At 40.3% G+C, this 123,692-nt stretch overlaps 3 protein-coding genes and 4 pseudogenes across 3 annotated transcripts; 2 read left to right on the top strand and 5 right to left on the bottom strand.

The window, feature by feature from the left end:
* Positions 1 to 33,978: 33,978 nt before the first annotated feature.
* Positions 33,979 to 49,309, bottom strand: LOC115683541 (transcription factor GTE9-like; annotated as a pseudogene).
* Positions 49,310 to 63,657: 14,348 nt separating this feature from the next.
* Positions 63,658 to 69,253, top strand: LOC115683540 (uncharacterized). Its single transcript, XM_030608082.2, has 8 exons — positions 63,658 to 64,190; positions 65,862 to 66,331; positions 66,494 to 66,566; positions 66,739 to 66,819; positions 66,952 to 67,015; positions 68,218 to 68,305; positions 68,394 to 68,478; positions 68,944 to 69,253. The coding sequence occupies exons 1-8, from the start codon at positions 64,071 to 64,073 to the stop codon at positions 68,980 to 68,982; spliced, it is 1,020 nt and encodes a 339-aa protein (XP_030463942.1). The 5' UTR covers positions 63,658 to 64,070; the 3' UTR covers positions 68,983 to 69,253.
* A 697-nt stretch (positions 69,254 to 69,950) lies between these two features.
* On the bottom strand, positions 69,951 to 71,603 carry LOC115683529 (F-box/kelch-repeat protein At3g06240-like; annotated as a pseudogene).
* Positions 71,604 to 77,431: 5,828 nt separating this feature from the next.
* On the bottom strand, positions 77,432 to 78,115 carry LOC130140381 (F-box/kelch-repeat protein At3g23880-like; annotated as a pseudogene).
* Positions 78,116 to 85,787: 7,672 nt separating this feature from the next.
* LOC130138428 (F-box/kelch-repeat protein At3g06240-like) lies at positions 85,788 to 87,335 on the bottom strand (annotated as a pseudogene).
* Positions 87,336 to 91,959: 4,624 nt separating this feature from the next.
* Positions 91,960 to 104,453, bottom strand: LOC115683527 (pre-mRNA-processing factor 19 homolog 1-like). The gene is made up of 18 exons (XM_030608062.2): positions 104,295 to 104,453; positions 104,067 to 104,152; positions 103,172 to 103,243; positions 103,021 to 103,083; positions 102,819 to 102,905; positions 102,036 to 102,183; positions 101,830 to 101,951; positions 101,548 to 101,664; positions 99,826 to 99,921; positions 99,647 to 99,706; positions 98,375 to 98,449; positions 94,832 to 94,936; positions 94,148 to 94,264; positions 93,536 to 93,613; positions 93,361 to 93,457; positions 93,032 to 93,083; positions 92,463 to 92,533; positions 91,960 to 92,363 (listed from the first exon to the last, which is right to left on the bottom strand). The coding sequence occupies exons 1-18, from the start codon at positions 104,305 to 104,307 to the stop codon at positions 92,248 to 92,250; spliced, it is 1,575 nt and encodes a 524-aa protein (XP_030463922.1). The 5' UTR covers positions 104,308 to 104,453; the 3' UTR covers positions 91,960 to 92,247.
* Positions 104,454 to 113,540: 9,087 nt separating this feature from the next.
* LOC130134594 (uncharacterized) lies at positions 113,541 to 117,594 on the top strand. The gene is made up of 2 exons (XM_056319559.1): positions 113,541 to 114,118; positions 116,894 to 117,594. The coding sequence occupies exons 1-2, from the start codon at positions 113,541 to 113,543 to the stop codon at positions 117,057 to 117,059; spliced, it is 744 nt and encodes a 247-aa protein (XP_056175534.1). The 3' UTR covers positions 117,060 to 117,594.
* The last annotated feature ends 6,098 nt before the right edge of the window (positions 117,595 to 123,692 follow it).

Raw genomic sequence — 123,692 nt, 5'->3', positions numbered from 1 at the left:
TTTACTAAAGATTGTTCATTTCAAATTAAACTACCCCTTACATGAACTGAGGCCCAAAACTAATAATTGAATTAGAACAAGACAAAATTAAAAGTTGATTAATATCCAAAGCTAATTGGCAGCTGAATTAAGAAGAACGTAATTCCATTGCTTTTTCCTCTGTGACATGCCCTTAGCCTCTTGGAGCTCCGCCTTGGCCTGATCCACAGCCTCATAGAACCTCTTGTGGGCAAAGTAGCTTGACGCTGTTATGCGTCGAGATAATTTGGTTTTGAAGCAATTCTTGTAACTTTTGACATTTCAAATATTCTAAAGGAATGACGTGATGCGTCTCCTCTTCACCCATATATATAGCAAAGCATCCTCTGGGAGCCACCCTCGACTCTTTGTGTTTCAACCTTTTGATCATCGAGTCATTGAACTTCTTTTTTCCTCATGATCATTGTCGCCATTGAACTCCATTTTTCCTCGTGAAATCATCACGGTAGAGACTAATGGAAAGAACTTAATTAGGGTGATTTTGAGATGATAAGATTTTTAGTGTGTGAATTATATATGTAAACATTCGACAGTAATGATGTAAGTCTATGTACAAGTGGGATTAGATAGGTCTACTATTCCTAAAAGAACTAGTAAAGAAGAAGTGGTTTTTCAGTTGATAATCTTCGGGCCTAAACGAAAAGATACAGCGGCTATGTGTACTCTATTTAGAATTTGAATTAAATAACCATCCACGATATGCGTGTATGCAATCTTCCATGTATCTTCCATTAGATAATAAGAAAAAGTTATAGTTGCTTGCCAAAAAGAAATTCAGCAGGTGTGATGTTGATTCTTGATTCGATCCAACCTAGATTAGTTAGATAACTCACGAGGCACATGATGATCGTTTTCCTCTAAAGATACGTGCGGTGACCATGATGTAGTCAATAAATTATCATATCTGTTAAAGCCTCTTTATGTTTATTGTTAATGTTATTGGGCCTAATTAGTTGGGCCTAGTTTATTTATCTAGTTGTCTTAGGATTGAGGTCCATCTCTTCCCTATATATATTGTATATGTTTCTCTTTTCAAAGAAGTAGAAATTATTCTTTCTCGCAACATGGTATCAGAGCGTGAAGCCGTAACCTAGCGCCCCTTCCTTCGAAACCTGCTGCCATCTTCTTCTTCCCAGCAACCTGCTTCCCTACCTTCCTCCTCTTCGCTCTCAACCTGTAGCCTCTCCATCTCCAGCAACCTCCGGTACACATGGTCGGTCTACTCTTCTCCCCTACTTTGTTGCTTGTCGGCAACCCCTTCTTCCTCCCATTGCTGTCGGCAGCCTTCATGCATCGTGCAATGATAGCCTAGACCTCTCCATGCCCTGTCCAGTGCTTTCCGAGAGCCTCCCTGCTACCGACCAGCCTTGATATTTTCTGGATCATTCCTTATATGATCTAAATCTTGTTTTTTTTAATACAACCTATCATCCGAGACCATGTCAGAGACAGAAAAAGCTTCGAACTCTCTAGGAGAAATGAGCCGTAGTGCTCCTGGTATTTATCCCTCTTTTCCGACAAATCCCATCAAGTTAGATGGCTCCAACTATCTGATTTGGTCTCGCTCTTGCTACCTTACCATTGTTTCACGTGGTCTTACCGGCTACCTTACCGGAGAGAGCGTGCAACCTACTACCGGAGATGATGCTATCCACAAGTGGATTTTCGAGAATGCCTTGGTTATGGCTTACCTTGTCAATTCAATGACTGACTCTATCGCCCGTGGCTACTTATTTTTTGACACAGCAGCCAAGATTTGGGAGGCTGCTAAGGACACTTACTCTCAAGTGGGCAATGATGCCCAAATCTATGAACTCCAGCAAAAAATTCATGAAACCAAGCAAAGGGAGCTGTCCTTATCTCAATATTATTCTGAGTTACGTAGTCTATGGCATGAACTGGATTTTTATGATGATTTTCATCCTACCAACCCTCTTGATGCTGCTGCCTTTCGGAAAAGGGTGGACAAATTTCGTGTTTTTGAGTTCCTAGCAGGTCTTAATATGGAGTTCGATCAGATTAGAGCCCAGATCTTGTGTCGCGTGCCTTTCCCGACCTTGGAACAATCCTATGCCGTGATCCATCTAGAGAAGCGTCGGAGCGCGATGCATCAACCCGTTGTCCCAGAGTGCTCTGCCCTTTATACTATTGCTGGAAGCGAATCTCGCAGTCGTTCTGGCAATGACAAACAGATTGTGAAGTGTGATTATTGTGGAAAAGAACGTCACACCCGTGAAACTTGTTACAAACTTCATGGACGCCCTTCCAATGTTGGCCGTGGCCGCGGACGGGGTCGTACCGGGCCTCAAGTGCACTTAAGTGAGGCCCCAGGTCAGCAACCAGCTGTTCCATCAGACTCTTTATCTGTTGCTGAGTTGACTAGTTTGCGCCTCCTCTTAGCACGCAACGTAGACAACCCTGGCACCTCCACATCATCAGCCTCAGGCACTTTGACCTCTAATTTCGCACAATCAGGTAGTTTTTTCGGTGGTTTATGTAAATCTTCTCGACTGTGGATCCTTGATTCGGGTGCCACGCATCATATGACCGGAGATATTACATTTTTTGCGGATTATTCTCGTCCTCCTAAACCTGATTGTGTTACTGTTGCTGATGGTTCTTTAGCCCCTATCGCCGGCCAAGGCTCGGTGTTTATTACCCGTGATATTACTCTATCATTTGTTTTACATGTTCCTACGGTTTACACTAATCTCCTATCAATTGGTTCCCTGACTCGTGATCTGAAGTGCAAAGTGGTTTTTTTCCCATCTTATCGTATTGTTCAGGACTTGGCAACGGGTCGAGAGATTGGTCGTGGTAGAGTAGAGGGGGGCTTATATGTGTTTGATTCACCACCATCAGCTCATCTTGTCACTCCAACTTCCTCGGCTACCCTATCTGAGCTCCATGTTTGGCATCGCCGTTTGGGACATCCACCGCTTGGAACTTTAATAAAGATTTTTCCAGATTTAGTTGACAAATGCAGTAGTCAAAATTTCTTTTGTGATTCTTGTGTTCTAGCAAAACAAACTCGTGTCACTTATTCTTCTATTAATAATAAAAGTGATGCACCTTTTGCTCTTGTGCATTCGGATGTTTGGGGCCCTGCCCGTGTTTCCTCCATTTCAGGTCACCGTTGGTTTGTGACATTTATTGATTGTTGTACCCGCACTACTTGGGTTTATTTACTGCAACAGAAGAGTGATGTTTTCCAATGCTTTCAACAGTTTTTGGCAATGATTCAGACACAATTTGATGGCAAGCTTCGTATTCTTCGAAGTGACAATGGGACGGAGTACACCAGATCAGCTTTTCAGGCTTTTTTACATGACCATGGTATTCTCCATCAGACGAGCTGTGTTAATACTCCTGTGCAGAATGGTGTGGCGGAACGCAAGAATCGCCACCTCTTGGAGGTGGCTTGTTCCCTCATGTTTGCCATGAATGTTCCAGCTCAATATTGGAGTGATGCTATTTTGAGTGCAGCTTATTTGATCAATCGCCTCCCATCACGCATTCTCCAATATTGCTCTCCCATTGAGGCTCTTACCGGTTCCCATAAGTTTTTGGTCCCTCCGAAGGTGTTTGGGTGTGAATGTTTTGCTCGTATTGCTCACCCGGCCAGTAAGCTTGCCCCTCGCAGTATCAGGTGTATTTTTTTTGGGCTATTCTCCCACGCAGAAAGGCTACAAGTGCTATTGCCCTTCCACTCGGCGCTATTTTTATTTCCATGGATGTTATCTTTCATGAGTCTCAGTCGTTTTACTCGCGGACACCTCTTCAGGGGGAGTCTACTCATGGTGAAGATGTGTCTTCCAGTTTGGATGTGATACCCTTGCAAGGGGAGTTAATTTCTGACATTTCTGGTAAAAAATCAGATGCTACAGCTACTGCCAATAGAGAAAACACAGCCCCACCAGCAGCTCCAGTAGACTCAGCTAGTGCTAAAAATCCTGATTCTGTCAATGCAGAAAATTTAGCAGAAGCCCCTCTGATTCAGGAACAGTTTCAGTACCCGATTGTGTTCCACCAACAGAATTTTCGTGAAGCCCCCTCTATCACTACTCTACTCTTCGACCAATCTCCTCCTGCTAGTCCTATAACCGCAGTTCCGGGTAATGGCACCTCCTCTCAGATTATTGATAATGATGATACAACTAATGACTTACCAATTGCACTTAGGAAAGGCAAAGGTTCATGTACGCAGCATCCCATATCCAATGTTGTGTCATATGATAGATTGTCTTCATCCTACCGTGCCTTTTCTTTATCTCTGTTGTCCACAGCTGTCCCCAGAACATGGCAAGAGGCCCTAGATAACGAAAAGTGGAAGGAGGCTATGTTAGAAGAGTTGAGAGCTCTTAAGAAAAATGGTACTTGGGAGTTAGTTCATCTTCCCCGAGAAAAAAGTACTGTTGGATGCAAGTGGGTATTTGTTGTCAAACAAAAGGCCGATGGAACCATTGACCACTACAAAGCTCGTTTGGTAGCCAAAGGGTACACCCAAACCTATGGCCTTGATTATATTGAGACATTCGCACCGGTTGCCAAGATGAACACTATTAGAGTTCTTATCTCATGTGCTGTCAATCTTGGATGGGACTTACAGCAGCTGGATGTGAAGAATGCATTCCTTCACGGGGAACTTGAAGAAGAGGTGTATATGGACATTCCCCCAGGTTATTCTGGCCCGGAGACAGAAGGTCGAGTGTGCAAACTCAAGAAGGCATTATATGGCTTAAAACAGTCCCCTAGAGCCTGGTTTGGGCGATTTCAAAGGGCTATGATTGTTTTTGGTTATACTCAGAGTAATGTTGATCATACCTTATTCATCAAACGATCAAGTACTCAGGTTGTTGTTCTCATTGTATACGTCGATGACATTGTAGTGACAGGGAATGATGCAGTCGAAATTTTTCGTCTTAAATAATATCTAGGGAGAGAATTCGAAATTAAAGACCTAGGAGCTCTTCGGTGTTTTCTAGGTATCGAAGTCGCTCGATCTGAAAAAGGAGTATTTCTCTCCCAATTGAAGTATATTCTGGATCTTTTGGCTGAGGTTGGGATGCTTGGATACAAGCCGGCTGAAACCCCTATTGAGGCCAATGGTCACTTGTAGTCTAAAGAGGGAAAGCCCGTTGATAAAGGAAGTTACCAACGATTGGTAGGTCGCCTAATTTATCTCTCCCATACTCGACCTGATATAGCATATGCAGTGAGCTTGGTGAGTCAATACATGCACGATCCATACTCCTCGCACCTTGAGGCGGTTCATAGGATTCTTCGTTATTTGAAATCTGCTCTAGGGAAAGGGATTTTATTTGCACCCCATGGTCATCTTTCTGTGGAGTCTTATACGGATGCTGATTGGGCTGGATCTTTGGATGATAGATGATCTACTTCCGGTTACTGTAATCTTGTTGGAGGTAACCTAGTCACCTGGCGCAGTAAAAAGCAAGCTATGGTTTCCCGCTCAAGTGCCGAGGCAGAATTTCGTGCTATGGCTCAAGGAGTTTGTGAACTACTTTGGCTTAAGACCCTTCTCGCTGATCTTGGAGTTGCTGTTCCACAGCCAATGCGACTTTATTGTGATAGCAAGTATGCTATAAGCATTGCTCATAATCCGGTACAACATGATCACACCAAGCACGTGGAGATTGATCATCATTTTATAAAGGAAAAATTGGACAACAACCTCATCAACTTGTCCTTCGTTGTCTCTAAGGATCAGCTTGCTGACATCTTCACCAAAGGCTTGAACAGGCGCACCTTTCATACCATTCTCTGCAAGATGGGCATGTCCAATATCTATGCTCCAACTTGAGGGGGAGTGTTAAAGCCTCTTTATGTTTATTGTTAATGTTATTGGGCCTAATTAGTTGGGCCTAGTTTATTTATCTAGTTGTCTTAGGGTTGAGGTCCATCTCGTCCCTATATATATTGTATCTCTTTCTCTTTTCAAAGAAGTAGAAATTATTCTTTCTCTCAACAATATCAATGCAAAAATTTCTCAAAAATGTAATATTTATAGGGCTAATACTACGAAAACCCCGAACTAGTACATTTGTGATAAATTTACCATAAAATAATTTTTTGACCAACAAAAATCCGAAACTGGTACACTTGTGACAAATTTACCCTCCATTAGTTTCCATTAAATTTTACTGTCAAATTTCTGAGTTGGATAACACGTGGCAGTTAACAGGCGTATCGGTTTAGGGTTTTACCCCTTCGTTTGTCACAGGTTTACAAATTTGTGATTTTTCGTGGTATTAATTCAATTTAACAAAGGGTAAATTTGTTATAAATGTACAAGTTTGGGGTTTTTTATGGTCAAAAAATTAGTTTTTGGTAAATTTATCACAGTTGTACCAGTTTGAGATTTTTCGTGGTCAAAAAATTAGTTTGGGGTAAATTTATCACAAATGTACAAGTTTGGAGTTTTTCATGGTATTAACCTATATTTATATCATATGAAATGCTGACGTGGTGTTCTGCACATCAATAAATATTAATGTAATTAAGAATCCGTAGGTATTACAAAAATTAAAGTTGTCAATGAATAAATGAGTTTAGTAATTTTTTGGGTTTAGTATATTTTCAGAGTAATAGCACAAGTTTTTTTGTCGAATAAAAAGCACATAGTTTATGATCTTTGACTTTTTTTTCTTTTAAAATCGGAAGTCTCTCCAAATATCACTAGTCAAATCATAAAAAAGGTCAAATCCCTAAAAAACCACAATATTTTACACTTGAAATAATTTTAACACAATTTTCCCAACGTCTCAAATAAAAGCATGACCATTTAAACCCAAGATTTGGGACTCGAATAAAAATTGATGCTTTTTAATGAGACAAAAAAAATTTTGGACAAAAATTATCGCTCAAGATAAAATTGATATTTTTTTTTAAATTAGTCCGAAGAAATTGTGGGCTGCGGCCGCGTGGGATTTTTCTTTATTTTGGAGGCGTGGCTCTATGGATATTCCCTCCCAGGGTTACAGATCCTAGGGGTTTTTTTTTTGAAAAATATAAAATAAAAATAAATATTATATGGACTCAATAAAAAAGGACTAACCAAACAAAATGGACACTTATTAAGCACCGATAGAGAACGTTGTACGACCTGATCCAATGAACCAAGCAAGTCATGCACTACATAACGTTGTTGACGACGAAAAGCATTTGTCGGTTTATTCTTTTTCTAAATATATTTCATAGGATAATTATCTTTTTTATCGAAAAATGAGTCGAGAGACCTATCACAATTTTTTTTTAAGTAAGAACAACTTGCTAAAATAGAACTAAATTAACTAGCAAGATTGTTCCATCTCTCCACCCATTTTCTCTATCCTGCTTCGAATTCGTGGAATGCATCTTCAACCCCCAAATGCGTGTGCAGAATGCCACAGATGCCATTATTAAGATTATATGTAAAAGGCAATGCATGCAATGAGTAATGCGTTAGAAGAATTGACTTTAATATCTCCGAACTCAATTTTATGCACAAATGCTCGGTAACTCTAAACACTACCTAAATATGAAATGCAAGATTGCAATGCCCAAAAATGAAATATAATTTTAGGGAACTCTTTTGAAAGGAAAATCTATCAAAAAGGTTTGAAGCCTATTACATTGGTATTACTTCGTCCTAAACCTTTCAATTTGATTAATTTAGTCATGAACATTTTCACATTAGTACCAATTTAGTCAATCCGGTCAATTTAGATCAGAAATCGCTACCGGGCAATACTTGGGCGAGGGCGAGTGCCAACGAGGCTCCCCTCGCCAAATCTAGCAAGGCCAACCCTTGCCTAGGCGAGGGCGAGGCTCGGCAACCCCCGCCTGGGCAAGGGTCAGGGTCACCGGGCCTTGCCCTCGCCCAGGCTAGGTCCAGCCAGGTGCAGCGAGGGGGGCCTCATCGGCGCTCGTCGTGCCCAAGTGCGGCCGCGCAAGGGCAACCCTCATTGGCCATCGGTTAAAGAAAAGGGAAAGCAAAAAAGGAAGGAAAAAATGGAAAAAAAATTCAAAAAATTTATTAAAAAATTACAAAAATGTTCACGTAAGCGATGGCTGTGTCATGTAGGACGGTCGGCGTCCACGTAGCAATTTCCAGTCTAAATTCAACGGATGGACCGAATTGGTACCAATATGAAAATGTTTGGACTAAATTAATCAAATTGAAAGGTTTATGACTGAATTTGTACAAATGTAACAAGTTTAGCACTTTTTTGGTATTTTTCCCATTTTGAAAATATACAAGAAGGACCTTTGGAAAAAAAATTAGGTGTCAAATTAGGCAGGTCATTCACACTATAAATAAAGGGATTCACAGGAAATTGCTTTCTCGTAATCTGACCCCGATGAATTGCGCCAAAGTGAACTTAAGACCTCGCGGTTCTTATGATGCGCAATATTCCAAATCCATTTACCTTCAGTTAGGTCAGTGCTCGTTTTAATTTCTTGCCGAAAAGAAATTGTCAACATGTGGGAAGATTTTGAAGTCGATCTGATCCATATGCTTCATTAGATGGACATGATTTGATTTTTTTTTTGGGCTACAATTTTAATCGTGTGAATCTTCTTCTTGTAAAGTTTTCTCTTGGTTATATGATGCCATCTGAACACTTGTATTTTTGGCCGTCTAATTAAAAATTCACTTCACATAATGCAAATGAATTTAATATGACCCGAGCTATTGCGGTTTGAATTTTCTTTTCCATATTTTACCTCGCATAGTTGCTAGTGCCTCTTCAATTATCGTGTTCATCGACTTAATATATGACAAAACTGTTGGATTATGTGAGATTACTCGGTTAGGGTTTAACTTAATATGTGTAGGGTTTAAATTGGTAATTTTCATCTAAACAATTGTCATTGCTCAAATATGCTTGAACCTTGACGATAGCTTGATGTCGCTGCAAACATCCCGAAACCAGACAAACTTAAGATTGTTTCTTTCAATCAAACTATTTTGCTATTAGACCGGACTGGATAAGGAATCGATCACCCTTCACAAAAATTATTTGATTTTAGGTGGGCGGATAAAAGGAAGAGAAAAATTTATTTGGACAAAATATAGCTACAAAACCTTCATGAGAAATACTAAATATATTTTCTATCTACTAAACTACTCCTTACATATCCATAAATCTCCACATTTATAGAATAACTTAAACAAAAAGAAAAGAATGAAAAAGAAATATATTAGTAATTATATTCAGATTCTACATCTACAAAAAAATAAATTCATCGAAAATTCTAGCATGGTCCTGAAACCTTTCTTGAGTGACATGCGCTTAGCCTCTTTACGTTCCGCCTCGGCCAGATCGATCACTCTCTCGAACAACCATTGCGAGCACGGTAGCTTGATGCGCCTATCCTCCGATTGGATCCGATCTTCAAAATTATTAAGCAAAGCTCCAAAGATCTTGCAATCTAAATACGCCAAAGGGACCGATAACGTTTCTCCTCTTTATCCACGTATACTTGAAAGTATCCCTTTCGAGCCATTGGTAACCACTCAACTAATCTCAAACTTTTCAGCATTTTTTTTTCCTATTTGAATGCTGAGAAATTTCAGTAAGCTCACTAGGCTAGAGAGATTGATTGCGGAAAACTAGAAAAAAGGCGAATTGCAATTCATCTAGTGTAAGTATATATAGATTGCTGACAATGTAATAAGTAGGGTTTGCAGTAGAATTAGGATTTGGTTTCCTATAATAACTAGTAAGTATATGCATCTTGGGATAGGTAGCTTTTAAAGGTTTGAAAGATGAGGTCATAATCTACTCTTACTAGGAATTTGAAACCGCGTCAGTGTTTGTGATATGCTTAAGCTCTTTCGTTGACTAATAATCATTAATTTAAGAGATAAGTGCATTAGAAGTTTTAAAACTTGTCACAAAAGTGCAATTGAGTCCTAAAACTTTGAAAAAGTGGAATCAAGACATAAAACTTGTTACAAAAGTGCAATCGATCCTAAAATTTTCAAAAAGTGCAATCAACCAAAAGACTTGATTGGACCAATTTGACGTTGATTGCACTTTTTGAAAATTTTAGGATTCAATTGCACTTTCGTGACAAGTTTTAGGACTTCATTGCACTTTTTGAAAGTTTTACGAATTGATTGTACTTTTTGAAAGTTTTAGGATTCAATTGCAATTTCATAACAACTTTTAAGACTTCCAATGCGTTGATCCCATAATTTAAAGAAAAATTAATAGAAAATTTGACGAATTCTTCCTTGGGTGCAATCCTTATGCAGCGCAAGATATAACATTACAACAAGAGCACAAAATAGTCACCACATATATAGTTTTTCATTTTTTAGTAATGACAATTTCATTCACTATATTAGTATATAGAAATTGTAAGATTGCTTATTTCCATCATCTTACTATTGTGTAACGCAAAGAGGATCTCAAACTTTTAAGGGATCACAATATTTTTTTTCTTTCCCAAAATATCCTCAATTAGTTATTTTATGAATATTCTATCGACGGACAAGAGTAAATTAACATTTTTTTTTGTTTTATCTCTAATGTACTCCAGTTTTAAAATTTGAATATTTTTTATCTAATATAAAAGTTTAAAGAAAAAATTTTCCAATCTTCATATATTTTTCTCTTTTCACATCCATGTGTCAATAATTACTTTATACTATTTAGTAATTGAAAAATTTCATAATAAAGCGCAATATCTTTTACATGTTAAATTTGCATATACGCAACATATGCACTTTTGCTCGTATATATAGAAAACTCAAAGCTTCCTTGTCAAACTCAAACTTTTTTGTTTAAGATACCATGCTTCCTTTAAAATTAATCACAATAGCCAATCGCCAATTCTTTAGAAATTATTTGGTGAACATAATTTACACACTAAACTAAATTTGAATCTTTCATTTGATTGATCCCACAAACATCCCAACGGATTTTACTGTTCTGCACCGATGAGTTACCGTACTAGATGTTCCTGAGTGGCAAAGAAAAGACTTTTACAGTTATACTTTTTAACCCTTTTTAGCCTTGAGATTACTCTCGTGGCAAACTCTACTATATCTTAGGCCAATTTGCAGCAAACTTGGGTGGCGCAGCTTTTTTCCCTTTCTTTTGAAATAGCGATCAAACAATATCTCGAATTAGTTTTCATGCATTAGACTAAGTCTACCTCTCCAATCTGGTAAAAAAAATACAGGCCATCCGCGACGAGACTAGAGGATTCATAAGAAATTACTTTCTTATAACCTGACTCCATGTGAGTGCACCGAGCAAGAAACGAACTTGAGACTGCACATTTAAGATTCAAGATGACTATCTCCGTGGGTTAGCATGTGGTTTAATTTCATGCAAAAAGAGGTTGTTAACATGCGGGAAGATTTTGACGTCTATCCGATAGAAATGCTTGGTACTTTTATAATTTTTGTTTGATTATTCTTCATTTTTTTTCCTTGTCTGGGTCATTTATGAGGCCAATTAATCATTAATTCCCATCACACAAATAAATTCACCATAAGCCGAGCAACTAGGGTTTCAAGTTTTGTTTTCTATTTCTTTTCTAATAAATTGAACTCCATGCCTCCACCTTATTCAAGGCGCCCTTGCAAGTGATTTTTTTTTCAAAAAATGCATTATCGGGTTTTTCAAATAACCGATAATTGAGTAGCTAATAATCACGCGTATCGAATACTTAGATTAAACCTCATGAATAAATGTAGGTTTATGTGAGAATACTTATTGGAGATTAATAAACGCATCTCATTGTTCAAAAGATACAAATTGCATATCATCATTGTGACATTCCGAATTTCGGCCCATTTTTGGGATTTATAAAACGTGTAATTTGTCAGTGTGCTTATAGTAAAATCTCGCCCGACAACTGATCACTCTCGGTTATTATTTTTAAATTAGAGATTTCGCTAGAATCGCACTCGATCGAATTTGACCGTTATTTAGACCCCGAACTTGGCAGTCGATTTTCGGAAGTTTCGGGAAGAAATAAATTGGACGGTGTCGATATTGTTGTGGTCAGCATTGAGATTGTCAGGAATGATGGAAAAAGGGGAGTTTTTGACCACGTGCGAATTTGGACTAGTAGACCTCCCTCGTTATGATTTGGTCTAATTAATTTGGCCTTTGTCCCTTTTTATGTGCGAGGCTTATTTTGGACCGGTAGACCACTTTCGGTTTTTAATTTGGGCCATCGGATTGCAAATAATATTTAAATGTTCAAATATTTTCTTTTATTTCCTCTCTCTCTCTCTCTCTCTCTCCTCCCTCTGCCGTGTCTGCGCACGTCTGCCCATGCCTCAGACACCCCCTCCCCTACTTTTCGCTCACGTTTCCTTCTCTCTCTCTCTTCCTTTCTTTTCTTTTCTTCCTCTTCCCTTTCTTTTCTTCTTCGTCTCTTCGCCCCGACTCTTGCTTCGCTTCTGCTTCTTCCTCCGCCTGGCCGCACCAAGCCGACCGCCTCGCGCCGCCGTCGCTCCTACCGAGTTGCGCCGCCGCTCGCCCAGCCGCCGGCCGCGCCGTCGCCGCCGCGACCCCCCTCTCTTTTTTCTTCCCCTGTTTTCTTCGCCCGACTCCTCCCCTGTTCTGGCCGAGTCTCCGCCGCCCCAGCTCGTCGGCTGCGCGCTCGCCCAGCTCGCCGCCGTCGGTGCCACCGCCCCACGCCTCACCACCATCACCATTCCGTCTCTCTCCCTCTCCCTCTCGCCGTGTCTCTCCCCCGCCGTGTCTCTCCCCCACCTGCTCTCTCTCTCTTTCTCGGCCGCTCTAGGGCTTCACCAGAGCCGCCGCTCGCCATCACTGTTCCGGCGCGGATCCACTGCTGCCCAGCCACCCTTGCTGCTTATTTAGCCTTGATTAAAGCTTAGGATTTCATGTGAGTACAACCCTAAACCCTAATTAGAGTAATGTGTGTTTCTAGATGGGTTTTAGGGGTTAATTAGGTTAATTTAGGGGTTAAATGGTGGAGGCTGTTAAGGGCTGTTATCGTGGCTGTTTTGGTGGTTAATCGTGATGATTTAATTGAGATTTAGAGTCCCTTATTGTGCTGTGAGTCGGCTGAGCTTGGGCGCTTCGATTCGGATAGAAATTGTGGACTTGGCGGGAGAAACTTGGGATCCAAACGGTGGCTGTAGGGGCTGATTTTGTGGCGCATTTAGTGACCTTGACTGAGGTTTGGCGGTCCATAACGTGCTGCGTGGTGGCTGATCACGAGAGTTGTGATTTGGACAAAAATTGTGGTTTTGGCGAGTGAAATTTGCGAGCTAAATGGTGGCTGTTTTCGTACTGATCTTGTGGCCATTTTACGGGCTTAGTGTGATGATTTAGTTGAGGTTTAATGACCCGTATAGTGCTGTGAAGTGGCTGTGCATAGGTGCCTCAAATTGGGCGAAATTGTGAATTTGGCGGGTGTAAATTGAAGACCGAATAGCGGCTGTTTTCATGGCGGTTTTGGTGGTCTAACGGGATCATTTTAATGAGGTGTAATGACTTGGAATGTGCTGCATGAAGGCTGAAAGTATTGGAATGATTCGGCCCGAGTTTGGGGTTAATTTCGGGTTCAAATGTGGATTATAGTGCGCGCCTCATTTGGTCCTCATGGTGGCTGATTTGGGTGATATTTTGGGGAGTCAAATGGAGTGTTTTGAGAACATTTGTTGGCCTAGGACGATTTGTTTGGTGGCTGTCCATACCGGGTTTGAATTGGTCTATGAGCGATCAATTTGGAGGTTAATTGTGTGATTATCGGGAATGTTTAGGTTGGCGGGCTAAGTGGCTGATTTGTACTGGGTTGTGATCAATTTTGTGGTGCCGTGTCACGTGCCTAGTGTGACTAAGAATGGAGTCTCTTGCCGGGTCTCGAGTGCGTGAATTGATGTTGACTCAATTGTGTGATTTGTATGCGTAAATTATGTGCCAAGTTTGTGCCATGGCTAGAATGGATGATTGATTACTTGGGCTTGTGATTTATTGAATTGAGCATATTATGTGGTGAATTGAATAAGCGGCGTTGTGCAATTGAATGCTCATTGTGAAAATCGTGAATGCCCGAGTGTGAAGTTTATGGCCATGAGTTTGCATCACGAGCATTGGCACGGCATGTGCATTTACAAGTGTGCTCGAGTGACATGTGCATTGTGATCACCTAAAATGCCTTGATGCGTTTAACGCGGGGTTCAGATGAAAATTGGTGCTTGTGAATGTGTGATCACAATAAACCCTGATGCGTTTTACGCGGGGTAGTGAACCCATCCTGAGGCGTGTTACGCGGGACGATGCCCGGTCTACCGGAAGATGGCCAAACCTGATGCGTTTTACGCGGGTGTTGTGCCATGAGCCTGATGCGTTTTACGCGGGCTAGAGATCGATCTCGAAGTGATGGACCTGATGCGTTTTACGCGGGTCGGACCTGATGCGTTTTACGCGGGTCGGAGGAGAAATTGATAAATGGCAAGTGTGCTTAGTGCAAGCGTGCGAAAATGAATTGATGAGGCGTGAGCACGCGTATGAGCACGAGCATAAGCATGACATGCGTTGTGACCAAGTAATGTGCGCATGTGTTGCGTTTGGGTCCTATGTTTTATTCTTGAATTGTAAGTGCCTAACTTGCAGGGCAAGGTGAGTATTGGATTTGGGCCCAAGGGCCTAAGTCAATTATGGCTTGATTGGTGTGTTGTTTAGTGCTCGTCAGGAGGTGCATGTTAGCCTAGCTTAGGTTTAGGGAACCTACTCGCTGAGATTCATTCTCACTGTTGTTGAAAATCAATTTGTCAGACCCCCGGCCTTGAAGATGACAGGCGTACCGATACATTTTGGGAGGAGCCCCGGTTAGATATAATGCTTGACCGCCGAGCCTCGTACCCCCCTTTTTTATGTTGGTGGCTGTTGACCCGCTTTTGATTTTTGAGCGTGGGCTGTAAATGGATGTTGTATATGGTTCCCAGTATCAATGCAAGTGTATATTTGTTCTTGTTGGTTGTTGTGCGGCTATCCTTGGTTAGGTGGTTTTAAATTGTTCGGGTGTTGTAATGCTTCCGCATGTGCCTTGTACTCTGTTTGAGCGTCGGGTCGGCGACGCGTCCTGGGACGTCGCACTTAAATCGACCTTTGCGAGGGATGTGGCGCACCGTGGGGTTCGAGGCGTGACATCCCCGTTTGATTTGGTATCAGAGCAAGGTTAGCTCGATCCATTTCGGTCGAAGCCTGGAGTGATAAGGGGCGATGACCTTGGGTAGCCAGTAGGGAGACCTTGCATGCTACGTGTACCTCCTGACTGTTTGTGTAGTGATTGACTGGTTGTAGAACTGACTATAAAGTGCAGGTGCGGCAGGACCCGAGGTAAGTACGCGAATCTCCTTGGTTGAGATGTTGTGTTGTTTGTGTAAGACCGCATGCTGGTTGCTTGATTGCTGCTGTATATACCTGCCAAGACCTTAGACCGGTTTAGCTTGGTTTAGGTCTCTAATTCCTGAATGGAATTATAGCAGGAAGGTGAGCGTGCGAGTTGGAAAGATGAGTAGCCAAGGAAGAGGCCGTGGTAGAGGCAGAGGCCGAGGTCGTGAACAGCACCTGTAGAACCGCAAGTAAGGGCTGCCGAGGATCCGAGGGTAGATGGAATTTTAAGAGCTCTCGAGGAAGCTGTATATGGTTCCCAGTATCAATGCAAGTGTATATTTGTTCTTGTTGGTTGTTGTGCGGCTATCCTTGGTTAGGTGGTTTTAAATTGTTCGGGTGTTGTAATGCTTCCGCATGTGCCTTGTACTCTGTTTGAGCGTCGGGTCGGCGACGCATCCTGGGACGTCGCACTTGAATCGACCTTTGCGAGGGATGTGGCGCACCGTGGGGTTCAAGGCGTGACATCCCCGTTTGATTTGGTATCAGAGCAAGGTTAGCTCGATCCATTTCGGTCGAAGCCTGGAGTGATAAGGGGGCCAATGGGAATGATGGAAATAATGGGAATCAGGGGAATCAGGAGGATCCAATTCCAGCGCCAGTGAATGTGGGCAGGCCGATGTCCAAGTTAGTAGAGCAGTTCCTGAAATTAAAGCCGCCGAAGTTCAATGGGAAAGGTGACCCTGAGGCCGCACCCCGTTGGGTTGAGGGGTTGGAGAAGGCTTTCGAAGTGCTAGGGTGTACCGAGGCCGAAAAGGTGACATTGGCGGTATATCAACTGCAGGACAACGCCGATGATTGGTGGAAGGCCACCAAAGGAAGGGTATTTCCCGAAGGGACCGCCCCGACTTGGACCGTATTTTCTGAGACTTTCCTGGGAAAATTCTTTTTTGAGAGCGCCAGGGAAAGGAAATTGGCAGAATTCATGAGGCTCCGCCAGGGATTGTTGACCGTGGATCAATACGAGGTGGAATTTGCGAGACTGTCGAGGTTCGCGCCAAGGATGGTGGAACACCCTGAGGATAAGGCGCGAAGGTTTCGGGATGGACTGAAGGCCGACATTCGCGGCCAGCTGATACCTGTGAACTTAAAGACCTATGAGGAATTATATGAGAGAGCTCAGGCTATTGAGCGAGAGCAAGTAGATAGGGCAGCCGCCTCTGGAACGCGGTTCGCCCCGGCTAGGGACAACCGCCGTCTTGGGAAGAAACCGATGGCGGGAAACAGACGATTTGTCCCACCGATCAGAAAGAATATCGGGAAATCGAGCCACCAGCAAAACAAATTTGGGGCATGTTTCAAATGTGGGAGTTTGGACCATCAAATCAGGAATTGCCCCCAGCAGCGCCCCACGGGACCCCCGATGCAACAACAACCTCGAATTGGGAATCAGCCTGGGAATTCCCTGCCGGCTATTATGAACAGGCCGCCGGCACAAGGGCGGGTGTACGCCATGGCGCGAAGGGAGATTGAGAATGCGCCAGGCGTGGTCACAGGTACGGTTTCTCTGTGCGGTCATGTCGCGTATGCATTATTTGATCCGGGAGCATCGCATTCGTTTATATCTGCTCAGTTTATTGAATTGGCTGGATTAAACCCTGTTTTGTTAGAAGTGCAGTTGTGTATGACTACGCCGTTAATGGATAAGATATGCATATCGTTAGGATGTCCGGATTGTGAGATAGCGATTGGTGGCGTAGAAAGCAGGATAGACCTAGCGGTTTTGCCAATGTATGATTTTGATTTAATTGTGGGCATGGACTGGTTAGTTAAGCAGAATGCCGTAATGGACTGCAGTAGTAAGGTGATTCAGTTTAGCCCGGCTGGACACCCTAGATTCGTGTTCGTAGGGAGTCGAGGAGGAACCTCGATCCCTTGGGTTTCTTCGGTTGAGGCAACTAAATTGTTGGATGAGGGCTGCCAAGGTTATTTAGCAAGTGTAGTTGATTCGACGGCAGGAGAAGTGCGGCTAGAGGATATAGCAGTGGTGTGCAACTTTCCCGATGTCTTTCCTCAGGAATTGCCGGGATTGCCACGAGAAAGAGAAGTGGAATTCGTTATCGAGTTGGCATCCGGGACTGAGCCAATCTCGAAGCCGCCGTATAGGATGTCGTTGTCGGAATTGAAAGAACTTAAGGTTCAGATGCAAGAATTGCTAGACAAAGGTTTTATCCGACCAAGTGCGTCTCCATGGGGAGCGCCAGTCCTATTCGTCAGGAAGAAGGATGGGTCGTTGAGGCTATGTATCGACTACCGTCAGCTGAATCAAGTGACGATTAAGAATAAGTATCCCCTCCCAAGGATAGACGACCTGTTCGACCAGTTGTAGGGAGCCTCGGTATTTTCTAAGATCGACCTAAGGACAGGGTATCATCAGTTAAGGATCCAAAAGGAGGATATCCCAAAGACGGCATTCAGGACGAGGTACGAACACTATGAATTCACGGTGATGCCGTTTGGACTGACGAATGCCCCTGCTGCTTTCATGGACTTAATGAACCGGGTATTCAAAGAGTTCTTGGACCAGTTCGTCATTGTCTTCATCGATGATATTCTAGTGTATTCAAAGAGCTCCGAGGAACATGAGGTACATCTGAAAAGAGTTTTACGGACGCTAAGAGAGCACGCATTGTATGCTAAGTTTAGCAAGTGCGAATTTTGGTTGAATCGAGTTGCATTTCTTGGGCATATAATTTCCGGAGAAGGAATCTCCGTGGATCCGCAAAGATTGAAGCAATAATGGATTGGCCGAGACCGACGACGATTCGAGGTTCGGAGTTTCTTAGGGTGCGGGATATTATCGGCGATTTGTGGAAGGATTCTCAGCGATAGCCACTCCGCTGACGAAGCTGCTTAAGAAGGAAACGAGGTTTGAATGGACGGAAAAGTGCGAAGAGAGTTTTCAGGAACTGAAGCAGAGATTGACGACGGCGCCAGTGTTGACGATTCCTTCAGGATCGGGCGGGTATGAGATCTATAGCGATGCTTCGCTCAAAGGATTGGGATGTGTGCTAATGCAAAATGGAAGGGTGGTTGCTTATGCATCGAGACAGTTAAGGCCTCATGAGATGAACTACCCGACCCACGACTTGGAACTGGCAGCAATTATTTTCGCACTCAAGATCTGGAGGCACTACTTATGTGGAGAAAGGTTTCAGATCTACACGGACCATCAGAGCCTCAAGTATTTGTTTTCGCAGAAAGAATTGAACATGAGACAGAGACGTTGGATGGAATTATTGAAGGACTATGACTGTGACATATTGTATCATCCCGGGAAGGCCAACCGGGTAGCGGATGCCTTGAGCAGGAAATCGAGCATCGCGCATTTGCTGGTCAAAGAGTGGATTTTATTGGAAGGAGCGCGGGACTCAGAATTTAAATTCGAGGTAGGACACCTCTACAGTCTGATGGCGACGTTACGGATTGAACCAGAAGTGCAAGCCAAGATTAAGGCGTTGCAGTCTACGGACCCTGAGATTCAGAAGATCCTAGAGATGGATGGCACTAAGAGGAAACCGGACTTCCAAGTGTCCGAGGACGGAATTCTTAAGTTTCGAGGACGGTTATGCGTGCCCGATGATTTGGGACTTAAGGAAGAGATTCTATCGGAAGCTCATAGGAGCAGTTATAGTATTCACCCGGGCAGCACAAAAATGTACCAGAATCTCCGACAACACTATTGGTGGAACGGAATGAAAGCGGATGTGGCCAGGCATGTGGCTAAGTGCTTGACGTGCCAACAAGTGAAGGCACAGCATTGTAAGCCTGGTGGGATGTTGCAGCCGTTGGAAATCCCAGAATGGAAATGGGAGCACATTACAATGGATTTTGTAACGGGACTGCCAAGAAGCCAGAGGGGACACAACTCTATTTGGGTGATAGTGGACAGGTTGACCAAGTCAGCGCATTTCCTGGCGGTGCGAAAAGACTTCGAGCTAGAAAGGTTGGCAGAATTATATGTGCGTCAGATAGTTCGCCTTCATGGAGTACCGGTATCAATCACATCGGACCGTGATCCCCGGTTTACTGCGAATTTTTGGAAAATTCTGCAAGTGGCCATGGGGACTAAGTTGCAATTCAGTACGGCCTATCATCCTCAGACGGACGGCCAGTCTGAAAGGACGATTCAGACATTGGAAGACATGCTGCGAGCATGTGTTTTGGATTTTAAGGGCGGTTGGGAGGAACAGCTGCATTTGGTCGAATTCGCCTACAACAATAGCTACCAGCAGAGTATCAGAATGGCACCATTCGAAGCACTATATGGCAGGGCTTGCAGAACACCGTTGTGTTGGGATGAGGTAGGAGAAAGAAGTATAACGGGTCCAGAGTTGGTTCAGCAGTCAGTGGAAACAGTAAAGACTATCCGGGAAAGGTTGAGAACAGCTCAGAGCCGTCAAAAAAAGTTACGCGGATCGAAGGCGTAGACCGTTGGAGTTTCAAGTTGGCGACCATGTATTTCTTAAGGTCTCGCCGATGAGAGGACTATCTAGGTTTGGCAAGAAAGGGAAACTAAGTCCAAGGTATATAGGCCCGTTCGAGATTTTGAAAAGGATTGGGACGTTGGCCTATCGTCTCGCCTTGCCGCCGAATTATTCGCAGGTTCATAACGTCTTCCACGTGTCGATGTTGAGGAAATACGAACCGGACCCGACCCACGTGCTAAATCATGAGGTGGTAGACGTGGACGACAGGGTGTCGTACGTGGAAAAGCCAGTGCGAATCGAGGACAGAAAGGAGCAAGTTTTGAGAAACAAGACGATCCCGTTAGTCAAAGTTGTCTGGGAACATCACGGGACGGAAGGCGCCACATGGGAAAGCGAGGAAGTGATGCGACACCAATACCCCCATTTGTTCGAGTAGTCGGGTTTGGATTGTAAATTTCGAGGACGAAATTTTTATAAGGGGGGAAGAGTTGTGACATTCCGAATTTCGGCCCATTTTTGGGATTTATAAAACGTGTAATTTGTCAGTGTGCTTATAGTAAAATCTCGCCCGAGAACTGATCACTCTCGGTTATTATTTTTAAATTAGAGATTTCGCTAGAATCGCACTCGATCGAATTTGACCGTTATTTAGACCCCGAACTTGGCAGTCGATTTTCGGAAGTTTCGGGAAGAAATAAATTGGACGGTGTCGATATTGTTGTGGCCAGCGTTGAGATTGTCAGGAATGATGGAAAAAGGGGAGTTTTTGACCACGTGCGAATTTGGACTAGTAGACCTCCCTCGTTATGATTTGGTCTAATTAATTTGGCCTTTGTCCCTTTTTATGTGCGAGGCTTATTTTGGACCGGTAGACCACTTTCGGTTTTTAATTTGGGCCATCGGATTGCAAATAATATTTGAATGTTCAAATATTTTCTTTTATTTCCTCTCTCTCTCTCTCTCTCTCCTCCCTCTGCCGTGTCTGCGCACGTCTGCCCATGCCTCAGACACCCCCTCCCCTACTTTTCGCTCACGTTTCCTTCTCTCTCTCTCTTCCTTTCTTTTCTTTTCTTCCTCTTCCCTTTCTTTTCTTCTTCGTCTCTTCGCCCCGACTCTTGCTTCGCTTCTGCTTCTTCCTCCGCCTGGCCGCACCAAGCCGACCGCCTCGCGCCGCCGTCGCTCCTACCGAGTTGCGCCGCCGCTCGCCCAGCCGCCGGCGACCCCCCCTCTCTTTTCCCTTCCCCTGTTTTCTTCGCCCGACTCCTCCCCGTTCGGCCGAGTCTCCGCCGCCCGGCTCGTCGGCTGCGCGCTCGCCCGGCTCGCCGCCGTCGGTGCCACCGCCCCACGCCTCACCACCATCACCATTCCGTCTCTCTCCCTCTCCCTCTCGCCGTGTCTCTCCCCCACCTGCTCTCTCTCTCTTTCTCGGCCGCTCTAGGGCTTCACCAGAGCCGCCGCTCGCCATCACTGTTCCGGCGCGGATCCACTGCTGCCCAGCCACCCTTGCTGCTTATTTAGCCTTGATTAAAGCTTAGGATTTCATGTGAGTACAACCCTAAACCCTAATTAGAGTAATGTGTGTTTCTAGATGGGTTTTAGGGGTTAATTAGGTTAATTTAGGGGTTAAATGGTGGAGGCTGTTAAGGGCTGTTATCGTGGCTGTTTTGGTGGTTAATCGTGATGATTTAATTGAGATTTAGAGTCCCGTATTGTGTTGTGAGTCGGCTGAGCTTGGGCGCTTCGATTCGGATAGAAATTGTGGACTTGGCGGGAGAAACTTGGGATCCAAACGGTGGCTGTAGGGGCTGATTTTGTGGCGCATTTAGTGACCTTGACTGAGGTTTGGCGGTCCATAACGTGCTGCGTGGTGGCTGATCACGAGAGTTGTGATTTGGACAAAAATTGTGGTTTTGGCGAGTGAAATTTGCGAGCTAAATGGTGGCTGTTTTCGTACTGATCTTGTGGCCATTTTACGAGCTTAGTGTGATGATTTAGTTGAGGTTTAATGACCCGTATAGTGCTGTGAAGTGGCTGTGCATAGGTGCCTCAAATTGGGCGAAATTGTGAATTTGGCGGGTGTAAATTGAAGACTGAATAGCGGCTGTTTTCATGGCGGTTTTGGTGGTCTAACGGGATCATTTTAATGAGGTGTAATGACTTGGAATGTGCTGCATGAAGGCTGAAAGTATTGGAATGATTCGGCCCGAGTTTGGGGTTAATTTCGGGTTCAAATGTGGATTATAGTGCGCGCCTCATTTGGTCCTCATGGTGGCTGATTTGGGTGATATTTTGGGGAGTCAAATGGAGTGTTTTGAGAACATTTGTTGGCCTAGGACGATTTGTTTGGTGGCTGTCCATACCGGGTTTGAATTGGTCTATGAGCGATCAATTTGGAGGTTAATTGTGTGATTATCGGGAATGTTTAGGTTGGCGGGCTAAGTGGCTGATTTGTACTGGGTTGTGATCAATTTTGTGGTGCCGTGTCACGTGCCTAGTGTGACTAAGAATGGAGTCTCTTGCCGGGTCTCGAGTGCGTGAATTGATGTTGACTCAATTGTGTGATTTGTATGCGTAAATTATGTGCCAAGTTTGTGCCATGGCTAGAATGGATGATTGATTACTTGGGCTTGTGATTTATTGAATTGAGCATATTATGTGGTGAATTGAATAAGCGGCGTTGTGCAATTGAATGCTCATTGTGAAAATCGTGAATGCCCGAGTGTGAAGTTTATGGCCATGAGTTTGCATCACGAGCATTGGCACGGCATGTGCATTTACAAGTGTGCTCGAGTGACATGTGCATTGTGATCACCTAAAATGCCTTGATGCGTTTAACGCGGGGTTCAGATGAAAATTGGTGCTTGTGAATGTGTGATCACAATAAACCCTGATGCGTTTTACGCGGGGTAGTGAACCCATCCTGAGGCGTGTTACGCGGGACGATGCCCGGTCTACCGGAAGATGGCCAAACCTGATGCGTTTTACGCGGGTGTTGTGCCATGAGCCTGATGCGTTTTACGCGGGCTAGAGATCGATCTCGAAGTGATGGACCTGATGCGTTTTACGCGGGTCGGACCTGATGCGTTTTACGCGGGTCGGACCTGATGCGTTTAACGCGGGTCGGAGGAGAAATTGATAAATGGCAAGTGTGCTGAGTGCAAGCGTGCGAAAATGAATTGATGAGGCGTGAGCACGCGTATGAGCACGAGCATAAGCATGACATGCGTTGTGACCAAGTAATGTGCGCATGTGTTGCGTTTGGGTCCTATGTTTTATTCTTGAATTGTAAGTGCCTAACTTGCAGGGCAAGGTGAGTATTGGATTTGGGCCCGAGGGCCTAAGTCAATTATGGCTTGATTGGTGTGTTGTTTAGTGCTCGTCAGGAGGTGCATGTTAGCCTAGCTTAGGTTTAGGGAACCTACTCGCTGAGATTCATTCTCACTGTTGTTGAAAATCAATTTTTCAGACCCCCGGCCTTGAAGATGACAGGCGTACCGATACATTTTGGGAGGAGCCCCGGTTAGATATAATGCTTGACCGCCGAGCCTCGTACCCCTTTTTGATGTTGGTGGTTGTTGACCCGCTTTTGATTTTTGAGCGTGGGCTGTAAATGGATGTTGTATATGGTTCCCAATATCAATGCAAGTGTATATTTGTTCTGGTTGGTTGTTGTGCGGCTATCCTTGGTTAGGTGGTTTTAAATTGTTCGGGTGTTGTAATGCTTCCGCATGTGCCTTGTACTCTGTTTGAGCGTCGGGTCGGCGACGCGTCCTGGGACGTCGCACTTGAATCGACCTTTGCGAGCGATGTGGCGCACCGTGGGGTTCGGGGCGTGACATCATTGTCAAACGTTCAAATTACCTTATCATCGTTGCAAAAATCTTTAGACAAAATATATACTAAAGATTATTTTTTTCATGGTTTAAGTTAGAGATTATCATCTAAACAATTGTATGCCGTCGAACCTTGAAACTAGCGTGACATCGCCTCAAAAATTGTTGAAACAAAACAGATCAAAATTGTTAATTTCAATTATACTACTCTACTATTCTATCAAACAGATTAATATAGGTACTTAGGAACTAACATCACATAAAAAAATAAATAATTTACATGGACCGAAGCTATTCGGCTTGTTCATATGCTCTTAGACAATTCATTTAATTAAGAAGAACATAATCCCATTGCCTTTTCCTTCGCGACATACGCTTGGCCTCTTCATGCTCTGCCTTCGCCTGATGGAGAACCTCAGCGAAATCCTCTTGCAAGCAAAGTAGCTTGACATGATCACCCTCCGAAAACCATCTCATCTCGAAGCAAATCTTGGAAACTTTGGCATTCCAAGAATTCCAAAGGAACCTCGTAACGTACCTCCTCTTTGCCCACATATATGGCAAAGCATCCTCCTGGAGCCAATCTTGGCGATTTGTGCTTCAACCTTTCGATGATCAAGTGGAGCTTTCTTGTAACCCTCGCCATTGAACACTTCTTTTTATTTTTCTTTTCTTCTTTGGAATTGCTTGGAACTTTAGTGCGATCACAATGCAAGAGATCTATATATATATATATATTAAAGTGTACTGGGGTTGGGTTACTATTCCTAGTAGAAGTAGTAAGGAGTAATCTATCGCCTTATCGACTGAAAGGCTTAAAAAGATATGGTTGATATATTCTATCTAGAATTTGAAATAAATAATGGTTCAAGATATGGATATACGTTCTTTCATCTCTCATTTTGATGACAACAAAAGAAGAATAATGCTTGCAAAAAAAAAAAAAAAAACAATGTGTAACGCGAACTTCTTGATTTGATCCAACCCAAGTAGCTAAGTTAGTTTACTCATGGAGCATTTGATGATATTTATTTTAAAGATAAGTATATGATGATCATGATGTGGAAACCATTGTAAAGAGTTTTCTCAAACAAATGTTGATTTAGGTTAAACACGTGATCTCTTATTTTGGAGAAATTCTATTATTCTTATACGCATCACTTACATTAATTTATTGGGAAAATACTACCGAAAACTCTAAACTATGATCACTGTGATATCAATACCCAAAACTTTTTTTTGTCTCTAAAACCTCCAAACTTGTACCAGTGTAATAAAAATACCCTCTGTCTACCATAAAAGATCATAAGCTTTGCCAACTGTTATACTAATACCGACAATTTTTTTTGCATGTCACCAGAAGCCCAAACTTGTACTAGTATGTTGCCTCCTCTCTTCGCGTGCTTAATAGTTTCATAGTTGAGCGCACTCCTTGTTCACAGTTCACAATTCGCTCCAATTACAAAAATGGTCCTTGTACTCATTATGAAAAAGACTATGGCGATAGAGCAAATTCGTCACTAAAACTCAGTATTAAGTTGCAGACACTTTGACGACACTTCCCGCTAATTCCTAAGATTTAGATTTTCTATTGACCTGGAAAAGGTAGATTGACGATATTTAGAAAATGAATGTTAATTAGAATATCATAATCTATAATAAAAAATACCAGAAATTCAAGGTGATAGATAAATTAGTGTATCGACTGTAGATGTTACACGTATAAGAGGTGAGCATCTGTTGGATGTGATCCAAATAATGAAAAAACACAAATCAAAATTGGAAATTTTCAAAGAGCTATGCTAGCAGAACGGTGGCCGACATCCATCCAAGAGAAAAATTACCTAATTAGTCATAAACCTATCGTATGAATGCCAATTCAACGCAAAAGTTTAGGATTAAATTATCAAAATTAAAAAGTTTAGGACTGAATTGGCAACCGTATAATATATTTAGAACTTATTAGATGATTTTTCCTCAATCCATGATTACAAGTAACGGTGTTATTTCAATCACTAAATCCATTTAAGAGGAAACATCACTAATAAGGAAATAATGGATAGGAAAGTTGCAGGAAATAATGAGGAAATAAGTCTATTATTGGGGGTCCACTCATAATGTATCTTTCTTAAAATTGGCGCCAATCCAATGGTCTTCTGGTCAATAATCATACTAATCTTTGACGAGATCTTTCATTTTGTTAATTATTAAGTATTTTTATTTAACACTGATTTAACCAGAAAATAAATTTAAGAGTAGCTAGATGAGGCCTTTTTCTATTTATAATCTAAGGACACGATCCTAACTATCCGGAAGCCACGAAAGACCTTACTAGTTCCATTAACCTGACAAGATGAGATTTTTGGCTTTCGTAGGTGGCTCCGATCCAGAACAGTTTCATGAGCAGTCAATGGAATTTGAACGGGTGATCTCTAATTTTCGAGTCGGAAATCCCTGGTGCTCCAACTTACTACATGAGCATGAAGTTGAAGGCATCCGACATAAACTATGCAATCCTTCTATTAGCAAATATGTGGTTGAAAGCGAATAGCAATACTGTTATATAAGCATTATACTTGATGAATCCGAAATGGAAAACGACACAAACTGTACCTGAACTTTGACCAAATGTGTAATGTGATCCATGACTTTTAATTTGTTCAATGTAGTCCCTGAATTTTTTGTACATGTTCAATTTAATTCCTCAACTATATGAAAATATTCAATGTAATCATTTTATTAATTCAAGTTCGAGAACTATATTGAATATTTCATATAGTTCAAGAACTACATTGAATATATACCAAAAATTTATGAATCATACTAAATAAATTAAAAGTTCAACAATTACGTTGAGTATCAAGTTAAAGTTCAGGAAAAGTTCATATACTGTTTATATCATTTTCTCAATTCAAAATTAACGAAATGCACACCGAACAAAAGATGTACGCTGTGATCCGTGCATCGAGCACTTTCCACCTTTTGCCCCGCACGCCTCCTCTCCCTCTCCCCCCTCTCTCTCTCTCTCTCTTTCTCTCTCTCTCGTCCAAAAAGTGTGTCCGGACGCTGAAAGTTGTCGTCCACCTAACCTTCAAACTCTCCGTGGATCGCTCCACCCTTCGGAAACGGTCGTGGGGTCATCGCCGCCGACAGACCCTTTTTGCTTCCCCTGTTTCTCTTCTTCCCTCGCTCCCCCTCCATTCTTAATATTCACGAATTCGACGAGGAACGCAGCCCAAAACAAACAAACACACGCCCCCACGCACTTCTTTAAATATATAAATTGAACCCAGAGAAAGAAAAGAAAAACGAAAGAAATCAGGTCGTTTCAAGAATTCGCAGGAGGAAGGAAATCCATCACCTGATTTCTTTTCCAAGAAGACCCGCATCACATAACGCCTTGTAGAAGCAAGAAAGCATCGTGAATAGAGAGAAGAGAGAAATAATGAATGCGTTGAAGGAGAGGGTCTCGGAGAAGCTCTCGCGTCTCTTTGTTGATTCCCCAGATTCTTCTTCTTCTCCCTCTCCGTCTTTGAAATTTAGCGACCATTCGAACCTACCCCAGGTAACTTTTCTTTGTTTTTGCCTTTTCATATGGGCATCTGCGTTTTGTGTCCGTGCACTTGTTGGCATCATTAGTTTGATGGGTTTTGCTTGATTTTTATTGGGATTGGTGGTTGATCGCGTTCCTGGGATCTTTATGTCTGCGGGGTGTAGAAAATGTGTGGGTGTGAAAGTAGGGTCTTGATTGTCGTATAGACAGTTTGGGATGCTATCAATGGGTCAGAAGTTCTTGTGAGATTAAGAATTGGTGTTTTTGGAAGGTGAGTGAGATCGTGTGGACCGGGTGGAGGGGGATTCAATGGAATAAAATGGGGCTTGATCTGCGTGTTGTGGATGTTAGGGCATCGGCGGTTAAGTCCCGGATCAGACGGTTGATGCTTAAGTCGAGTAGGAAAGGGTGTATGATAGTGAATATAAGGGCATGATAAGTGTTTGGCTTAGTGAACTTAACTGGGCCGAGGTTGCTAACCAATGCTTATGGTGAGCCAAGGAGCCGCTGTTGAGCAGTGGCATTGGACTGTGAATGTGGTCTGTGGATTCTGAGCTGACAGGTGTGGCTGTTGTCACTTGGTGGATAAGGAATCAATCCAGGATTCATAACTTGCCTGACCTGGCACCGAAGTTCCAGGTCTGTCAAGGGCCCTCTCCCAGTTTAGGCTGGTATCGGGTTGAGTGCTCGCTTTTTTCTCATTTGATCTGAATTGTGCTTCGTCCTCAGCCTATCTGGAGTGGACACCCTGAGCAACAATTGGTATGGAGAAATGGATTGAGGTCCGAAAAGAGGAAAATATAGGATGGACAAAGGAGCGTAAATTGGATATTTCAGTTTTCATAGCTGGTTATGATATTGGAGTGACATGAGAATTCATGAGTCAACTTGAGAACGCGTTTCCCATTCAATGTGCATTCCTATTTAAATGTTATGACGACATGTAGGAATGGTTTGTAGCTGTATAGACTGATTGTGCCCGTTGATCTTAGCTGAAATTGGGCTAAATCACCAGTAATGTTGATTCCACTCTAGCCCTCTTCCTTTCTCGAAATGTTCACGCTTCCCTTCATTCTAATGGACTGGTCAAACGTCAGAGACAACGACTTGGAGTAAAGGCACCACTGTCACTCTCAAAGAGATGGGCCTGCTATCATTTGTCAAAAATCATGGATCTTTTGAAATTTAGTGGCTGTGCCAGTTGATCTTTAGCTCAAATTGGCCTAACTACTTCAATCAATCTTTCTATTTTGTGTTAAAATCGAGAACTACTTTCTTTGTACTTCTTAGCTGGCTTACATTCCTTTTCTGTGCAATGACATTCTTCTTGAGGAGTGCACCCTGCTATACTGTGCCAATGATTTACTTATTTATAGATGCTCTGTGTCAGCATTGCCTGTCATTCTTGTCCTCGTGCTCCAATTAATATTATTATTGAAAAGGCATAGGCCTTAAGTAACTGGGCTCTCTATTATAGTGATGATAATAGGCTTCTAGTTTAGCTTAGTCATTAAGAAAAAACATTCATGAGGCGTCACAAAGGTCACGCATATTCGTCCTCCTCTTTACTTTTTCTCATCTTTTTTCTGACCAGGGGGATGCATGATCTGTTACTTGTTGTATATTCTAATTTCTGACTATTGACTCAAGGTTTGTATACTCAATTTACTTGTTGTGTAGGCCAGGCTGAGTTCTAAAGAAGGAAAGTCTCCTTCTGCAACCTGGATTTGTATTTTTCACGTTAAACAAACGGATTTCTATTCCCAAACTGATTCTGGGAACAAAAGAACAGAATCAAACACTATTTGGCAAGTTGCCATGCGCAGCCTTGGCCTCTTCGCGCTTCACCTTCGCCTGATGGAGAACCTCGTCAAAATCCTCTTGTGGGCAAAGTAGCTTGACACGATCACACTCTGAAATGATTTCGTCTCGAGGCAAATCTTGGAAACTTTGGCATTCCCAGAACTCCAAAGGAACCTCGTGATGTACCTCCACTTCGCCCGCATATATGCCATGGCAAAGCATCCTCTTGGAGCCAATCTTGGTGATCTGTGCTTCTTCCTTTCGATGATCAAGTGAAGCTTTCTTGCAATTCTTGCCATTGAACACTTCTTTTTACTTTCTTTTCTTCTCAGGAATTGCTGGGAATTTTAATGTGATCACAATGCAAGGAACTATTATTGGATTAAAACGTACATATATAAAGAGTAAAATTATAAGAGTACAACTATGGTACATATATAAACCCATGTAGTCTTTCGCGGTATAAAAAACCATTGTAAAGAGTTTCCTCAAATAAATATTGATTCAATTAAATTATATATTCTAATATCCAACACTTAAATTAATTTATATGGTATATGACAAAGTGTTATCCCCAAGACAAATGCTAACATAACTTAGGCCCGTTTGTTTGAAAGAAAACTGTTTTCGGGAAATTGTTTTCCGACTTTTCCGGTGTTTGGACCACGGAAAATGTTTTCATGGGAAAACTTCTCCCGCAGGATTTTTTTTTTTTTTTATAATCGAGATGTCCGCGCGGCCGGCGAGCTAGGGCTCAAACCAGCGGTGATGCCCGACCAGTCCTCGAGGGGGGCTAGCGCAACATCCCACCGCCTTGACCCCCCACTTAAATCACCGATGGGCGAGTTTTGAACCCATGACCTCTCGTGAAAGGAACTGAGCGCAAACCAACGCGCTCACCGATGGGTGGGTCTCCCGCAGGATTTTTTATTTAGTTAAAAAGTAATAAAACTGAACAAAGTAATTTCATCTGGTAATTAAATCCTAAACGAAAATCAGGGTCAATAATTGATGCCTATGTATCAAATTCGAGTTATTCGGGCTAATGCGTCATTGCACAAAATTTTAATGTGTTCTCCATATATGTCAATTCCTGTCATCTTTTAGGTTTTCATCAATTGGACTTCGTGCAGGCGGATAGTGTGTTGATCTTTGTACATAAATTGCCAATGCATAATTCTGTATAAAAAAAAATATAATATTTTTGAAAGAAAAAGAATAATTTACACCCACCGAGAGAGTTCCGGCCGGTTCTCAGCTACAAATTAAGTGCTTTTTTATACTAATAAAATATATATTATCTAATTCCATCTAAAATCATGTCGAGCATTAATTATTTTGTTGCCACCAAAATTAAGGGAGGCTGAAGTTTCTTGTTCCCACGGAGCTTACTCGTATTTGAATTTCTAAACCAATAAAAAGATGTTCTACCGTTGTGTATTAACTGTTTACAACATACGGAATTTGATACCCTCATTTCTTGAAAAATTAAATATTGTGATTATTTTGTTTTGCCGAAATATCAACCATATATAAGTGGCAGTTCAATTACTTATGACTTTTATTGCTTAAATATTGCAATTTGAATATGATGTCTTTTATATTAACCCAAAGGATCTCATTCCATGGCATGCGGTTGCCCATCTCTTACTAATTCGAATACGCGGCCACGATAGCCCCATCAAAACTTGATCTCTGGCAAAAAGCTTTACTCCATCTTAGGCTCGTTAGAGTGAACTCAGCGCGTGTACCTTTTATTTTTGTGGGATAATACCACGAAAAACCCCAAACTGGTACATCTGTGACAATTTTACCACAAACTTATTTTTTGACCATCAAAAATCCCAAACTGGTAGACCTCTGATAAATTTATCCCAAACTAATTTTTTGACCACTAAAAATCCTAAACTGGTAATTTGTGACAAATTTACCCTCCATTAGTTTCCGTTAAATTCGATTAATACCACAAAAAATCATAAACCGATACACATGTGACAAATGGGGGGTAAAACAAAAAACTGGTACATAAGTCAACTGCCGCGTGCCATTTAACAAAGCAATTTGACAGTAAAAATTAACGGAAATAAACTGAAGGTAAACTTGTCACAAGTGTACCGGTTTGGGGATTTTGGTGGTCAAAAAATTAGTTTGGAATAAATTTGTCACAGGTGTACCAGTTTGGGATTTTTCGTGGTATAAGCCAATTTTTTGTCCTTTCTTTTTTGAAATAGCGATTAGGTGATATCACAAATTAGTTTTCAAAAGTCGAATTGAGTCCACCTCTCCAATCTAATTAAAGACAAGCTATTCATGACGAAACTAGAGGATTCGTCGGAAATTACTTTGTTATGACCAATCCCAAGTAAGTGCAGCGAGTAAGAAACCAATTAGAGATTAATCTATGCATCTCCTAGTTAAATTTAGTGATTTTCTGCTGCTATATCTATATTTACTTAACGACACAAATTGCATATGAAGTTTTATCATAATCTTCTTCCGTCGGACGTTGACGAACCTCAAAATTTACCTTATCGTCAATGCAAAAATCTTTAGGACGAAATATATACCGAGGATTGTTTCTTTCAATCAAACTACTCCTCACATAGAAAAGCCAGATTTCAAAGATATGCATTAATTGAGGCTCCAAAACAACAGTTGAGTATGGACAACGCAAAACAAAGATTGATTAACATCCAAAGCTATTCATCCGCCAATTCAGAAACACGTAGCCACATTACTTTTTCCTCCGTGATATGCGCTTCACCTCGGCCTAATCCATAGCCTCGCTGAAATCCTCTCGCAGGCAGAGTAGCTTGACGCAGTTTTGGTCGGTGACACTGTGGTCTTGAAGTGATTCTTGTGACTTATGGCATTTCAAATATTCCAAACGAACGAAGTAACGCGTCTCCTCTTAGCCCACATATTTGGCAAATCATCCTCTTGGAGCCAACTTCGAATCGGATGATCAAGTGAAGCTTTCTTGCAATCATTGTCGCCATTGAACTTCTTTCCTCCCTCGTAAAATCACCACGACAGAGAATAATCAAAATAACTTAATTAGGATGACTGTGAGATGATAATACTTATAGAGAGCGTTAATTACACATTTAAACATAGAGAGTAACCAAGTAAGTCTATGTACTGTTATGCCTCGGACGATGCTGCTCAGTTAAACTCTTCTTCGAGCCAGTTCTAGTTCCAGTCATGTAGTGGCAAGCAGCAAATTAGCGTGCGAATCGCTTCGCCCGCCACTCGGACATTACTCGCGTTAGCCTGGCCTTCTGCAGATGAGCATTTGGAAGCAGGGGAAGGAGTTCCTAGGCTACAGCAAGAAAAGCGGGGTTCGTATTTCACGTGAGTTTCGACGACAATGGGAGCAACTTGTGTCGCTTTTTAAATTTTAGGTGTTTCCTTTTCCAGTCATATCATGATATATGCCCGACTGAATATCTTGGATACTATTGCAGGAGGATGCCAAGAAGTTCGACAAAGCTGCCAGGAATCGCTACACAGTATGAACGGGAAAATTATCCAAAAAGTCCTAAGTCTATTACAATTTTGCCAATACAGTCATAAACCTTTTCACTTCTTGTCAATTCAGTCCATCTAGCCAATTTTGGTCGGTCAGTGCCGACGTGGCCGCAGGCCGCACCGGCCGCCCGGCCAACACTAACGTTGCAATTTTTTAATATTGTTTTCTTTTTTATATCTTTTCTCTCTTTTCTTTTCTTTTTTTTCCCTTCTTCCCTCTAGTCGGTCACGGGGTGGCGAGGTCGACTTTGCCGGCCTCTAGCGAAACTCGCCCCTGTTGGCCTCTGGCAAAGCTCGCCCCCGCCGGCCACTGGCAAGGGTGAGCCTCGCCCGCCGCTGCTTGGGCAAGATCGAGGCTGACCTGCAACGGCGCTGGGCGGCCTAACCTTGGCTGGGCAAGGCCGGCCCACCGTCGCTAGGCGAGGTGAAACCCAACAATGGCGAGGTCGGCCTTGGTCTCACCCAAGTAGCGGCAGGCGAGGCTCACCCTCGCCAGTGGCCGTTGGGGGCAAGCTTTGCCAGAGGCCGACGAGGTCAACCTCGCCGGCCTGCGCCTCTGGCCGGTCGCCGGACCGGCTAGAGGGAAGAAGGGTAGAAAAAAAAAAAGAAAGAAAAGAAAAAAAGAAAAGAAAATATTTAAAAATTATCACGTCAGTGTTGGTCGGACGACCGGCGGCCATGTCAGCGCAGGCTGGCTAAAATTGACCGGATTGATTGAATTGACAAAAAGTAAAAATGTTTATGACTAAATCGGCAAAATTAAAAGGTTTATGACTAAATTGGCAAAAATACAATAAGTTTAAGACTTTTTGGACAATTTTCCCCGGTATGAATAGGATACCATCACGTCATCATGTGTTGCGCAAAATGTCTATTTTGGATGCAGCTTCAGGATGTAATTCCTTCGCTCGCTCCTCTCCTCGCCTTACCAATCATTTGCGCAGTTAAGGATTCTGTTCCGTCGAGATCAAACAGCATATACCCCCCCCCCGGCTTTCTCTTTCTCCATACTGATCAAAACGTCCATTAAGATTCAACATGAATTACTGAGTGATATCGTTGAGGTTGTTCCCAAGTTTGTGACAATTCCAGGGTGACTAACAAGTACATCACGTGATGGGACAACTCTGTTAATAACATATCAGGGCATTATTGTCAAATTGCCAAACACTTCTCAAATTGAACACAGAGCAGAAGGAAACGATGACTCAAAATCCATCTTATTTACATTTCAGCTCGTTCCACATTCTTATCAGACTGCCTTTCTAGCCTTCTAGGGGGCCAAATCTTCTTTTGCTTGGTCATAGTTCTAGGACTGATTCACCAGCAGCCACCACATGCTCTGCAAGTAGTTTACTACCTCTTTTCTATGGTTGCGCAAATAAAAATAGAGTACAGTCAGATGCTGATACTTATGAATGAAAATTCTGAGTCACTTCAACGAAGGGCCAATAAATCATTCGCATTACCGTACGCCAAAGTCTCCACTTTTACACCGCACGACACGCTTTACTAAAATCAGCCACGACACAAGACATCCAACAAACAAGCTCCCTCACACGTAGCATTTAATCACCAAATCACTACCTCTGTATTTCCACCAGAAAAGGGATTGATTTACAGCAACATTTAGCTCTATCGTAGCTCAAAAGAGCTCATAACAATTGAGAAAAAACACTGAGATCAACTGCAACCCCATTGGAACTACGAATTTCAACTACGAAAGAATCTCACCCTCCTCCCCAATCAAAATTTTCTCATCATCGTCGTCTCCCAAAAGCTCGTCCTTCATAAACAATCCTAAGCGCTCCAGCGGATTCTTATAGTGAGCCCCATCAAACAGTCCTGATTTCAGATCCATCATCAACGTCAGCAAGACGAGGTGATGAACCGGAACACCCACTCAACATCTCAAGTTCCTTCAAAATCTCGAGATTTTCCTCTAAGTCGACAGTCTTTTCCATCTGAACGCAGAATTAAACAATTTCACACCCATCAGTGTTGAATACAAATACTTTTTTCAGTTTGACCACCCATGAAGAAACAAGTCGAAGAGTAAAACCTTTTGAAGTGCAATTCGAGCAGCTTCCCTCTCTCTCCCTTTGCTTTCTGCCTTCAGCCTCTGCTCTCATTTGCGCAGCAGCTTCTGCTGCTCTGATCTGATCTTCAATCCTTGCTTTTACTGCATTGTAAGAAGACAAAATTGTTAATCACCACAATACGAGTTGTTGGAACAGCAATGAAATTCCAATAACTGTTCTAATTCCAATATCCGTAATGAACGGAAACTACGACATTACGTGCCAAAACCAAAAGCAACATATTTGGGGATTACATTCAGACAATCAGATCTGAAGTATATGGAAAATGGACTGACAAAGGTTCGCATATTCTCTCTACCAAAATAGAGTTCAGACCTATCGTGGCAGCAGAATAGTCTCTTGTGGAAAGAATGTCTGTCAAGGAAAGAAGAGCTTTGACAAGACCAGCGAAATCTTGGGAAATTCAGTTGTCCAGCTACCCACTGAGTTAGCTTTAATCAATAAGAGGTCTCATATCATAATTTGACAGCCAAACTTGTTTGGAATGGATTACTCATTTGATCATTTGATGGATCAGGATTTCGGATCAGTATTATTACGCCAACAAATTACTTGGTTAACAAAAATTACCTATCATTGTATAAGAATGAAGTGATTAATGGAAGTGCCTAATGCTGCACTCACGAAGGGTAAGTGGTTCCAGCAAAAGTTCTCATCCTTCCACCTTCATAAACTTCCCATTGTTAGTAATTGTTTTACTTTCGTTTACACACATGCTGTGTGCCAATGCTATATCCTTTTTAACATCTTTTCATCTACTGACTGGCACATTAATCATAACAAATTGTTGGTAATGATGAACTAAATTAGCACAGTATTATTGCTATGAAAGCATTCCCATATGAAACACGTCACTAAATTTGTGTTAACTTAACATTACATTTCACCATTTATGACCACCGGAAAAACTAAGGCAAAATGCATTGCCTCAGGCCAATCAATGGCAACAGAACATTATTTTTCTTTTTTTGCCCCAAGCGGCACCACAGTCATTGGGAAACAAATCTACAAGAGCCTTATCATGGTTCTCCGACGAAACTTGTTCGCACTGCCAGAGGATCGGCATCCACAGATCGCAGCAAGAACTAGCTTACATACATGCAAGTGAGTTAGAAGAGTCCTATGATTCTCTAAACCTCCCTGCAGGATGGTGATACGGAGGAGAGAGAAGACAAACTTTATTGGATACTAGGTGAAAAGGAATAATTTGCTAAAATCTTGCTTGTCTTTCTGGTTAACAGGGTCGATTTGTAGTAGTAATGGTACATAGCACATTAACAATCGAAATAAGGTCAGAGGAAACAAAATCTAACCAGAACAGGGATATGTGGACATTAAACATTAAAGAGAACCGTTTGATTGACCTCATTCCTACAAAACTAAGCTCCTTGCTTTAAAAGGCTCCAACAACAGTGTTCACCGATGAGGTGACTTTTCATGGAAACAGGAAAGACCTCAGCAAACGATGTGATCTACCACAACAGAAGATTATGAGGAAATCAGCTCATCGTTTGCACTTCACTATTGGCTTCTTGACCAAGAGACTGTCTATGAAGAGTACTTCCTTTGGTAAAGTGGGTTTGCAGAGGAACCTAAAACTTGGGATAATTGCAGCAAGCCAGCAGAAACCTAAAAAACTTCAACTTTTCATTTCGAAGCTAGATAGATATAAAAGAGCTTAGAGCTTGAAATTTCTTTTGAAGGAGAGATGGTTTCAAACTTTGAACTCTGCGTCTTCATTTGTAAACTACTTTTGTTTTCCTAGAACAATTATTTCGCCCGCGATTAACCACATATTCATTATTTCCCCGCAAATAAGATTCTTTACCTCTTAAAGAAAGATTTGTACGATCATTAAGCTGCAACTATCCTCCAGCTAGTGAAAGAAAAGCACAGTAAAAAGAATTCATCCATTTGACCTAGGCAAAGAAAAATCCATGATATCTAATATGACTAATGGAAAGCACCCCGTAAAGTAGCTCCCTCTCATTGGATAACTCTACCAACGCTCATAGAACCCACAATGACAGTAGCCATAAAGACTAATCTCAATTCAAGTGCATTAAAAGGTCTTTGAAGCCTTCAGGGTGCAAACCAGCGCAATAGTAGACGGAGATATTGCAGTGATTTAACCAAAAGTTAAAAGTGGATAAATCATATTGACTAGAAAAATCTCTTCTTGAAGGAATTTCAGCATCGGACCAGACCTCCCTAGCTCAGTCACCAACTGCCAGACCCCACGCAGATTACCGATATCACTCAATATCTAGCCAGCATTAATTCATCAATCCCATCATAATCAAAGAAGCAAGGCCAGAGATGCAATTACAAATTTAATACAGTATGCAGTCAGCTCCCTTAGGTCAAAACTTAAGGTCAATACAAGGCTCCTACAATGCTTGCCAAATTGACTTCCATGGCAATGGCCACAAAGACAGACTTAACTGAATCCTTTTAAGGAATAAAACACTGGTGCACTTTAGGAACTACGAAGGACCATAGTAAGAAAATATACAAAGCTGGGCTCGTATCATATATCCAGTTTTGAGTGTGGGTTATCACACTCAATCTGAAAAAGGGTAACATCGACCCAACTTCTATAAGCTCTTCAGATGAAATTACTAAACCAACAACCACAGACAAGAACGATGCAAACAATAACCCAAACTCTCCTGCTCACTAGAGAAAGTGTTCGCAAAACACAGTAAACAAACACGATGCTGCTCAAGAACACAAAATGAACTAGCCAATTGCTTTTCTACTTTGTGACCTTACCATATATATCAAAATTAACTTGCTTGAACACAATTGAAATCATAAGAGAGGAATTCAGAGCAAATAGAGAGAAAAGTTTAAAGAGTAAATCTCGTTCCTTGCTCATGTGAGAGTATTTGCAAAAGATTTGCACATGTCTTAGGGAAAAAATATAACAATAGGTTTAACTTTTTTATCACCTTCGCACTGCCTTCTCCTGCTGCATCTCCACAGTATCAGCCTTATCGCACTGTAATTACAAAAGGCATCTATAAAACAATCGTTATGATACACTTCATAGCATCATCTACTGCCAACAAAACGCATACATGATCTAGTAGTGTCTTCTATCGCACCTTTAAGATGGTGTCAGCAAAGTGACTCTTTAACGTAGCAGCACGCAGGGCCTTTTTAGGGACAGGAGCACTCCACGCTGATAGAATATCATTATGGATCATTCTCCTGCTTTCTTGAATGGCCAAAATATATCTCAACCGACAATTCATGGCATACTAACCTTCTCCACATGTGGCATCCGTAGATGGAGTTGCAAGGTGGGAACTAGGACAGACATTTCCATAATCCACAGAACTTACAGCCCCTTTTGAGTATTTCCAGAACCAAATTGAATGATCATTGTAACATTGAACAACTTCAAAGATCACAAATCCGAAAGATGCACTTACCATCAGAATCTGGATCGATTCTTTACTGGTCTGCACTATAGATGAGCTACTAGCCTAACAAAGTGCAAAACAAAAATAGACGATGAATAAATATTATACCTGAAATGGAGCTTTGGTAAATGGATCAAGATCATCTTCTACAATACCTATGGCCACATATTGCTGTATCAATGTATTTTCAGTTAAAGTTTTGTCTAAATTGCACATCATCCATAACAAGCTATTATAATAAACTGAACATCCAGATTAGTTCCATAAAGAGGATATGGTCATATGAACTCTAACTCATCATAAGCAACATTTGATATATCGGATAGATATACAATGGCATTACTAATCAGATCATAGACCCTTTGATGCTGAAAAGTCAATATGGCCTTTTGGAATAAGTATTCATAAGTTGGAGGAACTTCAATATTGAAATTTTTCAAGAGCTCAATCACCTGTATTAAATGAATGCTGGAGTTACGAAGAAAGAGACAGAAAAATTTATCTAATGATTGAAAGCCTATTCAAGGGTATATAACCAACTGTATAATCACTTTATCATAAATTTTTCAATGTTTTGAAGAGTGCATGCATTGTTTGCATATTAATGTTAGGGAGTGATTGCAAATAGTCACAAACGCACAATATGCACATCTCAAAAACCATATGCTTAGTAAATCCAGCAAAACTGAGGTCATTGCTCTGTTGTAGCTTAGAGTACTTGAACTCAACTCCATACCCAAATATGTCCATTTTGAATATTATCTGAAAAATTAAACATATACAACATAAAACACTCAATAAAATGGGTCAAAAAAGCTATAGTTTGCTTAGTGGTTGCATGTTGTAATGGATAAGATATAGCAAGATGCAGCTACTGGATAACTCACTCTGGGACAGCCGAATGGTATAAGATCCGAGTCCTTTGTGATTACAACCCAAAACTGTTTACTGACTGCCAAGAAAGTCATTTGAGCATCCGCATCATAAGGAACAACAAAATAAGAAATTCTCCTGCTTTGGAACCTTCCACATGCAACCAATCCAATGAAGATGCGATAAATTAATCAGTAATGACAATTTAACTTACTTTAACCACACATTACATGACCGGGAGTATTTTTCATATCTGGATTAGCTCATGTGCCATGGTGTGATGTCTACTGCTTTTTTATAGCACTGATAAGCAGCAGCACCATTTCCATTTTGACTCATGCTCAATAGCACGAGCAAGTTTTTTCTTCCTTGACCTACGTAAGCAAGGTTGTCATAGACCTTCAGTGATGCTAAACATGATTGTAAAACTTGGAAACATTTACCCTAAATATCCAAACTGGATGGGCTCAGTCGATTCTACGAGACCTTCCATGGCACATGAGCTAATCAAGGTATGAAAAATACTCCTGGTCATGCAATGTGTGGTTAAAATAAGTTAAAGTATCATTCATGATGAATTTATCGCATCTGGATTGGTATGGTTGCATGTGGAAGGCCTTGAAGCAGGAGAACATTTCTTATATTGTTGCCCCTTTATGAGGATGCTCAAATCACTCTCTTGGCAATCAATGAACGGGTTGATGCTGTAATCACAGAGGACACGAATCTTATATACCAGAGTGAGTAATCTAGTAGCTGCTTCTTGCTAAATCTTATTCATTACAACACGCAACCCCTACGCAAACTATAACCTTTTCGACCCACTTTATTGAGTGTTTTCTGTGGTTGTATATGTTTAATTTTTCAGATAATCTTCACAAGTTTGGGCATGAAGTTGATTTCAAGTACTCCAATCTATTACAAAACAGCAACGATTTTGATGGATTTACTAAGCAAATGGTTCTTAAGATGTGGATATTGAGCGGTCATGACTATTTGCAATCACTCCCTAACATTAATCTACAATCAGCGCATGATTTCATCAAAACATTCAAAACTTATGTTAAAGTGAGCATACATTTGGTTATGTACCCTTAATGAACAAGCTTTCAATCATCAGATAAATATTTTGTCTCTTTTTTTGTAACTCCAGAATTCATTAGATACAACTGATTGAGTACTTGAAAGATTCCAACATTAAAGTTCCTCCAACTTATGAAGACTTATTCCGAAAGACCATGTTGACTTTTCAACATCAAAGGGTCTATGATCCGATTAGCAAAGTCATTGTACATCTATCCGATATATCAAATGTTGCTAATAATGAGTTGGAGTTCCTAGTACCATATCATTTTTATGGAACTAATATAGATGTTCAATTTATTATAATAGCTTTTTATAGATGATGTGAAATTTAGACAAAACCTTAACTCGAAATACATTGATACAGCAACATGTGGTCATAAGTATTGCAGAAGGTGATCTGATCCACTTATTCCATTTCAAGTATAAAATTTATTCATCGTCTATTTTCGTTTTGCACCTCTTTTCTCCTCCACTTAAGATTTCTTCTGAAGTGCCTCAAACTACTAATATTCCCGTGTATTTAAGGAGTATAATGCCATAAATACCATCTCCCAAGGTGCAGAATGCCAGCTGATTGAGGAAATATTTCAATTTAGAAAGAAGTTCCCTGAGCAGATACAGCATTTAAATTGATCTTTCGAAAGCTAACAAAGGTTGAAGCTTGAACGGGAGATATTTGATAAGTTAGATAATTCAAGGCGGACATCTTCCTAATGAAACGTAGAACAATAGGGAGATTTACATAAAGATTTTCTGAACATCTTCTCAGCATTCCTCACTTGAAAGCACTCCTTTTTTATCATTTACTTCACATTCTTTTTTTCTTTTCTTGAATGATTAAGGCTGTGTAACTAAAAACATCGACACTACAAACTTTTGTTTTACTAAGGTAAAAGACCTTTTCTTGACACTATTTACCATGATCTTTTTGGCTGCAAGACTGTTATTAGAAAGACACAAGAATCACAGCTGAAGTTCTTAGGAATTGAAAGGTTCTCATGTAATGTGAATAATTCAATGCAGGAAGTTTCATTAACATAAAGGATAGTGACGATGAGGACCTTTGCTTCTAAAACAATTCCACAGTGAAAATTTGAAAGAATGGTTTCCTAACACAAGATAGTAAGGTTTGGTAGTCCTTTGCAATAACATGCACTGTCTTAATTCCATACACAAGTATAAAGTTGACTATGGTGAAATACGAAAAGCATATGTTAAAGAAATTACGTGGGGAAACTTATTATTACTATGTTTTCAATAACATTTGGAGTGGCTGGTAGAATTATCTCATACCTGGATCAAGATAACCATGTAGAATAGTTGATGGACATCCCCCTGCATATTTCAATGCGTTGACTAATACATTTAAGCATGGTTTTGATTGTTGATACCATAAGTGAGAGGTCAATGGTGCGTACTCGATAATGCTCAAATGACTTCACATATTTCCCATTTTGACAGGGCAGGCATGGCGAAGTCGAAGAGCCACACCGCTCACAACCAGTCCTACAAGGCCCAAGAGAACGCCATCAGCAAACGATGTGATCTACTTGTAAGCTACTTTTGTTTTCCCCCACAAATAAGATTCTTTACCCCTTAAGCACAGTAACAAGAATTCGTCCATTTGACCTAGGCAAAGAAAAATCCATGATATCTAGTAGGACTAATGGAAAGCACCCCAGTAAAGTAGCTCCCTCTCATTGGATAACTCTACCAACGCTCATAGAACCCACAATGACGGTAGCCATAAAATTAATCTCAATTCAAGTGCATTATAAGGTCTTGGACGCCTTCAGGGTGCAAACCAGAGCAGTAGTACACATAGATATTGTCGATGATTTAGCCAAAAGTTAAGAGTGGATAAATGATATTGATTTAAAAAATCTCTTGTTGAAGAAATTTCAGCATCGGACCGGACCTCCCTGGCTCAGTCACCAACTGCCAGACCCCACACAGATTACTGATATCACTCAAGATCTAGCCAGCATTAATTCATCAATCCCATCATAATTTAAGGAGCAAGGCCAGAGATGCAATTACAAATTTAATACAGTATGCAGCCAGCTCCCTTAGGTCAAAACTGAAGGTCAATACAAGGCTCCTACAATGCTTGCCAAGTTGACTTCCATGGCAATGGCCACAAAGACAGACTTAACTGAATCCTTTTAAGGAATACAACACTGGTGGACTTTAGTACCTACAAAGGACCATTGTAAGAAAATATACAAGGCTTGTATCCATTCACATATCCAGTTTTGAGTGTGGGTTATCACACTCAATCTGAAAAGGGTAACATCGACCCAACTTCTATAAGCTCTTCAGATGAAATTACTAAACCAACAACCACAGACAAGAATGATGCAAACAATAACCCAAACTCTGCTGCTCGGTAGAGAAAGTGTTCGCAAAACACAATAAAAAAACACGATGCTGCTCAAGAACTCAAAATGAACTAGCAAATTGCTTTTCTACTTTGTGAACTTACCATATATATCAAAATTAACTTGCTTGAACACAATTGAAATCATAAGAGGGGAATTCAGAGAAAATAGAGAGAAAATTTTAAAGAGTAAATCTAGTTCCCTGCTCATGTGAGAGCATTTGCAAAAGATTGGCACATGTCTTAAGCGAACAAATATAACAATAGGTTAACTTTTTTATCACCTTCACGCTGCCTTCTCTCTAATCTTTCCTTCTCCTGTTGCATCTTCACAGGATCAGCCTTATCGCACTGTAATTACAAAAGGCATGTATGAAACAACTGTTATGATACACTTCATAGCATCATCTACTACCAACGAAATGCATGCATGATCAAGTAGTGTCTTCTGTTGCGCCTTTAAGATGGTGTCAGCAAAGCGACTCTTTAACATTGCAGCACGCAGGGCCTTTTTAGGTGACAGCTTTATGTCAAGGAGAGAAGCACTCCACCCTCATACAGTATCATTATGGCTCATTCTCCTGCTTTCTTGAATGGCCAAAATATATCTCAACCTACGATTCACGGCATACTAACCTTCCCCACATGTGGCATCCGTAGGTGGAGTTGCAAGGTGGGAACTAATACAGACATTTCCATCGTCCACAGCACTCACAGCCCCATTGAGTATTTCCAAAACCAAATTGAATGATCGTTGTAACATTGAACTTCAAACATCACAAATCGGAATCTGGATCAGATTTACTGGTCTGCAGTCTGCACTATAGAAGAGTTTCTGGCCTAAAATTGCAAGTTCAGGTAGCAATTTTCAGCACCAAATCAAATGGCATACGAACAGAACTGTTCAACTTATCAAAAAGAAATACTTTAAAATCTAGATATACCAGTCTTGGAGCATCAATAGTACATTCATGATCTTGGCCCTTCTCTGAAGGTAAATCCAAAAAGCCAACAAACATATAATCAGTGCTCCATAGATACCAAAATAACAGCTCCTTAAATAGAGACAGAAAAGGAAGATTATTTACCCATTGAAGATGCACAAGGCGGTCCAACAACGCTGCATCAGCATGTTGTATTGCCACATGCATTACACTTGGAGCGGCAAGTATGTCCACCAACACCATCAGTGCCTATAAGACACAGTGGCAATTAGATCTAGAAGAGAGCTACTAGAGCAGAAATTATACTCTGCCACTTCATTACCTTTGTCGTTATTTCCTAATGACTTGGTTGTGCAACTCTGTACAACTTTAGAAACCTTGACCTGCTCAGGAACCAGTTAACCACAAATTAATATATTTCTGATACAATAGATGCAAACCTCAGTCGACAAAATCTAAACAACAAATACAATCTGCTGGTAAGAATATTGGCTAATGTTTTCCCAGTTGAATTAAATTTAGGAAAATAATAACATCCCGAACATCTATTCCTGCAGTGAACAATGCTCACCTTTAACAAAATAGCATCGCAGTTTTTCTATACCATCTCTCCAGTTTGCATCCTGTTTTGAGGCAAACTGGTGCACTGAGGAGCTGTCTTGGGACACGGCACTGCTTTCTCTACTTTGTCTACTCAATACGGACCCCTTCACTATTCTAGTGTCTCCATTGCTCCACTTTGCCTCAAGAACTTTCCATCCCGTCTCAAAGATCTTATTCAACTTATCTGCCATTATATGTACTTTATTGCTGGGTGGATTGTAGCACATGGCATTAGAAAAGGTCAACCTGATATCAGCAGCAAATTCTTCTGTTCCATGATACATATTTTTCTCGAGCTTAGATTTTATTGTCCCTAAATCCATTGGCTCTGATATGATTGAGAAGTAATCTGGTATGTTTAGCTTTACCAGAGCGACTGGTTGGTTGAAAGGCCAACCACATGGATGGTGCATTAGTCTCTTTAAAATGGCAGAACATTGTTGCGTAACAGCTCGATCCATCCTTCCTCTTCTTTGCAACTTCAAGCTCTACTTGAGGTCCACGATTATTAGCACCAGAGACGGAACTTCCAAACTTCGTACAATCACCAGTATCAGCCTTGATTTTAGATGGCAAATTGCCATTCTTCTCCTTTCCATTCACAGCGCCAGAAGTCCAATCATCAATAAGCAGCTTCTGCTGCCCATATCCACATAATCCGGATTGGTGTTCTGCTTCGATTCTTCTTCCAGAAAACTTTATCTTCACCTTCTTAACAACTGCACTTTCCATCGCTATCATCATGACGCAATAGAAAACCAACAAGTGCTGCTCAGAATGATTGGCTCTTCAGGGCTATGACAATCAGCCTTCTCAACAAGAAATAATGTTGTTGGACATACCTACAACTGCTGAGAATTGACATGGAGGAAAGCCAAACAAGGGAAAGAGGAATGAAAAAAAATTAGTACAACTGAAGCATAAAAACCATGAGACTGGAAAACAATTTCAAAACCGTAACCCATGCACAACAAAAATTGCAATCACTGAAGGCAGAGTCAAAACACACTAAACTAAAGAATAAGAGCATAAGCTTGAAGCCAAAAACTGATGATTCCGAAAAAATCGGCGACACCCAAGAGTTCAACCACCCAAAAGAAGAACCCAAACCCACAAATAATAGCATCGGAGTCGAGTTCACTTGCATCCACCACAAGAACTTCTCCCTAATTCCTCTTTCTTAATTTATTACAAGCACTCTAAAACAAAAATTTTATGCGCAATCCTATTTGGATAAAGAAGGTATGTTAAATTTTCAAGAGAATAAAAATAACGATATCTTCTCCCCCAAAAGAGCTTCTTTTCCTATTCTTTAAACAGCCTAGCAATACCATTCTAATTCCAAAACCAAGAATAGGACACTTGCTATGAAAAACAGTCTACATACCACAAAGTGAGGTACTATTAAAATATATGCCTAACGAGAAGAACAACAACCAACTCTTTTCCCACTATATTGTTGCTCTTACACGATGGACCTCTATTTAGTATCAAATCTTCCTTCGATATACACTGAAGAAAGAGAAAATGTAGTGAAGTCCTTAGTGACTAGCAAAACCTAGGCCATCACAGAGAAGAAATACAACACTCAACCAATAACGAACTATTAGCTTGGGAAATAACCTTCCATCATGACCCTACATCACTGGACAAAGCATTTGACTGGAAACCATAAAATGCTCTACGCTATTATTCATAAAGAACATAAAATCAGAGAATCAGAGAGAATCTAAAGGCATTGTATCACCTACATCACTCCAATACACAAGAATTGAAGTCTACTCTCAAAACAAAGAAACATCCTCTTCAATGGAGATCCATGCATGCCCACGTCCATGCACAGAAGAATGAGAAGACAATATAATTGGAACCACCTGCACCAAAATTAAGAAATTCAACCACGCACCAGCACCATAATAAAAAGGGACAGAACCACAAAAGTGATGACCATGGAGTGCTCCTAACTCGATTCTATCTAACTCAGACCTAACTCTTCTACTTGTGATGCTCATCAAGAAAAAATGCAATCAGCATGGTTTAGAATCTTTAGATGCATAGGGCAAACCTAAGCTCAAAGTACCTCACATATGTAATTCAGCATATAATAGCACTATCAAGAAAAAGCTAGCACCAGACCCATACAAATCGAGACCGATAAATTATATTTGTTTGACAAGAATGTATCTTACATAGCAAGCAACAAAAATTGAATGAGATTACAAATCCAAATAATTTCTTCCACATGCAGAACGTTGCCCGAAAGAAATTTACACCAATTAAGATGCCCTGGCTTATAAATACGATTTGATTGAGCAAAAAATTTGAAATCTCTAACACCAATGCAGGCACAAAGCAGACCAGAAAAATGCTCAAGAGACAATGATTTACATGCTTAGACAACCCACGCAGGAATGAACATGTGCATGAATTTTTGGCACTTTCAGTCCAAAAAACCAATGACACCAACCTAAAACCATGTATTGTGATTGTGGCCCAGAGAAAGGCTGGAAGGGTAACACAGTGAACACACGGTCATGGAAATTTAGTAAGTAGTCCGTCCACAACATTTCAAATAAGCAGCTGGACAAAAGGAAGAAACTCACCATGCAATGAAAAAGATCTTGCTCTTTTGACATTTTGCAGAAGTTACAAAGTCGAAGTCATAGCCAGCATATCAACAGTCATTCTCTGGCAAAGAGGAGGTGCAATCTTCATATCTTTCAGCTGGACCTCCAGTCTTCTCAACCACAACCTCTTTTTTCTTCTCATCGATCTTAAAAATCACATAGCGGTAAACCTTCTTCTCTGCAGTCCAGATAAGTGGTTTTGCTGTGTTCCTCAATTGGTTCAGGTCAAATTCTGAAAAGAAGTTCATGATTAGGGGAAAAAAAATAGAGGCACATGAAAATTAAAACTATATCCCAACCAGCTTAATCCCCATGGTTAGTGCAAATTGCTCTGTGATTAGGGTCACATGCTTAGATCAAAGGCCAGAAACTAATCGGTTAATGGTGTTTGCAGAGTATTTCATGAGCATCCGAGTAACCGGATCCTTACACTTGTGCTCTTAGATTATTAAAAAGAAATGGAGTCTAATTTGGGATGATTAGGAATACAGATAGAGATGAAAAGTAAAGTCCAAGGTTTGTGTGAGTGCATAAGATGCACAATTTGCCTCTTTATCTTAAAACAATGTTAAAGGGTGAAATCTCTATCTACCAACATAATTTCTTTATGAAACTTCTCAAGTTTAAGAATACTTACATTATGAAAATTAGATGTTTTTCGCTATATGACCGTGATGAAATCTTGTAGATCAATGATTAATTAATATTCAATGGATCATACATTCGTTACTATAGCTTATTTTACACACCGTTTTAACATTGGTATCAATTATAAGTTGTTCCGTATCCTTTTTGTTCTTATTACTGCTAAATTTTTGTTTCATGAAAATCGCATTATTGAGCATGTATTTGGGTGGAATTCGGTATCCTACACATGAAAACGGATTTTATGTAATAGGAACACGACTGATGTGACGCAATCACAATTGCTAAAAGTATTTGGAGGGACTTTTCACAAGAGAGTTCCCTAAAAAAAAGATTTCACAACCTTCTAAAGTTGTTTCATTGAATCTAATCGAAATATGTAAGTTTATGTTGAGTAATGTTCGCAAAAGACATTTGTTGAGTTCTAAGTTAACTTGAAAAGGAAGAACAGATTACTTTTTAAAAAATGATAGAGTTCTGATTACGTGGATATGATAGATGTTGCTTCGCATTTTCAATTTGTGTAGAAAAATGAAACTTTTCCAATAAAGAAAGAAAAAATGTGATCTAAGTTAGAGTAGGAAATTATATTAAATTGCTAGAAGAATGTATGGACTTTTCAGAAATCAACTAGGAGTGAAAAGGCTTGGCCAACGTGATTTTGTTGGCCCATCATTTTAAGATTCTAAAAGTGGAACTCAAATTACATTATTCTTTTTTCTCGTTTTTGGTATAGTTTTGAGTTTATACATGATATTTTTTCTTTGATTTGCAAGCAAAATGTCACCTATATTGAATTTACAATCAAAACCCACCGGACCCTGTTCTCAGAAAAAACTGAGAAGGATACACTTGAATGCTACAAATAAATTCAAACTGGGCAATGAAAGGCTATTAAGCTGCGAATGCTACAAAAAAATTTTCCAACTCATGGTATTCCCCATATTCAGCATATATGACAGAAATGATATGCTAAGAAAAAACTGAGAAGGATACACTTGAATGGCCATTTCTTAGTGTTTTGTAAAGACATTGTTGACGAATATCAATAATCTGATGCACCAAAAAAACAGGAATAAGCTAAAAAGCAGGAAATGTAGCATGACAACAGCAACATCAAGAATTTACTGCATTCTTTAGAGATGTAGGCTCTTATCAACCACAGTCATATGTACAATATGCATTAAATGCGAAATGACAGATGCCATATATTATGTATCAAGAGAACTTCATGCAAAAATTCTCATCAACCATAATGGACACTGTCTTATCAGCATTTGTACCTTTATCTCGCCACCATCATCTGCTGCAGCAAGGAATGACTTCGAGATGCAGACAATCTGCACAAGGCAACACACACCTGTGTTATTTTAAAGGTTTAGCACAAAATACCCATTTAAGAGGAGTAAACAACATGCTATAAGAATCAGAGATGCTTATTATGAAGAGTCAAAGATCAAACTTCAGCCATCTCAAGCAAATTTGCAAGTAAAGTCTCATAAGTTAACGACAACAGTCAAAAACAATAGATTTCCTTCTTTCAATTAATTGGATTCTCTTCATAAATGTTGGGCGTACGATCATATCTTTAATTCTCAAACGGAAAAATTGAACCGTATTGATTTGTAAAGAAGCACTGAAGTATTTTGATGGCCCCAAAGCATGAGAAACATAATGAAATGCATTTAGAAAGATCACTATAACTAAATAATGCCCATTATATACCGACATAAGGTCAGTTAAGATCAAGAGAAACTGCAACTATCTACCTGGTTTATTTCTTCTTTGTTGTAATCATAACAATCCAATGGCGTCCATGAGGTACCCTTCAGCGTAAATGAAGGAGCCGATTGTTAACAACATTGATGCAGTAACAGGGGTTCAAGATAGGGCAAAGGTGAATATGATACAGGGAAAATAACGAGATGTAAATTGCAAGACCGACATTACCAGACGAACATCGAAGCACTTGACTTCCTTTCCGGACGAAACATATATAACATCTTCATTACCTATCAAAGCCCAAAATTTTTAAATCACAATGAGTTCAGCTAACACTGGAAATTGCTAGTTTCAACATAACTGCATGTACAATCGTGGGCACCATATTAACTTCAAACGACCCTTTTGTTCGGAAATTAAAGGGAGAGACAATTTCCAAACAGAAGACTACCAAGCAGCAAAAACAAAACACAGAGAGAGGCCAGGCTTAAAACACAGGGACGAAACATATATTACTTCGCCGGAAGTGGCGACGAGGCCAGGGCGGTCGCGGGAGGCGATGCAGCACGGGGCCGTCGCTCTGTGGCCCCTCAGCCGTCGTGGCTCCATCGCGGAGCTCATATCTTCTTCTTCTTCTTCACACTTTTCTCGTTCTCTGCTGCCAAAGGGGTAGCGGGGGGTTTCTCCCTGGTTCAGACAAACTGGAAAACAGAGTGGGCTGGGCTGGGCTGGCATGGGATTCTAATTCTAATTATTTATTTTAAAAGTGAAGTTAAGTCTAAATTGATTTTGCTGATTCTAATTCTAATTATTTATTTTAAAAGTGAAGCTAAGTCTAAATTGATTTTGCTAATTAGAGCCTAAGTTTGCTAATTGACTAGCTAAAAATCTTAACTAAAGTTTGTTACAAAAAGATTAAGACCGGCGTGGATATCGGTCGACCACCGCCAGAGAGAAACTGTAGAGAGAAAACTATAGATTTCTATTGCTCTTGTGAGAATGAGATGTATAAATGAGGAAGAGGAGACCCCTTATATATAAGTACATCTTTAATCATATCCGTAGATCTCTCCTCGATTTAACGGTGGAAATCGCACATTCCCAACTACCATCTACATCCATTTATCACAGGAGGGTACAATTACAATATTGTCCTCTCCCAAGAGTATTCTAGAGCGTACAAGAAAACTCTAGAATTTGAAATCCTTAAGGTCTGCCCACTCGTTCATGGATCAATCATGATCCTTCGTGCAGAAACCCTCGAGAGTGATCCAATTCTCTGAGCCGTGACATTCTTAGACAACGGCGGTGATCAACCGATGTCCATGCCGTTTTAATTTAGATTTCTTAGCTAGTCAATTAGCAAACTTAAGCTCTAATTAGCTTATGCTATGGTTGATAAAATCAATTTAGATTTAGCTTCACTTTTAAAAAAAAATTATTAGGGCATCTTAATATAGTCCCACTCTTAATGAAAATGATTAGAATTAGAATCACCTTTGACATGGCCATGTTTACATTTTTACCCAACGGAGAGAGCAGACAAATCGAGCCCTCTCAAGGGTTTTGCCTTTTTTTAGGTTTCTTGTCGCGCTCTTTTTCTACACAGTGACGATATTTTTGCTAATTGGGATAACTTTAATATTTGAATTTCTTTTTTTAATGTTGTATTTCGTCTTTTTTCACTCTTTTTTTAATTTGTTTCCCGATTTATCATTGGAAGCTCCACGGACAACGTGAAGTTACGCAGATACCCTGCCGTCCGTGCCATTTTGCCAAGGGTAGATGTGTAAATTTGGTGAGCGCAAGTGATCCGTATGGGGCTTGGTTGGCAGTGCGGAGTTCGCTTAAGAGAATTTGTTTATATACATAAAATTTAGTAAAATATATTTAAAACTTTCAAAATATTGATTATACAAGAGATTTCGATGAATGGACAACCATAAAACTTTCCCTAGTGTTTATTTGCTCTAAAAGGAAATGCATTTAAGTTATAAGAATAAGTTTGTACAACTATAATGTAACAAGATAAACAAGTTTCTCATGGCACAAATGATAACCATTTTGTTCCTAGGAACAATTTATTCCTTAGATAAGTTTCTAAGCAGAGAAACACATTTGATGACGACACAAAATTTATGTTCCCTTAATAAAATTCGTTTGATAACAGCACAAAAATTCTATTTCCAAAATTTTGTTTCCACATTATGTTCTCCTTATGTCGCAAAAACAGGGTAGACAAGCGGATTTTTCCTTTAATGCCGCAAATGATGATATTTTAAAACTGATAGGAAATCCTCAAATACAAATAATGGAAATCCTCATTTGCAACGTCGCAACGACCCAATTGCAAGAGCGGAGCTCTACCAACTGAGCTATATCCCCCCGAGCCAAGTGGAGCATCACATTACAAGAGCCAAGATAGGAAATCCTCAAATATAAATGATGGAAATACATTACAAAAGTCGAAAAATACAATTTCATGGAATCTCCGGCATATTATGATCACTTGCTATTTTATTGGCAATATTGTCCCAAGCATGTTTGTCTCAGTTCCCTCATCGGTCGATGAATCGTCTATAACTTGATCTTGTGTAGGTCAAAGCGGGTACTCCGGATCTCCATAAAGAAAAAATTTCTTATCCCTCTTATCTTGATCACGGATGTAATTATGAATAACACAACATGCAATTACAATATGTACTTGCTTTCAAATTGTAGATGAAAGCATGTGTCTCAAAATGAAGAAGCGATTCTTTAATGCCGCAAATTATCTCTAAATGACATTCCTTAGTGAAGAATGCCTATAGTTGAATAATTTTCTTGCTCTTCTTGGCCATCTCGCTCTACCCCTATAATGGCACTGAACATCTAGAGATGGTGTATCAATTCAAGCGCAGGAGCTTTGATATTAAGATCGCATCAATGTAATGTTCTTTGACTGTTAATAAAAGAAAATAAGTGAAGAAAATTGAAAGAGAACATACAAGCTGCTAAAAACACCAATTGGCAGCAAAAATCTCAAAAAGAGGAATATCAATGCCGCTAGAGTTAATCACTGTGGAACTTGAAAAAGAGGAAGAATGCTCAAACTGTCATACAATCCAAGATTGCAAACGATATATTAGGCTGGGGGAAGTTGCATAAACTCAATGATCGAGGAAAAAATGTAAACCATCACTAAAAACAAAAGCTGGGAGGAGGATAATTGGATCATTTTCATTGAGAATAGCAGCCATATGATCATGTGAAGTTGCAGTAAATCGGAACGTAATTTTTCTGACCACGAAAAATCCCAAACTGATATATCTGTGATAAGTTTACTCCAAACTAATTTTTTGATTACCAAAAACCCTAAACTGGTAAATCTGTGATAAATTTAGCCCAAACGAATTTTTTTACCACAAAAAACCTCAAACTAGTACATTCGTGACAAATTTACTCTCCGTTAATTTTTGTTAAATTGGATATATACCAGGAAAAATCACAAACCGGTACATCAGTGACAATCAAAAAGTAAGACCTCAAACTGATACACCCATCAACTGCCACGTGCCATCCAACTCAGCAATTTTACCAGTTTGGGATTTTTGGTGGTCAAAAAATTAATTTGAGATAAATTTGTCATAGGTTTACTGGTTTTGAATTTTTTTTTTGGTATTAACCCTTTTTTAAATGCAAACCAACCATCTCCTTGGATTAGCATGTGGTTTAATTTCATGCATAAAGGTGTTGTTAAAATGTGGGAAGAATTTGAAGTCTTGCATATGGTTGTGGACTTTTATAACTTCGGCTGATTATTCTTCATATTTTTTTCTTGTCTTGGACATATATGAAGCCAATTAATCATTAATTCGCATCACACAACTAAATTTCCCACAAACCAAGATACTAGGGTTTGAGTTTTGTTTTCTATTTCTTTTCTAATCGATTGAACACCACGCCTTCACCTTATTTAAGGCGCCCTTGCAAGTGACTAGTTGTGTTATTAGATAAATGGGTAGTCGGTTTCTTCGAGCTAGTACCCGATAATTTTAAGTGAGTAGTTAATGATCGTCAACATTGAATACTTAGATTAAACCTCTGAAATAACTATAGGATTATGCGCGAATACTCAGTTGGAGATTAACGTATGCATCTCATGATTTGAATTAGTGATTTCCGCGGCTGTATCTATATCTATATCCAAAAAAAAAAGATACAAATTGCATATCAGAGTGTCATGATTTTCTTATTTCGTCAACGTTGTCGAACCTTGAAATGACCTTATCATCATCACATAAATCTCGAGAACAAAATATTTACTAAAGATTGTTCATTTCAAATTAAACTACCCCTTACATGAACTGAGGCCCAAAACTAATAGTTGAATTAGAACAAAACAAAATTAAAAGTTGATTAATATCCAAAGCTAATTGGCAGCTGAATTAAGAAGAACGTAATTTCATTGCTTTTTCCTCTGTGACATGTGCTTAGCCTCTTCGAGCTCCGCCTTGGCCTGATCCACAGCCTCATAGAACCTCTTGCGGGCAAAGTAGCTTGATGCGGTTATGCGTCGAGATAATTTGGTTTTGAAGCAATTCTTGTAACTTTTGGCATTTCAAATATTCCAAAGGAACGACGTAATGCGTCTCCTCTTCGCCCATATATATAGCAAAGCATCCTCTGGGAGCCACCCTCGACTCTTTGTGTTTCAACCTTTTGATCATCGAGTCATTGAACTTCTTTTTTCCTCGCGATCATTGTCGCCATTGAACTTCTTTTTTCCTCGTGAAATCATCACGGTAGAGACTAATGGAAAGAACTTAATGAGGGTGATTTTGAGATGATAAGATTTTTAGTGTGTGAATTATATATGTAAACATTCGAGAGTAATGATGTAAGTCTATGTACTAGTGGGATTAGATAGGTCTACTATTCCTAAAAGAACTAGTAAAGAAGAAGTGGTTTTTCAGTTGATAATCTTCGGGCCTAAACGAAAAGATACAGCGGCTATGTGTGCTCTATTTAGAATTTGAATGAAATAACCATCCACGATATGCATGTATGCAATCTTCCATGTATCTTCCATTAGATAATAAGAAAACAGATATAGTTGCTTGCCAAATAAAGAAGATCAGCAGGTGTGATGTTGATTCTTGATTCGATCCAACCTAGATTTGTTAGATAACTCACGAGGGACATGATGATCGTTTTCCTTTAAAGATACGTGCGATGACCATGATGTAGTCAATAAATTATCATATCAATACAAAATTTTCTAAAAAATGTAATATTTATAGGGCTAATACCACGAAAAACCTCAAACTGGTACACCTGTGATAAATTTACCATAAACTAATTTTTTGACCAACAAAAATCCGAAAGTGGTACACTTGTGATAAATTTACCCTCCATTAGTTTTCGTTAAATTTTACTATCAAATTGCTGAGTTGGATGACACGTGACAGTTGACAGGTGTACCGGTTTAGGGTTTTACCCATCCATTTGTCACAGGTTTACAAATTTGTGATTTTTTGTGGCATTAATTCAATTTAACGGAGAGTAAATTTGTCACAAATGTACCAGTTTGGGGTTTTTGATGGTAAAAAAATTAGTTTTGGATAAATTTGTCATAGGTATACTAGTTTGAGATTTTTCGTGGTCAAAAAATGAGTTTGAGATAAATTTGTCACAAATGTACAAGTTTGGGATTTTTCGTAGTATTAACCTATATTTATATCATGCGATATGCCGACGTGGTGTTGTGCATATCAATAAATATTAATGTAATTAAGAATCCGTAGGTACTACAAAAATTAAAGTTGTCAATGAATAAATGAGTTTAGTAATTTTTTGGGTTTAGTATATTTTCAGAGTAATATAGCATAAGTTTTGTTCTCGAATAAAAAGCCCATAGTTTATAATCTTTGACTTTTTTTTCTTTTAGGCTGTGTTCGTTTGCAGAAAAGTATTTTTCCGGAAAATATTTTTCGCGTTTTCCGGTGTTCGGGGGCGGAAAATGTTCCGTGGGAAAACATTTTCCTTCCCCACCCCCAAATCCTTCATTGTTTTGAGGAAAATGATTTCCTCTTTTCACAAAGAGGAAATCATTTTCCCCCAAATTGAAGGCAAAATTGCCCATGGGAGGGAAAATATTTTCCGTGGGAGAGGAAGTTGATCGCCGGTCACCACCGTTGGCGGCCGGCCGCCCGCCGCCGCCGGCCGCCGCCGCCGCCGGTCGCCGCAGCCCCGCCCGCCGCCCGATCGCCGGCCGCCCGGCCGCCACCGTCGCCGGGTCGGGCGGCCGCCACCGCCGCCGCCCGACCGCCGGCCGCCGCCGGTCGCGCGCGGCCGCCGCCGCCGCCCGATTGCCGCCGCCGCCGACCACCGGCCGTCGCCGATTGCCGCCGCCGCCGGTCGCCGGCCGTCGCCGATTGCCGCCGGTCGCCGGTGAAAAATATTTTCCGAAACTTTTTCATATTGGTTACCAAACACCGGAAAATTATGTTCCGGGAAAACATTTTTCAGGAAAATGACTTCCGGGAAAATATTTTCCAAAAAAAAAATATTTTCCGCCAAACGAACGGAGCCTTAAAATCGGAAGTCTCTCCAAATATCACTAGTCAAATCATAAAAAAGGTCAAATCCCTAAAAAACCACAATATTTTACACTTGAAACAATTTAGCACGATTTTCCAAACGTCTCAAATAAAAGCATGACATTTAAACTCAAGACTTGAAATTCGAGTAAAAGTTGATACTTTTTATTGAGACAAAAAAAAAGTTCGGATCAGAATTATCGCTCAAGGTAAAATTGGTATTTTTTCTAAATTCGATCGAAGAAATTGTGGGATGCAGCCACGTGGGATTTTTCTTTATTTTGGAGGCGTGGCTCTATGGATATTCTAACCCAGGGTTATAGATCCTAGGGTTTTTTTAAAAATATATATAATAAAAATAAATATTATATGGACCCTATAAAAAGGGACTAACCAAACAAAATGGGCACTTATTAAGCACCGATAGAGAACATTGTACGACCTGATCCAATGAACCAAGCAAGTCATGCACTACATGAACGTTGTCAAGGACGAAAAGTATTTGTCAGTTTGTTCTTTTTCTAAATATATTTCGTAGGATAATTATCTTTTTTATCGAAAAATGAGTCGAGAGACCTATCACAATTTTTTTTAAAGTAAGAACAACTTGCTAAAATAGAACTAAATTAACTAGCAAGATTGTTCCATCTCTCCACCCATTTTCGCTATCCTGCTTCGAATTCGTGGAATGCATCTTCAACCCCCAAATGCGTGTGCAGAATGACACAGATGCCATTATTAAGATTATATGTAAAAGGCAATGCATGCAATGAGTAATGCGTTAGAAGAATTGACTTTAATATCTCCGAACTCAATTTTATGCACAAATGCTCGGTAACTCTAAACACTACCTAAATATGAATTGCAAGATTGCAATGACCAAAAATGAAATATAATTTTAGGGAACTCTTTGGAAACGAAAATCTATCAAAAAGGTCTGAAGCCTATTACGTTGGTATTACTTCGTCCTAAACCTTTCAATTTGATTAATTTAGTCATGAACATTTTCACATTAGTACCAATTTAGTTCATCCGGCCAATTTAGATCAGAAATCGCTATCGAGCAATACTTGGGCGAGGGCGAGTGCCGACGAGGCTCCCCTCGCCAAATCTGGCGAGGCCAACCCTTGCCTAGGCGAGGGCAAGGATCAGGGTCACCGGGCCTTGCCCTCGCCCAGGCTAGGCCTAGCTAGGTGCGGCGAGGGGGCCCTCGTTGGCGCTCGCCTTGCCCAAGTGCGGCCGCGCAAGGGCAACCCTCACTGGCCATCGGTTAAAGAAAAGGGAAAGCAGAAAAGGAAAGGAAAAAATGGAAAAAAAATTCAAAAAATTTATTAACAAATTACAAAAATGTTCACGTAAGCGATGGATGTGTCATGTAGGACGGTCGGCGTCCACGTAGCAATTTCCAGTCTAAATTCAACGGATGGACCGAATTGGTACCAATATGAAAATGTTTGGACTAAATTAATCCAATTGAAAGGTTTAAGACTGAATTGGTACAAATGTAATAAGTTTAGCACTTTTTTGGTATTTTTCCCATTTTGAAAATATACAAGAAGGACCTTCGGAAAAAAAAATTAGGTGTCAAATTAGGCAGGTTATTCATACTATAGATAGATAAAGGGATTCACAGGAAATTGCTTTCTCGTAATCTGACCCCGATGAATTGCGCCAAAGTGAACTTAAGACCTCACGGTTCTTATGATGCGCAATATTCCAAATCCATTTACCGTCAGTTAGGTCAGTGCTCGTTTTAATTTCTTGCCGAAAAGAAATTGTCAACATGTGGGAAGATTTTGAAGTCGATCTGATCCATATGCTTAATTAGATGGACATGATTTGAATTTTTTTTTTGGGCTACAATTTTAATCGTGTGAATCCTTCTTGTAAAGTTTTCCCTTGGTTATATGATGCCATCTGAACACTTGTATTTTTGGCCGTCTAATTAAAAATTTACTTCGCATAATGCAAATGAATTTAATATGACCCGAGCTATTGCGGTTTGAATTTTCTTTTCCATATTTTACCTCGCATAGTTGCAAGTGCCTCTTCAATTATCGTGTTCATCGACTTAATATATGACAAAACTGTTGGATTATGTGAGATTACTCGGTTAGGGTTTAAGTTAATACGTGTAGGGTTTAAATTGGTAAATTTCATCTAAACAATTGTCATTGCTCAAATATGCTTGAACCTTGACGATAGCTTGATGTCGCTGCAAACATCCCGAAACCAGACAAACTTAAGATTGTTTCTTTCAATCAAATTATTTTGCTATTAGACCGGACTGAATAAGGAATCGATCACCCTTCACAAAAATTATTTGATTTTAGGTGGGCAAATAAAAGGAAGAGAAAATTTTATTTGGACAAAATATAGCTACAAAACCTTCATGAGAAATACTAAATATATTTTCTATCTACTAAATTACTCCTTACATATCCATAAATCTCCACATATATAGAATAACTTAAACAAAAAGAAAAGAATGAAAAAGAAATATATTAGTAATTATATTTAGATTCTACATCTACAAAAAAATAAATTCATCGAAAATTCTAGCATGGTCCTAAAACCTTTCTTGTGTGACATGCGCTTAGCCTCTTTACGTTCCGCCTCGGCCAGATCGATCACTCTCTCGAACAACCATTGCGAGCACGGTAGCTTGATGCGCCTATCCTCCGATTGGATCCGATCTTCAAAATTATTAAGCAAAGCTCCAAAGATCTTGCAATCTAAATACGCCAAAGGGACCGAATAACGTTTCTCCTCTTCATCCACGTATACTTGAAAGTATCCCTTTCGAGCCATTGTTAACCACTCAACTAATCTCAAACTTTTCAGCATTTTTTTTTCCTATTTGAATGCTGAGAAATTTCAGTAAGCTCACTAGGCTAGAGAGATTGATTGCGGAAAACTAGAAAAAAAGGCGAATTGCAATTCATCTAGTGTAAGTATATATAGATTGCTGACAATGTGAGTAGGGTTTGCAGTAGAATTAGGATTTGGTTTCCTATAATAACTAGTAAGTATATGCATCTTGGGATAGGTAGCTTTTAAAGGTTTGAAAGATGAGGTCATAATCTACTCTTACTAGGAATTTGAAACCGTGTCAGTGTCTGTGATATGCTTAAGCTCTTTCGTTGACTAATAATCATTAATTTAAGCGATAAGTGCATTAGAAGTTCTAAAACTTGTCACAAAAGTGCAATTGAGTCCTAAAACTTTGAAAAAGTGGAATCAAGACATAAAACTTGTTACAAAAGTGCAATCGAGTCTTAAAATTTTCAAAAAAGTGTAATCAACCAAAAGACTTGATTGGACTAATTTGATGTTGATTGCACTTTTTGAAAATTTTAGGATTTGATTGCACTTTCGTGACAAGTTTTAGGACTTCATTGCACTTTTTGAAAGTTTTACGAATTGATTGCACTTTTTGAAAGTTTTAGGATTCAATTGCAATTTTATAACAAGTTTTAAGACTTCCAATGCGTTAATCCCATAATTTAAAGAAAAATTAATAGAAAATTTGACATATTCTTCCTTGGGTGCAATCCTTATGCAGCGCAAGATATTACATTACAACAAGAGCACAAAATAGTCACCACATATATAGTTTTTCATTTTTTAGTAATGACAATTTCATTCACTATATTAGTATATAGAATTTGTAAGATTGCTTATTTCCATCATCTTACTATTGTGTAACGCAAAGAGGATCTCAAACTTTTAAGGGATCACAATATTTTTTTTCTTTCCCAAAATATCCTCAATTAGTTATTTTATGAATATTCTATCGACGGACAAGAGTAACTTAACATTTTTTTTTTGTTTTATCTCTAATGTACTCCAGTTTTAAAATTTGAATATTTTTTATCTAATAGAAAAGTTTAAAGAAAAAATTTTCCAATCTTGAAATATTTTCTCTTTTCACATACATGTGTCAATAATTACTTTATACTATTTAGTAATTCAAAAATCTCATAATAAAGCGCAATATCTTTTACATGTTAAATTTGCATAGTCGCAACATATGCACTTTTGCTCGTATATATAGAAAACTCAAAGCTTCCTTGTCAAACTCAAACTTTTTTTGTTTAAGATACCATGCTTCCTTTAAAATTAATCACAATAGCCAATCGCCAATTCATTAGAAATTATTTGGTGAACATAATTTACACACTAAACTAAATTTGAATCTTTCATTTGATTGATCCCACAAACATCCCAACGGATTTTACTGTTCTGCACCGATGAGTTACCTCACTAGATGTTCCTGAGTGGCAAAGAAAAGACTTTTACAGTTATACTTTTTAACCCTTTTTAGCCTTGAGATTACTCTCGTGGCAAACTCTACTATATCTTAGGCCAATTTGCAGCAAACTTGGGTGGCGCAGCTTTTTTCCCCTTTTTTTGAAATAGCGATCAAACAATATCTCGAATTAGTTTTCATGCATTAGACTAAGTCTACCTCTCCAATCTGGTAAAAAAAAAAACAGGCCATCCACGACGAGACTAGAGGATTCATAAGAAATTACTTTCTTATAACCTGACTCCATGTGAGTGCACCGAGCAAGAAACGAACTTGAGACTCCACATTTGAGATTCAAGATGACTATCTCCGTGGGTTAGCATGTGGTTTAATTTCATGCAAAAAGAGGTTGTTAACATGCGGGAAGATTTTGACATCTATCCGATAGAAATGCTTGGTACTTTTATAATTTTTGGTTCATTATTCTTCATTTTTTTTCTTGTCTTGGTCATTTATGAGGCCAATTAATCATTAATTCCCATCACACAAATAAATTCACCATAAGCCGAGCCACTAGGGTTTCGAGTTTTGTTTTCTATTTCTTTTCTAATAAATTGAACTCCATGCCTTCACCTTATTCAAGGCGCCCTTGCAAGTGATTTTTTTTTCAAAAAATGCGTTATCGGGTTTTTCAAATAATTGATAATTGAGTAGCTAATAATCGCACGTATCGAATACTTAGATTAAACCTCATGAATAAATGTAGGATTATGTGAGAATACTTATTGGAGATTAATAAAGGCATCTCATTGTTCAAAAGATACAAATTGCATATCATCATTGTCAACGTTAAAATTACCTTATCATCGTTGCAAAAATCTTTAGACAAAATATATACTAAAGATTATTTTCTTCATGATTTAAGTTAGAGATTATCATCTAAACAATTGTATGCCGTCGAACCTTGAAACTAGCGTGACATCGCCCCAAAAATTGTTGAAACAAAACAGATTAAAATTGTTACTTTCAATTATACTACTCTACTATTCTATCAAACAGATTAATATAGGTACTTAGGAACTAACATCACATAAATTACATGGATGGAAGCTATTCGGCTTGTTCATATGCTCTAAGACAATTCGTTTAATTAAGAAGAACGTAATCCCATTGCCTTTTCCTTCGCGACATACGCTTGGCCTCTTCATGCTCTGCCTTCGCCTGATGGAGAACCTCAGCGAAATCCTCTTGCAAACAAAGTAGCTTGACATGATCACCCTCCGAAACCATCTCATCTCGAAGCAAATCTTGGAAACTTTGGCATTCCAAGAATTCCAGAGGAACCTCGTAACGTACCTCCTCTTCGCCCACATATATGGCAAAACATCGTCTTGGAGCCAATCTTGGCGATTTGTGCTTCAACCTTTCGATGATCAAGTGGAGCTTTCTTGTAACCCTCGCCATTGAACACTTCTTTTTATTTTTCTTTTCTTCTTTGGAATTGCTTGGAACTTTAGTGCGATCACAATGCAAGAGATCTATATATATATTAAAGTGTACTGGTGGGTTACTATTCCTAGTAGAAGTAGTAAGGAGTAATCTATCGCCTTATCGACTGAAAGGCTTAAAAAGATATGGTTGATATATTCTATCTAGAATTTGAAATAAATAATGGTTCATGATATGGATATACGTTCATTCATCTCTCATTTTGATGACAACAAAAGAAGAATAATGCTTGCAAAAAAAAAAAAAAAAAAAATGTGTAACGCCAAATTCTTGATTTGATCCAACCCAAGTAGCTAAGTTAGTTTACTCATGGAGCATTTGATGATATTTATTTTAAAGATAAGTATATGATGATCATGATGTGGTCTTTCATGGTATCCGAAACCATTGTAAAGAGTTTTCTCAAACAAATGTTGATTTAGGTTAAACACGTGATCTCTTATTTTGGAGAAATTCTATTATTCTTATACGCAACACTTACATTAATTTATTGGGAAAATACTACCGAAAACTCTAAACTATGATCACTGTGATATCAATACCCAAAACTTTTTTTTGACTCTAAAACCTCCAAACTTGTACCAGTGTACTAAAAATACCCTCTGTCTACCATAAAAGATCATAAGCTTTGCCAACTGTTATACTAATACCGACATTTTTTTTTGCGTGTCACCAGAAGCCCAAACTTGTACTAGTATGATGCCTCCTCTCTTCGCCTGCTTAATAGTTTCATCGCTCGAGCGCGCTCCTTGTTCACAGTTCACAATTCTCTCCAATTACAAAAATGGTCCCTATACTCATTATGAAAAAGACTATGGCGATAGAGCAAATTCGTCACTTAAACTCGGTATTAAGTTGCAGAGACTTTGACGACACTTCCCGCTAATTCCTAAGATTTAGATTTTCTATCGACCTGGAAAAGGTAGATGACGATACTTAGAAAATGAATGTTAATTAGAATATTATAATCTATAATAGAAAATACCAGGAATTCAAGGTGATAGATAAATTAGTGTATCGACTGTAGATGTTACACGTATAAGAGGTGAGCATCCGTTGGACGTGATCCAAAATAATGATAACAAACCAATCAAAATTGGTAAATTTCAAAGAGCTATACGAGCAGAACGGTGGCCGACATCCATCCAAGAGAAAAATTACCTAATATTCATAAACATGTCGTATGAATGCCAATTCAACGTAAAAGTTTAGGATTAAATTATCAAAATTAAAAGTTTAGGATTGGATTGGCAACCGTGTAATATATTTAGAACTTATTAGATAATTTTTCCTCAATCCATGATTACAAGTAACGGTGTTATTTCAATCACTAAATCCATTTAAGAGGAAACAACACTAATAAGGAAATAATGGATAGGAAAGTTGCAGGAAATAATGGGTAAATAAGTCTATTATTGGAGGTCCACTCATAATGTATCTTTCTTAAAATTGGCGCCAATCCAATGGTCTTCTGGTCAATAATCATACTAATCTTTTACGAGATCTTTCATTTTGTTGATTATTAAGTATTTTTATTTAACACTGATTTAACCAGAAAATAAATTTAAGAGTAGCTAGATGAGGCCTTTTCTATTTATAATCTAAGGGCACGATCCTAACTATCCGGAAGACACGAAATACCTTACTAGTTCCATTAACCTGTCTAGATGAGATTTTTGGCTTTTATAGGTGGCTCCGACCTAGAACAGTTTCGCGAGCAGTTAGTGAAAGTTGAACGGTCGATCTCCAATTTTCGAGTCGAAAATCCCTGACGCTCCAACCGACTGCATGAGCATGAAGCTGAAGGCATCCGACATAAACTATGCACCACTTCTATTAGCAAATCTGTGGTTGAAAGCGAATAACAATACTGTCACATAAGCATTATACTTGTATGAATCCGAAATGAAAAATGACACAAACTGTTCTTGAACTTTGATCTAATGTGTAATATGATCCATAAATTAGTCCCTGAACTTTTGGTAGATATTTAATTTAATCTCTCAACTATATGAAAATATTCAACGTAATCCTTCTATCAATTCAAGTTCAGAGACTAGATTGAATATTTCATATAGTTCATGAGTTATATTGAATATGTATCAAAAGTTCATTGACCATGCTAAATAAATTAAAAATTTAGCGAGATTGAGTATTAAATTAAAGTTAATGAAAGATTCATAGACTATTTATATCATTTTGCCAATTCAAAATTAACGAAATGTACACCGAACAAGAGATGTCCGCTGTGATCCGTGCATCGAGCACTTTCCACCTTTTGCCCCGCACGCCTCCTCTCCCTCTCCTCTCTCTCTCTCTCTCTCGTCCAAAAAGTGTGTCCGGACGCTGAAAGTTGTCGTCCACCTAACCTTCAAACTCTCCGTGGATCGCTCCACCCTTCGGAAACGGTCGTGGGGTCATCGCCGCCGACAGACCCTTTTTGCTTCCCCTGTTTCTCTTCTTCCCTCGCTCCCCCTCCATTCTTAATATTCACGAATTCGACGAGGAACGCAGCCCAAAACAAACAAACACACGCCCCCACGCACTTCTTTAAATATATAAATTGAACCCACAGAAAGAAAAGAAAAACGAAAGAAATCAGGTCGTTTCAAGAATTCGCAGGAGGAAGGAAATCCATCACCTGATTTCGTTTCCAAGAAGACGCGCATCACATAACGCCTTGTAGAAGCAAGAAAGCATCGTGAATAGAGAGAAGAGAGAAATAATGAATGCGTTGAAGGAGAGGGTCTCGGAGAAGCTCTCGCGTCTCTTTGTTGATTCCCCAGATTCTTCTTCTTCTCCCTCTCCGTCTTTGAAATTTAGCGACCATTCGAACCTATCCCAGGTAACTTTTCTTTGTTTTTGCCTTTTCATATGGGCATCTGCGTTTTGTGTCCGTGCACTTGTTGGCATCATTAGTTTGATGGGTTTTGCTTGATTTTTTATTGGGATTGGTGGTTGATCGCGTTCCTGGGATCTTTATGTCTGCGGGGTGTAGAAAATGTGTGGGTGTGAAAGTAGGGTCTTGATTGTCGTATAGACAGTTTGGGATGCTATCAATGGGTCAGAAGTTCTTGTGAGATTAAGAATTGGTGTTTTTGGAAGGTGAGTGAGATCGTGTGAACCGGGTGGAGGGGGATTCAATGGAATAAAATGGGGCTTGATCTGCGTGTTGTGGATGTTAGGGCATCGGCGGTTAAGTCCCGGATCAGACAGTTGATGCTTAAGTCGAATAGGAAAGGGTGTATGATAGTGAATATAAGGGCGTGATAAGTGTTTGGCTTAGTGAACTTAACTGGGCCGAGGTTGCTAACCAATACTTATGATGAACCAAGGAGCCGCTGTTGAGCAGTGGCATTGGACTGTGAATGTGGTCTGTGGATTCTGAGCTGACAGGTGTGGCTGTTGTCACTTGGTGGATAATGAATCAATCCAGGATTCATAACTTGCTTGACCTGGCACCGAAGTTCTGACCTGGACAATCCAGGTCTGTCAAGGGCCCTATCCCAGTTTAGGCTGGTATCGGGTTGAGTGCTCGCTTTTTTCTCATTTGATCTGAATTGTGCTTCGTCCTCAGCCTATCTGGAGTAGACACCCTGAGCAACAATTGGTATGGAGAAATGGATTGAGGTCCGAAAAGAGGAAAATATAGGATGGACAAAGGAGCGTAAATTGGATATTTCAGTTTTCATAGCTGGTTATGATATTGGAGTGACATGAGAATTCATGAGTCAACTTGAGAACGCGTTTCCCATTCAATGTGCATTCCTATTTAAATGTTATGACGACATGTAGGAATGGTTTGTCGCTGTATAGTTGGATTGTGCCTGTTGATCTTAGCTGAAATTGGGCTAAATCACCAGTAATGTTGATTCCACTCTAGCCCTCTTCCTTTCTAGAAATGTTCACGCTTCCCTTCATTCTAATGGACTGGTCAAACATCAGAGACAACGACTTGGAGTAAAGGCACCACTGTCACCCTCAAAGTGATGGGCCTGTCAAAAATCATGGATCTTTTGAAATTTAGTGGCTGTGCCAGTTGATCTTTAGCTCAAATTGGCCTAACTACTTCATTCAATCTTTCTATTTTGTGTTAAAATCAAGAACTACTTTCTTTGTACTTCTTAGCTGGCTTACATTCCTTTTCTGTGCAATGACATTCTTCTTAAGGAGTGCACCCTGCTATACTGTGCCAATGATTTACCTATTTATAGATGCTCTGTGTCGCATTGCCTGTCATTCTTGTCCTCGTGCTCCAATTAATATTATTATTGAAAAGGCATAGGCCTTAAGTAACTTGGCTCTCTATTATAGTGATGATAATAGGCTTCTAGTTTAGCTTAGTCATTAAGAAAAACATTCATGAGGCGTCACAAAGGCCACGCATATTCGTCCTCCTCTTTACTTTTTCTCATCTTTTTTCTGACCAGGGGGATGCATGATCTGTTACTTGTCGTATATTCTAATTTCTGACTATTGACTCAAGGTTTGTACACTCAATTTACTTCTTGTGTAGGCCAGGCTGAGTTCTAAAGAAGGAAAGTCTTTCTCTTCGTATTTTTCTTATCTCGTTCCAACGAGCAGATTTGATGGACTCAGATCAAAAAAGTGTGAGCAGGACGTTGAACTATATCAATCGCTTCCTGCTGAGTGCAATGAGGAAAAACCTGAATGGCAAGATGTATCTTCAGAAGGTTTCGTAGAATTTACTCTAGACAAAAGCAAAGCAACAGCTGATAGCCGTGAAAATTCAAAAAAATGTGCTTCAGTCTGTGGGAACGGGAAATCGCTAAGTACAAAGGAAGAAGATGAAGGAAGTACCAGTGGTTCTGACTTGTTTGAAGAGGCAACTGACAAGCATAACTCAGACAAGCCTCTTCAAAATCTCATGGACAATTCCGTTTTTATCTCCCCTGATCTATATGAATTTTTGCACTCATCCCTTCCAAATCTTGTGAAACATCGCCAATGGGTCTTGCTATACAGGTCAGTCTCTTTGTTATCTTGCTGTAGAGAACCCTGACACATTGTGCGTAGTGGTTCTTCCATATCGCTTTACCAAGCTAAATGTCTCATATAAACTTTTGACACAAATGTCCATGTTTTGAAAATTTTAATTTGATAGTTATCGTTTTAAATGAAGGGCAGTACGCTGAGACATGGTATCTCACTGCGTACACTTATCCGCAAGAGTGCTGACCTTTCTGGCCCCTGTTTACTGGTACGTCACTTTCAATGTTCAACCGTACTTTCCCTAGGGAAATCTCTTCTGTTGATGTTTAGGTAGAGATGTTTAAGAGGTTTCAATATGAGAGGCGCCGCACAAACCTTTTGTTTTGCTCCATCTTCTATCGAGTAATGCAAGTGATGTTGCTGGTGTCTTATGCCCCTAGATTGTTGCCGACATGCAAGGAGCAGTGTTTGGTGGCATACTGGAATGCCCCTTAAAACCTACAGCGAAAAGGAAATATCAGGTGATCCATAGCATTCTTGATTCTGTTGTCTTTGTATTTGCAATCATATTCTTTTCGGTCTTGATTGAGATATTTTAGTCTTCTTTCTTGATTTGAAGCTCTTTTTTGTAATGGGTCCTTGTTTACTTGCAGGGGACAAACCAAACATTTGTATTCACAACCTTATATGGGCAACCAAGATTGTTTCGACCAACTGGTAAATTATGCAACTTGAATTTTACGTTTGCAGAGGTTGTTGGATAAGGATGTATTCACGGAAGAAATATCGTACTTTCTTATTGCCTTGAATAGTGGTCCTGTCTATGGTATAATTGATCATACTGATCTAAGTAAAAAGGACTTTAAAAGAACAAAATTATATTTGATATGCATTGAGTGGTTGACTCTTTAGCATCCTAGTTTCCTCAGGAGCTGAAGTTCTGAATTCAGCATTATCAAGATTTTAAAATTCTCTAGCTGAATAAGCTCTTGGAAACCTATTGATATGATTCAGTGTAGCTGCTTAAGAAAACCAGGGGGAGGGCTTCCAAGTCAATAGGCTGTTCTAATTTGCTTCAGTAGTGGCATCCACAATTCTTCTATGAGGGTTTGTTGCCTGACGCATGGAATCAAGGCAACGGATCTCTTATTCATACACTGAAAAGTACATTTATTGTGTCTCTGAGCATCAGTACACCCCTACCCCCCTTTGCCTTGAAGAAGCTACACCTTGTCCCCCCCTCATTGATCCACTATCACAGCTACAACGACAAGGACTAAATGTAGCGTCCAGTTCAGCGCTGAATCTTTATAAATCAAGTGAGTTTGAAGTTACTCAGTCAAACCTTGTCACATCATGGAGTGTCATTGGCTCAAGAAGTCGCAAAGTATTGGTTATATGAAGACAAGAGTGAACATGATCTACCCATATACAGTCTGTGGGGGGGGGGGGGGGGGGGGGTAATTTTTCTTGCTTAAGATTACCAAAGCAAGCAGATAGTTAAATTATGCATGGAAAAAAAAAGTTCTCTTAGCAATTTATGATCCTAAGGCATGTGGGAGTGGGGTAGCTAATAAGGTACTCACATTCAGGAGTACTACATCATATTGTGATCTCAGGACAAATTCCAACCCTATAAGGATAATAACTTCACGGGCTAAACTATCTTTCCTTCAACTGAAATTATCTGAATGTTTGGGATTCATGATGTTGAGTGTCATGACTCGATGGCATGACCTTGGTATTAAGAGATGGAAAAGTATATTAACGATAACTTCACGTGAAGATTTCCATGGTCCCCACTTAGACAGGATCCTTCTCTGAAACTGCATTGGCTAAATTTTTACACAGGATACACTGTCTCAGAAACTTCACTTTGTGATATGAAGTAAGATAATTGACCTGGTTTTCTTGATTAGGTGCCAATAGGTACTACTACATATGCATGAATGACTCACTTGCACTTGGCGGTGGAGGCAACTTTGCCTTGTCCTTAGATGGAGATCTGTAAGTTGTCATGTTTACAAATTTCCATTTTTCCAATATCGGAGTCAGGTCCATTTTAATCATCTTTTTTGTATCCTACTATGAAAAGGTTAAGTGGAACAAGTGGACCCTGTGAAACATTCGGGAACTCGTGTTTGGCTCACAACCCAGAGTTTGAGTTGAAGAATGTTGAGGTAACAAGCTAAAATCTCCATGCCTTCAATGACAATCACTTGATGTTGTCAGAGAGACTCCCTCAGATGAAGCATTTGATTTGATGCACGACCTGCAATTTGCGAAGGCTTTGAATTCATCTTTCAAATTGCGCTTTTCTGATAAGTTAGTTTTGTCTTAGGAGGTTGATGACCTTGGTGTATAAAGGTGCATGAATAATCTGTTGAACTCAGTGTGTGGAAAAATTAAAATTGAATTCATATTGATAAGACATCATGTTGATCCCGCTAATTAGATTGGCTATCTGCATGGAGTGGAATGCGCTATGAACCTTGTCTTGCTTTAGGTTTGACATTTTATGCGGGTCATGCCACCTTAAAGAACAAAGCTTTAACTAAATTGCAGGTTTCACATGTCATCTCTATTAGTGAAGATTAGCCTCTACCTTTCATATTATCAATCACATTGTCTCGTTTGTGGTGCAGTTATGGGGCTTCACTCACTCATCACGCTATACTACATGACTGGAAGTTGCAACCAGGCATGCTCGTGTCGTTCTCGACAAAGTTCATTCTTTTTTGTTTCATTTTTACCTTAATACATCCACATCTATCCTCAGAATTATCTGTAGCCATACTACCGATATTACGCCAGATAGGTCTATTTATTTTAGTTGGAGGCACCCTTCTAGATATGCGATGGGGCCAAACGGCTGATTGTGCCGGTCACTTAAGATTTATTCATGTTTAAACTCATTTCAACTCCAATTGAAGTTTGGTTGCAATTCTTGTAAAACTTCTGATTCGACCTCAACTTACATAAGCGTAAGGAATTTTTGCGGGTTCGCATGGTTGTTTCTGTTGTCTGTTTCCTTCATTGTGTGGATTAATATAGAGAAGAAAAGATGCGTTCCATGGTTTGATCATAGCGCAGAGTAATATGCCTTAGTGATTCTCGTATTGGCCAGAGGGAATTCCACTTGGAATCAGCAATTTGATGATAAACCATAGAACAAGAGACCCATAATTACAGCAAGGGTACTTTGAGGAGCATCTAACTCCAGGAACAGAACAGACGTTCAAGGTAAAACCAATGAGGTCGAAAGCTATCACAATGAATGCAAACTGTTGTATGGACATGAAGGTAAAATGGTGTCATTCAGGCTAATCCTTTCTTGCATTTACACGAACAACAAACTAACAAAAACACAAAAAGAGAAATTATGCACGTCTGGTAGATTCTGATTTACATCATGCGCGATGTAGCTATCACCAACTCTTTCGACAGATAATGTGCAGTGCACGGAATAGCAACATCACCAGCCTCTTTAATTGGAGACTACACCGCACTTTGATGCCAATAGTATGCTGATCAAGCTGTGCAAGTGCAGCCCAACTAGAGGATAGATCATTCCCGAAATCTTGTACAGCAATAAGTGTTCAAGAAAGCAAAATTCGAAAAGAGAAGGAAGACAAAAGGAGTGATAATCATGTTAGACATGAAGAGCCACTGATGTTAACTCCAGTTGTACAAGATGGTTCATCATCACATTCAGTTGGCACAAAAGCTTAAGTGCGCGAGTATCCACATTCTGATCAAGCCCAATGTAACTCAAACTCTGCTTGCACCGGAACCGCCAAGATAGGGAGAGACAAGAGTTTCTAAATAGATAGCATAATCAAAGTTACCGTCCCTCGCTATGGGATAATCCTTGTAAGTATTATCCTCCGGATTGAACAGAATCATCCGGTGGATATCCATCCCAAAGACTTATCTTTCCGCTCCTTGTGTACGCGAGGGGGCTCTTCGAAATGGGTCTATAAATGGGCTTATTCCAATTCATGAAGGCAGGGATGCAATCGACAGTGAACAATTTTGTCCACAATCCTCCTCCTCTCCCGTGCTCGACTGTTATCCATGCCTCGATGCGGGGACCAACATCGTAGCTGTATATGAAGAGACTGGTCCCATGAATCCCGAGTCCCTCGAGAACTATGTCCTCATCGACTTCAGGGACCGGAGTCTGCCGGTGGAATCTCTCTTCCGACAGATCAAACGACATAATCACACTCCCCGGTTTTAGGCTCTTGTCTTGGACGCACCAGTGCAAGGCCTTGTTCCAATAAACTCCCTGGTGGGAAACCAGGAGATGGCTTTCTGTCTCGAACTCAACTAGTATCCTTCTCCAAGAACCCAACTTGAGCAAAAATATCGCCACATCCCATTTTCCAAAGACGAGGCCCTCTACTACTTTGTAGTCATCAGATCGAGAGTCATATCCGAATCCATAGAATACCTCGTATTCTCCATCAGAACTGAAAATGGGCAACTCCCTATACTCCCTGGTGGTCGGGTTATATATCAGAAAAATCCCGCGGACGAGCAAAAATAGCAAAAGCCGTCGCAGGAGCCCATGACGCAGGGCTTCCAGGAAGGTTTGATCACATGAGGTACCACCACGCGGCGACCCTCGCCATCGCTGCCGTCGAGCGCCTCGTAGTCTACGGTCTCGAGGGGGCCGCAGCCTTCGCCGTCGGGCGCCTCGTCGTCTACGAGCTCGAAGGGGCTGAAGTGGCCGCCGATGATGATTCTCTGGCTAGGGATCAAATCCCCTGCCTTCAGCCCCTGCACGTGCGACTTGACGAAGCCCGGGTCGGAGATTAGGGACCGCCACCGTTTGCAGACGCACTTGAACTGCACCAGCGACTTGGCCGGCAGGCGCAAGAGTATGTCGATGATGATATCCTCGGTGAAACTTTCGGCCATTGTTTCGGCAAAAAAAAACCTGTTCATTGGCAGGTTTTGAGCGAAGGATCTCTGTTTCTAGGCTCGTGATGAACAAGTGTTCGGCAAAAGTCACGCAGCAGCAATTCTAAGGCGGAGAAGCTTACTCAGGGGATCTCGGAAGATGCCGATCGGGTCGGCAATGGCCGTCGGTTGGGTCTCTTCGAGTGGTCCAATGCCGTCGCCGGAGCAGGGCGGAGGGGGGTCTCGCCGGTGTGGGCGGCGGTCGTCGCGCGGCGGAGCCCGGCGGCTGGGCGGGCGGAGGGAGGAGGGAGCGGGCGGTGGTGCGATGTTATCAAATTCGAATGGGGCGTATTCACACTTTCCTGAATTCTGTGAAACCCAAGAAATTGGTACCATTGAACTTCTCAATGATTTACCTATTTATAGACGCTCTGTGAGTCTGTGTCAGCATTGCCCGTCATTCTTGTCCTCGTGCTCAAATTAATATTAATACTGAAAAGGCCTATGATTTAAGGATATATTTGATAATCATTATGTTTTTGAAAATAATTTTTATTTATAAATAAATTTTTTTATTCTATTCTCAAAAATAATTTCTAAGCATTTAAAAGCGTTTGGTAACGGTCTAAAATTTCCATTCCTACAATAAAAAAAAGAACAGAAATGCGTTTGGTAACTATACAAAATTTCTTTTTATTAATAATATTTTTAAATATTTCTTTATTTTTTTTCTTTTCTCTTTTTCTTCTTCTCCTTCTTGGCCATGGCCGGGACCGGCCACAGGCTAGGGCCAGCGAGGGCGACGCGGTCCTCATCGGCCACAGGCGAGGGCTGGACCCTCGCGACCTAGGTGAGGGCGGCCCTTGCTGGCCTTTTCCAGACCTCCCTCGAGCCGACGAGGGCCGCCCTCGCCTAGGCCACGAGCCTCGGGGGTGGCCCTCATCGGCTCGAGTGAGGGCTGGAAAAGTTTGGCGAGGGTCGCTCTCGTCCTCGCCGGTGAGGGGGACCCTTGTCTGTGGCCGGCGAGGGCCACGATGCCCTTGCCGGCCCTGGCTTGTGGCCGGTCGCCGACCACCGACCAAGAAAGAAAAAGAACAAAAAATCTCTTTTATTTCTGATTCTCGTTCCCATAATTAAGAATCAACCTTTTTTTACTATTGATTCTAAGAATAAATTTGTGCCCGAGAACAAAAAATTTACCAAACGAATTTTTATTCTTTTTTTGTTTCCGACAACAAAAGAATAGAATCAGTCATTATTTGGCAAGTTACCAAATATACCCTAAGCACTTGGTTTAGCTTAGTCATTAAGAAAAAACATTCATCAGGCATCACAAAGGTCGCGCACACACTTCCTCCTCTATTACTTTTTCTCATCTCTTTGTGAGCAGGGTGATGCATGATCTGTTACTTTGTTGTACATTCTAATTTCTGACTATTGACTGACTCAAGGTTTGTATACTCGATTTACTTGTTGTGTAGGCCAGGCCGAGTTCTATGGAACGACAGTCTCTCTCTTCGTACATTTCTAATGTCATTCCAATTGGCAGATTTGATGGACTCTCAGATCGAAGAAGTGCGAGCAGGATGTTGAATTATATCAATCACTTCCTGCCGAGTGCAATGATGAAAAGCCTGAATGGCAAGATGTATCTTTAGAAGTTTTTGTAAAATTTACTCTAGACAAAAAGCAAAGCAACAGCTGATAGCCATGAAAATTCAAAAAAAAAAAATGTGCTTCAGTCTGTGAGCACGGGAAATCGCTTAGTACGAATGAAGAAGATAAAGGAAGTACCAGTGGTTCTGACTTGTTTGAAAAGGCAACTGACAAGCATAGCCCAGACAAGCCTCTTCAAAATCTCCTGGACGATTCGTTTTATCTCTCCTGATCTATATGAATTTTTGCACTCAACCCTTCCAAATCTTGTGTAAGGTTGCCTCTGGGTCTTGCTATACAGGTCAGTCTCTTTGTCATCTTGCTGTAGATAGCCCTGACACGTTGTGCCGAGTGGTTCTCCCATATCTCTTTACCAAGCTAAAAGGTCTCGTATAAACTTTTGACACAAATGTCCATGTTTTGATAATTTTAATTTTTATAGTTATCGTTTTAAATGAAGGAGACATGGCATCTCACTGCGTACACTTATCCGCAAGAGTGCTGACCTTATTGGTCCCTGTTTTGCTGGTATGTCACTTCCGGATGTTCAGCCGTACTTGCCCTAGCGAAATCTCTTCGGTTGATGTTTAGGAAGAGAAGTTTAAGAGATTTTAATAAGAGAGGCGCCGCACAAACCTTTTGCTTTACTCCATCTTCTAGCAAGTAATGGCAAGTGATGACGCTGAATTCAGCATTAGTAAGATCTCAAAATCCTCCAGGTCAATAGACTATCCTATTCTAATTTGCTGCTATAGTGGCATCCAGAGTCGATGATGGTTTGTTTCCAGACACGCGGAATCAAGGCCAACAGAATTCATATTCATATGCCAAATTTACTCGTCTTTAAGCATTAGCTACAACAACAAAGACTAATCGTAGCATCCAGTTCAGTGGCTGAATCTTTATAAATTGTGAGCTCGAAAGTTAGTCAAACCTAGTCGCATCATGGAGTATCATTCTCAGAAGAGAGATCATCACTGGGAGACGTAACGCTGCATCTGGAGAGGGGCTTACTGCCATGATAGGGAGAAACGAGTTTCCAAATAGATAGCAGCAGATTCGATGTAGTCAGGTTGGACGGGATACTTCTTGCAAGTATTATCTTCCGGATTGAACAGAACCATCTCGTACAGACCATTCTGAAAGACGATTTTTCCGCTCCTCGTATAAGCGATAAGGAACTTCCTGTCAACGATCTGGTTTATGGGGGCCAAGATACTGAACAATTTTGTCCATGATCCTCATCCTTGTTGACACCTAATTTTTAACTCATTTTTTTCATATTTTCAAAAATCTCAAAATTAGGACTAGGAATCTTGGCCAAGCCTAAAAACCTACTTCTAAACCAAAAATAATCTTTTTATCATTTTCCTGCATTTTTCCTTAATTTCTTTTAGTCAAAATAAGTGAGAAAATCAAGAAAAATAGCAAATGGAATCAGAAAATTCCATAAAAATAGTCATTAGTATTATTTTAAATCCAATTTCATTAATACATCATCAATTTGAAAAATTTCAATCGGGTAGGTGTTTTTCCCAAAATTGGGCAAAATCAAACCCGAATTAAACCAAAAATGCAATTAAATCTTTTCTAGTCATTTTTAAGTCATAGTGTCTTCACAAAAAATGATTCTGGGACCCTGAATTACATAATGGTCGATCCAATTGCTCAATTTGTCAAAGAAATCAGAAAACCCCAAAATTCATTTAAAAATTAGAAATTTTGAGTCCAAATTGGGAATCGTGCCCAATATGGAATTGTCGAACCATGAGACCACCATTTCTAGGGTTAATCATATGTGGGTAATTCAATTTTGGTACTAATTTTGCCTAATTAGGTCATTAAGACATCGAATTAAACAAAACCCTAATAACCCGAATACAAAAGTTTGAAAATCTTGGACATGATTATGACAAAAATTGGGGAAAATCATATATTTGGGTTCAAAATATGATGAGGAATTCAATTTTGGGTTTAAATCTGAAAAATTGGGTTAAAATAGTGTTGAATTTGTGAATTTAGACCAACCCGGGTCTGTCGGGTCGGTCACCTTCTTCACCTGGTTTACCCAGAATGCCCATTAAACCCAGAAAAATATCTTTAGCCCCGCGACTTTGCCGATCTTCTCCGATCAAATTAGCACGTTTTAATCGAGTTGGCCAGCTGGAGATTCTCCAGCTGGCGTCGGAGATCGGTTACAATTGATTGGAAGGCGGTGGCAACTAATTTTAGGCGGGAATTTTGATAAAAAAAAAGCGGAAAAAACTGAATGAGGGAGGAGAACGTGTTCGGTGAAATGCCACAAAGAGAGAGAGGAGAGAGAAACAACGCGAAAACAAAGAAAATCTAGAGAGAGAATAGGGAGTTGAGGTCTCCTGATCGAGTGTCCGGCGCCAGTGAACGGAACAGCGCCGGCGAATCAATCGTTCAAGGAGGACCGCCTCCTTTGTTGATCAGTGAAGAACTGATCGTGAGACCCTGGAAATCCTGCTCCATCGGTGAATCCAAAGCTCTTCCGATGAATCCAAGACCACCAGATTGAAGTTCAAGTGTCAAGGAATAACTCTATAGGCGCGGATCAGTTCGGCGATTTCTTCTGATCATCAAGCGAAGAAGGTAAATATCGTTCATAATCACAGTTTTTTCCAGAATTCCAGAAAATACGATTTGATTCAACCTTGTCATTCATATCATTATGATCGTGATTTTGTATTTTAGGATGTTCAAAACTTGTTTCTAATCATTTTTGGTGTTGTTTGATTGCATTTCGGGCATTAAAAACGCATAAACTGAGTCGGCCACCCCCATGAACCATCTTGCCGGAGCTTGGATAACATTGCTGGAGCATCATTGTGGCCATAGGCCAGTCAAGTTAGTGTTCCTTTTTCTTTTGTGATGATTTGATACCTGTTTTGAGCGATTTAGATGGCTAGGGCGAGCAAGATAGTCATTTAGGTTCTGAAAAATGCAAGTTTTAGCTAGTGAAGGTTAATGTTTTTTGAGATTAGATTTCGCCGGCCAGCGGAGGTTCGACGACACTTCGGTTAGGCTAGATTGGTAGTAGGTAATATTGACTTTATCGTGGATCAATCGGAATGGCAAAAAGTTCATCGGAAGGTCGTCGGATTTCGATCCAAAGTTACGGCCTCGAAAACACTAAACTAAAGTTCATGCCCATTAGGTGTTCGACCAAATGCCTTAATGGAAAAAGGCATTAAACGGCGCCGTTTTTGGGTGTGGTGTTCGCTGGGGAAGACAACCAGCGCCGGCGCCGGCGATGGTGATGCCCGGTTCGGCCAAGCCGAACCAGGTTGAACCGGGCCGGTCCAGTTCATTTTCCCGAAGGGAAATTTTTAAAAAAATAAAAAATAAATAAATCTAAAAAAAATAAAAATTGAAAAAATCACTAAAAAAATTTCAAAAAAAATTCAAAACAAATAAAAATTCAGAAAAATTTTAGAAATTCGGAAATTTCAGAAAAATAGGAAATTCACAGAAAAATAAAAATTTTCAGAAAATTAAAAAAAATTTCAGAAAATTCATAAAAAATTCTGAAAATTCAGAAAATGCAAATGAAAATTTCAGAAAATGTAAAAAAAATTCATAAAAAATCTAAATTTTTTTTGGAAAAGTCGAAAATTTATAAGAATTTTCAGAAAATCATAAAAATCAATTCTCGGTTAATGAAATTCTCAGAAATTCAATTTTCGAAAAAAATCAAAAATTTCAAAAATTCACAGAATGGTTCAAAAATACTATAGCCAACCTTATAAAGTGAAATTTGAATTTTTTGAAGTGCCCAAGTGGCATTTTTAGAAAATCTCAAATTCAAGGGTTCTAACCCCTAAAAAACCCTAAAACCCTAAAAAATGCAAATCTTGAAATGAATAAGCTTCTAGGGCTTCATTAGGGTTTGAATGTTTTGATTGATTTTCATTTTTAAAGACCATTTAGGATTGATTGATTTGATTGCCATTGATTGCATATTTAATTCTTGATTGATTTTCCCACGATTAGAATGGATAGAATTAGTGGGTAAGCCTCGGAAACTTGCTTGACACGTTGGACATCGTATTATTCTTAGGTACCGAAAGGGCGTTAGGGATCTCGATTTGGGATCATTAGCGTAACCAAGTCCCCGTACTCAGAATCTCTGGTTCGTAGAATCGTGGTATTTCTCCCATACCCCGATTAGGTTTCGAGTCTACCTACCAATAACGACTAGTGGCGACTCCAAAATAAAAAACTTAGATCAAATAGGAAATGACCATCCGCTGTCACGTGAAGTATGGTCTGAGAGAGATCCTTACACGGAAATACCTTCTTAGCGCGCGAACCCCGAAAACCCAAAAAAAAAAAAAGCGCGGCACGACACTCCTCTCCCGCCGCACTCATTCATTATCCACGCCTCGAAGCAGTGATTAAAGGCGCCCTTGTAGATGAATAGGCCGGTCCCGTGAATCCCGAGTCCCGTAACAGCCCCCTCGCCCGCGAAAGCCATGTTCCCTGCCTCCCGGGGGACCGGAAGCATCCGGCGGAATTTCTCTTCCGACAAATCGAACGACATGATCAGAGTCTCCCCATCCCTATTGTTTCCGCTCCAGTCGATGACGCACCAGTGTAAGGCCCCGCCCCTATAAACTCCTCGGCGGTTGTTGGCGGGGTGGCTTTCTGGTTGGGCTCAGATGCTTCTCCAACAACCGGACTTGAGCGAAAATATCGCCACCTGCCATTCATCAGCAGAAAGGCTAGAAAGGCCGACCTGCACTATTTTGTAGTCATCAGATCGGGGGTCATATCCAAATCCACTGTATAGGTTAGCTTGAACATAATAATCGGGCAATTCCCTTGACTCCTTGGTGGTGGGTTTATACACGAGAGATCTGCGGGAGCCGTCAATTATATCTTCGTAGCTTAAACGCACCAAGCCATCGCAAGTCCCCACAATGTAGGAGTGCGTCCGGAATTAAGTTCATTCATTGCTCATGAGATTCTGCTACCCACGATCATCGCCGCCGCCGCCGTTGAGCGCTTCGTGGTCTACGGTCTCCAAGGGGCAGTTCTTGATGATCCTCTGGCTAGGAATCATGTCCCCTGCCTCTAGCCTTTGCAGATGCATCCTGGCAAAGCTCGGGTTGCTGATCAACGACCGCCAGCCTCTGCGGATGCATTTGAATTGCAACAAGGACTTGACCGGTAGCCTCAAGAGTATCTCGAAGAAGATATCATCGGTGAAACTCTCTGCCATCACGGAGGTCGAGTGATGGCAGCTGGGCGGCGGAGAGGGAAGAGAGAGCGAGGGTGAGGTCATCAAATGGGCATATATTCCCACGTATTTAATAGGGAAAATGATACAAACAATCTCTGTACTTTAGCCTAATGTACAATTTGGTCCATGAACATTTAATTTGTTCAATGTAATCCATGAATTTTAGCCAAATGTGCAATATGGTCCCTAAATTTTTAATTTGTTCAATGTGGTCCCTGACTTCTGGTACATGTTCGATTTAATCCCTGAACTACATGGAAAATGTTCAATGTAGTCCCTAAACTTGAATTGATGTAATAACTACATTGAACATTTTCCATATAGTTCAAGGACTAAATTGAACATGTACCAAAAATCAAGGATCACATCGAATAAATTAAAAATTCAGGGACCACATTGAACATTGGCTAAAGTTCAGGGACTACATTAAACAAATTAAAAGTTCAGAGACCAAATTGTAAATTTGGTTAAAATTCAAGAACTGTTTGTGTCATTATCCCTATATAATATGCTGTCTCACTTTGCGCCTTTCCCATAATATCCTTCGCCGAACGAAGTGTCGCACCTTGGCATAGAAGGGCGATAACATACATTCACACCTTAGCCCCTCCTCTCTCGAGGCATGTTGTGCGCGATTGCAAACGTCATTTACATTCACATCTCCGGATAGCGCTCGATGAGTAAATCAGCAAAGGTTGTGAAGGGACCTTCACGGCAAGAAAATTGAAGGTGTTTAGGTTATGAATAATCGTCGCCAGCCATGTAAAGATACTGCGAATATCAAGATAAAAAAGTCGATAAATTTGAACAACTTGTTTTCTTTGATTAAATAACGGTAGTACAAATTACAATTCGAATATTGATATGTATAATCTTCGACGGTTAACAAACGGATACTAAGAAATGATACTAGTTCTGCGTGCTTCATCCAATTCAACAATCCTTATTCACATGTCTGGGATGGTCGACTCCACCAACTAAGAGTTATGCTCCTTCCACTGACGATCACCTCCTTTGACGTTACACCTAAGCCCGTCGTTTTCATTACTTGATGATTACTTCTCTGATAGTTGCATCCGAGTCAATTGTTTTCAGTACCGGATATTTATCTCTCTGACAGTAGCATTCATATCAATTTCCATGGGTTATCATCCGATTTTATCGGCTCCATTACTTGGCGGTAATTCCATCTCCACTTTCGTCGATGGCAACAATGTGGCTTTTTATCAGTTAACTCAATCTTCATTTGTCGACATTTCACTCCAAGACTTGGTTATTTTCGCCTATATTCCCTGTTGGCTCAAACTAGTTTTCTTGTCGGCTAAATTGAGTTTGCCGACTGAAGGCTTTCGACACTTGCCAAATCCTACCTCTGTCGCTTCTCACTCAGTCTCCATCGACTGACATTTTTTGGCGTCATCGCATGCCCCTTTTTAAAAGAATCGAATAGTTTTTGGTTCTTTTAAATATCCGTGCGCAATCATAATCTGCAAATTGAAGGGACGCGCATTTCCCTTGAATTCATGGACAGGGCCGAAGATGATACTGACCAAATCATTCTCAGACCTTACTTTAAATTACTTCCTATTCCGCCGATCCTTGATGGATGTTTTCCTCGCCATCACGAAGAGATCCTTCCTATCTCTATCTCTAAACGAGTTTGCTCGAAAATAAATTATCGATTCATGGCTTTTCCAGTTATCGATGAACGATTTCTTCAGTGGTTCTCAAGGTTGAAGCCTCACATTCTGCCCATCTAGAAACAGGCTAGACTTGATTTGGTTTTGGAAATCGGTTGCCTTGAACTGGATTTAGAATGTAGTTTGATCGGTTCCTTCTGCTCTTTCCAGTCTGCCTCTGCGAATTGCTTCTTCCTTCCTTTGGGACCGTTGTGTTTGACTCAGCAGGACGTTTTCGCCATCGTCGGACTTCCCCCTTGTGGTACTGGCTCCTGATTTTTCTTATGAGTCTTTTATCGACGTTTTTCTGTGCAGGTCGACAGGTGCAAGGACCAGCCGACACCTCTTCGAAAAAATGCGAACTCGGGAAAATACACTAGGAATTAGCACGATAGCTACACACCGTTGGAAAATAGGCTCGAAGAATCTCATGATGCCTAGCTTGCAATTTTTGAGTTCGATTAGGCCATGAACCAAGCAGGAGAGACCAAGCCAAAAATCACCGAGAGCGTGGATGAGTCCGAGTGTGGGTTTGATTGGTCCGTAAGCTCTAGGCCCTTCGCTAATCGAAATTCTTGCTGCTGAGTCCTAGATTCAAATAGTACGATGTCCCTAGTTGTTAAGAGCAAAAGAAATTTAAACCGAAATAAAAAATGGATGTAGGATGACATTTTCGATTACAGGTCGAATCGTGTCGTCCCAATCTTCGTGGAATGCGCAGATAGCCTATACGAAGTGAAAGCTTAGGTATTACCGAACTATCATGCCTCTAGTTTATATATGAAGAAGTGCAGTTTGAAAATGGATGTAAGATCATGTAAAATTACTGTTTTTGATTACGGGGCAAATTCGATTCCTAAAATTTCTGATTGTGCAAAATGCATGACCAATTCATTGGCAAAATATATAGGTGTCAACGGGGTTAAGATTCCGTTTGTTGTGTGGAAAGTCAACGGATTGAAAAAGATTTTCTCAATTTGGTTGTTTATATCGCTTAAGACAAGATTTATTCATGTTTAAACTCATTCCGACTGCAAATGAAACTCGTTTGCAATTCTTGTAAAACTTCTAATTTGAGCTCAATTTACATAAAGCGCATGGTAAATTCTTTCATCTGTTTTCTTCATTGTGCAGATTGACAGAGAAGACACGATACGTTCCGTAGTTTGATGACATCACAGAGTAATATGCCTGAGTGGTCCTCGTATTGCCCAGATGGAATTCCACTTGGAATCAGTACTTTGATCATAAAGTCAAATCATAGAGGAGCAAGAGACCCGTAATTACAACATGGTACTTCAAGGTGTATCTAACTCCAGGAACAGAGCAGACGTTCGAGGTAAAACCAATGGGGTGAAAAGCTATTACAATGAATGTAAACTGTTTTATAGACATTGTACTATAACGGTGTCATGCATGCCAAACCTTTCGCACTGATTCACATCTTGCGGGATTTCGCCATCACCAACCCTTTCGATAGATAATGTGCGTCTTCGTTTGTGGACTTCGATAATTTATCCGATAATCAATTAGGAAATGGCAATGCCACCGGTTTCTTTAATTGGAGACTGCACAGTGCTTTGATACCAGTAGCATGTTTCTCCAGCTGCGCGAGTGCGGCCTGAATTGAGGATGGGTCATTCACGAAATCTTGTACAACAATAGTATACAGAGTGTTCAAGAAGGCAAAATTCAAAAAGAGGAGAAAAAAACATCCATGGTGATCATGTAGGACATAAAGAGCCACTGATGTTAATTACAGTAGTACACGATGGTTCATCCTCGGATTCAGCTGGCACAAAGCTTAAGTGCGCGAGTATCCACATTCCGGTCAAGCACATTGGAAATCAAACTCTGCCTGCTGTCTCTTTCACAAAAGCTTGATTCCACCAGCTTGATGCGATCCCAACACTTAATGATTCCATGGCACAGGCAAGCCAAAGATTCGCAAATTGTGAATTGTGATCCATCAATCCAACGGCAATGTACTTTGATGCCGGACCAAACTTAACTCGTGTCACTTTACTTGCAATCGAAACAAGAATATCAATGGGGGGCCGGGGGCCACGTTTAGAGACATGCAAGATCTCAAAGAAGAAAAAAGGAGGATGAGGAGGAGTAGGATAGATGACCTGTCCTAGATAGATCAGGCTAGGGACAATTCCACTCTTATTTTACACTGGCAACTTGATATACTCTGGCAAAGCACAAAATTAAGGTTATTTCCCAAAATAGCTGGCACAACTTAATCAAAAGAGGAGGAAAGTCAGAATTCTACAACAGGTCCTGATTCTAGTCATGCTTTTCCGTTGGACAGATGGATAGAAGAGAAGTTTAAGAGCTTTCTATATGAGAGTCGCCACACAAACCCTTTGTTTTACTCATCTTCTGACGAGTTATGGAAAGTGATGATGCCGGTGTCATGCGCCTACGTTGGCGACATGCAAGGAGCATTGTTTGGTGGCATGGTAGAATGCCCCTTAAAACCTACAGCGAAAAGGAAATATCAGATGATCCATAACATTCTTGATTTTATTGTCATTGTATTTGCAATCATATTCTGATCTGTCTTGATTGAGATATATTTGGTCTTCTTTCTTGATTCAAAGGCTCCTTTTTGTAATGGATCCTTGTTTACTCGGAGGGAGCAAACCAAACATTTGTATTCACAACCTTATATGGGCAACCAAGATTGTTTCAACCAACTGGTAAAATCATGCAACTTGAATTTTACCTTTGCGGAGATTGTTAAGGATATCTTCAGGGAAAAAATATCCTACTTTCTTTTTTCCTTGAATAGTGGTCCCGTTTATGATATAATTGATCATACAGATCCAAGTAAAAAGGAGGACAAAAGAACAGAATTATGTTTGCTATGCATTGACTGCTTGGCTCTTTAGCATCCTAGTTTCCTCAGGATCTGAAGGTCTGAATTCAGCATTGTCAAGATATTAAAATCTTCTAGTTGAATAAGCTCTTGGAATCCTTGATAGACTGTTCTAATTTGCTGCTGTAGTGGCATCCACTGTTCTTCTATGAGGATTTGTTGCCAGACACAGGGAACAAAGGTAACGGATCACTTATATTATACTAAATTTACTCATCTTAAGTACATCTAATGTGTCTCTGAGCATCGGTACACTCCTCCCCACCTTGCCTTCAAGAAGCAACACCTTGTCCCCTTCCTTGATTGACTATTGCAGCTATGACAATGACTAATAGTAGCATCAAGTTCACTGCTGAATCTTTATAAATTGAGAATGAGCTTAAAGTTACGAAGTCAAACCTAGTCACATCATGAAGTATCATTGGCTCAAGAAGTGGCAAAGCATAAGTTCTATGAACGCAGGAGCGAACATGGTCTCCCAATATACAGTTTGGGGGTACTTTTCCCTGCTTAAGACTGCCAAAGCAAGCAGATAAATTATGCATGGACCAAAATACGGCTCTTAGGAATTTATGGGCCTAAAACATTTGAAGGAAAAGCTTAATAATGAAATAGAAATAGAGAGGATAACCAACTCCACTGCATGTGGGAGTGAGATAGATAACAAGTTACTCACGCTCTGACATACCACATTATATTGTGATCTCAGGACAATTTACAACTGTATAAGCATGATAACTTTACGGGTTAAATTATCTTTCCTTTAACTGAAAAAATGTGAATGTTTGGGATTCGTCAGGTTGAGTGTCATGACTCGAGGCCATGACCTTGGTCTTCTGAAATTGAAAATTATGTCAACAAGAACTTCACGTGAAAACTTCCACCCAGGATCTATCTTAAGTTGCATCGGCTGAATTTCACAAAGGACACACATGTACCCAGAATTCATGATATCTTCTTCACTTTATGATTTCAGTGAGATAATTGACCTGGTTTTCTTCATTAGGTGGAGGCTACTTCGCCGTGTCCTTAGATGGAGATCTGTAACTTGGCACATGTACCAATTTCCATCTTTGCAATGCCTCGCAGGAGGAGGTCCGTTTTAATCATCTTTTGTATCTTCTGTTGAAAAGGTTAGGTGGAGCAAGTGAACCTTGTGAAACATTCGGGAACTTGTGTTTGGCTCACAACCCAGAGTTCGAGTTGAAGAATGTTGAGGTAACTATAGCTAAAATCTCCATGCCTGCCTTCAATTGCATATCACTTGATGTTGTCAAGAGTGACTCCCTCAGAAGCAGCACTCGATTTTATGCTTGAACTGCAATTTGCATAGGCTTCGAATTCATCTTTCGACTACCAGTGGCGGTTTTCTAACAAGTTAGTTTTAACCGTAGCGGGGCACCCTTTCACTTATGTGATGGGACCAAATGTTGATTGTAACCGAAAGTTATTTTTGTTATCTATAAATATGATGAGACATATATTGTTATTAACCGTTAAAAAAAACATTTTTTATTAACTCATTCTTTTGAGCGATGATAAGGATCCAAATTTGGAAAATACTTTTTGAATTAGTGATTTTTTGCAAATTAACCGATTTTTCGCAAATCAAACGGAGGCCCTAAAAGATATTATATTTTTAGTTACACCCATGACTAGATTATAGTGATGCTTATAAAATTCATTTTTGACCAATTGAACAAAATAAATAAACTGCAAATTGGATTTCTGTCATGTCCATGAACAATAATGTCAGGGAAGTATGCACAAACTCCATATAGAAATGTCTGCTCAAGTGCACATCTATGATTCGCCAAACTACTTCTCAACAGATGGATGCAGAAGAATTCGACGTCCCACCGGAAGATCATCTGCTCCTTCGACCCTCCGATATCAGTCGACTTAGAGAAAGTCATTCGCGGCATGGAGGACACTACAATCACTGTGCTTCATCGTCCACTCGAACTTTTGAGGTTCGAGTTCTGAATTTATGTCGCTTGGACCCTGCATCATTAGTGTTGTGGAATCCTACTGCCAGAGAGTCCATCAAAAACCCAAACCCAAATGCTAATTGTATAATAGGGTGGAAATTTTCTGGACTCAGCAACGATCACTCATCGATTATATATTCCTGAGAGGACGTTGCAGTAACAATTAGAAGCAATTTCAACGGATAGATAGTTTACGTTTTAGTTCGGAAAGCCGATTCCTGGAAGGGGGTAACATGGAGGTAATGGCAATTTCGAACAACCAAGACCGGAGGGATATATTGGAAAGGGTTCTTGCATTGGTTATTGGAAAGAAATTCGAAGGAGAGGACTGTTTCTTTTGATGTGGCCAAGAGAGATTGGTTGAGGCGATTCCGCTGCCAGAGATCGACCTCGCAATGCTGTCACAAGGCTCGAACTCGTCGGAGATTGGTTACTTCTGTCTACTGACCCTCACAATGCACGCACGATTCCTATTCAACCAGCGTTTTTTTCACAAGCAGAGAGGACGATTGCATCCACTTTGTTAATTACCGTGTCTCACTCGCCATCGAAGCTCACGTTTGTTTAACCGGAGTGTTCAACTTTCAAGGGGAAGCGGAAAGTATAATAAATTCTCCAACATAGATTGAATTGATTCTGCATTATTCCACAGTCAGTAAGCAGATTTAGCTGTGTCCTCTACTGGGCGCTGAACTTGAACCTCCTGCTTTCTGTCGACTTATGGTTAAAGTTTTGTGGAAAGCTACTTTTACAGTTCTTTTGTTAGAAACTGTCTCTCTCGTTCCACTGCAATCGAATCACTAGATAAGATTACCGCGTGCTTGCCTTAACATACACATGATTATAGACGAAAGTTCACTACACAACGAGACCCAGTAAATTGTTGGTGAAATTACACGAAACCAGACCGGGCGCTGAACTTGAACCTCCTGCTTTCTGTTGACTTATGGTTAAAGCTTTGTGGAAAGCTACTTTTACAGTTCTTTTGTTAGAAACTGTGTCTCTCTCGTTCCACTGCAATCGAATCACTAGATAAGATTACCGCGTGCTTGCCTTAACATACACATGATTATAGACGAAAGTTCACTACACAACGAGACCCAGTAAATTGTTGGTGAAATTACACGAAACCGGACCGGACAACAGTAGCAAAACAAAGATGATTGAACGGCCATTCATCGGGCAGAGATCTAACCCTAAATCTGGAGAGGACAGAGTACTGAAAGCACAATGAAGTTACTAAAGAATGACCATATCTTATAATAGACTTTCAACACTCTTTGTTTCTTCTTCAAAATCCACAAGATCATTCAACAGATCAAGATGGCCAGATCTCCCCAATAAACTAAACTCTAAAAGAAAACGGTAAATCGAAATGCTCCAGAACAACTCCTAAAGGCTCTAGATTCTTGATAGCTCACTGCGAAGATAAGGAGAAATAAGAGTTTCCAAATAGATAGCATAATTGATGATGCCGTACTGCCCTATGGGATAATCTTTGTAAGTATTATTCTCCGGATTGAACAGAATCACCCGCTTATTATCCTTCTGAAAAAGGATTTTTCCGCTCCTTGTGTACGCAAGGGGAATATTCCGAGAGGCAGGTATGCAATCAACGCTGAACCATTTTGTCCATGATCCTCCTCTCCCGTACTCATCCGTTATCCATGCGTCGATGCGGGTATCAGGGCCGCTGCTGAATATGAACAGACTGGCCCCGTGAATCCCGAGTCCCCCGAAAACTCTGTCCCCATCGACTTCGGGGACTGAAAGCTTCCGGTGGAATTTCTCTTCCGACAAATCAAATGACATAATCGCATCCCTCGGTTGTGTCGGGCTCATCCAGCGACGGACGTACCAGTGTAAGGCCCCGTACCAATAAACCCCTCGTTTGCCAGAAACGACTAGATGGCTTTCTTCCGACAAATCAAATGACATAATCGCATCCCTCGGTTGTGTCGGGCTGATCCAGCGACGGACGTACCAGTGTAAGGCCCCGTACCAATAAACCCCTCGTTCGCCAGAAACCACTAGATGGCTTTCTTCCTCGAAGTTGAGGAGTTTACTTGTCCAAGAACCGGACTTAAGCGAGAATATTTCCACCTCCCAATCATCATCATAATCATCGACCATGCCCTCTACTATTTTGTAGTCATCAGATTGAGGGTCATATCCGAATCCATGGAATAACTCATGCTGACCACCAAGCCGCGATTCTTTCAGCAAGATCGGAACGGGGGAACTCACTATACTCCCTGGTCGTCGGGTTATATATGAGAAAAATGTCGTAGCCAAGAAAACATACCAAGCCATCGGAGGACCCCACGATTTGGGGCCGCAATAAAGGTTTGATCGCATGAGGTAGGACAGCGCGACCGTCACTGGCGGCGTCGAGGGCTTCGCAGTCTATGGTCGCAAGGGGGCAGTAGGTGCTGTCATAGAGGCAGCTAAGGAAGCTGCCAATGATAATTCTCTGGCTAGGAATTAAATCCCCAGCCTTCAGCCTCTGCAGATGCGACTTGACGAAGCCCGGGTCGGAGGTTAGAGACCGCCACCGTTTGCAGACGCACTTGAATCGCATCAACGACTTGGCCGGTAGCATCAAGAGTATGTCGTCGATGCTATCCTCGGGGAAACTTTCCGCCATTGAGCAAGTTTTTTGAGTTAAAAGATCTCTCTGTTTATAATAAGCTTCTCAATCTTATGCTGATTGAGCAAGGCCCATATGAACAAGTGCTCAGCAAAAGTCACGCAACGATAAATTCAAACTCAAAGAAGCTTTTACTCAGAGGGGATCATGGATGAGGTTGATCGGGTCGGCAATGGCCGTCGGTTGGCTCTCTCGAGAGGTCCGAGGCCGTCGCCCGGCCGGGCGGAGGTGGGGTCTCGCCGGCGTGGGCGGCGGTCGCGCGTGGAGTCCAGCAGCTGGGCGGGGCGGAGAAGTATTTTGTTCACACAAGGGGGGCATGCTAAATATCAAAAGGAGAGGCAACCCTGATTTACACCATTCGCATCACCCTAAGCTAAGATAAACTATAAAACTGTGGATCGGTGAGTAAATCGGTGGTTCGTAGAGTATTTTAAAATTCGAAATTAAAATTTGCTAAAATGAAAATACGCAATTTTTTTTTTGTATTTTCTTCGGATAAGGCATGCAATAAAAAATAAGCAGAATATCATCCACCAAAGATAACAACAATTCAAAATTGGAAACATTATCTTAACTTAATATTTCTATTTCCTAATCTTAAGGCTTAAAGATCAAGATAAATTTTATAACCGCTAAAGGCTTATAGACAGAATCAAAATACCGTAATTCGATGCGGATTAGGATATAAATTCCAATTGATATTGTCTCTATCGCTCAAATATGCAATGTTAAGTAACGATAAGCACAAAATAAGCAATAAAATATCCAAATTGATTCGGATAAGATTTTTACCTAAACGCGCAAATAACTTTCCAAATTTGGACTTCAACAGCATAGGCTCGGGCTACGGTGACCGCGGTGGTGGCTCGATTGGAGTCGCGGCTGGATGGTTCACGAACTCCCCGGAAAATCGATTGTTTAACATTTTTTTTATCTTACTTATGAGATAGAAGAAGCAGAAAATTCTAACCTTTCTATTTTATTCGGAAAAAAAAAACTAGAAATTGTAACCATATACATATAAAATGACAGCAATGGAATGCCAATCCTTAGGCTTCTATTTCTTTGACGAGAAATTCAAAACGAAAAAACAAAAGAAGAAAAATGAGGGAAATCCAATCCCTGTTGGGAATGAAATTCGACTATTTTATTTGTTTCTCTTTTCACGTTCAGATGGAGAGATGAAGTAATATATTTTTTTGTTGGATTTGATTCCGTCAGAGCTAACGGCGCCCTGTTGGGAATGAAATTCGACTATTTAATTTGTATCTCTTTCCACATCCAAATGGAGAGATCAATTAATGTATTTTTTGTTGGATTTGATTATTGGGAAAAAATCAACATACTTTTAATGTCGAATCAGGATCAACTAGGACATATACGGTGACGTTCTCACGATCAGGACCAGGAAAGTAACTCCTCGTCGCTGGGCGGAGCAGCTCGTCGGTGTGGGACGGGGGAACCACGGCAGCTGGACTCGAGGGAAAACAGAGCAAAGTGCTCTGTTTCGGGAGAGAGCAGGAACAACACCAGTCAATCTCGGCTGGTTCGTCGTCAGAGCAGCAAGGACCAGACGTCGTCGTCGGCCGGCCACGGTGGCGCAGAGGCACCGTCGGACTGGATCAGCAACAGCGACACAACAAGGAAGGCAGCTCGTGATGGAACGAAGCAGCAAGCAGCGTTGCCTGTGCAGATCGCAATAGCACTATCTGGTCGTGGAATTGGGAGGAAGAAGAGGACGACTCTCTTTCACCCTTTTGGCGGTGTCTTCTATGGTGATCGAAACCCCCCTCCGCACAGCGCCAACTCAGCCAAATATTTTCTTTTTCTTCTTTGCATTATTCACCCACTTGTGCCCTTAAATCAAAAATACGTTTGAAGATGACAAGCTTCCTGCATGCTATTCCTTCCTTTCTTTAGAGAGAATACAGTCAGATGCAACTGATTTCCTTCCCTCTTAATCTTCTATTTGGCCGAAAATGTGACATTTCCTTGTTGCCTCTGATTTCAGCAAAGTTGCTCGATAACACGTGAACTTCAGGCCATCGTGATTTAAGGAGAAAACTATAGAAAAGCTTAGCCCAAATTCCATGCTCTGTCCACTCTTTCACGTGTATTTCTCTAAGGAAGTTGGACTTTCAGGAAGATATTTCGATATACAATGCCCTTTTCCACGTGAATATTGTTATCTCGTGCCCAAATGCTTCCTTCTTCATTTATCTGATCATGACGTGGAGAAGAATTCTCCAAGTCCACCAAACTTTCGGCCATAGCATGGGCTTTTGGCCAATTTTGTTTTAGCTCATGCGGGCTTAGTTCAATTAACTTGATTAAGCACGGAACTATTCATTCAAGTCCATCCACCATAGGCCTAGTCCAATGTACTGTGCAATAAATGCTCCTACAAACTATATGCCATGTAGTTTAATTATAATTATTTTTATTTATGGGCTAAAATTTAGTCCCTGATTTTCCATACAATTATTCCCAAATGGTACACCAAATTTTAGGTGTCAACGGGCTCTTTTGTTGAGTCTTGGATAGGAAATATAAACGACGAGAAAATTAAAGGTCTTTTGAGGCTGGGAATAATCATTGGCAGACATGTAAAGATACCGGGAATATCAAGATAAACAGGTTGATAAATTTGAAAAACTGATGTTCTTTGATTGATTGGCAGTTGTACAAACTATAATTCACGTATTTATATACTTAATTTACCCATACCAAATTGTTACTAAGACATTAAACTAATTCTATGTGCTTCATGCAATTTAGCAATCATTCATGTGTCTGGGATCGTCGATTCCACCACCTAACGGTTACGCTCCTTCCGTCGACGGTTACTTCCTTTGACGTTACACCTAAGTCCGTCGGTTTCAGTACTTGATGATTACTTCTCTGACGATTGCATCCGAACCAATTGTTTCCACTGTCTGATTAATATGTCTCTAACAGTTGCATCCATAACATTTTCCATAGGTTATATCCGACTTTATCGGTTCCATTACTTGGCGGTAATTCCATCTCCAGTTCGTCGACCGTTACAACGTGGCCCTTTATCAGTTAATTCAATCTTGCTTTGTCAACATTTCGCTCCAAGATTTGGTTATTTCGCCTATATTTCTTGTCAGCTAAAACTAGTTTTCTCGATGGCTAACTGAGTTTGCCAACTAAAAGCTTTCAACACTTGCCAAATCTTACCTCCGTCACTTCTCACTCGGTCTTTGCCAACCGAGATATCAATCAAGGATATGGATATTTTTTCCATGTCGACGTATGCCCTTTTTTAAAAGAATCAAATAATTTTTGGTTCTTTCAAATATCCGTATTCATGACCTACAAATTGAAGGGACGTGCATTCAATCATCGTCCTTTTCATATTAAATCTTTTCACTGGCACAATCTGCACGCGCCCTATCAGATGACATGTATTGAATTAAAGGTTGCGACTTTACATATGCTTCTTTACAATCTGAATCATCTTCAACCTTTCACTCTCAAGCTTTTCCATGGCAGCCACTACTCAAGCTTCAGCATTCTCTCGCGGGCACCCTGAAATGGATGCCCCTTGGTTTACTAGTCTCCAAAAGTTTAGGCGAAAAGGTAAGCTTTCACTTGAATTCGTGGACAGGGCCGACCGACCAAATCATTCTCGGTCCTTATTTCATATAACCTCCTGTCTGCCGATCTTTGATCGATGTTTTCCTCGCCATCACGAGGAGATCCTCCCTATCCATCGGGATTTCATCTATAAACTGAGTGTGGTCGAAAATAAATTATCGACTCATGGATTTTCCAGCATCCAATGAATGATTTCTTCAGTGGTTCTCGAGGCTGAAGCCTCACATGCTGCCCATCAGGGTACAGGCAAGACTGTATTTGACTTTGGAAATCTGTTGCCTTTAACCTCGATTTGGAATATAGTTTGATAGGTTCCCTCTGCTCTTTCTAGTCTCCTTCTGCAAATTGCTTTTCTGTGCAGGCCGGCAATTGCAGGAGCAGCCGACACTTCATCGAAAAAATGTGAACTCGGAAAGCTACAATTGGAATAGGCGACGCGAGCTATACATTATTGGAAAATAGGCTCGAAGGCTCGTGATGCGTAGCTTGCAATTTTTTGAGTTCTATTTTGCGGTTCTTGTGAAACTTCTACTTGGAGCTCAATTCTATATAAAGCGCATGGCAAATTCTGTCATCCGTTTTCTTCGCCGCGTGGTTTAATAGAGAGGACACGAGACGTTCGGTAGTTTAACGACATAGCGGAGTAATTCCATTTGGAATTAACAATTTAATCATAAAAATCAAATCATAGCAAAACAAGAGATCCATAAATACAGCAAGGAATTTTAAGGAAGTATCTGAGGCACAGAACCAAGGTAAAACTAATGAGGTAAAAAACGATCACAATGAAAGTAAACTGTTCTATGGACATGGTTGTAAAAAGAGGTCATCCAGCTGAAACCTTTCGCATCACGTGCAATGTAGCGCAACATCGTATGTGGACTTCAATTAAGTAATTCGACTATCGATTAGGAAACAGCAATATCACCAGTGTCCTTAATCGGAGAGACTACACTACGCTTTGATGCCAATGGTACGTTTCTCATGCCGTGCGAGAGCAGCCCGAACAGAGGATGGGTCATTCACGAAATCTTGTACAGCAATAGTATACACGACTTAGTGTTCAGGAAGGGCAAAATTCGAAAAGAAAAAACAAAGAATTGTAATCACATTAGACAAAGGGCCGCTGAATGTTCACTGCAGCAGTACAAGATGGTTCAGACTCTGATTCAGCTAGCACAAAGCTAATTGCGCGAGTTTTCCGGTAAAGCATAATGAAACTCAAACTCTACTTTGCTGTCTCTCACAAAAGCTGATACTACCCGCTCGATGCGATCCCAACACTTCATGATTCCATAGCACTGTCCTCCGAAGGCAAGCCAAAGATTCGCAAATTGTGATCCATCGATCCGACGGCAATGTATTTTGAATCCGGACCAAACTTAACGGAGGTCACTTTACCTGCAACCACGACCAGAATATCAGTGGGGGCCATATTTAGACACATACATGCAAGACTTCAAAGAATAAAAAGAGGAGGGGAGGAGGGGGAGAGACGACCTGTCCCAGATAGATCAGGGAAAGTCTTGATACAATTCCACTCTGATTTTACACTGGCAACTTGATATACTCTGGCAAAGCACAAAATTGAAGTTATTTCCCAAAATAGCTGGCGCTAGTAAACGAAAGAGGGAAGTCAGAATAACAATAGCTCCTGATTCCAGACATGCATTTCCATTGGACAGAAAAATAGAAGAACACGAAGTCACTCGATCTCAAATACTTAAAGAGGTAAAATAATCCTCCTATCGGTGCATAGAGTTATGGTCCTCGTGGAGAAACCATCGAAAATTCATGAAAGTAGAGAAGTTTCAAGAAAAATTCACATTTTTTAATTTCCCACTTTTCTGAGCACACGTTTGGTGTGATTCTTTTATAAGCAAATTATCGAAAACACATTGCTTTCCAATTTGTCAAAAAGTAGTTTTCAGCTATCAGAAAAATTGAAAGCAAGTGAGGCTACCAAATACAATGAAAATAAACAGGTAAATATTCTGTAAACAAGCACAATCCTATATTACCTTATTATTTCACAAGTTGAGTACAAAATCTACCATATAGAAACTCACCTTATATCTGAGCCGGAAAGTCCAAGATAGCATCCACTATGATCAAATTCAACTGCAAAATAGGAGAGAAACTCGGTCATAGTTACTCTTTGCACTGATAATTCACACACACTGACCCAACCCTTCTCCCCACCCCCCTCCCCTCTCTCTCTTTTCTTTTGTTCCCCCTTTAAAAAAGAAGAGAACATAGAACCAATCTTCTTTGAGGGAGTTCGACAGAAAAAGTTCGGTCTTCAGAACAAATCCAAGCAAAAAGGAAGGCATCTAAAGCTCACCGCCATCCCAGATCTACTTTCACTACAACAAGCAGGCCTAAGAGGATGTCATACCAGAATTTGTCCCCGTGTCTTTGTCATATGCTGAAAATGTGCGAAAGTTCTTCAACTTCCGCAGATCCCACAGCTTAACCCCATCCTGAGCTGCAGTCTATGAAATAAATATCTAAGTCAGATGGCATGTCTAAATCTCTGTTGATAATAGAAGAAAGATCAGAGCAACAAGTACCGCAAGGAAGTATCCATTCTCAGAGAAAGATATAGCAGTAATTGCCCCGGTATGCCCAGAAAATGTCGTTACATTTGCCTGTTTCAAAATGAGAAACAGTTGCAAAAGCATGTCACCAACCTAAAACGGACAGGAAGAGTAACAACAAATGCGCAAGAATGAAAACATGAGCAGCAGGCAGAATCGTGGAGGCAATTGACTTATCTCAAAATGATTGAGCATGATTGTTGAGCTATACCATGAAAAAAAAAATTTACTGGAACATTCCGGTGAATAAAAAAATGAGGATGCCAGTTAAATCATAGCATATGGAGTTCTGCCACTTAAAACTTCCCTCCTTTTTCTAACTGCATGCCAAATTGGCATATAGTGACTAAACTAACCAGGAGGACCAAAAGTTGAATAGACCATGGAAAACCGCACATCCAAATCGTCAGGGTGGGATGCAAGATTGGCATATCATATTCCATACTACATGGAAGTATGAAGACTAATAAAACAAATGTGGTGAAAATGCCCATTCAACTCAAACTGTAGACTGGGAAACAATTGTGGACCCAGCCAAAGTAATAACATTCCCTTTCCATCTCAGACTGATTGTGAACATAGTACCTGTGTTTTTACATCCCATATTTTAACGTCGGCATTTGAGGTGCCAGTACCAAGGATAAGACCATCGGGATGAAAAGCTGCAGATGTATAACCCTCAGATCCTGAAGCGCCTTCAACCTGCAGAATGATGGAGAATAAACAAGCAAGGACGATCTTAACATATCATGTGACAAATGAGAGCAGAAAACCTAAACCATTCATAATCAAAAGCACTTCAGTATCATGACCTAAAAATATTGTAGCGACACTGAAACTATCTTAATGCCTCAGACAATGTTCTCAGAATATCATATTTACTCAGGTAATGGATTTCAAAAGTTAAGGAAAGTTGTTCTTAGACTATTAAACAAGGAACATTCTTTTAAAGTAAATTATACCGTAAACTGATGTAAAAATATGTCATCAGCTTTTTTTGAACTATAATAGCTGTATTAATATGTATATATGAGTTGCAAAAGCACTGTAAGTGCAAAGCAAATGCAGTTTTTGTAGGAGTCTGACTTTTTCTGCTCAATCATTATATGTAATTGTTTTTTTGCCTGAACATCCATTACACATAATACAACTGATACAAGTTTTGTGTTGATGTACGTGTAAAATTGTGCGCGCACCCTCACACACACACACACACACCTAGAGAGAGAGAGAGAGAGAGAGAGAGAGAGAGAGAGAGAGTTTTGAAACCTGAGTAAGACATAAACCAGTTGAAAACTCATAAAAGCACCATGTATTATCGAGAGATGCTGTTGCGAAGTAGTTATTTGTGGCATGAACTGTGATTGCTTGCACCTGGAAAGATGAATAATTACATCACACATTAATCACAAATAGGGGTTAAGCAAAATAATCTGCCCAACAATGGATTTTTCAAGCAAAACTTTTTGAGGACATAGTTGCGCAATCTAGGGTAAATTCCAGACTTCTTTTGATACTTGCTAATGATATCTCAAGCATTTTCTCGGTAATAATGACTATCATCAGACACCAAATTGACATCCCACCAGCATCCACGGTCAAAACTTGCGATTGCTTGAAATTGATCACTATTAACTACATGATGCCAGCAACATAATTAGATAGTTCCATCCCAGATGATATCAGAAAAATTGTCAGGAGAATAAGAAAGCCGCTTCTACAATCAAGAATTAGTTCTTTAACATTAGCTCAAATGAAGCAACATTGAGATAAGCAAAATTTAAAAAGCCAACCAACAGTACAGTAAATCAACAATCATGCAACACAGCAACAGACCAACAACCATTCTTATGCTGATAGACGCTTTTCACCACCAGAATAAGGAGTTTGAAGAAAGAGGATGTTGGAAAAGGGCAGGAAAAAAGATCACACGTATCATTGCAAAAAAGAGTAAAACATAGTTTGCAGTTCAACTCATTTTTAAATTAATAAAAGACATGCATATAACAAAGTTGCTCAAAATGCATCATCACTTGATTTAGTAATTACAGTCTTCACAAGAATTATTATCCAGAAAAGACAGATGACGTTGACAGGAACAAGGAGATTCATTAGTGTACAGATTTTGCAGTCCAATCGTGAGTCCTATAAACAAAGCTCTAATTCAGAAGGCATGGCAAATTTTTGCTCAGTCTCAAAAATTCAAGAAAGTGCAAATTTCGAGAAGTTAGCACAATTCATTCCAAGCTAAGAAGATATTGTCCGGACTCAAAGAAGTATCAATCCTATTGAAAGGATAATGGGAAGTAGATTATCTGATGAGTGGTGTTTTGTTTTCATATGTAGGATGTGAGCATTCTCAAATACTTTTGAAGGCTTCTCATTAGCAGCCAATGAGGTGCTTGGTATCACATTGCAAGAGGGCCGATCAGTAATAATATCTCCTTTTGGGTTTGGTCTATTGGTTTAAGGAAGAAAGGTTCAGTTATTGGTATTGCAATGCTTCGTGAAGAAACCAACCTGGACTTATCTCATCGAAACTCACAGTTTCGAGCAAAATAAAATTAAGAACTTGACTTGAACCACTGAAAATCTTTGGTTCAGAATAGGTTTTCATATTTTATAATATCTCTTGAGTTTAAACAATCAGGCAAAACACTTCTAAGAAATATGAACACGACATATGGACAGAAGCATCATATCCAATCGCATCATAAAGAACTAATAAAGGAATAATTCCGTCTATTCATTTCTTCTTTTACCCCTTTCCATTAACCTAGCATGAAGATCGAAGATCCATCACTAACCCAAACCAATACCTAATGTTAGCTATAGAACAGGCACGCAAGTGTGAGTCTCCCCTGTCCTTCAGTTGTTAGAGTAAGCGAGAACAGGTGTTGGTTAAACTAGATCATAGTAGTAGCCAAAAAGACCAGAAATTTTTCTTTTCTAAGCCCTACAAAGGCCCTTCAAGAGTCTTCCACCAGGCATAACGTCGGGGAAAGCTCCGAGGACATACCTATTGCCAAATGTACGATACAGTTATTTTTTATAGGCAAATTGTGTGAGCAGGAGATACGCAATTCAGGAGATGAGGCATGCACAAGCCTCCACAGAATCCCTACATATTACATTTTGAGAAACCCCAAGTCACTCGAGCATTGTAGTACTTGGCAGTAGTGTCTGCCAATGACCTCATTATGGCAGAAATTAAATATATTCAGTTGATCAATTAGACCTAATACGTTTCACTTGGCAGGTGAGAAAGGCACTTCTGTGCAGTACATTGTCAATCCACTTCAATGAATTAAGCTTATGTTCTTATTATTTGGATTTCTTTCTTAAACCCCTTCCCTCTAAACTTCCAAACTACTGAACTGTCGAACTCTTTTCGAGGAAACTCCATCATATATATCTATACTAATGGTAACATTATTTATCAGATGGATGTATTCTACTGAAAATCAATACCAAACTTACAAATGGACAGAAGACAGCTTCATCATGCCCCAAAAATTGTGGCAAGAAAACCATTCAAAGAGTCTCAAATCCTCTAATAATTATGCCATGCCTTTTCTCAAGACTTTTTATTCAAGTGCACAACTGCCTCAGGAATAAAATCATTCTACCACTTGAAAATAACAGTCTTAATTAGGATTAAAACAATTCTGAATAAAATTTCCCTCCAGAACTCCAGAGTTCACAGCACGTCCACAAGTACTAAAATTTACTTCCAAGATCAACAAATCCATAGTCTGCACCTTATTTAATGATCTATTTCTGGAAAAGAATGACGAAACCCGTCCAAGAAACACATTTAGAAAGTAAGATGTGTCAGTGGCATCGTCACCAAAAATGGTACATGAATAAGATTGCCCCCAGTCCCATAAAGCCATCACCCTAAATTAAGTTCTACCAGATACCTCCATCTCTATAGCACTATAATGTAAAACACAAAAGTGAAACCATCTTAGGTCATCCTTCATTATCTGCTAAGTTTACTATAGCATTAAAACACCACTTAATGAAAATATACCCAACTAAAAAACCTAAATTCTCACTGGAAATGGACAAACCTTAGACAACACAGTTTAAAATCAAATCTACTGGGTCTAACAAACTATTCAGTTCAACCGCTAATCCTCGCATGACTGCAGCAAAGAATCTAAGCCAAGGCTACACTACAGTATAACAATGTTCACACCATCATCTAACTATTCGAGGCAGAAACATGTCGAGGCACAAACAGTTAATATTGCAGGTATTCTTGATCAACCTGCCAAATATTCCCAAAAGATATCCACTTACATCAAAACACTAAATCAGACAATGCACAAGATAAATTACCATGTTCGTAAGCAAGCTGGCAGACAATAAGCTGCACAGTTCAACTGCATGTGAATGATGAAGAAATTACCATCACTGCGCATCAAAATCATGTCTTTGGTTCCCAATGAAAGACTAGATTCTGGTACTTCTCTAGACTGCCTGTGTTTTAAAGCCTCATCACTGTATCTAAAGCTATTTTGACTCAGTACATGACTGAACAATACTACTAGGAGAAGGACATCCATGCTTCAGATAACAGGAAAAATCAACGAGATAGTTGAATAAACCAATTGAAGCAAGAAAACAGGCAAAAGGATTTCATACAAGCAAGAGACATAAAGTTTACACCAACGAAACATTTTTCAGCTACAAATAGGCATGTTTATGACTACGACCAAGACAGATGTGACACGGAATGTGTTTTTCCTTATCATAGTTGAAAGCAAGGTATTTGATTAAGAAAAGCAAGGCCACCAACAGTACCTCAGCAGTATGATCTTTCAATACATGCCGACAGTTATAGCTCCCATCTTCAGAACCTTGCCACACCCGCACAGTCTGCAGATCAAACAGATAATCATCTAGAGAAAGTACAACAAAATTACAGTAGTTACTACTTAAACAAAATATTGCAATCATTACGGTTAGAATGAAGAGCACAACGTATGTGGAGCCGACCACATGCAAAATGGAAGATATTCACCACAATTATTTATTTTCTCCTCTTTTCCCCTTCCTTTTCATAAGGGGGACTAGAGTAAAGAAATGCGGAGTTCTATATGAAGAAGATTCACATGTTCAGCAGGTTAGTACATCAGATGAATAGTACACGCCACTAGAAGTCCACGTTGTGCTAGGGACAGAAGAAAAAGATTCTTCAAGAAAAGAGTTCCAAAAAATCCAGAGCTGCCAGACATTTTTAACATCTCATGACACCCTTCATGAAGGGGAAAACATACATTCTGGCCTGTAGGTCGATAAATCCGATAGCAGGATGCATAATGCCCAATCAATTCAAATCATCCAGAAAACAAGGAAGAATCATTTCTATCAAGCATAAGCAAAGAATCGGCCAAGAGAATCTTTCATGGGCATATAATAAGTGTTATCTATACCAGGCTCCTAATTATAGTATTGTACAGTTGATCAAAACATTCACAATAACCACAGAATTTTAGGGAAGAAAATTGTCAAGTCATTCATTTTAAAGATTCACCCAGATCCAAACAAAAAAACTTTTGCACCTTTTCTTTGCTCTGTATTTTCAACCCTCCTATTACCAAAAAAGGCCACTGGTCAATGCACATGTCTCCAACCAAAAAACAAAATGCATGTGTCCTCCACAAGCAAGATACAGCAGTATTTTGATGAGACAATTAAATAAAAGAGTAAATAAAAAGGTATTGGCTTTTTAAAGCATCGATATAATATAATATCTCTGAATCTCCAACCAAAGACAGCTTTGAATCACCATCCATTTTCTCCTCTAGCACACTTGGCATTGATAGCGCCATATCCCTACCTGTATTATTGCTGACCAAACAGCAATGTCACAATTACTGTAGCATTTCTCCAACTTAATGCCCAAGTCCAAGCCCTAAAACTCAAGCATGTCTTCGTTTATTTCATCTCCTTCCTCATCCTCCATTATTAACCATATACTTGCTCTTTATTTTAGCACATAACCCTAGCTTTGTGAATATTATATGCATGAAGGATGGAAAATCTGAAGAGATAGTTCTGAAAGCAGCTTACCTTATCTGCAGAACCAGTTAAAACCAAATCACCTTGGACATCAAATTTTACACTATTAACCTAGAATAAGATGCACAAACAAGGTAAAAGTCATTTCACGAAAAGAAAAAGAAGACATTCGCCCTCCCAAATCAAACACCCACCCCCAGCCCCGAAAAAAAAAATTGTAAAAGGAAAACCTTCTTTGAGTGCCCTGATAGTGTAGACATGATCTGTCCAGATGATCGATCAAAAAGTACAGCAGATGTGTCGATCCCACCAGTTGCAATGATATCCTGTTCATAGGAAGAAATGCTTAATTAAAGGAAAGCAAATAACTTCGTGGAAGAACATCATTAGCAAGATGATATGTATATTAATTAAATTGCTGAAGTATCATGAGAGGAGGAATCAGCATTGCCAACATAAGAGACGTTTCGAGTGGTCCTTAATAACATACTACATATGGTCGGAAACATTTTCAGGTTGCACAATTGCCAAATCACACCCGATTTTCCAATTGTAACTAGAAGTTCGGCTAAGCAATATATATCAAATTGGATTTCAACAACTTCACCATAAACTCTTCATCATCCAGAAAAGACTTGAATTCATTATGGAGAACTATTAATAATACAAGACCAATAATGCATCTCAAAGAAACAAGAAAAGAACAGATTCAGCCCTCAAAATTTTCAGTTAACAGTCGAAGTATAGAAAACACAGACCAAACTAAATCAACAAATTTCTGTTTTTTTTGTGTCCTGTTTGGTTATCAAAACCAAATAGTTTAAAATTTTCGGATTCAGTTCACAGGTCAAGACTTCAAAAGCCTGTTACAACCAAAAGAATTATTGTTGCAGCAAACAATAACATGACTTCTTTTATTTTCCATTGACAGCTTAGGCTTTAGTATAAGCCGCCCTAATGGTCTGTGGTTTCTCATCTTTCAAAGCAAAGGTCAATTTTCTGACCAAGTAGTATTTCTTACACTGCATCTCTCTTTCTGTCTCTCACACCCTCATCGAAGCTGCATTCATACCATAGCTTCAGCTTTACTCTGTGCCCTCTCAGCAGATTGATCAGATTAAACAACAATAAAAACTAGAGAGAAGGGATCTGCCAGCGAGTTGAAGCCCTAAACTACTATGAAATCTTATTATGTACATTGATCCCATGTTGGGGCTATTCTTGTAACAAATTCGATGACTCCAGGAAGAAATTTTCCAAGAAGAGAGATAAAGCAGAATCACCAAAACTAAGTGTAAGGTCTCTATCCGTTGATCTACAGATGAACAAAATCTGAAATGATCTGAAGATACAAATTGCTTGAAACAAAAGTTTTTCGTATATGTTTTATCTTTGGTTCTACATTATTGGCTGCTGCATTCATCTATTTTGTTGTTCATTTTCCTCATTCATCTGTCAAACCAGAAAACAAGATGTCATATTCATTCTTCCCAGCCAAAAGGTTGAAATCAAAAGCCATACAGGACAGAATCATGGTTCTAGTTCAATTTGACTTTGATTCTTCATCTATTTGGTTTGCTTTTAATTTGTAAAATCAATACCCAATGGATCAGCTTGTTATAAAGTCAAACTGAAACCTGATTTGAACCGTTTCAACCTGTATACCCCTATCTATAAGTAATCAAGCATTTTTTTATAAGCTTTGAGTTGCACTGAACAACGAAAGCAACTAAGGTGTTGATAAAGCTTTACAAGCAACTCTGAGTTTCTGAAGTACCTTTGCTACTAAATCTACAAGAAGACAGATGAAAGGTCAAAATCCTAATATATGTTTGACAACCATGCGTTACATTATCAGCACACGAAGCATACAAACAATTGAAGCATTTTCAGCAATAAAGTCAGCCACATTTAACAAATTCTGGATGAAAAAGGAATATTTAGAATCACACCTTGGAATGACAAATATCAAGAGATGTAATGCCTGGTTTGCCAGTTTTGTGCAGCGGATAACTAGACAGTTGAGTGTACCTCTCCACATCCTCGACAGGAGCCAGTGTAGAGGGAATCTGACAACATTTAAGGTCAGTTATAGATTCAGAACATATGTAGTAACCATGAACCAGAAGAGAAAATGAAAATAAAAAGCAGCAACCAAAAGGAAAAAAAAAATGGCAAAATTATGGTGTAAAAAGTAAAACCAGAAGGACAAAAAACTGATCGTAATAATGTACCTGTCGCTTTTTCCGCTGTTGAGAAAGTGCTAAGTTACAATCCGTTATCTCAGCAATGATGCTTGCAGAAATACCGGGTCGCATTTTCATCCCAGCATAGCCTGGCTCTTCATCTAGAGAAGCTATGACATACAAAGAAAACTAAAGTAACTATTTGATCACTGATCAAATGTCAAAAAGCTATGCAAGACATCAAAAGGAAGAACCTTTTCTCCCATTGCTCAAGGCAGGAGCATTCACTGCAATATCAGAAGATGCTGCCATGGGTATCTGTCTTTCAGCCTGTGCAAGTAATGATCGGGCTTCATCCCTTTCCTTTTTAAGTCTTGCGATAACACGGCAAGCAGCATCATGCTGCAAAAAGTGACAAAGCAGGGACAATTCCATGAAATTAGTTCCATATGAGTTTTAACCTATATAAAGTTTAAAGTAGAGAGAAGGGGTCAAAATTAGAATCTACACAAGAGAACATACATGACCCTGAAACAAGAAGAAACTTTGATGATTGGAAACTGTAATTGAATGAGTATATTGTCATTTAATCTCTCAACTGTAAATCAGGCTTAGTGAGTGTCCTCTGCTGAACAAATGCATTTTTTAAAGCACAACATTCATGAAGAAGCCACAACTTTTCTCAGGTGAAAGCATCAAAAGAGACACAATAGTCAATTGTGGTAACGCACTCACTGTCTTTCGGATACTTCTATAATTTCTATCATGATAACAACATCGATGAAAACTAGTAAAGTTTGACGAACCAGCACATCCAAGAATCTACTTATTATACGTATGGTGGATAAAAGAACATTGATACTCTCAAAATAATGCATGATTGGCGCTATAAGTCAAATATCTGGTTTCCACATGATAGATGCTTGTATGACAGAGACCAAATAATATGGCAACGCTGACTTCAGACCAGATACCAGTTAACTTGACATCTGATCCTAAATAAGGTGTAAAGAGTATGATACTGCATCGTCCAATACCTGGTACAATGCATGACTTAGCTCTTGCCTAGCTGTGTGCAGTTGTTGTTCCAGTGCAAAGTTGGAAAGCATCAAGCTGTCCCATTCCTATCAGATAGATATAAAATGACTGTTAAATGCACAAGCATTAGACAAAAGAAGTTTAAGTATTCACTGCATGCCAAACAAAGGAGTTGGATATAGCAAAATAACAGTACGCTACATTTTGGAAAATGCTGAGCAACCCAGGTATGCTGGCAGCCTGCAAGGGTCTGGGCTTGACGATCTGCATTAAAAGCAACGGGAATCAGGAAGAACTTCCATGAAAGTAGCAGAGCATTATAAAGGATTCAAACTCATAATGCTAAGAATACCTTTCCCATTTTCACAGGAAGGATATCATCCATGGTAAGTTGTTCCCCGGTGACTGGGCACTTTCCAAAATCCTACCCAAATGATCAAGAAAAATTCATTATTCTCACATGAAGACATCCGTGTAAGAATTTTATGCATGAAGACCATATACATCATATAGAACAAAGGAAAAATCCCTAAACTTTACCATTCACACATGTTAAATAGCCAAAAGATGCTTGACCCCTTATCATTTTCATGAAAGATAGTATCGCGATGATTCCACCAAACAAAAAGAAACGATCCTTTCCTTTTTATATCAATAGAAGAATGCAGAGTCCATGCATCTTGTATTCTATAAATCCAACTAGCTATTCAGAAAAACAAAATAACTTCTTTTGATTGTAACTACTACCATAACTTACTCTTAAAAGCTTAACCTGTGCACTGTTCCCCATGGCACATGCAAAGGAACTAGACAACCATCAGAGAAACTACATCTACAGTTCCACTAGCTCAATTCAGCCGACATCCGTTTTTCTTTTCAATTCAAGAGAAAGCGCAGACGAAAAAGAACAAAGGGATAAAATTTTTTACAGAACCCAAAATTTATTATTTCCTTCTCTCCACTGCGCTCTCACCAATTAAGACGTGCAAAGAAGCACGACCAATTTATTCAGAAACCCCCATATCACCAAGAACTTATTTAGCAACTGAATAAACGCAAGCTACCGATTGCTAGGTCGTAGGCTAATGTCACTGTCACCGCTACCCAAATTCTCATCTCTCTCACTCTCTCTCACTCTCTCTCCCTTCACATCCGTGTGTCTTCTCCGCAGCAAGAAAAAAGAGAGTGGGGGAACAAACGAAACGGAACGAAGGAACATAAAACCCTAGAGAGCGGGGACACCAGACCAAGACGTATTGCTCGATGAGGCGCTTCTCGAAGACGTGGCCGGACTTCGTCGAGACGACCGGCTCCTCCGGCACCTCGCCGGATACTGCAGCCAACAGAAGGAGCAAAAACACCCATCAAGAGCCCAGATCAAACACCTCGGGGGCATGCACCAAAACCCCCCCCCAACCGAAGCAAGTACAGACGCTTCGACACACGCAGAGAGAGAGAGAGAGAGAGAGACGTACTTGAGCAGTTCATTTCGCTAGACAGAGAGAGAGCTAGGGCTTCGGTTCCGCCACACGCGGCTTCAGGGAGTGGGAGAGTCTGCTGCACAAGCGAAGCGAACGCCGCCGCCGCTTCTGCTGCTGCTGCTGCTGCGGAGGAGGAGAAGATTTGGTGGAAAGATTTTCGAGAGCAGCGGCAAGAGAGGAGAGAGAGAGGGAAAAGAGAAAATGAGGGAGAAGCTGGAGGAAGAGCCGCCTCAAAAGGGCCCGTGACGTACGGGCCCAAGTGACGCGGGCCCAAAAGCTAAGCCCGGCCCATTTGAGCCCCTGGATCTTTGGCTAAAGCTGGAGCGTCTCTCTGTCTCTCTCTGTCGATGCGCCTTCTCAGCTCCTATTCTTTTTTGCAAATCGCCTGTTTAAGAAAGAATGGGGGTGAGTAGATTTTGAGTGTTTGTGGGGTGGGCATGGCTGTGTATTTCGACCTTGCCGCGGGCTGCCGCTTGTAGGCGCGCCGAGCGCGATGACCCAAGGGGGGTCGTTGAGCATGCCGGGGGAGTTTCGAGGTCTTTGAGGTTGCTGTGGGCGGTGGAGGAGTTAACTTAGACGGTGATGGTTAGTTCTTCGAATGTGGCGGTTGCGATGAGAATGGGCCCTCTGGGGCTTTAAACCTTGCCCTAGGCGCATGGGCCATCCCGGTTCGATTTTATGATGGGCCCTTTCTCGCGCTATCAACTATATCCATACAAGGATCTATAAGAACTAGCAAATTATGTTCTTTTAAGCCTACATCCTACTAAGAGGTAGGGGTGTTAACAGTTCGTTTTAATTCGGATTTCTTGAAAATCCTAACCGAACCGAACTGTTGGGGTGTACACTTGAACAGAACAAAATTTCAAGCCAAATCGAATATGAACCCAACCGAAAACCCTGATTCGGCTCGGTTCAATTCTGTTTGGATTGGTTAGGATGAAAAAACCGGCTTTTAAGGTTTCTCGTGGTGATTTTGAGAGGGGTGAGGAAGAGTATTTGGTTTTTGTTCAGAATTTTTGTTCGGTTACTGAACCGAAATAATCCGAATTGGAAAAAAAGAACGGTTATTGTTCTTATTATCCAAATTGAAAATGCACAAATTCGATTTTCGATCTGATTTTTGATTGACAGACACTGGGTGTCAAAATATTTAATGTGGATGTTGACTCATATTGAGGATGCGTAGCTAATTATGTGTTGAGATATCAAGTTTTTTGTTTTCATGTTGAATATTTTTGGGATGGATTGAGATCCTTTGAAATTAGATTTTAGATTTACATTTCAAAGTAAATGCTCGACGTTGACTGTCTAGACAAGATGAGAAGCTAGTCGTTGTTCGGGAAATTGTCTAGTCAACCAAAATACCCTCATATTTCGTGTAGAATTACACAAAATCAAAACAGCACATCTAATCTCTCTCTTTCTTCCCTCTTCTCTCGGGCTCTATCGCCTTCAACCATCTTTGCACGTTGCCCCCTCAGCCGCACCTTGCCCCTTGTCGTCAGTCGTTGCTCTTCGCCGCTGCTGCCTGTTTCTGGCCTCCGCGTGCCGCGGCTTGACTTGAGCTTGCGCTGCTATTGCATCTTCTAAACCAATGAAATCCGACAAAATGGAGGTCCTCGACCTCGGATTCACGGCCGTGGACCTACACTCTCACCGGCCCGACCCCCCGAGATGGATCCAGAGAGACATGGAGACGAACCGGTGAGCAGCAAGGCGATGGCAAAGGTGGCGGAGGGTCCGTGACCTCGAGTTCACGTAGGCGACAGCACTATAAGGGTCGTGAAGGCGCGATGGAGATGGAGGTGACACAACATAGCGGGAGGCTAGCTGCAAAGGGCTATGGCCCCGTTTGGTTTAGCTTTCCCAATAGGCTTTCGACCTCGAAAGGGAAAAATACGAGGTGTTTGGCAAGTCATTTTGGGACTCTATTGGCTAAATGCTAACATTTGGCAAATGCTAAAGCCAACTTTTTTCTCCCCAAACTACCCTAACTTATTCTGGCTTATTTCTCTTTTACCCCTCTTATTACTGTTCATCTTCTTGGTGAGGGCGGCCGGCGAGGGCGGCCGACAACACTGGATTTGGACGACGAAAGGCCGATGAGAGGCCAGCAAGGTCACCCGACCTAAGCGACGGCCGCCTAGGGTCGCGCAACCAGCTGATGACGTCGCTTAGGGTCGAGCGACCACCCAGGCGCCGTCGGCCTGAGTCGCGCGACCCTAGGTAGCCATCGCCTGGGTCGCGCGACCTCAGGCCTCGTCGCCTGAGGTCGGGCGACCCCTGGCGAGAGCCACGCGACTCAAGCGTGACCCTCGCCGAGGGTCGCCCAACCTCGGGCAACGGCCGCCGGCGCCAGATCTGGCTCGCCGGCGGCCGTAGCCCTTCGTCGGCTCCGGCGAATGGTACTTTTTTTAAATAAAAAAAGGGTCCCAAAGCCCTTTACAAAAAAAAAATAACCAAACACTACTTGGCCCAAAGTAGATTCACAAAGAATTTTTTACCAAACGTCATGTGTATTTCCCTAATGGGCTTTAATCTAAAGGTATTTGCATTGCCCCAAGGCTCATTTGCAAAATTGAACCAAACGGACCCTATGTGTGCTACCAATGGTTGGATCACAGTAGAACGAGAAGAAAGCAAAGGGAAATTAGGGAAAAAGAAATGGAAAAGAAATAAAAGGAATAAGAATGAAAAATTGAAAGTAGGTAAAACACATATTGGCCGTTCACTTTAAAATTGACTAATGTGCCAATCATTTAGGTTCCATTCGTTTCATAGGAAACGTTTTCCTGGAAAACATTTTTCATAATTTCCGATGTTCAGGGGTGAAAAATAAGCGGTTAAAGAAAATATTTTCCATTCAATGAAGAATTTCTTTCTAAAACTGGGGAAAATGATTTCAATTCTTGAAAGGAAGGAAAACATTTTCCAATCTCCCCTTTTCTCACGAGTCCTCTCCTCCTTTCTCCAGAGTTACTCCTTTTCCCCATCGTTCTCACGCAACCGGGTTTTCATCTCCAGAGTCGCTCCTCCTCTGCGGCTGCCTCGCGCTTCATTTGCTCCTCCTCCGATGCTGCCTTGCGCATCCTCTCGTCCTTCGTCTCGTCCCACGGAGAAGTAATTCCCCAAATTTGGCAAGCTCGTAAGTCGACGGTGAGTGAGGTCGCCTTGCTCACCCAAGGCCGGCGAGCTCAAGCGAGGCCGAGCCTAGCCACGCCTCGCCTGATGCTGGTTGCTGATCACGATGAGCCTCTCTAGCCTTAGGCAAGCGGGCCGAGCCTCACCTGTGGTCGGTCGCCGTGGCCGGCGACCGACAGAGGAAGAAAGAAAGAGAAAAAAAGAAAAGAAAAGAAATCTTAAAATTTTCAAAAATAAGAATAATTAAAAATTCGATTTTTTTAAAGTAGTGTATGAAGGAAAATATTTTCAGTACCGAACAACGGAAAATACTATTATTTTTCTAGAAAATGACTTCCTAAAAATATTTTTCAAAAACGTCATATTTTCTGTGAAACAAACGGAACTTTAAAGTGGTAAATTTAACATTTCCGTAACTTTAGATGATCCCGGTCATTTTGGAATAGCAGCCAAAATTTTGATGGAGCTAAAAGCCTCCACCACCCTTATAAACTCCTACTCATTTCCTTTGATTTAGTAATTTGCTTTAAGGTAATTATGAGTAAAATCATTGTTTCATACGCTGCCTAAGAAAACTTCGATTTCTACGACCCAACAGGACTACGTTCCTTATTTTAGCGTGCTGGTGTCCGCATGTCCGGCCCTCATAATTGGAGAGAGTTTTTTCTTCCCTCTCTTCTGGGAATACCTCCGAATTTTAACGTTTTAGAGTTCAGACGAAGCAATTTTAGGACATACTCAGGTCCAAAAGTCATCGTTCATACTTTGCCTAAAAAAACTTTGATTTCTACTACCTGATATGATAAGTTTTTTTTTTTTTGAAGACTTCTCTTTTCTGGATTTAGATTAACCCTTTTAAATTCAAGAACATCTGGACTTATTGAGGAGGCATCAGAGTGACATGAGCAAGAGATGTCTTCAGTGTATAATAAAATTCTGAACAAACAAAGCCACACCCCGATTGGTTTGAAAAGGGCAGCGTTGGCGCATCTTCTGTCGACGGTGAAACTTTTGAGTCGCTTTGACTTCTTATATGTGGACTAGCCCTATGAATTACTTGTATATGTTGTCACCGACCCTTGGTGTAAATGAGAAATGAGAATTATATCATCAAGCTCGTATGGTTAATTCTCATATGATTCCAAAAATGTGACTGTCAAAATAATGAGAGTTGTCAACGAATTTGGCATCTCCGATAAAATCTTCCGCATCTCCGACAATGTCTGCAGCATCACACTATATAATGCTAGCGTGAACACCTCCCTTATCAAGAGGCTGGTCTAATAGTTAAATCCTGTTTGCAATGGTATTTTCTTTAGAATGGTCTCCAATAGTTTTATAATGTTGCGGCCAACATAAGTGTGGGCTCAATACATTAGAACCCCCACTACAAAAAAACAAGGATTTAGGCACGGAAATTAGCGACGAATAATTTTTCGTTGCTAATTTGCGACGAATTTTTTTTTCGTCGGAAATTAGCGACGAATAAGCGACGAATTTTTTTTTCGTCGCAAATTAGCGACGAATAATTTTTCGTCGCTAATTTCCGACGAAAAAAAAATTCGTCGCAAATTTGCGACGGACAAAAATCCATGGCTAATTTGCGACGGAATTTGCCACGAAAAAAACTTCGTGGCTAATTTGCGACAGAATTAGCGACGAATTTTTTTTCCGTTGCTAATTTGCAACAAAAAAAAATGTCGTCACTAATTTGCGACGGAATTTGCCACGAAAAAAAATTCGTCGCTAAAATTTTTTTTCCGTTGCTAATTTGCGACGGAAAAAAATGTCGTCGCCAATTTGCGACGGAATTTGCCACGAAAAAAAATTCGTTGCTAAATTGCGACGGAATTTGCCACGAAAAAAATCCGTCGCTAATTTGCAACGGAATTTGCGACGAAAAAGTATTTGTTGCTAATTTGCGACGGAGTTAGCGACTTATTTTTTTTCGTCGCTAATTTTGCGACGTAATTTGCAACGAAAAATAAATTCGTCGCTAATATATGTATTGCGTGTCAAATATTTACTAATATATAAATGTAAATTGTTAATAGGATTTTTCAAACTTCAATGTATGGACTACCGCCAAATGAGTTTGACCGTTTGTGATATGAACAATTTGCAGCATGGTTCAAAACATATGTAAGTTACCTATGAATCAAAACCAAGTTATTAATATTTTATACATCATTTAAATATATATTATTGACTTTGCGTGTGTGACCTTAGGTTCACAGTAATCATGATCAAGTTGAAGAGCAATGATTGCTATATTATCTGTCATGGGGTCCAAAGTCAAGAGTATGAACTTGGCCAGCATATTTCATAAACGGGTATAATTTTCACACTCAAGAATATGGAATGGGAAAAGCCACAATGAATAGTGGTGTGTGTGTTCGGTCATCCAATGGTGGCAGTTCAAAAGATGATTTTTATGGCTTGTTGGATGAAATCATGGAGATAGAGTACCCCGGACCATTAATGCGGGTTGTGTTATTTAAGTACATGTGATTCGACCCCGTCAAAGGAATGCAGGTGCATACGAAATTTAATTTGGTTGAAATAAATCACAAGAAAAGGTATATGAAATATGAATCATTTGTGTTGGCACAACAAGCAATTCAAGTATATTATACATCATATCCTAGTTTGAAACGTGACAAAGATGATTGATTGGCTGTATGTAAAACCAAAGCACGAAGAAAAATCGAGGAACATCGGAAGGATACAGCATATCAACAAGAGAAAGTTTGTAACACGGTTCAAACTGAGGAATATAACATTCCAACTCTACGAGATCCATGTGGAGCAATGATAGATGTAGATCTAACTGAAATTCGCGAATCAAATTTAGAAGGTGTTGCAGAATCTGATTTTGAGACATAGGATGATGAGGATGATGATGATGATGATGATGACAACGATGATGCTCAAGAAGAAGATCAAGATCAAGATGAGGACGAAGGTGAAGATGAAGATTTAGATTTTTGAGACTTTTTACTAATTATGTCGTAATTATTATTATTATTATTATGACAAGAGTTTATTGTTGTTGTCATATTTATTATTATTGTTGTTGTCGTAATTATTAGTATTGTTATTGTTGTTGTTGTTATTATTAGGGTTAATACCACGAAAAACCCTAAACTGGTACACTAGTGACAATTTTATCCCAAACTATTTTTTTGACAATAAAAAATCCCAAACTGGTACACTTGTGACAAATCTACCCTGAACTATTTTTTTGACCACAAAAAACCCCAAACTGGTATACATGTGACAATTTTACCCCGAACTAATTTTTTAATAATATTTTTTATTTTTCGAATTTTTTTTATTAATTTTTTATTTTTTCTTTACTTTTTTTTTTTCCTTTCTCTTCAACCTCTGGCCGGTCGCCGGTCCGGCAACCGGCCAGAGTCGACCTCGCCGGCGTTGGGCGAGGTTGGCCTCGCCTTGCAACGGCGAGGTCGAGCCTCGCCAGATCTGGTGGGGGCCCGACCCCGCCGGCCTCTGGCGAGGCACGACCTCGCCGGCGTTGGGCGAGGTCAGCCTTGCCAGCATTGGGTGAGGTCGGCCCCGCCGTTGCAGGGCGAGGCCGACCTCGCCCAACGCCGACGAGGCCGACCTCGCCCAACGCCGACGAGGCCGAGCCTCGGCAGCTGCCGGCGGGGCCGACCTCGCCGGCTTCCGCCTCTGGCCGGTCGCCTGACCGGATCGGCCAGAGGTTGAAGAGAAAGGAAAAAAAAAAGTAAAGAAAAAATAAAAAAATTCGAAAAATAAAAATAATATTAAAAAATTAGTTCGGGGTAAAATTGTCCTATGTATATCAGTTTAGAGTTTTTGGTGGTCAAAAAAATAGTTCGGGGTAGATTTGTCACAAGTGTACCAGTTTTGGGTTTTTTATAGTCATAAAAATAGTTTTGGGTAAAATTGTCACAAATGTACAGGTTTAGGGTTTTTCGTGGTATTAACCATTATTATTATTATTATTATTATTATTGTTGTTGTTGTTGTTGTTATTGTTGTTGTTGATTATTATTATTGCTATTATTGTTACTGAAACGTTATTGTCGGGAAAAAAAATGAATTAGGCGTGTGTGGGCTAGTAGAAATGAAATTCGTGGCTATATCCGTGGCAAATTTGCCACGAATTTAGCCACGAATTTCATTATAGGCTGGTGGAGAAATTCGTGGCAAAATCCGTGGCAAATTTGCCACAGATTTAGCCACGAATTTGAAAAAAATACCCACACATGCCTAATTCATTTTTTTTAAATTCGTGGCTAAATCCGTGGCAAATTTGTCACGGATTTTACCACGAATTTAAAAAAAATGCCCATACATGCCTAAGTCATTTTTTTTTAAAATTCGTGGCTAAATTCGTGGCAAATTTGCCACGGATTTAGCCACGAATTTTACAAAAATGCCCACACACACCTAATTCATTTTTTTTAAATTCGTGGCTAAATCCGTGGTATTACCACGGATTTAGCCACGAATTTCATAAATAGGCTAGTAGAAATCAAATTCGTGGCTAAATCCGTGGCAAATTTGCCACGGATTTAGCCACGAATTTGAAAAAAAATGCCCACACACGCCTAATTCATTTTTTTTCAAATTCGTGGCTAAATCCGTGGCAAATTTGCCACGGATTTAGCCACGAATTTCAAAAAAATGCCCACACACACCTAATTCATTTTTTTGAAATTCGTGGCTAAATCCGTAGCAAATTTGCCACGGATTTAGCCACAAATTTCATAAATAGGCTAGTAGAAATTAAATTCGTGGCTAAATCCGTGGCAAATTTGCCATGGATTTAGTCACGGATTTCATAAAAATGCTCACACACGCCATTCCTCAATTTTTTTTAAAATTCGTGATTAAATTCGTGGTAAATTAAATTCGTGACTAAATTCGTAATAAATTTGTCATGAATTTAACCACGAATTTAATTTCCTCCCCGCCCTCTCTCAAATTTGCCCGCCCTCACCCCAATTTCTCTCTCTCTCTCTCTCTTATTCCTCAGATCCCCCCTTCCGCCAAACACCTCTGTCGCTCCCTCCTCCCCTCCACCAGCCATGATGGCCACTAGGGGTGTCAATGGGTCGGGTCGGGCTTTCCTGATACCCGACCCGACCCGAAACGTAGAGGGTCGCGCTTGACCCGCCCCGCCCCTACCCAAGACCCTATTTAGCATTTAGCTTAGGAGATGGGTCGGGTAGGGTCGGGTCAGTGCTGGTGCCACAACGCCAAAACATCCTCCCGCTCAGTCTTTGTCCGGCGCCGACATCCCTTTCTCTCGCTTGAAGGGTCTATGGACGGGGCGGCTCCTCCGCCTCGCGTCGCCGTTTCCAGCAGCTCCCAACTTCCGGGAGGGCATGAAATGGACGGTGGTCAGCTGAGTCCCCGTCGCCGGCTCCCCCTCCTTCAACCCCCGGCGCTACAGCGGTGATTGGACCAAGATCTACCTCGTCATGGAGCTCGCTAGCCGCGGCGAGCTCTTCTCCACCGCGACATCAAGCCATAGAACCTACTTCCAGATGCTGCAGGCGCGCTCAAGGTCTCTGACTTCGGCCTCTCGGCACTTCTTGAGCAGCTCCGTGACGGGCTCCTCCACACGGCCTGCGGGACCCCAGCCGACACCGCCCTGGAGGTGGTTTGCCGCCGCGGCCACAATGACTCCAAGGCCGACGCCTGGTCCTGCGGCGCCATCCTCTTCGTCCTCCTCGCCGGTTTCATGCCGTTTGACATATCACAACCTCGTCTAGATCTAGGGTTAGAGAGGGAGAAGGAGAGAGAGAGGGAGTGGGGTTTGGTGGTTCTGCAACTTCTGTCTAGATCTAGGGTTTGTACGTAGAGAGAGAGAGAGGAGAGAGAAAAGGGAGAGAAAGGGATTTTTACGTGGAGAGAGAGAGGAGAGAGAAAAAGGAGAAAACGGGGTTCTGAAGGGTCAATGGGTCGGGCTTGATCCTACCCTAATTTTAATAATACCCGTATCTAAAAGCCCTACCCTATAAAAGCTGAGGCCCAACCCCAAAATACCCCAAATTTTAGGGTCGAGCCGGGCCGGCTCGGGTCTTTTTGACACTCCTAATGGCCACCCTCACCGCCACCGCCGCCGTCGCCTCCTCCTCCGTCGCCATCCGCCCGTTCCGCTCCCACAAGCCCTCCCGCGCGCCCGCCGGGGTCCGGTGCTCCGTCGCCGAGGGCCCCGCGATCTCCCAGCCGAGGGCCGCCGGCGGGGGACTGGTTGATTGCGTGGTGGTCGGGGGCGGGATCAGCGGGCTCTGCATCGCCCAGGCGCTCGCCACGAAGCACCGCGACAGGGCCCCCGACGTGGTCGTCACCGAGGCCACGGACCGCGTCGGCGGCAACATCACCACCGTCGAGAGGGACGGCTACCTGTGGGAGGAGGGCCTCAATAGTTTCCAGCCATTCCGAGGTTTGTACGTTCCCATTCCGAGGTTTTTCACTTGGGAATGTTGTTTGAAGAATTTGAAGCGATATTTGGGGAGCCCAAGGTGGAATGGTCGAGCGGAGGAGGTCATCCGCTGCGGCGGTTGTTGTATTATGTCCACGCTCCGGACCCTTCTCACCTCAGGATCCACGTCACGGATTTCCACTCCAACACTTGGGAGGCCATTCGCTCTGTTCATCAGCTCGAGGACATGGTCTGTCTTCTTGCCTTTTGATTCCCCTTTTTGTTTCATTTTATTTGGTTCTGTTCCTATTGGTACAGATTTCATTTTAAGGACTTTAGCTGTGGTGGGTGTTTTGTGAACGGGAAGGAGGGAAAGAGTCGATTTCGAAATTTTCTCGTTTGTTGGGTTGTGCTTAGTTTGATTGATCAATGAATGTAGTATGCTTTTATTATAAAATTAGTGAGACCAACATATAAATCTATGGGGGCACAAATCTTCTTCCTTTTTTGTATAAACCCTCTTTGGGAATCAAATAGTTATTTTGAGTGAGTAAATTGTTGGGAATGCATTCGTCTTATGGCTGGTTCCAATCTCCAGATCTCTGAGTTAAGTGGGGATGTAAAAGAAGCAAAAAAAAAAAAAAACAAGCAGAGATGAATAAAGGAGAAAATAAAATACAACTAGATCTAGTATGAGGTCGGCAATTAGAGCAAAAGAGATAGGATTTGTAGTTGGGTCTTTGAAAAGATAAGCAACTTTTACTTGGCCTTTATCCTTTATGTCAGGTTCACTAGAATATATATTAGCTTGGAACTTCCGGTTATCTCAGTATGAATTAGACATCTTTAGCTCCGTGTCAACAATTCCTGTTTTTCTCCACAAGGGATTGTGAGTACGTGATGTCCTTCAATGGTATCGCAGGTCTCTTTACTAGTTTGTATTTGTGGTGCACAATTTTGTGGAATGTAGGTAGTGGCTATGATTGATTTGATAGAAAAGAAGGTATAGTATGTGTTCTTGCTGGAAATTTCCTGGAAAAAATGGTTGCATTCTCCCTATGATTTCCTTTCTCTTGTCCTGGCATTGGATGTAAAATTCTTAGGTCCTTAAATCTCCTTGTTTGAAGATTTAATAGCTGGATCCACAGTCATTTCTAATTTGTTTAGGGTTCTTTCTTGTCCCTGAGCCTGATGTTTCTCAACTAGTCATTGGTGGATATATTGAGGTCACAATAACAACTTGAGCTGATGAAAAATGTCAATATCTACTAACATTCAGAGCCTAACTAGTGATAATTGTTTTTTACAAAACCGAACTAGCTGGCCCACTTACTCCGGGAACAGTGGTGTTACTGTTTGATCAAGGTCATTGTCAGTGTCATTCTCATCAAAAGTCTCTATGAGCTCTACGAAGAGAAAAATGAGTATATTGTTGTATTTTGAGACAACTGGTGAGAAACTATTTAGAACCTTAATGATTCTCATAACTACTATTCGACAGTTCGATTAGTTAAATACTTCCATCTTTCATATAGCTGTGAGGTAGTCATACTATACCTTTTGAAATGCAAGTGCAGAGGGACAACATTGGGATTGGTGGCTCTTGGTCTGAGTTCATTGACTATTTCGTGGCTCCAATAAAGTCTGAAGATGTAAAAGTTGTTCTGCATGGACAATCGGACTCAGGTGGTGAGTCTCGTTTGTTCTTTGCTCTTTTGTTGCCTTTACTAATTTATGCTCCTTATGTTATTACCTCTACCTAGTTATGTTCATCTGAGATTGCCGCTTTGATCTGTTTATTCGTGATATTTGGCAACTTGTAGAGGTGAAGTTTCTTCATGTGGCTTGAATTTGGATGTCATGTCATTTTCTGGAAAATATATATTTTTAGCTTCAAGGAATGTCCTAATGTGAAAAAGATCCTTTTCTCCTAGCAAGAGACTTGCAATTCTTAAAGTTTTAGAGTCTCATCCTTCACTGCAAAAGATCCTTTTCTCCGAGCAAGAGACTTGCCATTGTTGAAGTCTTAGATTCCCGGCCTTCACTGCAGTTATATCACGATGACGTTGCAGAAAAAGTGGCCACTAAAAGGTTGCAGTTGGGTGAGGGAAATCAAAGACTTCTTGAGTCACTCTGAGTTTCTTTTTCATGTAACTGCCTCAGGAATATTGCACAAGATATCTTTGACTATTCTTAATGAAATTGTAGATGGAGACTAATTTGCCGTCAATATCTTTTCAGTTGACTATGGGACTTTTTCTGTGTATTTGATTAAGACAAGCTTTACTGGACCTCTAAACGAAAGGTTTCTCAACTGTGATGAAATTGGTGCCTGATTGATGAGAAAGGTAACTTAATCTTGGATATCCACGGTTGAAATACCTTGTTGGTCAGAGTCACTAATGGTGATTCTGAAGATTTGAACCTGGTCTAATAACATATTCTCATCTTGTTGATGTATCTCTACAAAGAATAAATGTGTAGTTTGGTCAGTAAAAGTAGGACATTTGCTTCTTCCTTCATTATATTATTATGGTGTCTTTATGTGTTAAAATTTTGGAACTTGCTTAAAACTGTAGATGATATGCCAGTAGATAAACTTGAATCTTCTGATATGCGGCTGCTCGAAGCTGGTTGTAAAAAAGTTAGACTTGTAGTCAGGAGACTGGGAATTGTCATTATGTACCACGAAATAATGTAGCATTTAGGGTGTATCCTGCCCTATTCGACCGAACAACTTACTTTGGCTGTTTCACCCTATTTGCTGGTAAACTCAACTGCATTACTGTTGGAGTTGTCATCAAGATCTTTAGACACCCTAACAGATAACAACAGAAATTGAGAGACAACCAGTATCTTTCAGTTATTTTGTTTAGTAATTGTTGAGTCTATACTTATAGTTGCTCTGATCTGCTACTTCCTTGAGTATCATTTGACAGAGAAGCTGCAAAATAAGTTGACGTAGATGGGAGGCATCTTTTGAAAATTTTATGAGATTTCAGATCATCTGCTTTTGTTCTTGCAGGGGCTACATCTGCAAAGTTAGTTGCTCAGAAAGCCAAAGGAATGCCATTGATATTTGTTACTCTTGTAAAACTTGTGGATTTTGCTGCAAGGGAGGTGATGGGCAACCTGTCAATGCAGCTATTCATGGCATTCAAGAACACTCAGACTTCACTTGCATTCCTTGATAGGCGAGTGATCTTTACACTGTTGACCTTATTGTATGTTTTGCTATCAGTGAACCTATAAAAACTGGTAATGGACCATCCTCTACTGAAAATTGTAGATGAGGGTCGAGATCATATCTCCTTTGGTGCCCTGAACCAATGTAATGAAATGTATGAAGTGATATTAAATTGCCAATCCAGCATTCTTATCACTGATGCAATTGCTGGATTCCAGAAAATGCTCTGCATTGATCCTAGAAGAAGCAAGATGCTCTGCAAGAACTTCACGATCTTATTACCTCGAAGAGATCCCGAGCATGGCAAAATACCCTTGAGAGGATTATGTTCAAGTACATTGAGCTATGTGTTGATATGCGGAGGGGGAGATTTGCCAAGGATGTTCAAGTACATGGAAAATGTAGATGAATGTATTTCATTTTCATATTATTATAATAGTTTGATCACATTGAGCTATATGTTCAAGTACATGGAAAATGTAGATGAATGTATTTCATTTTCATATTATTATAATATTTTGATGTTATTAAGTGCTTAATCAATGTTAAATACAAATTCTAGAAATTAATTTTGCTTTAAATTACATTTAAAATCAAAAAAGAAAATGAAATACATTCATTTTGGTGGGTAATTTAAATTACCCACGAATTTTGCCACGAATAAGTTCGTCGCAAAAAACTGACCAAAAAAAAATTTGGTGGCAAATTAGCCACGAATTTTGCCACGAAATGTGTTCGTCGCAAATTAGCAATAAATTTTGCCACGAATAATTAGCAACGACTTTTGCCACGAAAATATTTCGTCGCAATTTCGCGACCAACAAAATTTTTTTAAAAAAAAAATAGCGACGAATTTTGCCACGATTACAGTTCGTAGTAAATTAGCGACGAATTTTGCCACGAATATTTAGCGACGAATTTTGTCACAAATAAAGTTCGTGGCAAATTAGCGACGAATTTTGCCACGAATACAATTCGTAGCAAATTAGCGACGAATTTTGCCACGAATACAGTTCGTGGCAAATTAGTCACGAATTTTGCCACGAATAATTAGCGATGAATTTTGCGACGAATTTTGTTTCGTGGCAAATTAGCCACGAATTTTGCCACGAATAATTGGCGACGAATTTTGCGACGAATTTTTTTTCGTTGCAAATTAGCGACGAAAATTGAAATTTTCCGTCGCAAAATTTTGCGACGCCCTATTAGCGACGAATTTTTTTCCGTCGCTAATTTCGTCGCAAATTCGTTTAGCGACGAATTTTGCCAAATTTTTCGCGGCAAAATTCGTGGCTAAAACCAACTTTTTTTGTAGTGCACTCTATTGAGGCATCGAGAGTTGGAGGTTCATTACATGACACAGGGTACACAAATTTAAAAAATTCCTTGAGGACATGAGAACGAGGTGGAATTCAAAGTGCAAGTTGTTCAAGAAGATATGCGAGGAGACGGTCTACTAACGCTCTACTCCACCACTCATCATGGATGTTCCGATCTCTTGTCGTTGACACCCCAATATCGGAGGATCGCTGAAGATTTTAAGAACTTATCATAGGTTTTCAGTGCTACGAAGGATGCTTTGAGCACAGGCAATTATCTATCAAGCAACGAGCCATTCCGTTTCTTTTCATGATGTTGGTTGAATTGGCGAACAAGGAGAGTGATCCTTTCTTCAATGAAGTAGTAATCGCCACAGAGACAAAATTCCTAAAATATTCCAATGACATTTAGCCTGCTTTTTTTTTTCCATCTAATGTCTCCAATCCGATATTCAATTTAGAAGGACTCAAAACTCTCCTTGTTCCATGTTATCAAGGGTGATAACATCTAACTGAAACAAATATTGGCAATGGCGATGAGTTGGCACTAGAACATAAATGTTGCATACACCAATCATTTCTATATGACGAGCTCCACTCAAAGGACGGAAATGGCACCATCACCAAGCAATGCCCAAACACTTGTATGGTCTCATCTTCAGAAGAAGAACATCCCATAGCCTTTCACTTGGTCTTCGCCTTCATCTGCCACATAGTTGGAGAAGTACTTAGGATCATATTACTCCAAATTCATTCATAGAGTTGGCGAAGACAAAGTCAACGTCTTGAATGGTGAAAGAGGAGAGCCACCAACCTTTTGATTCTTTCGACCGTGGCTCATGACATACTGACCCCATCGGCATCTACGGTACCATCAAAGCCCATGTTAGTACTAGCCAACGGATCTTAGACGACAATAGGTATAACTTGTTTGCGAAAAGTTGAGAACTGGCAATCGGAAGGCATGATAGGTTATTGCAACAATTGACTCCATAAGAAAGGGCCATGATCAAGAGTACAACACGAAACTATATCATCCAAATCACGATGAAGGATACGGAACCGAACAAATCAAATATTTTATTAGGCATTCTCTTTGGGTGTAATTTGTGCGTAATTATTATTAGGGCACCTCTTCGTAAATTTTTGGGATAATGACATAAACATTCCCTTAACTTCGGCTCAATATGCAATTTGGTCCTTGAATTTTTAATTTGTTCAATGTAGCCCCCGAACTTTAACACAATGTTCAATGTGATCCCTAAACTTTTAATTTTTTCAATGTGGTCCTTGAACTTTTGGTACATGTTTAATTTAGTCCCTAAACTATATAAAAATGTACAATATAGTCCCTGAATTTAAATTAATGAAAAGACTACATTGAACATTTTTATAAAGTTCAGGGACTATATTGAACATGTACCAAAAGTTCAAGGAACACATTAAACAAATTGAAAGTTTAGGTACCACATTAAACATTGGGTTAAACTTCAGGGACTACATTGAATAAATTAAAAGTTCTGGGACTAAATTGCATATTAAGTTAAAGTTCAGGGACTGTTTGCGTCATTTTTCCTAAAAAAAATTTCAAATTATTTGGAGATATACTTGAACTTAAATTTGGTTCAATTGAACGAGTACTTTCATTAGTATTCCTCAATTAAGTTGTTACTATATCTAATATTTGGAAATAGAATTAGTTCAATCTTTTCTTTTTTATTTCGTTTTGGTGAAAAACGGGGCCCGGGCCAACCGTGCACAAGCCCCTGCGTCCATCATCCCTGCCAAATCTCTCTCTGTTCGATCATCCCATCCATCATTCCTGTCAAATCTCTCTCTCTCTCTCTCTCTCTCTCTCTCTCTCTCTTTCAATCTCTCCATGTTCATCCGATCTTCATTGATTTAGTCCAAATATTCTTGGCACAAATGCAACCATGTGAACGTGGGTCTCCGCACACGCCTTACACGGTTGCGTTTCCTCGCTGCCAGGAATATGTTCCCTCTTTCCTAGGAAAGACCTCAACAGTGTCAAGACACGTAAAAAATCTTCAGATTCCAGGAAAGCGCATCGTGCCCTTTCGCTCTCCTAGGAATTTCATCAAACATGGAAACCGCCCTTCGTGCCGCGGAACTTTCCCAATCTGGCAAAAAGGAAGCTTTCTCCTTAAAGGCAAAATGCAACACCAGCACGAGGAATCGAGATTCGATCGTGGGATGATTTTGGCCTGAACAGCATCAGTCTGAAGGGGAGATGTAGGTGGAGAGATATAACCCATCTTTAGTAAGACACGAGCACGGGGCGCTGTTGGGCTTGTCGCGCACTGTCGAGATGGCAATATCTGACAGACCGACGTGACAAGCTCACCGAACCCGGATGATATCGTGACGTGTCATTGTGGAGACTCATCCATTTATTGAGTAGCCGACACGGACTAATATGCTTTGTTCGGTACTTTTCTTTTAGTAGCCCGTATTAGCACTTGAGCAAATAAAGAAGAATAACTATTTCTCGAGAGATCAAAACATATATACACTTGATTTGCACGCCAGGATGACCTAATTCAATATTGGGTTATAGCATCTCTAGGATGTGATCTGAAAAGACCTTCTCCTCTTACATAGCTTGAATATGAAGCCTGAGAAGGCCCTAAATACAACGCCCTTGTTCACCAAATAATAAATGGGTTAATTTCAAAAAAAGAGTCCAATTTTCTCTCATAAAAAATCATTAATTTTCACTTAAATCTCAAATCCGGCCTCCTTGATGTGAAATTTTCAAATTGTTCGAGTCAGATTTGAAACTTGAGTGAAAGTTGGTGTTTTTATTGAGACAAAAAAAAGTTCAAGGTCAGAATTGTCACTCAAGGTAAAGTTAATGTTTTTTTTTAGAATTAGGAATTTAAATTGGATTGATCGCAATTATTCCTTTAAGATAGTGTTAAGAAACTCATTTCATATATTTTTTTTTCTTTTTCACAATTAATTGCAATTCTTCATGTGGATTTTCAATGGTCCCACTCCCCTCTTCAACTTATTTAAGATTTGAAGGAAAATTTTGTAATCTGCACACATAAACCCCTTCTATAGAATTATTGAAACTTATGCATATCACTCTTCATTCCATTGGTATTATAATTCACTCTCTAGAAATGTCCGATTTGATTCCTAATGTTTCGACTCCTGTTAATGGAGCAACCAGAACACGGGCACGGCACGTTCGAACGAAGATCGATTCCAAGCATGTATATATGGCAAAGACAAAAAGAGGAACAACACCATGTTGATATGTCTAACTAGAGTTTGGGAGACAAAGGAAAACAAAATTGATTCAAAGAGCCCCAAAATGCTTGTAGGTTTCCTTTTTCGTCTCCCGAGGGTACTCATGCACTTGGTCTCTGTTTTGTGCTGCGATGGGAATATATGGAAATTTGGTGCGACGTATAATTTGTGCTTCGATTGAACACACTTTGCCACTTGCTTTCCTCCTATTTGCCCCCTCCTCACTTTTCCTTCACCCAACAAAAGAAAGAAGCAGCAGCACGGGAGCATTTATCCAAAGCACAGAACTTCATGTGATTGAAATAAGGCTAGAAATCAAATATATGAACATGGCATAAGTTCATGTTATGTAAAAGAGGAGCAATTGTGTCGTGCCGTGTCTTTACTAGAATAAATTTCATTCTGGTCGATATCATGAGAAATTTGTTATGTAAAAGAGGAGCAATTGTGTTGAGTCCACTAATTTCAAGTTAGATGTGATATATTCGCATTGCCTATCGGTCTCGGTAAATTTTTGAAGGCATCGTGTTCCTAAATGCACTTTTAATGTACTACAAATGAGCACTCACATGTGATTCAAGCAAGAGGCAAAATTGCTCCTTTCTAGAAAAAGTGTTTAAGATGGCCTTAAGATCTGTTGATTATTGCCCCCGAGATATTAGCCTGCCAAAACTTCCATGCTGAGAGGCATGGCCTTAAGATGGACAATATTTTTCCCCATCTTTTTAATACTATTGATGATAAAATCACTACACAATTTATGAGATTTTAATATTTTTGGGGTGTGTTTGTTTGAGGGAAAGTGTTTTCCGGGAATTTATTTTTCGGACTTTCACCCGTTTGGTTCGCCAAAAATGATTAGTCAACTGAAAACACTTTCCGGTTAAGGAAAACATTCATATATAAAATTAAGAAAGTGAATTCCCTAATTTAAAAATGTGAAAACTTTTTCCAGAATTTCTTATTTTGAATTTGTTAATATTATTTTTTTCTTTTCTTTCTTTTTTTTAATTTTTAATTTTTAATTTTTAATTTTCTTTCTTTTTTTCTTTTTTTCTTTTTCCTCTCTTTGCCGGTCGCCGGCCGGCAAGGGCTGCCTCAGGCAAGGCCAAGGCTCACTGGGATCTGAGGTCGAGCTCACCAGATCCCGACGAGACTCGACGAGCTCGACTCTCTCTAGAATTTGGCAAGGCTCGAGCTCACCATCCTCGCCCGAGGTTGGCTAGGTCAGCTCTCATCGGCTGTTGCCGAGGCTCGACGACCAGTAGAGGGAGGAAGAAGAAAAAAGAAAACGATAAAAAGATAAATTAAAAATTAGTTAAAAATTTGATTTTTTTTGCCTAAGATAAAGTTATGAGATTGAAATCATTTTCTAAATGATATCCAAACACCATAAAAAATTTTCGATCAAAATCACCAAACAAAGGAAAATTAACCATTTTCTTGGAAAATGAATTCTCGGAATAACATTTTTCATAAAATCATTTTGCAAAAACGTTATGTTTTCCGTGAAACAAACACACCCTTGAGATATATTATTTGTATATTGTTGCCCTTCTTTTAGATAGCTTAAGATTCCAGGGGAAGAACAATATACTCAATTTAAGTTTGTATCTTTATTGTTGATTGTTATATTTTACCTATAGCTTTACATTGGCAAATTTGATGAGGTTATACAACATCCCGATCCGTTCTACATGGGCTTAACTCCCACAAGTATTTCGAGGAATCATACAAGGTGGTGATCAATAACGAATCACTTAAGGGAACATTCCATAAAAAAGGATATTTGCTCAAAACCCCCAAAACTTTGGTACAGTTGCATTATAGCCCCCGAATTTGGAAAGTTATTGGTTATTCACCTAAACTTGGGCACAGTTGCGCAATAGCCTCGAACTTCAAAAAGTTACGTATTACTGTCTTGAACTTTACTTTATCAATCACGCATCCTCTCTATTATCTTAACTTCATTAACCATTTACAAGGGATATTTGGGTGAGAAACCGGGTAAGTCCATTTTCAAATAACACTTAATGGCC

The sequence above is a fragment of the Syzygium oleosum genome, unplaced genomic scaffold, assembly GCF_021117445.2.
Source record: "Syzygium oleosum isolate NSW1041296 unplaced genomic scaffold, Sole_v2.1 Sole_v2.01, whole genome shotgun sequence".
Classification (NCBI taxonomy): Eukaryota; Viridiplantae; Streptophyta; class Magnoliopsida; order Myrtales; family Myrtaceae; genus Syzygium; species Syzygium oleosum.
Note: the sequence above shows the minus strand (reverse complement) of the source record. Positions and strands in the feature narration are given on the sequence as shown.

Coding starts and splice junctions, on each gene's coding strand:
- LOC115683540 (XM_030608082.2), top strand. CDS start 64,071: ATGAATGCGTTGAAGGAGAGGGTCTCGGAGAAGCTCTCGCGTCTCTTT. Junction 66,567..66,738: donor TTTCTGGCCCCTGTTTACTG/GTACGTCACTTT, acceptor TTATGCCCCTAG/ATTGTTGCCGACATGCAAGG. Junction 68,479..68,943: donor TTGAGTTGAAGAATGTTGAG/GTAACAAGCTAA, acceptor TTTGTGGTGCAG/TTATGGGGCTTCACTCACTC.
- LOC115683527 (XM_030608062.2), bottom strand. Junction 103,244..104,066: donor TCATCGAGCAATACGTCTTG/GTCTGGTGTCCC, acceptor TCATTTGGGTAG/GATTTTGGAAAGTGCCCAGT. Junction 99,707..99,825: donor TATCAGGGCACTCAAAGAAG/GTTTTCCTTTTA, acceptor ATCTTATTCTAG/GTTAATAGTGTAAAATTTGA.
- LOC130134594 (XM_056319559.1), top strand. CDS start 113,541: ATGGCCACCCTCACCGCCACCGCCGCCGTCGCCTCCTCCTCCGTCGCC. Junction 114,119..116,893: donor TTCATCAGCTCGAGGACATG/GTCTGTCTTCTT, acceptor TTGTTCTTGCAG/GGGCTACATCTGCAAAGTTA.